The 121,896-nt window shown below is 44.2% G+C and overlaps 3 protein-coding genes across 8 annotated transcripts; all 3 read right to left on the bottom strand.

Moving 5' to 3' along the window:
* Positions 1 to 2,271: 2,271 nt before the first annotated feature.
* FYB1 (FYN binding protein 1) lies at positions 2,272 to 54,619 on the bottom strand. 4 transcript variants are annotated; one of them, XM_079994801.1, is made up of 19 exons: positions 54,521 to 54,619; positions 42,108 to 43,239; positions 36,618 to 36,774; positions 31,248 to 31,285; positions 29,643 to 29,662; positions 28,197 to 28,243; positions 26,806 to 26,917; positions 25,471 to 25,627; positions 24,618 to 24,762; positions 23,904 to 23,926; positions 23,050 to 23,119; positions 21,067 to 21,210; positions 20,249 to 20,280; positions 18,585 to 18,654; positions 17,142 to 17,247; positions 13,858 to 14,020; positions 6,821 to 6,854; positions 5,483 to 5,517; positions 2,272 to 5,339 (listed from the first exon to the last, which is right to left on the bottom strand). In XM_079994801.1, exons 1-19 carry the CDS (start codon positions 54,521 to 54,523, stop codon positions 5,317 to 5,319), a joined length of 2,511 nt encoding a protein of 836 aa, XP_079850927.1. In that variant the 5' UTR covers positions 54,524 to 54,619; the 3' UTR covers positions 2,272 to 5,316. The 4 variants fall into 4 exon arrangements, with proteins under 4 accessions (XP_079850927.1, XP_079850928.1, XP_079850929.1 ...); XM_079994802.1 differs by having other exon boundaries at positions 20,249 to 20,277; XM_079994803.1 differs by lacking the exon at positions 21,067 to 21,210.
* Positions 54,620 to 63,317: 8,698 nt separating this feature from the next.
* On the bottom strand, positions 63,318 to 82,473 carry C9 (complement C9). The gene is made up of 12 exons (XM_079994896.1): positions 82,322 to 82,473; positions 81,581 to 81,671; positions 79,553 to 79,697; positions 78,556 to 78,703; positions 77,480 to 77,618; positions 75,169 to 75,393; positions 70,050 to 70,290; positions 68,981 to 69,106; positions 68,044 to 68,225; positions 66,034 to 66,262; positions 64,940 to 65,128; positions 63,318 to 63,597 (listed from the first exon to the last, which is right to left on the bottom strand). The coding sequence occupies exons 1-11, from the start codon at positions 82,396 to 82,398 to the stop codon at positions 64,962 to 64,964; spliced, it is 1,770 nt and encodes a 589-aa protein (XP_079851022.1). The 5' UTR covers positions 82,399 to 82,473; the 3' UTR covers positions 63,318 to 63,597; positions 64,940 to 64,961.
* Positions 82,474 to 86,044: 3,571 nt separating this feature from the next.
* Positions 86,045 to 119,909, bottom strand: DAB2 (DAB adaptor protein 2). Of its 3 annotated transcripts, none has more exons than XM_079994821.1 (15): positions 119,712 to 119,909; positions 102,208 to 102,396; positions 100,805 to 100,944; positions 99,409 to 99,507; positions 98,242 to 98,373; positions 96,955 to 97,038; positions 95,943 to 95,969; positions 95,709 to 95,756; positions 95,362 to 95,424; positions 93,565 to 94,215; positions 92,656 to 92,806; positions 90,767 to 91,417; positions 89,900 to 90,012; positions 88,781 to 88,855; positions 86,045 to 87,323 (listed from the first exon to the last, which is right to left on the bottom strand). In XM_079994821.1, exons 2-14 carry the CDS (start codon positions 102,302 to 102,304, stop codon positions 88,790 to 88,792), a joined length of 2,322 nt encoding a protein of 773 aa, XP_079850947.1. In that variant the 5' UTR covers positions 102,305 to 102,396; positions 119,712 to 119,909; the 3' UTR covers positions 86,045 to 87,323; positions 88,781 to 88,789. The 3 variants fall into 3 exon arrangements, with proteins under 3 accessions (XP_079850947.1, XP_079850948.1, XP_079850949.1); XM_079994822.1 differs by having other exon boundaries at positions 90,884 to 91,417; positions 119,712 to 119,908; XM_079994823.1 differs by lacking the exon at positions 93,565 to 94,215 and having other exon boundaries at positions 119,712 to 119,904.
* Between the last annotated feature and the right edge of the window lie 1,987 nt (positions 119,910 to 121,896).

Raw genomic sequence — 121,896 nt, 5'->3', positions numbered from 1 at the left:
ATAATTTGTCACCCCCCTCCATGATGGCACCTGGGTCCCCCCGCCCCCCCTTTCCTATGCCCCTGAAGTGAGTAGAGTTTTTTTTTAATCCCCCTGCGGGAGTATCCACACTGGTAGTCTCGGGCTTCTTTGAACGTGTTCTCAAGGCACCACAGTCTAAGGGGACATTCATAAAATATGGATTAAATACTGGATCCGTGCCACCTGCAGGGGACCCATGACTAGGAGTGCAAGTAACAACCTGCGCACAGCATTGCATCTTAAGTCATTATCATACATGACAAATGGTTAGTCTGCTTTTAAAAGCATTTTAAATTTACATGTAATGTGCCCTATGTGCTGTGCAAATAGCATTTTAAAAACCCCAGATGAAAGGCACTAAATTCAATTCACAACTTTTAACAAATAGTGTGTGCAGTTTCACACTTTATGGGGTGTGTGGTTTTACTCTGAAAAGTCACTGGTTTTTCTTTGAAAAAATGACTATCTGCTTCCTGTTGACACTCAGAATAATTGTGCCTGACTACAGTATTGAAACTGTTTTTCTACTTTCCAACACAGAGATTTAAGGCAGCTAAAATGCTTTTTTTCTCACCCCAAGAGCTGGAAGTTGTTGGAAAAATATATCTCTGCTTATTCCACTTTTGCCTCTAGTAAAAAGGTTCCAAGGGCTTTAATATTGTTTCAGAAACTTGCAAAAATCTGTTTGGCCAGAGTGACACATGTCCATACTGATGTTACTTAAAAGAAGAAGAAGAAGAAGAGAAGAAGAGTTTGGATTTGATATCCCGCCTTTCACTCCCCTTCAGGAGTCTCAAAGCGGCTAACATTCTCCTTTCCCTTCCTCCCCCACAACAAACACTCTGTGAGATGAGTGGGGCTGAGAGACTTCAAAGAAGTGTGACTAGCCCAAGTTCACCCAGCAGCTGCATGTGGAGGAGCGGAGACTCGAACCCGGTTCCCCAGATTACAAGACTATCGCTCTTAACCACTACACCACACTGGCTCCACCCCTGTCCCACCTCCCATAGAGAAAGCCTAACGCCTAGTTGTGCTTTACCATTGTTTTGATAGCTGTATCTGTCAATGAATTGAACACTGAATGAAAACTCATATCTGTCCCATAGGTCAGATGTGCTGGCGGCCTTTTTCTTTCTTTAAACCACATACAAGCTTAGCCAATTCAACATTTGCTTGTTGCATTTTGCAAAACTCAACAGGGGGTGGGGAGGAGACTTACCACTGTGGGCTTGCGATGTCACAGACCAAACAGTGCAATCCATAGCCAGCTTCTGCCCCAAACTCACATGACACTTGTCTGCAAATTGGACTCAGTGAATGCACTTTGCATTCCCAGTGTTGTTGCTGAAAATGCAGTGGGACCTTCATCATTATGAGCTCACAATTGGGCTCGGAAATAACTCTGCTCTTTTTTCAACTGTTTGGGAAAACCCACAGAGTTAAACCAAACCCCATTCCAAATCGAAGGAGAGATGATTTGGTGTGGTTTCTGTATCCTGGTGCACTTGCAGTCGGAGGAGTATTAAAAACGTTCATAGCTAATGCAACAGGACTGGGCCATTGAGGGGTGCAGGCTGGGGAGAGGGTGGGTGTGACATGGGGAGGAACGTGAGTGGTTTGCAGAGATAGGCTGCATTTGTCCCTTGGGGTCCGAGGGTCCCCTCCCCTGTGCTAAGGGCACAGCTCTCCCTTCTGTGGGTGCGAATGCTCCAGGCACCACCTTCAACTGTGCTCTGTCCAGGGTTCTGACAGTCTATGCCTGGACCAAGCTTGGCTCTGCTGCTGTCACCTTCCCCTTGTGAGCCTCAAGTTGCGATGGAACAAGACAGCAATATCACTCCCTATTCCCGGCCATGTTTCCATTCCAAATAGCGCTCTCTTAAACGGGCAAGCCAGACATACTTATTGAACATCCGTCTCCTACTTTTTATTCTTCAGGATGGCTTTGCCCGATATTCCAGAAGCAGCGATTGACAAATATGGCTAAACTATTGGAAGGGTTTTACTATTCGACCCACTCTGAGGCTGTTTTGTTTTTAGCTATCTCTGTTTATTGCGATGTGGGGTTTTTCTTTTCTGTGTCATAATTTTAATTGTGCAGCTTGTTGATATTATGTGTAGTGCCACACCCTAGCATCCATGCAGAAGGAGGACGGGTTAGAAATACGTTTCATAATCAAAACAAACGAATAAGATGCCTTAACTATGGGTGAGCTCGGAGTGAAGAAATGCACAAGGAGAATGCTGCCGTTTAGAAAACCCATAAAATCTTTAATGTTTCCCAAAGCATGAGAAAATGTAAAACAAAATCTATAGAGAATAAAAACACAAGATTAATATATATTAGCATAACAAGATGCTACTATAATTAAGTGATGGGTGCCAAGGCTGGAATCTCAGAACGCAGCATAAAATAAAGGATTGAAAATGACATAAATTACATTCATGATTGTTCAATGAAAACACTCCACAGAAGTTTTGTTTTGTACCAAGCACAATAAGTTAATTTTAGAAAACATATTCCTTGGTTATCTGTGAGGGCGGCACATTTCCTCTGTCACTCTGAGTCAGCAAGGAGCTTCAGTGCATGTATCTCTACAGTGAGAAACTGTGCATGCAGTTGTGTTCCATGTGTGTTTGCGTGTTGTGTGGTTTCTCAGAACTGATCCAGATGCCAGTTCTGAACAGGTATTCCCAGTCCCATGAAAGGCAAAACGGTTTATCAGCTGTCGGTAGGGAAGCTGTGGGTTAAATGCATGATACCTACTCCCTCCCTGTTCCCTTCTCTCCTGATCCACATTAGTGCTAATTATGGCACCCACTTATGCATATGGATGCAAATGCATCCCTATCATCTTGCAACCTTTACTACTAAAAACCTGTAATTTCCGTTGTACAGACTTTGACGTTCATTGTCACTCAAAGTAGTGTGGTCTTTGTCTGCTGAGCAAGTATTGCTGCATGAGGAACCATTTGCGCCCAGTCTTTTCTGTCAACTAGCAAAGCCAGAGGCTTGTTTTGATATGAGACTAATCTGTTATGATGGAGACTGAACTGTATATGAAGTGTTTTCTCACATATTCTGCAGCACAACTGATATAAACAGTTCAAACAAACAATACAGTGCCCAAGTCCTTCCTCCATCCCACCCACCCCGCAAAGTGCATTAGAAGTTGAAAAAGCCAATGGTCCATCTCAAAGTGTTCATTTATTGGGGAGGGAGAGGTAGATCAAAGCAAGTGAGAGGGAGTGGGGCCATGCAGACCTTCATAGAGGAATATTTGCATATTCTCCAATAATATTTAACAGAACAGCCCCTACTTCTCCACTACCTGTCTGTTCTTGTGGGAGGAGGTGAAAAAACTGCCTCCTTATTGTCCTTATTTTGCCTTTTGGAGAGATATTGGGGATGTGTTTTAAGATTTGTATCAGATTGAGATGCATTAAAATTCTTCAGGCTTTAGTCCCTATCTCTAGAGCCTAGAATGTCGGAGCATTTTATGTGTGTGATGCAAATTAATATGCATGCATGCAAAAAGCCATCACGCTGCTTCGTTTCATGCGACAAGACAGCTAGCAAGGCAAGAGTGGGTGGGGGTTAAATGCACTCGAAGAGAACTTGTTCAGTTCTTGTTACAAACAAAACTATCATGGTCAGGATAGCTTAGCTGGTACAACGTGAGACTCTTAATCTCAGGATTGTGGGTTGGGCCCCATGTTGGGCGATAGATTAGATGGCACTCGTGGTCCCTTCCAACTCTACAAGTCTATGATTCTATGGACAGTTTGCTAATGCAGCCCACTTCTAAAGCCAGAACTTACTGTATTTTTCCGTGTATAACACGCCCTGTGTATAAGACTCAAAAAGACTATTTTGGGGGACTCAAAATTAAGAAAATGAGGGAAGATTGTCCAGAGTTGTTGAGCTTCTTTTTTTGGTGGGGGGGGGGGATTGCTGAGAATCACTCACCTGCCTGAACAACGCTTCCTATCACACGCGACGCAAAAGTCACCAAATGTCTGACCGCTCGCTGGCAGCCGCCTATCGCCCGCCCAATTGCCGCTGCAACAGCAAATAAAAAAAAGCCATTTCCACAGCCACCAATCACTTGCACTACCACCGGTGACAATCTCTGGCTTGCGGCACCATCCAATCACTTGTCCCCTCTCAGCACTACCCGTGTATAAGACAAGTCCAATTTTTAAACATTGTTGTTGGTTAGTCGTTTAGTCATGTCTGACTCTTCGTGACCCCATGGACCGGAGCACACCAGGCACTCCTCTCTTCCACTGCCTCCCGCAGTTTGGTCAAACTCATGTTAGTAGCTTTGAGAACACTGTCCAACCATCTCATCCTCTGTCGTCCCCTTCTCCTTGTGCCCTCCATCTTTCCCAACATCAGGGTCTTTTCCAGGGAATTTTCTCTTCTCAAGAGGTGGCCAAAGTATTGGAGCCTCAGCTTCAGGATCTGTCCTTCCAGTGAGCACTCAGGGCTTATTTCCTTCAGAATGGATGTGTTTGATCTTCTTGCAGTCCATGGGACCCTCAAGAGTCTCCAGTCTCCAGCACCATAATTCAAAAGCATCAATTCTTTGGCGATCAGCCTTTTTTATGGTCCAGCTCTCACTTCCATACATCCCTACTGGGAAAACCATAGCTTTAACTATATGGACCTTTGTCAGCAAGGTGATGTCTCTGCTTTTTAAGATGCTGTCTAGGTTTGCCATCACTTTTCTCCTAAGAAACAGGCGTCTTTTAATTTCATGACTGCTGTCATCATCTACAGGGACATTACTTTCAAGTAAAAAAATCCTTGTCTTATACACGGAAAAGTATGGTACTGTTGAGCAAATGATAACTGATAGAGAAGAGTTGTAATAGGCCCAGGATGCTTTAGCTGTGAGAACAGGGTATAGCAAGTACACATAAGTGTGACTAATTTCATCTGTGAAATACTTTAGAAGTGTATGCTTTGAGGAAACAAACAAAATAAATTTGCAAAATGAGAACTGGGTGGTTGCCTGAATAATTTAATATTCACCATAGTGGTGGAAGAGGGAAGTGGTTTGGAGATTTGCTTCCTCAACCTGATCGAGGAAAATAGTGACATGTCCCATCAACATTGCAATGCCTTCCTTGTGAGACCTGCTTTACAGTTCAGAAGCTGGCGAGATAGCTTAACCAAATCGTTGTACCTATGCAGACAACAACCAATGTGAGGAATACATTTCACTCTTGCATCAACCACTTGGTGATTCAGAGTAGATGAAGCTCAGGCTGAAGGGAAATCCACAGCTAATCATTGTCATATATGCAGCCTGTGGGAGCGGGGAAGAAATGTAAACGTAAATACAGTATGAAAAATGCCTACCCTTGTTATAAAAAGAACACAACCAAAATAAAGTACTTCTGTTTACTCAATCCCAAATCATTACAATTCTGTTGGACATGTGTAACGTACCCTCATCAGCGATATCATCATATATTTCTTCATCACTGTAAGTTTAGAAAGAAAAAAGAAAATCAATTGGTTCAGTTACTTTCACATATATTAGGAACAGAGGAAGCCGCCTTATAGAAAAGCACGGCCCATTTGACCATATTCCATGGAGAATGGACCATTTGACCACGGTCCATTCTCTCATTGTTCCGTGGCTGAGCCTTGAGAAAATCTGAGCTTACTTGAATTGAAGCTCAGGTAAGCAAAGCCTCTTTTTTCTGGCTTTTCTTTGCATCTGATAAGTTCCTATGCAGTGAGTAAGATCATATTTTCACAAGGCATGGTCATAGAACAATGAGGAAAGCTCTCAGACCCAGGGGGAATTAATTGGTACACAAAAGAATCAAAATGCAGGTCAAGTAGAAGTGTGGATGATGATGATGATGATGATGATAATAATAATAAATTTGTATCCCGCCCATCTGACTGGGTTGCCCTAGCCACTCTGGGCAGCTTACAGCATGTATAAAAACATAGTAAAACATTAAACCTTAGAAAGGATGAACCCTTAGAATCAGATCCCACTTACCATATTTTTCCGTGTATAACACGCCCCTGTGTATAACACGACAACTATTTTGGGGGACTCAAATTTATGAAAATGGGGGAAGATAACCCCTGTGTATAAGATGACCCCCATTTTTTAACATTATTTTAGAGTAAAAAAACCTAGTCTTATACATGGAAAAGTACGGTATATATTAAAAAAGTATTAATTTGTTTTAGAAACCATTTAAATGTTTTTAAGACAAAGCATATGAAGAAGAAGAAGGAGAAGAAGGAGAAATTGGGCAACGGGTCAACAGGTGCAGGGCAAGACATACTGAATATGGAAATGTAGAATTGGAAGGGACCACGAGGGTCACCTAGCCCAAGCCTCCGCAATGCAGGAATCTTTCGCCCAACATGGGGCTCAAACCCACAACCTTGAAATTAAGAGCCTCATGCTCTACCAACTGAGCTATTGCGTTGCATATGCTGTTCATTTCAATACAGGATAAATTCTGAGTGGATTTTACCCAATATATTATTGCCAATAAACAATGAACATGATGATTAACACTATCCTTATATATAAAAAAATCAACAGGAAAAACACCTGGCTTTCAATTCTGATAATTTCTTTTGTTTCTGTGAAATTTTCCAGAGGAACAACTTAGCAATATTCTATGGGAAAGTCTTCATTTACATAGTGTTGCCGGGGTGTGTGTGTGTTCCTTGTTTGGGAAGCAAAACTGTTTCACTAGCTTTGACAATACTGTATTATAAAAAGTTTCAAGATGAAAACATTGCACTTACTCATCCACTATGCAGCTTCTCCGGACATAACCATCTGTAAAATCAAATTATAGGTACATAGTTATCATCAGCTGAAGCTGATATCACTCTTCTGAGCTGAAAGAAAACCACGAGGCAGGAAGGTGAAAACGATAATGCAGAAAGGACATGTGCCTTCTAGGGATTCTATCCCTACCCTGTGAAATGTGTTTACATTTAGCTGGAACCGACACCCTGCTATCTGAAAGTAAGATTGTAGGTGCGTATTATAGGAGGTATAAAGCACTGGTTTGTGAAATAAAAATTGGCGAATACCTCACCACCACCCATTCAGAAGCTTGTTTCTATATTTTACCATCGTTGTCCAGAGATCACGCAAAGGGCTGTTCTCAGTGATGGCTGCTGCCGTCGGGACTGATAGGGTGGAAGGCAGGGAGGCCAACAGTAGGTGGCGCTAATGACAGGCATAGCCACCCCTGGCAAGAGGCAAGCAGACCAAGGTTGGTGGGGCAGCAACCTGATGGACTAGCCTCCACTGCATTTCGTAACTGACAACTTACCAGTCAGTGACTCACAATTCTACATGCGAGCAGCCTAAAGCCCCGGATACAGCCCTTCAAAGTGAAAAAGTGATGCTGCACAATGATTCTCATTGCAAAAAGGGACAGAAGATGTTCCTCCATCCCCACAGCAATGCATTGCACTTTCTTTGACCTCTTTCTTTTGATGGTTTTGCAAACTTGGAAAGGAAAATGCACATTCAGTGCTGATAAGTGTACTGAAGACTCATGCATCTGTCTGCCAGAGCAAAAACTATCTAGAACAGGACAAGTTTGAATGGATGCGACAGGCATTTTCAGAAATGTACATCAAGGGTATTCTATACCGTCACCTATTGAGCTTGGAAATTTTTTAACTTGCTATCAAAAACCTTAATAAACACTGAGTAATTTTTTTAAAAAAAACCCTTCTCCTCCCCAATCTTTGGTTGCTCTGCAGGCTGCGTTCTCGTCATCCACAGCGCTAGAATGATTTTTAAAAACAGGGGACAGGATTCTGTGCCCTGCAGCAAGGCTGTTTTCTCCTGCATGGAAGTGAGAATCAGCAATTGTACTGCTGTCACTGCTGTGGTACAAAAATAAAATCTGTCTGTCATGTTCCTACTGTGCTAAGGGCCTTGGCAGAATTCCACGGCCCGTTTCCTTCAGAACTTTCAGAGGGACTTTTCAAAGGGCTATGCTTGCCTTGCACATTGCGGCCTTTGTGACTCAGTTTCCCATCTGGAAAAATAGGAAGAATGAATGATAGTGTACTTTCTTTCCTCCACAGCAGCAGTTGAAAACAGCAAGGCAAACATTCCGAACCTGATAATGGAACTCCCTCGGTGGCCTTTGAAACCTGAGTTCCTGTCATTCATTTCAAGACAGGAAGACTTCCCCATAAAGGAGGGACAATACCACAACTTCAGGACAACTCCCTTGGGGAAATGAGCTCATAACGAATGTATTCTATTCCCCTTTCCGGTCTCGCATCAAGATAATCTCTGCCATTAGCAAGCCTTTCAGAGCAAATCATCGATTTTTAGTGTCAAGGCTGCACAAAATATATAAATCACATTGTGTTGTTTAGAGAGGATGTCTTTCTTGAGTGTGAGCTGGCAAGTCCCTTAAAGACAACCCATGTTAGTTTGTTTTTTTGTGTGAAGTGGTTATTGCAATATTGTCACTACCCAAAGAAGCAAAAGCCACTGGGATGTTTGTGTTGTTTGAGGTTTGCATGAGTAATGCCTGCTTCCCACCCACATTAGCAAACCCTTAAATCCAGAACTCTACATATGAGTCTTTACAATGCAACAGAGTACAAAGTATGGTGCAAGTTTTTTTCCAGGGGGTTATAAACTGGATTGTCATGGGGGAAGTATCCAAAAGAGTAGTTCTTCTAGCATAAGGATTTTCCGCTTATGCAACAGGACTTCCCCGCCCTCTCCTCTCCCTATGCCCCCCTCCATCTATTCCAAAGGGGACAGGCAGCCCACAGAACAAGGGGCATTCATGGGGAGAAGAGAGGGATGTGCAGTCAAATGTGCCCCAGTGGAACTACCGTATTTTTCGCTCTATTAGATGCGCCAGACCATAAGACGCACCTAGTTTTTAGGGGAGGAAAACAAGAAATAAGAAAGCAACGCAAAGCAGCCTGAGCTAAGAGGGAGCGCTCCTCCATCTTCGCTCAGGAGGCTTTGCGGGGCAATCCCTGAAGCCAGGAGAGCAAGCAGGATCGGTGCGCACCGATCCCTCTTGCCCTCCTGACTTCAGCGAAAGCAAGCCTACTGGCTTTCCCCCCATCTCCCGCAAGAGCCGCACGCTCTTTAAAGGGAGCGCGGCTCTTGGGGGCTTTTCTGGGAGGTGGTGCTCTGTCCCTTCCGCTCCCTCTTGCTGTTCTGGCTTCTGGGATAGCCTCGCAGCCTGCATTTGCTCCATAAGACACACACACATTTCCCCTTACTTTTTAGGAGGGGGAAAGTGTGTCTTATAGTGTGAAAAATACAGTATTTCATTGTTTACTGCCCAGGGGATCTGAGTGGTAGCATATCCAAGCACAACTGGCAGCCAGAAGGGCAGGGCTAGTATGGTGAAGAAGCTGTCTCCCAAGGCATGGGCACCCTGCCCGCCCCATTGCTGGCATCAATTTCCAGCGAGATCTTGCAGTATCTCCCCGACCCTGCCACTGCCACCAACATGCAACCGACTGTGCTATGCTTTATTTAATTTGTAATTGTTTCACTTTTGTTTCCAACTTCTGTAATTCTCAGCCACTTAGCTTCATTCTTTGGGCCAAAGTCAGGAGATAAATCTTCAAAGTGAACTAGCAAATCCTCTCACAACATGACAGAATTTTTTTCTTTGTTATTTCTTTATTTTTTTTTCTTTTCCTCTATTTTTTTCCTTCAGAAATTTTCTATTCTCTACATAATTTCCTTTTTCTTCACATGTAAAGAGATAGTATAATGTTTGTATAGATATGTAAATTTTTAATCAATAAAGAATTAAATTTGAAAAAATTAATCAATTCTGGGAGTTGTAGTTTGCTCCTTAGGGAGCTACAATTCCCAGCACCCTTAACACACTGCAGTTCCTAGGACTGGGGGGGGGGGAGGAATTTGCTTTATGTACACAGCTTAACTTGTCCAGTTTTCTTTCCTCCTTCCAAATTAAAGCCCTGGGTCTTCCCAATGCGATGAAGGGATGTGGGGAGAGGGTGTCTCCTTCCATCCCTGCAATGGTCCACCTCCCCAACTCTGCTATTAGCCTCAGGATTTGGCAACTTCTCTCCCACAGTTTATAAGCTGCTTCCGTTTGTGTGGAATATTTCACCGGGGAAAGAGCTGGGATAAAAGGTTAAACCTCCTGGGAACGTACAGTCATATGTGGTGGGATTGTTCGTTAGTTAATGAATTTTGGAAACAGATTGGTATAGAAATATCGGGAACTGTGGAAAGGAACGTGGAAATAACTAAATTAATGGTTCTTATTACCCTGAGTAGTACCGCGTTAAAAACTAAAGAGGAATGGAAATGGGTAAAATTGATGGTAATTGCAGCCAGACAGGTTATAGTGAGTAACTGCAAAAATGCAGAAGAGCTAGGGGTGAACCAATGGAGGAAAAAACTGAATAATATTATAATTTTAGAATACCTAACTGTGAAGCTACATAGAATGAAAGGGTTTAAGGTCAGTGAGAAAGAGGAGGATTGGTTTGAGAAGATATTGAATTATTTGAGTAGGTGTGAACAATTTGGGGCAATTAAAATGTTAAAAGTTAAATAAAACATGGGGAAGGAGGAGTGTTAAGGTATATAGAAGTGTACATATGGTTGATTTGAATATGTTATTATTGAATGTTATTGAATATGTATATTATTGAATATTGTATACCCAATGTATCAGCTGCCTGGGGGGGGTGTTCACTGTTTGTGTTTTGGTGGTTGGTAAAAAATAAAATATTTTTAAAAAAAGGTTAAACCTCCTTCTCTGGGTGTTGTTGTCCAAATCCTGATTGCCTCATGCCTATTAGTTAGAAGGAGAAGCTCACATTAAATGCAAGTGCACATTTAACATGAGGTTTAGTTTGGCCCAAGCAAAGTACATGTTATGTACTGAGTTGAATAGGACCCAAAATGCAGCAGTCTGATTGGTCCTAGAGCAATAGGTTTCAGAATGCAGCAGTCCCGTTGGTCCTAGAACAATGCAGCAGTATGATTGGTCCGCAGGAGCCACCCAATCCAGCTCCAGGTGGAAATGAATCCGCAACCTGATTGGCCTACAGGAGAATCCCGGAATTAGTCAATCATGTGCGGCCCATTGTGTAACTAATGTATATAAAGCATATATTTTGGGGAAACTTTCATTCATCACTACTATGAGCTGAATAAAGACCATGAAATCCACACTCGACTCAGAGTATATTTCAGCACAGCTGCTCCCAAGGCATTTTGCTACCCAAGAGGAAGGAACAAAATGGCGACCTCCCTCGGAATTTCATGGACAGAAGCTGGGTCTTACTTCGACACACAGGTAAGAGGACAACATCCTTGGTTACATTTGGGTGCAGCGGGCTTGGAGGGGATTTTAGGAGTCACAGGGCAGGCCACATGTTGCACACCCAGCTCTGCCCTCCATCACGTCCCTGCTGTTCCCCATCTCCCAGTATCTGTGGCCTGAGGCAGGCACTACACACTGCCTAACAATAGGGCTGGGCAAAAAAGTTGGAAATTGCAACCTTATTTCCTAGCTATTTTACTGGCTGAGCGATGGCTCAGGGATTGGTTATGGTTATCATTACTATTTTTTAAAAGATTTCAAATACTGCATTTTACCCTGAGCCTCTGGGAAAGGGTGGGATACAAAACCAGAAATAATAACGAACCCCCTCAGCTGCCGACAATTTCTGTGGAAGCTGACAAGGCAGATGTTCAGGCCTTGTGAGAGAGGGTGGAGTTTGCTCAGTTGTTGTGAAGATAGCCAAGCCACATCATCTGTCATTAGTTTCACTATCAAAAAAAATGTGAAGAATGTCTGGTTGTGTGTGGGGGGGGGGGAGATTTTAAATAGTTTTCTGCTCTCGTATGGCTGCTCTGTTTTGAGGGGAACGAAAAGAAGGGCAAAATCCAATAGCAGCACCTCATATTTTAAATATAAATTCTTAAAAATCTAGGTTACAGCAATTATGAGAATTGCCACAGTTTCATTATACACATTTGGACATAAATGTGGGGTTTGTGCATTGTGGGAAGAGAGTCTCAATAATTTGCATGGAAATTGAACATGCCTGAATATATATATTCTTGGATATATAGAAAAATAAAGGAAATTTGCCTTTATTTTATAATCTGCATTAGAGGAATCTTTGCCCAGGAAGACACTGGAATTCCTTATCCTTCTTCACAAAATATCCTGTTGTTGGCAGAAGCGACCGGACATCCTTTGTGAGTCCTCAGGGGAATGCTACCTCTTCCCCCTTTCTAAGACATTTGTAGGCAGATAAAGTGAAAGGTCACAAGCCCCACTCCACATTCCTGTCATTCCACAACCCATACTCTCACTGAGGAGAGGGGGAGAGAGAAGAAGAAGAGGTCTTGTGGGCTGTTTATTGATTATTCATTCAGACATGTTTGCACAGGGTTTGCTGGAAAGTTAGAAAACGTTAGGTATTTATTGATAACTCATTCTTATTTATGTGCCTTATACCACTTCCAACAGTTGTGGCTTCTATCAAAGGATCCTGGGAAACATAGTTTAAGGCACCTGAGAGCTGTAGGATTTTTCGGGGAGTGGGGGCATGACAGTTAAAGTGGTATAAATAAGCTTTAAATGTATAGTGTGGATGCAACTTGTGTTGCATCAAGCAAATGCTATCCAACACTTTCCACTGCAACAGATTAGCACTTTAATTTGGCATTTAATGGCATTGGTAAAGGTAAAAGGACCCCTGACCATTAGGTCCAGTCGTGGACCACTCTGGGGTTGTGGCGCTCATCTCGCTTTATTGGCCAAGGGAGCTGGCGTACAGCTTCTGGGTCATGTGGCCAGCATGACTAAGCTGCTTCTGGTGAACCAGAGCAGTACATGGAAACGCGGTTTACCTACCCGCCGGAGTGGTACCTATTTATCTACAGTGGTACCTATTTATCCCACAGTGCTACCCGCATCCCTACATCGGACATTGACATTGGAGACCAAGCCTATTCTCTGTTCTTAGTGACCCCATCCACTGAGAGTTAAGTATAAGCCTTTATCTGTAGTCCTGCTCCTTCTCACCCGCACACAGCATCACTCATACGGTCATTTCTTAGAGACACTGAAACCTGACAAAATGTTGGAACCTGGCTTTTCTATGCACAAAGATGCTGGCAAACTGTCTTTATTGATAGTTCTGGATGTGGTCTAGCCAGCAACACAACTACTATTGCTAACACAACGATCAGATCAGAACCATATTAAGGCTGGTTGCAGCCCTCTAGAATCCAATGGTTTTCCAGCCTTGCAGCCCAGAAATAATCTCTCATTAGAGAAAGTTTATATTTGTCTCTTCTTGCTTACTCCCTCAACTATGATGCACATGCATGATATATTAATTGTGCAGTTATTTATGCACCCACTGAAACTATTAGCAGGTCACTTAGGCAACATGGTTTCACTCAAGGTGGACTGAGTAAAATCAACAGCACTAAAGTGCATTAAACAGTATTTTGTGGCTTTAATTTCAGAAGCTAGTGTTTTATTTAATTCTACAGTGAATTACTTGAACCTGCTTTCAAAGGCATGCCCTGGATAGAAGAAAATATGCAGGATTTTTGCAAGGATATATTAAAAAATAATAGGGGAAATTTAGGGTTCTGTTAGCAGTTGCTCAGAGTAAGTTCTATGACTAATCTGAACATGATTTGGGGCAATCGCTTGTAATGTTTATCTAGATCCCAGTGTTCTGGGACACATAAAGAGCCCCTGCACCTTGCTATCTGTGTACCATAAAGCAGGTTGTCCTTATGTTTTGGTACTTACATTTCCCCTCTTCATTCCTACACAGGACTTTAGTATCATCCACGTTCTTTATAACCTCAACCGAATCTCCTGGCTTCACTTGTAAGTCTTTTGAGCCTCTCTTCTTAGCAGATGGTGCTCGGGATATAGTTGTAGTATACAGAACTCGGATATCACCTTCATACTGTGAAAATCAAAATAAAATTTGATTGCACACACAAAAAAGCATTACACGCAAAGTTAAAACCACACTTTCTTCTTACAAACAAGAAGAGTTTGGATTTGATATCCTGCTTTATCACTACCCGAAGGAGTCTCAAAGCGGCTAACATTCTCCTTTCCCTTCCTCCCCCACAACAAACACTCTGTGAGGTGAGTGAGGCTGAGAGACTTCAAAGAAGTGTGACTAGCCCAAGGTCACCCAGCAGCTGCATGTGGAGGAGCAGGGAATCGAACCCAGTTCACCAGATTACAAGTCCACCGCTCTTAACCACACTGGCTCCCACAAGACACGCTCAAGCTATGTTTTAAATCTCAAGGATACTGGGCCCACTGGCATTGTTGTTGTAGGTGAGCCAGAACAAAACCCAGTGGGCTGGCATGGAGTCTATAGAAATCTGATGCTCAAAGGACAGAGCTGGAAAAGAAGACAAGATGTATACAACCTGGATGGCTTTAAGAGAGGATTCCATGGTTGTTAATGCCCTTATGCCTGGTAGGAAGCGAAAGAATATGACTTCTGTCCCCATTCACAAAGCAGGCCTGTCCCATCGTTGGGTCATAATGCTCTTAAAAGTGCAAGTGTTTCACAGTCACAAAATAGCAAGGGGTTTGCCACATATTAAATAGCATGTGGAACAGCTGGGGGGGGGAGTACAGAAAAGGGCAACCGAAATGAACATGGAGATGGAGCAACACCTCGAGGTTAGGACCTTTTAGCTTAGAAAAATGGGAAAGGGGTGGAAAGTTATGCATGGTGCCAAGAAAGTGCATGGAGATAAGTTTCCCCATTTGTCTCATCGTAATAGAACTCAGAGCCATCTAAGGAAGCCGAATGGTGAAGAGATTCAGGACAGGCAAAAGGAAATACTTCTTCACACAGTGCATAGTTAAGCTATGGAAACTCACTACCAAAACAGGTAGGGATGACGACCAACTTAGCTGGTTTTAGAAAGGGATTAGACAAATTTATGGTGGATAAGGCTAGCAACACCCATGAATCACGATGGTTATGTACTGCCTCCAGGACCAGAGCAGACACTCCAAACATCCTCATTTTCCAGGGACTTCTCTGATTTAGAGAAACTGTCCTGGTTTCTGATCTGATACTAGAATGTCCCACTTTTCCTTAGGATGTTCCTATTTTCACTGGAGAAATGTTGGAGGGTATGGAGTTATCCAACCCCGTCTGACGGCAATCCTGTACAGGGAAGTTTTCTTTAACGTTTAATGCTTTATTGTGCTTTTATATATGTTGAAAGCTGACTTTTAGAAGACATCTGAAGGCAGCCCTGTTTAGGGAAGTTTTTTAATGTTTGAAGATTTAATCTTAGTGTTCTGTTGGGAGCTGCCCAGAGTGGCTGGGTGTGGCATTTGCCCTCCTAGGTGACATCATGCTGGGTCATAAGGAAAGGGTTAAATGAGTGTGGAGTGATTGGCAAGTGGGAACCCAAGGGGAGGAGTTAGAGTTAGTGTTGTTAAGGAGTCAGTCAGGTGTTAGAGGAGAGAGAAGGAGGATAAGTCTGTGGGTTGGGATAGTTTGGTGTGAGAGAATCTGTTAAGAGGAGTCAGATAGACAGTTGGGATAATCAGTTAGAAGTTATTAGGAAGGTATAGGCTGGTAAGGCAACTAAGATTAAGAAACTGACAAGAAAAATTATCGGAAACCATAAACTTGTTAATCCTTATAAAATAAACTTGTTTATTTGGTTTAATGTTAACAACTGTCTGGACTCCGTGTGTACCCGAGAGAAACAGGTTGGTGGCAGCGGGGAAGCAATTACAGTGATGGCACAGGGATCAATAGACAGTCAAACGTCCAGGAACCCTGTGTGATCGCCACACTGGGGAAACCCAGTAAGATGTGTGGTGTATAAATATTAACATTATCATTGTAGATGGGACGTCCCTATTTTCATCAGAGAAATGTTGGAGGGTATGCCAGAGGTGTTTTGTCTCTGGGATAGCAGTTCCTGGGAGAGGGTTATTGCCCACTCACCCAGCTTGTGGAATCCCCTAGTAGGCTACTGTGGAAAGAGGAGGCTAAATCCAGTGAGGGTCTTCAATTGACCGCACGATACAGTCCCACATGCATTGGATTTTACACAAGTATGCTCATTTTAGGTCCACAAGTGGTCACCCAGTGAAAAGGTATGGCCTACAGGAATGCAAGGCCTACAGTTACGGATACTGTACCTGGTTTTGTTCACGGGAGGGTGCTACATGAATGACATGCAACCATCTAAACAGTACAGTTTGCACTTCCTCTGGATCCAGCCCTCAAATGCTCTCCTGAGACAACCAATAACTTCCCCTCGTAGTCATAATGAGCTTCATTGATAGTATTTAGAATGGGGAAGTGCACCACTTTCACACATTTTCCCCCAGGGGAAGTGAAGATAAATGCTCATTCTCCCAAACAGATTTTCATAAAAGCTTTCTTGTCATTGTGTAACATTTTAAATTAAAAATCTAGTCCACAAGGAAGTAAACACACTGAGTTTGACGGGGTGCACACTGAATATTTATGGCCATAACCTAACGGCAGAAGCTCAACCTTTAAATTCAGAAAGCCTCCTCATTTGGCGTTGTTTTTGTTTTCGTTGGATTTATTATACTAGCAGGTCCCAAAGCGAGTTCCAGCAGTTTAAAATCCAGAATTTAAAGTCAGGGAAAATGCTATATAAACAGGTCATCTGGATGAGGCCTTTGTTTTGTTGTTGTTTACTTTTTGTTGTTTACATACACCTCCGTATGCACCGCCCAGGCTTGCACCCCGGGAAGGTCACTTCGGTCCAGTTTGACTTCACCCCCAGAGGCGCAATTCCCTTGTCTATCAGGACAGGCAGCTGCCAAATTAATTTTAGGCAGGTGAGCAAAAACTTGGAATTTTTTGTTTTGTTTTGGTAAACCTCATTAAGGCTTGTAATGTGATTTGTGGCTGTGGCAATTTCACAAAATTGGACATGTTTCTCATTTTGATTGGTGTTTTATGCTGTTTTAGTGTTTTGCATAGTTTTATTGCTCTGGTTTATGCCATTAGCTCCACTGCCTTAAGAAACAATTTTAAGAAACCAAGCTCCTACTTTAAACTTCTTTCGGAACTCTTTCTCTTCTTTCTCCATCTTCTTGAGTTTCTGCGAATCACGGTCATCTGATTTGGCTCTCACAATGCTCAGGGACTTCGCTATGCTAAAGCGTCAGGTTGCAAAACAGAAGAAGAAGAAGAAAAATCAAGATCGTCAATATAAAGATTAGGTATGTTTTTATTTTACTGGTTGCCAATTAAAGCCTAGCCAAAGGACAAGCTAATTAATTAAATAATTAATTAACCTTTTGCTAATGATGTGGTTAGGTTTTTTTAAAAAAAATTAAACACCAAATGTGGCGGAGGATTTCATCAAGAAAGCAGTATGCATGGAACAGATATTTGAATTTTCCCTCACCTTCAAGGCAATTAGTATTACGGGCCAGGAACTTTCACTGACCCAACAGAAGGCAATTTTCTAATGATAAATCACAGCGATGTGGCAGAGGGCATGTTTTACCAAGATCGCAGTTTAATAATAATAAATTTTATTTTTTCCCCGACCGGAGCCAGGCTCAGTGCAGTTAAGATCATATAAATAACACAGTATACATAAAAACAGGCATCTATTAATTAAAATACATCTTAAAATTAATTCAGACAAATTAAAATCTGGACAAATGGCAGTTATCAGGTTAAGATTGAGAGCGGTTAATACTTTGTATTGTTTATTTGTTTGTTTGTTTCATAAAATGTGTTTATTTGTTTGTTTATTTCATAAAATTTACATACTGCTTGATTGTAAGGGGGGAGAACCCTCAATGTGCTTTCCAAAAAACCACAAGACAATAAAATATCACTAAAAATCCACAATTACAATTTAAAGCATACAAAAAAAAAAAAAAAAAGGTAAAACCACAATAGGATAAACTAAAGCAAATTAAACTTTCTAAGCGTCAGGGGTTGCAGAGTTGCAAAGAGAAGTTTCAATCTCCTCTCTTCATCCTAGGCTGTGTCTAGTATTTATAATTCTAGAACAAGGGTAGGCAAACTAAGGTCTGGAGGCCGGATCCAGCCCAATCGCCTTCTAAATCCGGCCTGCAGACAGTCTGGGAATCAACGTGTTTTTACATGAGTAGAACGTGTCCTTTTATTTAAAATGCGTCTCTGGGTGATTTGTGGGGCCTGCCTGGTGTTTTTACATGAGTAGAAGGTGTGCTTTCATTTAAAATGCATCTCTGGGTTATTTGTGGGGCATGGGAATTCGTTCATTTTTTTTCTTTTCAAAATATAGTCTGGTCCCCCCACAAGGTCTGAGGGACAGTGGACCAGCCCCCTGGTGAAAAAGTTTGCTGACCCGTTCTAGAAACCCGCACCATAGCTGTGAATCCTGTCACTTATAACACGTGTCATGAAGCCCTTGAGTAACAGCAAACAGATCAGCGTCTCCCCATCCCTCAGTAGGCCATTGCACACATCCTTGTTTTATACGTTTACTCACCTAAGTTCTTTTGGCGGGGGAGGGAAGTCAGTTGGCTCTACATCATCATAGACATCACTGTCTCCAGAATCTGAAATCAGAAAGCGGTGGGTTGTTTGTTTGTTTTTTTAAAAATGAAAAATAATATATAATCATTGCAACTCAGGCCCCAAATATTGTTGTTGTTTAGTCGTTTAGTCGTGTCCGACTCTTCGTGACCCCATGGACCAGAGCACGCCAGGCATTCCTGTCTTCCACTGCCTCCCGCAGTTTGGTCAATCTCATGCTGGTAGCTTCGAGAAGACTGTCCAACCATCTCGTCCTCTGTCGTCCCCTTCTCCTTGTGCCCTCCATCTTTCCCAACATCAGGGTCTTTTCCAGGGAGTCTTCTCTTCTCATGAGGTGGCCAAAGTATTGGAGCCTCAGCTTCAGGATCTGTCCTTCCAGTGAGCACTCAGGGCTGATTTCCTTAAGAATGGATAGGTTTGATCTTCTTGCAATCCATGGGACTCTCAAGAGTCTCCTCCAGCACCATAATTCAAAAGCATCAATACTTTGGTGATCAGCCTTCTTTATGATCCAGCTCTCACTTCCATACATCACTACTGGGAAGCCCCAAATATATAAACCACCAAATAAAACTTCCTTCCCTACATAGCCTCTCAGGATCTGGATTAGAATAGGGGAGCCTCTTGATTTGTCTTCCACCCTCAGACGGATGGCTCCCAAAGCATTTTTTGCAGCAGCCCCTAAGTTGCGGAACTCCTATTCATCACAGAGGTGCATCTGGCCAACTTCATTAGAGTGGTACCTCGCGTTACATACGTTTCAGGTTACAGACTCCGCTAACCCAGAAATAGTGCTTCAGGTTAAGAACTTTGCTTCAGGATGAGAACACAAATCGTGCTCCGGCGGCGCGGCAGCAGCAGGAGGCCCCATTAGCTAAAGTGGTGCTTCAGATTAAGAACAGTTTCAGGTTAAGAACGGACCTCCGGAACGAATTAAGTACTTAACCCGAGGTACCACTGTATACATTTTTTGGCAAATGTTAAAGACTCACCTTTTTACCCTGTCCTTTGATACCTGCGATGAATATGTTTAAGGCCGCACTATTTTTGTGAGTTTATTTTTTATTCTAAGTTTTTAAACTCTTTCAAGCAGTTTTTTAAATTGTTGTAATCCGCCCTAGGACTTTAGGATGAAGGGCATTAACAACAACAACACTGATTAATAATAATGTTGCCTAATATAATACATTTGTGTATGTTATCTCCCTCAATATATGCATTTTTATTCATACTTTACCTCAGAATTTGCATTTTTCATTACTTGGGTATAGAACTGCATTGCAAAGCTCAGGAGAATGCAAATTTCAAAGGATGGCCGTAGTTCAGTTTACATATTGTTTCGGAAAGTACGCTTTGGGTAGGTTTGTCTTCAAATGCAAACTGGATCAAATGTTTCCTGCATCCTTAGCAGCTAAGCCAAGGTTTGACTTCTTTTGTCATCCAAACATAGGATCATGGTTAATGAACCTAATCATAATCTGTAAATTTGTCCTATACTCTGGCTTACCACAATGTGTGTAAAACTGACCTTTGTGTAGAAGAAAGCTTCTGTTTGAGGATTATAGGAACTCAATCACAGCTTAATAATTGATTCATGTTTTTGATCTTATTACTTACCCTTTCCTATTTGCTTTGCTGAAGAAGTCCTGCTAGAAACAAACAAATAATAACTTTCATTAAGCACTGCAATCAGATGATCAGTTCCTATCCCAGGATATAAACGATTATGGGATGTGGCTGTGTACATCATGACAAAAGGAAGAATTGTTGAGGCCACTTTATCTTGGATAACAAAAGGAAAGGGGGTGTAAGTGTGCTTTCCTTCACATATTCAACTGCAACAAATTTGTTGTCCCTTAAATATGTGAAATTATAAACTGTTTGTCATGGGTAAGACTGGATCACATCAACAAAATTGCCGGCAATGGAACAGAAGTTTGGCCATGACCTAGTTTTTCAGACATAGCTTCAGCCAAAGACATTTAGGTCCCTGAGGTAGAATCCTGAGAAATCCCCACTTTCCATTGATGATCATGTGTCATGCTCTACCAGAAAGTTTCTTTCTGCAGATCCCACTGAAATAAATAGGAGACACACAAAGCCAACAGATTTTGTTCCATGGGCCAGATCTGCCTACTTCCAACTCTGCCACCCATAATGCCACCTGAGTTGGCCATCTTACCTCGCCTCATGGTGAAGCTGTTTCTGCAAACAGGTACCTGTGACTTAAGCTAAGAGGTATTCAAGGACAGAGCATGGCCCAATTTTGAAAAGGGATGTGGTGGTTTCATAGCTTTGGTTATTTGCTGTGTGGTACGATTATGTGGCTGGTTAAGCTGCTGTGAGAAGCTGTTAGTAGCACATGATCAACACGTATATTAGCTATTAGTTTTAGTGAACCGGTTATTTTTCTTTCTTTCACAGCAGTCTCTTACGAGGAACCTCCATTATCTTCTGTCACATTGATTTTAGTTGCTGCCTCTCGTATACTTCTCTTGGGGAAATCTTTTCCCTTCAACAGATTCTTCAAAAGCCCACGGGGCCAGGAGTCACTCTTATCTTCACCATGTGGCACAGACCTTTGGAGTATGCACGCAATTATCACATTGCAGATTGAAACACAAGATATTTGAAATGACTTTGGGTTGGGGCATTGGATTCACATCAGCAGCAACAACAACAGCCCAAAAAATTAAAAAGGATCTTCAAGTCCATTCATACTTGCATTCTTTAGGACAGCCTTTGCCAATCGGGTGCCCTCTGACTGGTTTGGACTACAAATCCCATCTGTCCCAGCCAGTATGCCAGTGCTGGCTGGGACTGATGGGGAGTGTAGTCCCAAATGTCCAGAAAACACCAGGTTGGCAAAGATGTTCTGTAGGAGAACATCTCAGGGCACCACCACCACAGCACACACAACCACACCAGTATTTGCTGCAACAAATGTATTGTTATAAATTTAAATGCTAAGCCCCCTAAATCCTAGATACTGATAAAGGCTAGGATTTTGATTGTTTGGGCTATGGAGGGAGAATACAAGCTGCAGAGGAATTCCTGAGCTAGCTTATGCAGAACAACCTGACTGAGCTGGGGCCATCAAAGAACAATAGAGGTCCATTTGCAATACAAGAGAACTCCTTTCCCCTGCCTTGAGGTGTGAAGGATACAGGGATTTGAAAGGTTGCCAGGAAACTGTACACTTGAGGTGACAGGAAAAGGGAGTCTGGGAGCAAGGGCTGATGGGAGGAAGGAGGAGGAAGGAGGGTGGTTGGCTGTGGGGTACAAGTGCTGCTGTGGGCTACAAGCCCCTCTTGAAAGGAACATGCTGTAAGATCTGGAATTCCTCCTTGCAGACTGAAGGTGTAAATAAAGGTAAGGTAAAGGGACCCCTGACCGTTAGGTCCAGTCGTGGCCGACTCTGGGGTTGCAGCGCTCATCTCGCTTTATTGGCTGAGGGAGCCGGCGTACAGCTTCCGGGTCATGTGGCCAGCATGACTAAGCCGCTTCTGGCGAACCAGAGCAGCGCACGGAAACGCCGTTTACCTTCCCGCCGGAGCGGTACCTATTTATCTACTTGCACTTCAACGTGCTTTCGAACTGCTAGGTTGGCAGGAGCAGGGACCGAGCAATGGGAGCTCACCCCGTTGCGGGGATTCGAACCACCGACCTTCTGATCGGCAAATCCTAGGCTCTGTGGTTTAACCCACAGCGCCACCCTTCCCCTTCCGAAGGTGTAAATAGGTGAATAAATAATATTAATTAAAGCTACGACTGTCTCCACCGTGTCTCAATTCTCCAAAGGGCCACAGACCCTGGGTGAGTGCATGGAACCCCATGGGCTCTTTGTCACCACTCAACAGAGAGAGGGGGAGGCACCCGAATTTTGCAACAGCATGAAGTGTGAGCCTCATACAAACACAGCTGGACCAAGTTCTTAGTACATGGACCTCCCGATCTGTCCTGTGGCTCTAATCTGTGATCCCAGGATCAGAGCAATTCACCAGCATCAGTGTGGATTTCTATGGAGGGTGAATATATAATGAATGGATAACTAGGGTCTAAAGAGTCGGATGTGCCGTTGTTTTGATGCCACACAAACATCTGTCCATGCTTCAGATTCTGGCTTACTGGCTTCTGCTTGAGAATTAAAGAAGTTGAAAAAGGCTATGCCTTAATAGAATCCATGTGAAGGAGATGAAAACAGTAAAGACTCATTAAAACAACACCCAAAACAATTAATTCCATGGTAAAAACATTATCTCCACACCCTTCTAAGACACACTCCTCACCCAGCTGATACCATTTTATCATGCATTAATCGAGGGCTAATATTTTTATCATGAGATAATCTTTTAAACAAGAACTAAACAAGAATTCTCCATCTGCTTTTCATTATTTTGTTGGCTTTTAATGCTTACCTTGTTTGTGCATCATCATCACCCTCAATCCCATCATAAACGTCATCAGAGGGAGGAGGAGGAGGGAATCCTATTTAAATTTTTTTAAAAGGCAAAAGCAAGGCAGTATTAGCATCACTACTACTTCGATTATTATTCTTTCAGTTTATGTCGCCTAATGCAAACTGTCTCTAGGCTACTTACCTCCAAAATGCACATAAAGTAAAATAAAACATTAATACTTAAATTATCAACAATCATAGCTGTCAACTTTTCCCTTTTCTTGCGAGGAATCCTATTCGGAATAAGGGAATTTCCGTTAAAAAAAGGAAAACGTTGACAGCTATGTCAATAATAATAATAACAACAACCCTCAACGGTATGTACTGCTTCTACTGAAAAAACCCCAGGAGATATTGTTTGCACTATTTCAATTACAGCTTCCTTCATCTCTGAGAATTGACCATGCTGGCTGGTGCTGATGGGATTTGGAGTCCAACAACCTTTGGAGAGCATGGCTTTCCCATTCTTGCTTTATCAGGAGGACAAGCCTTTCTGGATCCATCTTGGTGCTGATGAGGGACCAGGGATGGAGGGGAAGATTCTCAAAAAGTTGTATCTTTGATTTGCTAATCTTGAAAGTGGCATTGACCTTGGTGCTTACAGGATTGGTTTAGAAATGAATATTGAAGGAGGAAATATGAAGGCTTGGGGACTGTTATTTTTCTTTGACTATATATGGCTTGTCTGCTGATTGCTGGTAGATATCACAAACCCTGGTCATACCCCAAATGATACCTTGGGAAGTAGCTAAAAGATGGGCCCCATGACCCACAAACCTCAAAATTTGGATAGATAGGAACAGCAGAACTTACCTCCTGCAGTACTTTGACTTCCACTTTGGCCATGAGAAAACAAGAGGAGGGGAAATGGTTGAAGTCAAAGGAGAATAAATAATGCAGTAAATAATGCAGTTCTTAACATACTTGCTTGGAAGTAAGCCCCATTGAACATGGTGGGACTTACATCCAAAGAACACACATACATATAGGAATGCACTGAAAAGTCCATGTTTTCCCCCCACACCCAAATGTCTGCAATATTCTATAACCCACATAAAGCCAGGTAATTGCCTAGAAAATGGCAAATGTGATTCAAACTGGTAATCCGTGAATGAATGAATGAATGAATGAATGAATGAATGAATAAGGTAACAATTGCTTTGCTGGACCAGGCCTGTTGTCAGAGGTTGCCAATGTGGTGTCCTCCAGCTCTTGCTGAGACTCGCACCATCCTTTCCAGTTAGCTATGCGGACTGGGGCTGATGGGAGTTGTAGTCCAGAAATATATCGAGGACTGGACTTAACTGTTCAGGGGTCCGTTCCCTGTACTGCCTTGCCCTGCAGACCACTACTAATCTAAAAATAATGTAACAATAACGTCATTTTAAAAAATTACAATAAATGTTCACCTTACTAATGCTAAACAACCATTTCCTCATCACTTCCTGTTCTGATGAAGGGTGAGCTAGATTGCACTGCACGCCACACTAGAACTGGACACAGGTGTGGCCATCCCTTTTGACATACCTGCTGACGCTATCCTGTTCCCCGACATCATCATACACTTCCTGGTCACTGTCTGGTTGCCTCAGTTGAATGTTGACAGAAGGCCGCGGCTTTCGCTTTAACGAATCATAGTCAATTTCCACCATGGTTGTTTTAATGTAGCCATCTAGAAAGCAAAGGCCCAACACATTTAATGACTAAGATGCAGCTGTTTTCTTTTAAACTTGTAACAAGACATCATAAGGGCTGCATTAAACCCACACACACACACCCCCTTTAAAAACCACTGTGCAATATAGAATGGTGTTCATTGCATGGTGTGCAATTTTTTTAAAATCAAATTGCCATTCGTTTCTTTGTTGTGCAGGTTTCAAGTACAGTGGTGCCTCGCAAGACGAAATTAATTCGTTCCGGGAGTTTTTTGGCCTCCGAGTTTTTCGTCTTGCGAAGCACGGACTTTGGAAAAGCTTCAAAAAGCACCAGAGTCTTCAAAAACCTCAAAAAAGGCTACCACACCGTGTGCTATGAGTTGCTCCTCGAAGTGAATGCACGGTTTTAAGAAAAAGGAAACAAACTTGCAAGACGTTTTCGTCTTGCGAAGCAAGCCCATAGGGAAATCCGTCTTGCGAAGCAACTCAAAAAACGAAAAACCCTTTCATTTTGCGAGTTTTTCGTCTTCCGAGGCATTCGTCTTGCGAGGTACCACTGTATTTTAACAAATATACTGATACGTCTTCAAGGGCCAAGAATTGTAGACTAGCGACATTTCAAATACTCTGAATGGTGAGTGAACCCAAATTTTCTGATCAGAATAAATTACTCTGATTAAACATATTAAAATAAGTTCACTTAAATTTGCATAATTTATACCTACAGGAGCCTCTTGACCTTCCCAGCCACTTCCCCTCTGGATTGTCAGTGATGCGGATGATTTCGATTTTATCTCCTTGCTTGAACGTCAGATCGTTCTTCCCTCCTTTGAAGTCTGTGCAAGCTCGGGCCTGGTGAATGACTTCAATGGGGCCCACGAGCTACACAGAAGTAGGATAAGAAATGGGTGTAAATCAGCATTACACATATGGTCAGGATTAATACTGTACAAGAGAAAGGGGGGGGGGAGAGGGAAACAGGCATGGACAAACCACAACTGACAAATTGGAGTCGGGACCTCGGGTGAGGAACCTTTTTCAGCCTGAGGGTTGCATTTCCTCACTGCCAACATTCTGCTTCCCATGTATCTGTGGTGGGCAGGACCAGAATCAAATAGTGCGTATGGCCAGAGGCACAATGTGATTCTTACACACAATTCCAGATTTGATTCCAGGTGCACAGAAGTCAGAGGTGTGTACAGGCAAGTAAGAGCCATTATCGCAATTGCATCTACTTGAGGGCACAAAGAAGTGTCAGTCAGGGAAACAAGATCTATCCTGAGGAGAATTGAGTCTTGATGCTAAATAGAGAGGACTGGAGACCCACATTCAATCCCTGGACCTGCTATTCCCCATCACTGTTTCAGACATTTTTGCAATGGAATTATAAAGACACTGTGGTCTAAACCATAGAGCCTAGGACTTGCCGATCAGAAGGTCGGTGGTTCGAATCCCCGCGATGGGGTGAGCTCCTGTTTCTCGGTCCCTGCTCCTGCCAACCTAGCAGTTCGAAAGCACATCAAAGTGCAAGTAGATAAATAGGTACCACTCCGGCAGGAAGGTAAATGGCATTTCCGTGCGCTGCTTAGTCATGCTGGCCACATGACTCGGAAGCTCCCTCGGCCTATAAAGCAAGATGAGTGCCGCAACCCCAGAGTCAGCCACGACTGGACCTAATGGTCAGGGGTCCCTTTACCTTTACCTTTATGCATTTTTGCAAAGCAGTTTTCCCTAACAGAATGCATTTTTTAATGTTAATTTCACTAGTGCATGCATTTATATGCACTCTTTACTGTAGTATATAGATTTTTTTCACACATTAGTTTCCTGGAGAATTACACTGCAAGATTTAGAGAAGTGCAAATTTTGAAGGGAGGGTGTCTATTTGCTTGCTGTTTCAGGAAGTGCGAATTAAATAGGTTCACCTGTTAATGTGAACTGAACTGAATTTATCCCCCATCTCTTCAAACAGAGTAACTTTAACAATGCTAAAGGATAATGTATTTGTTTTCATTAAAGTTTTTTTTTTTAAAAAAAATAATTGCTAGTTTAAGCCTTACTTTGAACTTCTTCCTGATGTCCTGCTCTTTTTTCTCTTTCTCCTTTTGTTCTTTCTCTGATTTCTTCCTTTCTTCCTTCTCCTTTTTCCTTTCATCATCTCTAGATGTAGGTCTGTGAAATAAAAAGTGATTGATACTTAACTCAAGAAACAGCAGAGGACAAACATCTGGGCCTCTTTCACTTCTCTTGAAAGATGACCATATCAGGAGCCATGTGCTCAATGGTTGCTGTTGGGTTGGATCTAAGCTTTGTTGTTGTTTAGTCGTTTAGTCGTGTCCGACTCTTCATGACCCCATGGACCAGAGAACGCCAGGCACTCCTGTCCTCCACTGCCCCCCCCAGCTTGGTCAGACTCATGCTGGTAACCTCGAAAACACTATCCAACCATCTCGTCCTCTGTCGCCCCCTTCTCCTTGTGCCCTCCATCTTTCCCAACATCAGGGTCTTCTCCAGGGAGTCTTCTCTTCTCATGAGCTTAGCTGTCCACAAATGGAAGAGCTCCTTCCATGTGCAGAAGGCCTTTGACCCAACCTTTAGAGCCTGCTGGAATCATAGAATGGTAGAGTTGGAAGGGAGCATGAGAGTCACCTAGTCCACCAGCCCCTCTGAAATGCAGGAATCTTTTGCTCAACATAGGAAGATCAATTTTTTCTGGTGCCCTCCTTCACTGTTCCAGAGTGCCCACAAACCCTTAGGAGAAGAGTTTTAGAGGTTACAAGGGAAATAAAGCCAAAGCCACTTTTCCTCTTCCCTCTTCTGCTGCTGGAAGCAAAGTCTGGATCCAAGCCAATACCTTCTCAACCTAGCCCAGATGTTGCAGGACAGACACTTCCATCATCCCAGATTGACGATACAGTGGTGCCCCGCAAGACGAATGCCTCGCAAGACGAAAAACTCGCTAGACGAAAGAGTTTTCCGTCTTTTGAGGTGCTTTGCAAGACAAATTTCCCTATGAGTTCTTGCGAGTTTTTTTCCCTTTCCCCCCCTTTTTCTAAGCCGCTAAGCCGCTAATAGCTGCTAAGCCGCTAAACCGCTAATAGTGCTAATCCTCAAAGCCGTTAATAGCCATGCTTCACAAGACGAAAAAACCGCAAGACAAAGAGACTCGCAGAACGGATTAATTTCGTCTTGCGAGGCACCACTGTATTGGCTGATGGGAACTGTGGTCAAAACATCTGATGGACAACATGTTGGCTAGCCCTGCCCTGGCCTAGAAGATGATAAAGTTGCAAATTCAGGTTTTGGATCTTTTGTCCACGGTTTTGCAATGGTGTCTGCCATTTACTCTCAGGTCCTCTTACTCTGTTTATGTTTTGTCTCTCTGTCACTTCAGTTGTGGGATCCCAAGAATCAGAGAACTGCCATATCTGCAGAGCTGCATGTTTCTTACCTCATTTCGTTTATATCTTCATATGTCTCCCCTTCACTGTTGAGACTCTATAAAGAAAAAAGTGACAAGAAATGAATTAGAAAGGGGAAATTATAACGTAGTTCAAGTGCAACAATTTCTTTTTAAGACTAGTACTAGGACAGCAAATTGTATGTGGCATTTCATTATTTCAAACCCAATTTGTTGTATGAAATAAGGTCTTCTTTAGACCTTGACCATTCAGCTGTTTAAGAATATCAAATATTGCCCAGACTGTAGCCATTTCCAGGTGTTCATTCTGGGTATAATGAACACACGAATGTCACTGAGTAGCATCTACTGCCACAACAACTTCTCACTTGCCCTGAGCCATTATTGCAGTCCTTTACACTCTCCTTTCAGCTAAGCCCTTCCAGAGATTACAAACAGAGCAAGGCCGTCAAGCACTTTGTAGACTGGGGTAGGGGGAACCTGTGGCCCTCCAAATGTTGCTGGACTACAAGTCCCATCATCTCCGGCCACGGGCAATGCTGGCTGTGGCTGATGGGAGTTGCTGTCCAGTAACATCTGAAGAACTACAGGTTCCTCAACCCTGTGGAAGACCACAACACATGTTCTGCGGCCCTTGCTTGGCTTATGAGTCACAAGTTGTGTACCCAAATTAAGATGTGTTGATCCAGTGACAAATGAATGTTCCCACAGCTTATTACTATTAATGATCACTTCTTTGATTTATAACCCACTGTGGCGTTTGCCCTCCTAGGTGGGTCATAAGGAAAGGGTTAAATGAGTGTGAAGTGATTGGCCAGTGGGAACCCAAGGGGAGGAGTTAGAGTCAGAGTTGGTGTTATTTGGAAGTTAGTTGGGAGTTGGAGAAGGAAGAGGGAGGATAAGTCTGTGGGGTGGTCTAGTTTTGATGTGAGAGTGAGTGAAACTGTTAGGAGGAGTCAGATAGACAGATGGGATGGGATAATCAATTAGAAGTTATTAGGAAGGTATAGGTCAGTAAAGAAACTAAGATTAAGAAACTGACAAGAAAAGTTATCTGAAACCATAACCTTGTTAATGCTTATAAAATAAACTTGCTTATTTGATTTAATGTTAGCAACTGTCTGGACTCCGTGTGTATCCGAGAGAAACGGGTTGGTGGCAGCGGGGAAGCAATCACAGTGGTGGCACAGGGATCAATAGACCGTCAAGCGTCCAGCAACCCTGTGTGATCGCCACATCGACCTTAAGGTCCCAGGGCGTGAAACATCCATATCAAAATAATTAAATAATGCAAAACATTAAAATATTTAAATCCAATGCAGATATCCAAATGAAACAATCTCTCTCCCTTTCCCCTCTTTCCACAGACACACCGGTAACAGAACCTCCCACGGCACCCCTCTGCATTCATGAAAGCGGGTGTTAATGAAAGACAGTTGTGATGCATTTATCTATGTTGTGAAAGATGATACTGACCTCATCTGCATCCCCATTTCCTGAAGAATCAAAAGGCAAACATTTATTGTTAATTTTCTGTTGCAGGGAAGATTTTGTATATAATATAATCATATCCGTATATAATAAGAGGGTAGAAAGTCTATGGATTGCCCTCTAAACAAAAAGTGTTGGGCAAAGGACGGCGTTGCCTAGGACAAAGTTGGGTATTTTGACTTGCGAAAATTTTTGTCTAACTCAAATACAGATTATGCCATATATTTATAGTCCTCAGTATCTTTCCACATAAAACTAAATATATGGCATAATCTATATTTGATCAAAACTGAAATGAAATTGTAGCAGATGAATATACTTCATGCCAGCTGCTTATCAGCTACAGCAGGCTTCCTCAACCTCGGCCCTCCAGATGTCTTGAGACTACAATTCTCATCATTCCTGATCACTCGTCCTGCTAGCTAGGGATCATGGGAGTTGTAGGCCAAAAACATCTGGAGGGCCGAAGTTGAGGAAGCCTGTGCTATAGTATGCACCTCAAGCACCACAACTTGATTTTAATTCCCCCCCTCTGACTACATACTGAAAACCAACTATATATTATGTTATGTACTACAGTACATGCTATAAATACATGGCATAAGGTTTATATATACATGCTATATCATTATAAATTATACTCTGTATAAATGCTATTTGTTTAACTTTCTCATTATCTGTATTTTATCAATACATTTATATCACTTTGACTGCTATTAATTATTATTATTATTATTATTATTATTATTTGACTTTGGCAGCTATGGCTTCTTGCAAGGAATTCTAGGTACTGGAGTTGGGCAAGGTGTATGAATATTCAGGATTTTCTTTTGGGAGATCCCCAGCTCTTCCTCACAGAAATACAGTGTTATTAGGGTTACCTGGGAGGAGGGAGTAATGATCTAGGTTTATAGGACATTCAGATTCATAAGGCTGTATTGCAGCAGCCATCACCATCATCCTATATAGCAGCAGTGGGAAAATCAGGCCAACTTGTGGCATTTGGGCCACAAGGTTGTTCAGGCCAGTTACGCCCACCTTCACTGCACCTCATGTCACACATGACTACCAATCAGTGGTGCCAGCAAAGCCCTGTGCCAATGTCTGTGTACTGGAGTTTGCCAGCGCCAACAACCAGCTGTTTATTGGCCCTTTGTGGGCTGTGGCTTTCTTCACATGGTTTAATTTCATGCCATGCAGGCAAAATTGGGTCACCTTACATCACCAGGGGATTGACAGGTGGGTGGGGGATGGGGGAGATAAGTTATCCTTACATAGCCAAAATGGCACCACCCACGCACAAAGAGGAGGTATTGGCCGAGAACCCCTAGGTTCTCAGAAGTACTAGGGAAAAAGCCTCTCCCAAAAACCAGTCTGGTAAGGACTGAGCAGGGATGGAGGGCATGAAATACAGAATGGGCTGCCTGTAAGGGAGAGGTGGTAATGGAAAACAGTGGAAGGGGAATGGAGTATAGTGGAAATGGGGGTGGCTGGCACCCGAACAGGAGCACTCCACATTCTAACGCTTTCTCGCAGTTCCCACTTACAAATTTTCTAATGCCCGTCTTAACAAAAATGGATTAGCCTTACCTCCAAACTCAACATCATCATAGCTTTCTTCATTGTCCCTATGAAAAGAAAAAGGTGAACAGGTTCAAAGAGAAAAAAGATGCAACTGCAATTCCCGTAACACTCTTTTGACTGAAAGCCAAGCCATCAGAGAAGGTTTATGAAGCCTATGGGCCGGATTCAGCTGGTTCAGTTGACAGAAGCTGGGACAAAAGCACCCTCTAATGAAATTAGGTTTTCCCATTCCTCCATGCAATGAATTCTGCTCCATATTGATCCAGAGCAGACCCCAACGTATAGTTAGCAGAGTAAAAACATAAAACACGATGCAGGATTCCCAATAATAACTCAGAGGCAATTAACTTCATTCAGCAGATTGTTTTTTTGTTTTACTACTGAAGGCAAATGAGCTTTACAGTCACAATCCAACATCTTCAGGATTGGTACAGTCCACAAGAAATCCAGCTGCAGCAGACTTAACTTAAACTTAAAAAAGGTAAAGGTACCCCTGCCCGTACGGGCCAGTCTTGACAGACTCTGGGGTTGTGCGCCCATCTCACTTAAGAGGCCAGGGGCCAGCGCTGTCCGGAGACACTTCCGGGTCACGTGGCCAGCGTGACATCGCTGCTCTGGCCAGAGCCAGAGCCAGAGCCAGAGCCGCACACGGAAACGCCGTTTACCTTCCCGCTGGTAAGCGGTCCCTATTTATCTACTTGCACCCGGAGGTGCTTTCGAACTGCTAGGTTGGCAGGCCCTGGGGCCGAGCAGCGGGAGCGCACCCCGCCACAGGGATTCGAACCGCCGACCTTTCGATCGGCAAGCCCTAGGCGCTGAGGCTTTAACCCACAGCGCCACTTAAACTTACAATAAGGCTAAAACCTTAGCACTTAAGCATACTATGTACAGTGGTATCTTGGTACTCGAAGAGCTTGGCTCCCAAACAAATTGGCTCCTGAACGTCGCAAACCCAGAAGTAAGTGTTCCGGTTTGCAAACATTTTTCAAAAGCCAAATATCCAATGCGGAAGCTCCTGCACCCAATCAGAAGCCACACCTTGGTTTTCAAACAGTTTCAGGAGTTGAACCAGCTCCCGGAACAGATTAAGATGCCACTGTACTGACTAGCACACCAGCAGGAGAAACAGAAAGTGAAACCCAGGCTTCTTCTGGCCTATTACTGTATTATAGTCAGCATGACCTTGAGTGAAAGAGATAACAGAACCAGTTTGAACCAGCTGTTCAGTTTCTCTGCTTGTTTCTAGGCAAAATAGAAGCTTGCTTGTTAGCTAGAAACTTCTAGCTTGTACCAGCTTGTATCACATGGAGAAGCTTCCAGAACCTGCTTGAATTAATTAGAATAGGAAAGATCTCTGCACTTTAAACCAATACTTTCTATACCCAAAAATGCAAACCTGACATCCCCACAGATGTAGCCCCCACTGATCCCAAGAAGTCCTAAGTAAAGGAATACAGGCCTGCAGTCTTATTAAGTTTGAATCTGACACCTTTCCCTGGCAGGTTTTATTTTCTTTTTTTTCTAACGGGTGTAGCGACAGCAAGAAATCTGGAGATGAAAGCAGAGATTGGGAAGGATTGCCACACCTACAGCTGGGTGCACCAAAGAGTGGTCTTGATCACATCTGGGGGGCCCTCAATGAAGACAACGGTCTCTTTCAGACATATACCATGTAATATATAATATATAATATAATTTATTATTTCTACCCCACCCATCTGGCTGGGTTTCCCCAGCCGGTCTGGGTTGCTTTCAACAGAACATTAAAAACAGAATAAAACTTCAAACATTAAAAACTTCCCTAAACAGGGCTCCCTACAGATGTTTTCTAAAAGTTAGATACAGTGGTACCTCCGTTGATGAACTTAATTCATTCCGGAAGTCCGTTCTTACACCGAAAGCGTTCTTAAACCGAGGTGCGCTCAGTGGCGTAGCGTGGGTTGTCAGCACCCAGGGCAAGGCAAGTAATTTGCACCCCCTAACCCGTGGATTTGCACCCCCTAACCCGTGGATTTGCGCCCCCTAACCCTAACCCCCAGATGTTGCGCCCGGTGCGGCCGGCCCCCCTGCACCCCCCACGCTACGCCGCTGGGTGCGCTTTCCCCATTGAGTCTTCCCGCCACTGTTGCCCTCCCACCACTCAGCTTCCATTCCTCTTCTGGGGCAAAGTTCGCTATCCAGAACACCTACTTCCGGTTTTGCAGAGTGCGTTGCCCGAATCTTTCGTTAACAGGACTGTTCTTAGACTGAGGTACCACTGTAGTTGTTTATTTCCTTGACATCTGATGGGAGGGCATTCCACAGAGCGGGCACCACTACCGAGAAGGCCCTCTGCTTGGTTCCCTGTAACCTCACTTCTCACAGTGAGGGAACTGCCAGAAGACCCTTGGCACTGGGCCTCATACACTGAATCCATTGAGGCCATTCAACAACATGCAATCCTGCTCCTCCATACATTCAGATAGCATCATATAGCAAGGCATATGTGAGTGAGTGCATGTGTGTAAGCACATAATAAGAGCTTGTGGATCAAGCCACCAAGTCCAGCATCTTGTTCCACAGTGGCCAACCAGATGCCAGTGGGAAGCCTGCAAGTGCAATAGCATTCTCTCCAGTTGTGCTCCCCAGCAATTAGTATTCAGTGTCAAAATGTGTGAGAGTCCTTGGCTGTGAGTCCAGGAAGATTTGCTCCCTGCCTTGCAGACCTGGCATGGGATAGCGTGGCCCGGACTGACTCCAGCTACAAAAGCTGAAAAGATTCTTGGGCTGCGTTACCATTTATAGAGGGGTTTTTTTGGGGGGGGGAGGGGGTTGTTGCTGTTATTTATTTTATTTTTTGTATCTTTATTTAAGATCTTGTTATAGTTAATGCAGAAATTGTTCCGTTTGGTTGTGTATTTCTTAATGTTTTATTTATGGTTTATGACTATTTTTGTTATGTTTGCATAACAAAAGATGTTTGCAACTATGTATTTTTCCATGTTGTAAGTCGCCTTGAGCATGGTTTGAACTGTGGAAAGACAGCATGCAAATAAAATGATGTATGTATGTGCAGCTTTTCATGCGTTTTCAGAAATGTTCTGCAATGTCATCACAGCCCTTCCTTTTTCTAATTTGCTATTGCAAAGGAAAAATCACCTGATCAGCAGCTATATATCACAGGACTTGCTTGCCACAAAGTATGCATATCTGCATTCTCAAGTAACTACCATTTCAGATCTTCCATGCGTGAAGCAGGCCTGAGGATTATCAATAGAAAGCCAGGCACTAGATTGTGTCTCTCTCAGTCTCTCTCTCTCCCTTCAAATGCCTTCTCAAAACTCATATTTCCTGGCCGGATGTTCTGCTGCGACTGGAGAAAACTTTGGCCTCATAGACTTATCTTTGACCCTTACAGTGGTACCTCGGGTTACATACGCTTCAGGTTACAGACTCCGCTAACCCAGAAATAGTGCTTCAGGTTAAGAACTTTGCTTCAGGATGAGAACAGAAATCGGGCTCCAGCGGCGCGACAGCTAAAGTGGTGCTTCAGGTTAAGAACAGTTTTAGGTTAAGTATGGACCTCTGGAACGAATTAAGTATTTAACCCGAGGTACCACTGTACTTAGAATACTGACTGAAAACATCTCACCATAGGGCCAAACTAGACAAAAACGGTGCCCACCTTTATTTGATCATGTGTTTCTTCTAGAATCACATATTCACATGTAAAGGAGAGGGGGTTGTGGTTCTTATTTTAACCAAAGGGAGACCTGCAATAAAATGTTGCAGTTTGAAGTGCTCTGGGCTGATTTTTAAAGGTTTTTGCCTCCTAGTGTTCCCCCTCCCCAGTGGCATAGCGTGGGTTGTCAGCACCCGGGGCAAGGCAAGTAATTTGCCCCCCCTAACCCGTGGATTTGCGCCCCCTAACCCTATCCCTAACGCTAACCCCCAGATGTTGCGCCCGGTGCGGCCGGCCCCCCCTGCACCCCCCACGCTACACCACTGCCCCTCCCTAACCCTTTTCCCTTCTGCAAACCTTGGCATTATGCTGATCTTTCCCTTTTGTTTTCCAGGAGCCATGTTTTGGCTACAAACCCATCATTACTCTGCACCTGACTCCATTGTTAGTATATTAACATGAAAAGTGATGTGAACGAGGGAGTAGAATACTTTCTCCTTCCTCTGCACACTGTCCTCACTTGCCCAGTGAATTTATTTTTCTCCTGGCCTCACTCACTGCCAGTAAGTTCAGGTATGGGGAGATAAGGCAGAGAAATGTTTAGCTTTCCACTTTCATGTGGGGGAAAAAAGACACCACCACCCCATCTTTGGCATGAATAGGGGGGCTGCTTAAGCATCACTTTAGAAGAGGGGAAAGAGGATGATCATTTGCATAAAAATCACTTATGCCCATTTTTTTATAAAAGGTAAAGGTAAAAGGTACCCCTGCCCGTACTCTCGGGTTGCGTGCTCATCTCGCTTAAGAGGCCAGGAGCCAGCGCTGTCCAAAGACACTTCTGGGTCACGTGGCCAGCGTGTCGAAGCTGTTCTGGTGAGCCAGCACCAACGCAGTGCATGGAAACGCCGTTTACCTTCCCGCTATAAAGCGGTCCCTATTTATCTACTTGCACTTAGGGGTGCTTTCGAACTGCTAGGTGGGCAGGAGCTGGGACTGAACGACGGGAGCTCACCCAGCCGCGGGGATTCGAACCGCCGAAAATACGATCGGCAAGTCCTAGGCACTGAGGTTTTACCCACAGTGCCACCCGCGTCCCAATCCCTTTTTATATATATAATTTATATAATTTATATATTTTATATATTTTATATTATATATATATATATAATTTTTTTATATATAGTCACAAATACATTAGCTGGCTGAGGATGATGGGAGTTGCAGTCCAAGAACATCTGGAGTCCAGAGGTGGATGATTAAAGAAATGTGGCAGCTACTTGTGCATTATGTCTAGTTTGGCTTTTGCATGGCCTCTAGGGTTCAAGGATATGCCATTTACCTTCCCGCTGCAGTGGTACCTATTTATCTACTTGCCCTGGCGTGCTTTCGAACTGCTAGGTTGGCAGGAGCTGGGACAGAGCAATGAGAGCTCACCCCGTCGTGGGGATTCGAACCGCCGACCTTCCAATCGGCAAGCCCAAGAGCACCATCCATGTCCCTTGACTGTGTCAAGGATAGCATCCTCATCACAAAGCAGCGAAAGAAAACAAGGGGCATGATGAGTGCCGAAGACAAGGTACATCAGGATGACTGCACGGGAAAGACACTTCGATAGATGTAAGATCAGATGCTCCCTCATTCCCTGTGAAATGAGAGCAGAATGTAACACCCCACCCCCCACCCCCGATTTCACATTCATTTACACAGAGACATACCTGGGCTTGATGTTTCTTGGGGGAAGTACTGGAGCTTGTGCTGATGGATGGGAAGCTGATGGAGGAGGCGGTGGAGGCAGCTGTGTGGCGGTTTGCAGGGTCGAAACAGGCAGTGGAAGTACAGGGGGTAAACCTGCCGCATGGGGTTTGCTGGAGCCTGCAAGGGAAGAAGAAATTATACAGTGGTACCTCGGGTTACAGACACTTCAGGTTACAGACTCCACTAACCCAGAAATAGTACCTCAGGTTAAGAACTTTGCTTCAGGATGAGAACAAAAATCGTGCTCCGGCGGCACGGCAGCAGTGGAAGGCTCCATAAGCTAAAGTGGTGCTTCAGGTTAAGAACGGACCTCTGGAACGAATTAAGTACTTAACCCGAGGTACCACTGTGCAGTGGTACCTCGGGTTACAGATGCTTCAGGTTACAGACGCTTCAGGTTACAGACTCCACTAACCCAGAAATAGTACCTCAGGTTAAGAACTTTGCTTCAGGATGAGATCAGAAATCAACCTCTGGCGGTGCGGCGGCAGCGGGAGGCCCCATTAGCTAAAGTGGTACCTCAGGTTAAGAACAGTTTCAGGTTAAGAACAGATTTCCAGAACGAATTAAGTTCTTAACCCGAGGTACGATTGTAATATTTAAGGGGGAAATCACAGGGAGCTCCATTTTTGAACACAGGAAGAACCTAGCATTGCAATTTGCATGAAGGATAGATAGGGAAGGTTGACTCTATCCATTTCAGTTCCTCTCGCTTTCTCTTTTTCTTCCAGTCGTCTTCTCATTCCCATAGCAATTTGCAGTTTGATTTTAAAACAACAGCAGCTTACCATGGGAAATTTAGTAGGTGCATGTTTGACATCGGTGTTTCTTAAAAAATAAAAAAGTTCCCTAATTGCTTAATTGTAACAACATCCACTTCCTACTGCATCTGCAGAAGTTTCCTTTTTCTTGCATGCTACTTAAAACACAGACGCCTGTATTTCGTTGCCATCTTGCTAGATGTAGGTCTTTCAGTGCTGGTAACTGGCATCTGTTGCGACTCTTATATATAAGTGTGAGCATGTGCCATAGAAAGAGCAATGATTTGGATCTCCCTGCATTTTTATTTTTTACTTTAATGCAGTTGTAGGGGACTTTGAATAGAGCAAAGCGTGTTCTCCCTCATGGAGAGCACTTGTTGCAGTGGGGGCTGACAAGACACCTCACTGTTGCTGGGCAAAAGGGTTTGGCCATCTTTAAGCAGGGGCGGGCTGTTACTGGGGAGATTTATATGTTGCCATTTATTGATTGACAGCCCTGTTTGTTAAATACACTGCACGCAGTGACGAGCTTCCTCTTTCGCTGCGTGCTTCGGATCACCCTCCCTCCCTCCCTCCCTAATGTTAGGCTGTTTGCTTGACCTTGCTATGCCTGTCATGGGGTCGTCTGCTTTGGGACAGGGGCCTGCTAGGAATTTTGTCCATTTGGCTGATTGGCTGGTGCCATTTGGTTTTTGCCTACTGCGTAGCAAATCGTCACAACTCGTAAGGTTGCGGTTAGTCATTGGTTTGGGAATTGGTTGGTGGAGGGGTATGGATTTGGCTGTGCCTGCCCCTCCAAAATGCTGCTGCTGCAAGGGTTTTCCGTTAAAGGAACCCAGAGGCTCACCATGCTTTCGTCCGAACCCCCTGGCAAGGGGCTAGGGCCACGCAAGAGCCCCTGGGAGCATTCTGGGGAGAGGTGAGGCATGGTTCCCAGTCCCATCTCTCCCCCCAGGTGACTTACCCTTTCTGACTTCATGGGGGGTGCGAATGTCAGAGCTGTCCCTGTGAGTGGTCAGTTAGTAGCTACCAATGCCTAAGCAACCACTCACATTGCTGTATTTTTAATAAAGTTGTGGACAAAATTATGCCAAAAACCTTAAACAAAAATCAAGTGTCATTGTGTTCTTATTTGGGGTGTTTTGGGGACCTCGACACGCAATGACGTTCAACCCTTCCCTGTTCTTTTTCAGCTTGATCCCATAAGCTGTTGTCAGACCTGGTGTCTGGGATGGAGCATGGCAAAGACTATATACAATATCAATGTAAAATGAAAAGCAATCAAATCGTACATCAAGGAGGAAATGCCAAGGGACAGAGATAAGCTTTCCTTAAAACCGGACGAAAAGGAGACAGCTGAGTATTTAAAGTGCCAAAGATCCATAGAGAAGTGCCAAAGATCCAAAGATGGCAGAAAGTGAGGAGGAATTAAAGAACCTTTTACTGAGGGTGAAAGAGGAGAGTGCAAAATATGGTCTGAAGCTCAACATCAAAAAAAAAAAACAAAGATCATGGCTACTGGTCCCATCACCTCCTGGCAAATAGAAGGGGAAGAAATGGAGGCAGTGAGAGATTTTACTTTCTTGGGCTCCATGATCACTGCAGATGGTGACAGCAGCCACGAAATTAAAAGACGCCTGCTTCTTGGGAGAAGGGCAATGACAGGCCTAGACAGCATCTTGAGAAGTAGAGACATCACCTTGCCAACAAAGGTCCGTATAGTTAAAGCTATGGTTTTCCCAGTAGTGATGTATGGAAGTGAGAGCTGGACCATAAAGAAGGCTGATCGCCGAAGAATTGATGCTTTTGAATTATGGTGCTGGAGGAGACTCTTGAGAGTCCCATGGACTGCAAGAAGATCAAACCTCTCCATTCTGAAGGAAATCAGCCCTGAGTGCTCACTGGAAGGACAGATTGTGAAGCTGAGGCTCCAGTACTTTGGCCACCTCATGAGAAGAGAAGACTCCCTGGAGAAGACCCTGATGTTGGGAAAGATGGAGGGCACAAGGAGAAGGGGGCGACAGAGGACGAGATGGTTGGATAGTGTTTTCGAGGTTACCAGCATGAGTCTGACCAAGCTGCGGGGGGCAGTGGAGGACAGGAGTGCCTGGCGTTCTCTGGTCCATGGGGTCACGAAGAGTCGGACACGACTAAACGACTAAACAACAACAACAAGACTAAGGTGGAGAGCTGAGAGAAAGCAATAGAGATACATAAGAGACAGGGGCAAGACAAACAGTAAAGTTAAAACAAGTTCAAACTTAATACATGACAACAGAAGAAGCAAGTGAAGAGCAGTCGTCTCACACAATTAAAACACAAAATCCTCATTTTTTATTTAAATATATTTACCTGCAAAATTAATGTGCATACAAAGTTAACTCCAATCAATTAATAACCATATTTTTTAAAACAAATTCTTACAAATAGTTAATGAAAATTATTTAAATACAGGAAGACTTATGGTAGTTCTAGCAATTTTTTTTTTAAAAAAGAAAAATAGCAACCCAGCAACATATATACGCTACACATGTAGAAATACACTTATAAATAGATATTTAAATTATTCATAATTGCATATATATGTTTTTTTTTTCCTTAACTCAAAAGTGACTTATACAGCACATGCATTAAAAGCAGCACAAAAATGTTATAATGGTGAAAACAAAAGTATGGCTATGCATCTTTCATGGTGATGGATGTTTAAAAATAATTATAGTGCCCATTCCCCCCCCCCCACCTCCTGGGGCGAATAGCATCCAGGAACACACTTTTTGGTAAAGTGCATTTGTATGTTTCCCCCTCAATAGACAAAAAGAACAATCTTTAAGAAATATTATGAAAGCGATTCAACAGCAAGCCTAGCAAGTTATGTAATAAGTGTCCGAAAAAAGTAAAAATAAAATAAAACTAAGAATAAGAAGTTGAAAGTGAAAGTTTAGGGAGGAACACAACAAGTTCCGTGCATTTAATTTGAGATAATGATGCAGCATAAAATACTAGGAAGCTTAAAGTGACAGTTAGCATAAGGAGTAGCTTGCATTTATACAGCATTCAACAGGTGTTCCTGATTATGGAGGTGCAACGATGGGGGAATGTTAAACTGGCCAGCTTTCTACTTGCCATTCAGCTATCGCAGGCACAGGAGCTCTGTCCTGGTTTCATTTCTAATATTGTGACCACCTAGACTGCTGTAAGTCTGAAGCAGTAAAATGGGGGTTCACAAATTTGGAAAAGGCAGATGGTTGATCCTTCTGGAACTTCACCAGTTCAGAACATAGATGGGGGATGACATTATTTAAATGTTTCCACACATCCAAAATCCCCTGTGGCAACTTTCCCTAATATTCTATCTGATGTGCTAGTTTACTTTTGTTTTCAACATGAAGGAAGCTTTCTACATGAGAAAGCTTTGAGACTTTCCTGTTTTAATTCCAAACAGGGACAGGTTCAGAAAGGCTGTACAGTGGTACCTCGGGTTACATACGCTTCAGGTTACATACGCTTCAGGTTACAGACTCCGCTAACCCAGAAATAGTATCTCGGGTTAAGAACTTTACCTCAGGATGAGAACAGAAATCGCACGGTAGCAGCATGGCAGCAGCAGGAGGCCCCATTAGCTAAAGTGGTGCTTCAGGTTAAGAACAGTTTCAGGTTAAGTACGGACCTCCAGAACGAATTAAGTACATAACCAGAGGTACCACTGTATACTGATTTCCCCTCTGCCCCCACTCTGCTGCCCCTTAGGATGAATGAACATAACTGGACTTTTCATCCCCCATATCTACTTCCTGCCTTCCTGCTGGTGGTCTAGGCTACATATTACACGCAGAGGCATACATGGGCATCCACAAGAGCAGGACATTTGCACCCTCCACCCCCACATGGACCAGAAGCCCCATTTTTCAGAGTTTTTTGTGTTCGTAGAACCTGAGATATGAGACAAAATGTATGCACACTATTCTTCTCCATTTTTTGGTGAGAAACTAGGCTGTGTCCCACACCTTTCACTGTTCTACTTAGCCTCTCTCCACCTGGAAAAAAATATATCATTGAATGTATATAACTTATCCTCAAAACTGCTTTCTAATCAGGAAAAGCAATATCCATAGTGATGATTTGGCATCAGAAAGTCAGAGAGGGTTTGGCCTAGAGTGAGCAGGTGCTTAACCTTTTCTCTTGCTACTGTTCCATCGTTCCAAATCGCCATGTCTAGCAGGGTTTCCTCCCTCACGAGGTTCCCAGTGCAGGCCAACACACATGAAGAAGGGAATTTCACAAGGTGGGAGAATCCTTAGGGGCAGCTTGGAGTGGGAAATGGCAAATGGGGAAAGGGTAACACATCCCTCTCCCGATCAGCTCTGTGGATGCTGTTTCCCCTGTATAAAAAGTGCAGTCATGGTAAAACTGCACCCATCTCTTTTACTACAATTCAAGCAGTATATGCATTTTGGTAAACAAATGAAATAAATATCTAGCATGGCCCAGTCAAAAGCTCCAGGTAATCAACAGAGTGAGAGAATCAGTGACAATGGAACATATAATAAAACACAATTCAGGACAAGATGTATTGGGGAAATATTTTTACATGGCTCATTATTATTATTATGTCCCCCCCTCCACCAGCATAGAGGAGCTTTTCCCCCACCTTGCATAAAACCAACAGCAAACAGGGGATGAATAACTCACTTTCTTTGGCGTATTTCCTGAATTTTTCAAGGTTAACTGTTGGAGGTCTGCTGGGTTTCTGCGGGGCCAGACCTAATTTGACTGGTGGAGGGATTGCCTTCCGTCTCGGCAAATTCTTGTCCTTCTCTTCTTTTTCAGAGTTACTATCCCAAGGTCCTGTCGTGGTCGCCCTGGGCAGACCAGTGAATTTAGGTGCTCCAGAAGTTGACCCAGAATCCTCTTGAGAGACTTTGAAAATATTCTTGGCCACACTTGGCCTTGCTTCTTCGTTGCCCGGCTGCCCGTAAGATTTTGGGAGGGCCGGAGACAGGTTGCTCTTGTCGGTGACATGTCTCAAGGCTACACCAGGGAAAGGGCTGGCTGTGGAATCCACCCCATTGTCTCTCTTTCCTTCGGCATCCTTGGCCATTATAAATGAGTTGGGTTTGGGTTTGAGGCCTAGTGGGCTTGGAGAAGTCGGATTCAAGGAGGGGTATTTCTTGGGAGCCTCTTCATTGGGGACAGGATGTAGACCTGGTTTCTTCCCAAGGGCTGGCTTCAGAAAAGGAGGTTTGGGGTCATTCTCCTGCGAGGCCGCGATTATTTTTTCTTTAAATCCAGCTGCCATTTGAGACACAGGCTTTGTCTCATTTCCTTGAGGTTCAGGTTTAAAATTCGACCTGGGTAGCCCCGGCGGCCTGAGTTCATTTTTTGGTGCTGTGGAACCAGGCAATCTGTTGTCAGGAGGCTTTGGGAACAATGGCTTGGATTCAGCTTTCAGTCCGTCAGTAGGTTTGGGACCCAAAGGCCTAGGAAATCCAGGTTTTTCATTCGTTTCCCTGTTAGCTGCCTGTGCCAGGGCAGCAACCTTGCTGGCCACTGCATTGCTCTTCAAATGGGGTGGCTTTGGGTCTTTGTCCGATGTGTCAGGAACAGAAGGTTTGGTGCCCAAAGGTGGTTTAAAAGATGGAGATTTGTGGATGTTGCTGGGTCTGGGAGGTGCAGCGGCATTTTCTAGGTGGTTAAATTTCTCAAATGCAGTCCTCGCTACCAAAGACGGCTGTCCTGCTGCTCTGCCTTGCCGGCTGTCAACCTCCCCAGCTGGGTTGTTACTAAACTTTGCCATGATGGACTTCACATTCGTCTTGCCATCCTACAAATGCACAAAGAAGATTTTAAAAAAAATAAAGATGAAGAAGCCGAGTGAAAAGTTGTTTGCAGCAACGTTCGCATATACTGTACTTGGAAAGGGTTTCCTGGTCTGAGGCTTGTGAGGCTCCTGATTGGTTAGAGATATCTCAGCATTCAACTTCCTGTATGGCTAAAGATGTTCAACATTTTGCTACATACTCGTTGTGGTTAAAGTATTATTTCAAGGCGTTTACTGCAGACAAGCAGTTTTGCTGACTGGATCTGGCCTTGCTATGTCTGCTGAAATTTCCCCCTTCCCAACGTATTTGCGGAACAAAGAAGTGATATTATGACCTAAAATGTATGTAGCAAGTGATACAGCTAAACCCAGCAGTTCTGTCCCCTCATAGTGCATGTGTTGTTGGCGTCCTTACAGCCTTGCGAGGTGAGTTCAAGCCTTCCTTACCTCACATTTCATGCTACCCAACAACACAAATCCTGCACACATGCTGATTGCAGTAGACAGTTTTTGACTTTCTTATGCTTGTAGGTTGTCGCAAGCTGTAAACTGGCACTGTAGACTGAAACATGAACCAGTCTAAGAAGCATGAAGTCAGAGGCTTGACATAAAAGCCCTGTGGGGCGATGAATGTGCAGGTCAGCTTGTGCCACATACTCATCCCGTTTTGAAACACGAACCTGTAGATTTTCAAGGCAGAGTGGTCCATGAAGCACTAGAGAATGTGTCAACTGAAGAGTTATCAAATCAGGCTGACCTCATAAGGATGAGACATTAAGACCTGGATGGTTTCTATTTATACCAGTCTGGAAATCATGTAAATGTTGGAACATGACAATGAATCATGGGCGATTTACTTTTGCCACAACCATTCACTTATTTATGAGAAAGTAAACAGGAGTTTGAGGGACGCGGGTGGCGCTGTGGGTAAAAGCCTCAGCGCCTAGGGCTTGCCGATCGAAAGGTCGGCGGTTCGAATCCCTGCGGCGGGGTGCGCTCCCGCTGCTCGGTCCCAGCGCCTGCCAACCTAGCAGTTCGAAAGCACCCCCGGGTGCAAGTAGATAAATAGGGACCGCTCACCAGCGGGAAGGTAAACGGCGTTTCCGTGTGCGGCTCTGGCTCGCCAGAGCAGCAATGTCACGCTGGCCACGTGACCCGGAAGTGTCTCCGGACAGCGCTGGCCCCTGGCCTCTTAAGTGAGATGGGCGCACAACCCCAGAGTCTGTCAAGACTGGCCCGTACGGGCAGGGGTACCTTTACCTTTACCTTTTAAACAGGAGTTTGAGAGGGGGAAAGAAATCATTTCACTACTCCTTTCATTTCTACTATTAAAAGTTTAAATCATTTAATTTATTCAACTAATTTTTTACTCATAGCATACCAATTGAAATTAACGAGCTGTCTCAAGAACAGCTTCTTCTCCAGAGCGATCTCGGCCCTGAATGGGAAACCTGGACTTTGAAAGTCATCTAATCTTCCTTGCTGTATTCTATTGTATTGTTATAATTAGTGTTTTTCTAGTTGTTCTGATTTTGTGTGGAGTGCCCTACCTGGGTGGATGGAGCAGCCAAGTAATTTTCATTGTCCCTGAGAGGGGGCAATGACAATAAAGATATTATTATTATTATTATTATTATTATTATTATTATTATTAATAATAATAAAGGTCCATTAGTCTCAACAGGTCCACTCTGAAACCTAGCTGAATGCTGCCCTTCTTTATCACAATTGCGCTCATTTTATTATTGTTTTGGAGCTAGTTCATTTATTTCCATAAATCCCATGCCACTGATGGGTGACCCAGGTAGACTTCTGTTGCTTGTAACATTGGTGTTTTCTATCTGAACAGTCTCCTGTTCCTCAAAGGTATCAGAGCTCTGAAATTTCAGACAGACTGAGGAAATGGTACTGGATTTATAGGAAATTTTAAAGTGACAAGAAGAGGAGTTATCAGGTGGTGGGCAGGTGGATGTCTGTCTGTAAGCAGCAGCAAAGTACAGTATGGCAGAGCAGAGGAACTGAGTAGCAGACCAAACCTGCTCTACCTGTATATCTGTGAGCGAAAAAAGCCTACATTACAAACATGCTGTTAACCTCAAGGACTCCCTCATCCGAAGGGAGGAACACTGAACTCAACAGTGCTGCAATTGGACCTCCTCAACACTAGGGGAAGTGGGGAGCATGCAACAATCTATAGCTATGGTGTTAAGGGGCATTCTTGTTGCATTTTCATTTCTCACCTTGGAAACTGCTGGCATCCCTCCACCCATCACCATCGTCATCACCACCATAGCCAGCTCTGCCCTGCAACACTTTTACTGGCACTTTCTGATGCAATGCCTTTCCTACTTTAGGATTTTACATTACTTTTTGTTTTTATTTGCAGATTATGACATCAGGTTTCCTGCATTGGAGAGGTGAGCACACCTGGATTGCACTGAGTGAGCGTCACCCTGGGAAAACCAACCTTCGTGATTATCTCCCTTGCCAGGTAAGTATAGCTATAGCTTTGTTTGCTAGATTATTATTCTGATTATAATTTTTTAAAATTCCATTTTAATCCTATCTTTAGTCCAAGGACTCAAGGTGGCATATATACTTATCCTCCTCCCTATTTTATCCTCACAGGGTTAGGCTGAGAGGCAGTGACTGGCAGTGAGCTTCATGGTTGAGTGAGGTCATAATCCGATACTCTAAGCACTGCACCACACTGGCTCTCATTTGTAGTAAAAGCAGCAGCAGCAGTAGCAGCAGCAGCAGCAGCAGCAGCAGCTAGTACAGTGGTACCTCTAGTTACATACTTAATTCGTTCCGAACCTGAAACTGTTCTTAACCTGAAGCACCACTTTAGCTAATGGGGCCTCCTGCTGCTGCCGCACCACCGGAGCACGATTTCTGTTCTCATCCTGATGCAAAGTTCTTAACCTGAAGCACTATTTCTCGGTTAGCGGAGTCTGTAACCTGAAGCGTATGTAACCCGAGGTACCACTGTACTGTACTGGGGGAGAATTCGGTTCGGTTTTACTTAATTTGCACTTCCCGAAGCAGTGCATGAACTGAAACACAGCCATCTTCAACATTTGCAGTTCTCCGAATTTTGCGATGCAGTTCTCCAACCAATCGAAATGCATGCAAAAATGCATATATTTGGGGGGAAATACACATACAAATGCATGTATTAGTGAAAATAACATCAAATGCATTCTATTATGCAAAACTGCATACCCATATGTATATATTAAAAGAAATGCATACCTAAATACTGGTGAGTTTTCATGAAAAAAGCTTTAAAAAAATGTCTCCGAACTGAGGCAGAGTGCTGAGCATGATATTTAAGCGGGAACAGAAGAAGGATCTGGTATGTGAATTCACGTGCCTTCAGAAAGAAAGGCGAAGTCCATGTGATTTCTGGAACAAGAAAAGGCTGCAGATCTTCATTTACAGTATTTAGGGCTTCATTTAGGGCTAGATCCTAGGATTATTTATTTATTTCATAATGTGTTGGTATTTTTAGAGCCACGAGTTAATTTTGAGCATTTCAGGGTGGTAGAGATATGTCCCCGCAGGACTGCTTAGCACACACACTGTTCCTGTTTAGCACACACACTGTTCCTGCAGTAGGGACAACCAAGGGAGGCCTGCAACAAAATGTTGCAGCATGGAATACTTCTGTTCAGGGTTCCTTGGAAGCAGAGCTTAGTAAAAGTATGATCCTCGAAGGCATTTAGCCTGTGCCCGTATCTCAGATGGGCTAAATCAATTCTGGCTGCTAGCAACGCAAGGCCCAACTCAGCTTTGAGGTGGGCAGCTGCTGTCCCACAAGGAAAGCCCCAAAATTTGCCTCAAAAAATTATTTTGTAGAACCTCTAGTTCAGATTTGAAGCCAATTCCCCATATCTCAGCCCCATAGAGCATTTGGGCGATGTTTTTAGAAGCAAATATCTTAATAGCGGGGTTGATTAACTGTCTGCCCTTTGAATGGAAGAACCTATATAGTTGCCCAGTACAAATGCCAGATATTAGCTTAATTGCTTCCAGATGGGGCTCAATAATAATAATAATAATAATAATAATAATAATAATAGATCTGCGTGCTCTTCATTCTTTTTCCAGTTATGAGAAATTTTGTCATTTCTACCACTATGTACAGATATCTTCTTAGATGTTTCTTTCCTGCTATACTTTGCATGCCTTGGCTTGCTTTACAGCTAAGACAACACACTATTGTCTTGCTACTGATAAACTTCAGTGCTGGGTTTTGCATATGGTTTCATTATTTGGCTATAATGGCCTGAAAAGAGAAATAAGAGCTGTTTGCCTTTGGAGAAAACTAAGGTCCTTTTTCTCTCTGTGTGTATGATTCAGACAAATGGAATCAACAGATTACTAAAAAGCTACAGACCAAACAGAAGACAGTTGGAGAGGAGTTCCCACATTCAGTTTCCAAATAAGCCATTTCTTTGTAAAATAACCTAAGGACAAGATCATACAGAAGGGCACCCACTTGGCAAAAGCTACCCTAGACCACTCCATTCTCCAAAGCATGCGAAGCTGTTGCAATACTTTCTGCCACCCTGAATCATTCTCTTTGTCCTTTACTAGTCAAATTAAGGCTTTTCACACACTGTTATTTCCCCTTCAAGCCCTACATCAGCATGAAGGAGAGAGAAGAAAGGGCAAGGAAAGAGGAAGATGAAACATTAGCCAACACTGCCGAACTTCTCTCTCTTTTCTCAACCTCTGTTTTACTGTCACAGAAGGAGAACGTACAAAAATATTCAGTGTGTGCTAACAGTTAAGCAAGCCTTGCGGTTTCCTTGCCTGGAGGACTAGGGGTACATTTATTTACAAACCAGCTAAAGTTCTGGAGCTAACACTTGTAAAGGACTCTCTACAAGTGTGTGATTTGGGCCTCCATCCTTCAAACTGGGATGTCCCAAGGCTATACTTCCTCGTAGCTTTCAAGGACAATCGGATGAAGCTTGGCTGAAGCAAGTCTACTTTTGCCACCAGGTCTACTCACGAGACAATTCTTGGGGCACCTTGAGAGAAGGAAGAGGCAAGGAGTCCCAGACCAAAGAGCACAGTAACCATCAGCTCCTGGAGATGGCAGGAGAGAACTGTTGGGACAACCTTCTCCTCACCTTGCCTTGAACTTCTTGAGATGTTTCTGTTACTGACTACAACAAACTGTAAGAATGGGAAAGAGCTTGGCAAATGATAGTTGCCATTTTCTCCCACATAATAGGGGTCAAATTAAATGTGATATGTTTCTACAGCTCTGTATTTTTATTTGCTGAGGAGTAACTGAAGGGCCTAAATCTAGATTAGGAGTGTGGTATAGCTTGACCCTAGGAGATACCCAACAGAAGAAGTTAATTTTTTATTAGCATTCATTGGCTAAACTTTCAAAAGGCTACACACTTAGGGACTGGCTTCACCCTACCCATTTCCAGTCTCAAGCCCCCTTCCCCATTATGTGCTGCAACCAGGGCTAAGGCTAATGTTAGGAAGGGGTGGGGAATCTATTTTGGCTCAAGGGCCACATTCTTTCCTGGCAACCTTCCAAGGGCCACATGCTAGTGGTAGGTGGGGTCAGAGACCAAAGTGAGGGGAGCAACAAATGTAAATCAGAGTTCAAGGAGGGTGTGAAGCAGGGCTGGCGAATGATGTCGCCTGGGGGCAGGGCCGGCCCGTCCATGAGGCAAACGGAAGCAGCTACCTCAGGCAGCGGAATCCAAGGGGCACCCATCCCAAGGAGTTAAAAACGGCAGAATCTTTAGTTACTGTCCATATATAAAGGTGGTTTATATACATCCCAAGGGACGCAGGTGGCACTGTGGGTTAAACCACAGAGCCTAGGACTTGCCGATCAGAAGGTTGGTGGTTCAAATCCATGCGACGGGGTGAGCTCCCGTTGTTCGGTCCCTGCTCCTGCCAACCTAGCAGTTCGAAAGCACACCAGGGCAAGTAGATAAATAGGTACCACTCCAGCGGGAAGGTAAACAGCGTTTCTGTGTGCTGCTCTGGTTTGCCAGAAGCGACTTAGTCATGCTGGCCACATGACCCGGAAGCTGTACGCCGGCGCCCTCGGCCAATAAAGCGAGATGAGCGCTGCAACCCCAGAGTTGGCCACGACTGGACCTAATGGTCAGGGGTCCCTTTACCTTATATACATCCCACCTTTTCTCTAACATGCTAACATTTTTTTTAACAAGGCACTCCCTGCCCCACCAAGGTAAAACCCAGAACCATGATTTGTCTGAAGGAGCTTCCAGAAAATAGGACTTGTTGCTACAGGATAGGGATAGCTGGATAGCAGGTACTAATGTGATATGATCACACTCTTCTTTATCGCCTTTAATTTAGCTGGATATCAAGATGTAAAAGTAATTGAGGAGAATAATACACAGGGAAACTTATGTAGGATTATCCAGTGTACATGAACTCCCCTCAGTCATGAATTAACCAGGTGGCCTTAGGAAAGCGATGATGGCCTTCACCTCAGTTCCCCATCTGTAATCTCCAGAGGAAACAGAGCTGGCCTGCATTGCTGAACGGTTGTAATGATTCCTGAGATTATGCATGTGCATTATTTTGATCACTCAAGGAAAAAAGTGATACACAGATATTAAGTATTATTGCCTCCAGAGTCCTCTGCCTGACATGTTGTTAAGAAGCCCATTCATTCCAGAACAAGGCTGTACCTTCTATTCCATCTTAAATTTGCATATGTAAAACATCTGTGCAGTTATTTGTGCAACACATTTGCCCATGGCCATGAATTCACACAGCTAATCCGCTTCCTGCTCTGAGCAAATGCAAAGTAGATTTAAACAAACTGCCTGAAGTATCACGTAAACCTCCAGTGGGGCACTTCTATATCACATAAGCATCGTGGCTGAGTGGGAATTTGAACCCTGGTTTCACAAATCCTAGTCTGGCACTCTTAACCACTATGCCATACCGGTTTACAATGCAGAAGGTTGTGTGCAATGTTAGTCCTACTCAAGAGTACCCATTGAAATGAATGGACAGAACTGAAATTAGGTCCATTAGTTTCAACAGGTCTGCTCTGAGTACAATTGAGTTGGATACAACCTATTGAGTTGAATGTTTTAGGAGTCTATTCTACCCAATGTTGCAAACTGATTAATGTGCTGTGGTAGTGCCACCTGCTTGATCTTCCTATTGGTTTAAGTGTTATCTTTCAACTTTCAACCTCAGTAAATATTAACAAAAATGCCCCTTCCCATTAAAAAGGCATCTGTTCAAATGTGGTGATTCACAGGGATACATGGGTAATTTTGTCTCTGATTTCCTCTGTGATATGACCTCACCCTCACCTTTCAGGTTATGGGACAAATCTACATATGGTCAAGAATCCTTAGCAGTTTAAATATCCCAAACTATGCATGTATATTTTGAGAGAAAATACTTATGTATTAATTTATTTAACAAAATGTATGTGCCCATGGATTGTAAGAAAAACTTCAAGTGGTTTACAAAAATAATCTAAATTTTTATTTTATTTTTAGAGCAAGTACATATTTGGACACATATTTAAATATGCCTTCTGAAGTACCGCAAGCATTTAAATAGTATTTTAGAGAAAATATTCATTTAAATATGTATTTAAATACATATTTAAATGCATATCTTTAGAGGAGTCTTGCTTTAAATGTCATAGATTAATGGGGAAAGGGATCAGAATTGAATTAATGGAGTTTTTAAAAAATGTGAAAGTAATTTTTCTTTTAAAACAAAGTTTGTCAAAAATGTTTTCCAATACTCTTTCCCTGCCCTGACTGAAATAAATAAATAAATAAATAAATAAATAAATAAATGCAAAAAGAGCTCAGGGATCCCAGCAGCAGAGTGCAAAAGACATCAGTGCCCACTCTCCTTTCATCTATAGAAAGCCTCACGTTTCAAAGTGCAATTTCGTCCTGAAAATTGCATGCATACGATTGCAAAATGCATGAGCACTTTTTGCATATTTGTAAGGAACCCAAGACTACCTCTCTGCTGAAACGCTTTCCCTCCTGCTTTGATCTTCTTCTGAAGCAAGGCTTAAAAACTTGCAGAGGAAGATGTCTAAACTGCACACACTGCAGAATATCAAAGCCCCCTTGACCTCTTAATTGCTCCCTGCTGCGCAGCTGATAGGTAGGAGGGGGCTCTGAGAACCTGATGAAACCCAACTGCAGGCTGCAAACAACCTGGAAACAGGGGCTTCGCCACACCTGAGATCTCCCTGGCTGTTCTTATCATGCTATTTCACTGTAAAAGCAGGATTGCTGCTGAAGGGCCAGTAGAGATCAAATACAACAATTTTGGCAAGAAAGTCCTTATCATTTTTTTTTTAAAAAAGTATTTCCCTACTTATCAAAGCTGGCTATTCTTGTGGATGAGGGAAGACTATTCCTCCCCTTCTTAGGGAAGGGGAGACATAAATTGCAGTTTGATTCCATAAAAGAGATGTTCATGCATCTCCTACCTAATGTCCACAGGTGTACACACACCATATGTTTAAAGCACATTTCTAGCACGTTGGGAAGAAACATGGGAACTATAGTTCACCACTTGCAGAACTATAATTCTCAGCATCCTTTACAGTGCCCAGGGTTTGGAGGGAGGAGCTGGGAATGTGCGTAAGCAGGCCACTTTGGCCATGAGCAAGATGCGTGCCCATGTTGCAATCCTTCCTACAATATGCTGGTGCCATGGTTGGCCGTTGGCGGTTCTCTATAATGCTCTGCTAAGCGCAGACTATGGTGGACACTGATAAGAGTCTCTCTCACACACTCAAGGACACACACACACAGAAGGAATCACTGCATGAAGTCACTGCATGAAGTTACATCACTCTTTCACAACTCCCAGCGTTAGGTGGAAGAGGTGCAGAGCTGATTAGGATCTTCAGGGGAAGGTCTGAAGACCGCAGGTCCACAGACAATTTCTCGATCCAGTCAAAGCCTCAGCCCCAGAAAAGAACAATGCGTACATAAAACAGTACTGTACTGGAGACGGCTTTTATCTTATATTTACATTTGGTCTCATCGTACAAAAAGACAGGCTGATTAATCATTTTATCTGCAAACCCCTTACGTCTGCTCTGTCAAGGGAAATCACATAAAAACTATGCAGAGAAGTAATGCAAATGTTAGTCACGCCACTTTGCAACCAATTTTAAGGTATTTCTCTAATTGATATTCTTCAGTAACATATCACGTTTCTGAGAATTATACTTAGATCTCATCTTTTCTCCATGGATATCAAAGGGTTGTAAAGTGGTACCTGGGGTTAAAGACGCTTCAGGTTACAGACGCTTCAGGTTACAGACTCCGCTAACCCAGAAATAGTACCTCAGTTGAGAACTTTGCTTCAGGATGAGAACAGAAATCGTGCGGCGGCGGTGTGGTGGTGGCGCGGCAGCAGCGGGAGGCCCCATTAGCTAAAGTGGTACCTCAGGTTAAGAACAATTTCAGGTTAAGAACAGACCTCCGGAACAAATTAAGTTCTTAACCTGAGGTACCACTGTAAGTTGTTTCTCCTCCACCCCCTAGAATTCAGGGGTGCCCAAACTTTTTCCAAAGAGGGCAAGATTTGATGAAGTGAACATGTGTGAGGGCTGACCAAAGTTGTTGTGATTTTACCCTAGGGCATATACTGCCACAGGGGCCGGATTAAATCAATGGGGCGGGGCGGGCAGAACCACACTTTGGACATGCCTGCTCTAGATCATTTACCTCAGCATCAACCCTGGGAGGTGAGTTAGGCTGGAAGAGAGATCCTAGTCCACGATCACCCATACCCTCCAGCATTCCTCAGGTGAAAATAGGGACATTTCTCACTCCCCCACAACTGACCCTCCTCGACCTCCCAGTTTTGTCATCCCAACCCCTGCAGAGCATTTTTTTCACCACTACACAGGCACACACACCTTCTACCAGCCTGAGAAAACCTCTTAATCCCAATTTTATTTTATTTTATTATTTGGTAGATTTACAAAAAGAAAAAAAAATACATGCACACTAATAAGTTCATTTTAGAAAGGGGCAAGATTAGATGCAGACGCACAAAGCATTTTTTTAAAATAAAAAAAAATCTAGACTCCTTGTACTTTGCTCTGCTCCCTCTTTCTTCCCACCCAGACCCTGTCCTCTACCTGCACCTCGGGGCCAGTGCATTATATGAGGCCTCAGCAACCATAGCCTTTCCTCCTCCTCGCCGGCTCTCCAGCAGCTGCTACGAGATGCCCAAGGGAAGAGGCTGACACTGGCAGTCATGGGGAGGCCAAGGAGAGGCAACAGGGTGCTCCCTCACAGCTGCCACTGCTCAGGACATCTTCCGCCCTGAGCTCAGCAGCGGCAGCACTGGTGGGGGAAATAGGGACATTCCAGGATCGAATCAGAAGCTGGGAAGGCTCTTGTAATTCTGAGACTGGCCCTGGAAAATAGGGACAATTGGAGGATATGGATTGCCCCATGAGCTTCATGGTTAGGTAGGAATTTGAGCTCCATACTCCTAGCCCAACACTAACCCATTGGTAGCCTACGTGGTGTCTTGCAGATGTTGTAGACTTTATCTCTTATTGTCTGTGACCATTGGCCATCCTGACTGGGGATGATGGGAGTTCCAGTCCAGGACATCTGCAGGGCACATTTACCACCCCTCCTCCAACCACAACACAACTCAGTTTTATCTACAACTTGTGATCTATGGAGACGAGTGCAGCCCACCAGCTACGTAAGCATGGTGGACCACCAGGCTCTTGAGAAATGCATTTGTGCAGCCTGTCTCAAACTGCAGAAAGAAAAGGAAAGGCATTGTCATAGGAACATAGGAAACTGCCATGCAGCAACTCTGACCATTGGTCCACCTAGTTCAGTATTTTCTACCCTGAACGGCGACAGCTCTCCAGGGTTTCAGAGACAGCAGTCTCTGTCCGCCATGCCTATAGATGCTGGACACTGTAACCTGGACCTTTTGAATGAAAAACATGCACTCTGCCACCTTGTGCAGGTGAGGCACCAGGTTGTGGCTGATGGACGGCATTTGGCTCAGTAGATCACAAGCTGCGTGCAGCCTGATTGGCTGGTCTTGCTGAAAGTGTTTCTTAGAATGCTACACAGCTGCCTTTTCAAAGATATGAAACGAAAACGCATACATCAGCCACTCATGACCGCTGCTGCAAAACAGTCTTACAGCTGTCTTATCACTTTAGTTTTTAATAACTATTTCAGCGAAACCGATGAAAATTAGAAAAGTCTGCACTTACCATGACAACAAAGTTCTTTGTGGGATCACAAGCCTGCTGAAGAACGTAGTGTTAGAAGAGGAAATTTTTCTTTGTCCTTTTGCCTGGAACGGTTAACACTTTGAAAATAGGAAGTGGGCTTGTTTTTTTTTTCTTTTCTAATCCAGCCTTCGTAGGAAAAACCAAACAAGTGCAATTCTTAGTTTGCATATTTTGATCCGGCAACTAGCACGGCTTGTAGCAGTAACCTGAAAATGCCCTGTAGTGCTGGAGGGGCAAAGGAACTGGGAAATAAATAAACAAACAAATACAGTGGTACCTCGGGTTACATACACTTCAGGTTACAGACGCTTCAGGTTACAGACTCCACAAACCCAGAAATAGTGCCTCAGGTTAAGAACTTTGCTTCAGGATGAGAACAGAAATTGTGCTCCAGCGGCACGGCGGCAGTGGGAGGCCCCATTAGCTAAAGTGGTGCTTCAGGTTAAGAACAGTTTCAGGTTAAGAACAGACCTCCAGAACGAATGAAGTTCTTAACCCGAGGTACCACTGTAATAGTAATTATTTTATTTTATTTGTACACTGTCCATCTGACTGGGTTGCCCCAGCCACGATGGGCAGGAGAATACACGAATAACTAGAAAATCTCCAGCACTATATTAATGCACACATTTCTATTTTTGGGGGGTTTTTTGTCTTGCTTTTCTAGGAGCTGCAACAGGATAGTTGATTTACCATATTTTTTCCGTGTATAACACGCCCCCGTGTATAAGACGACCCCTATTTTGGGGGACTCTAAATTTAGAAAACGGGGGGTGGGGGGGCCCAGAGTTGTTGAGCTTTTTTGGGGGGTCTGAAAATCATCTGCCCGCTCGCCACCAGCAGCTGTCAATCACCAGCCCAACAGAGCAACTAATGAAGCAGAATAATGTGTGGTGGAGAGCCTGGCATTTGAGATTGCTCTCTGTTTCTCATTTTCCCAGGCTTACTGTAAGCTTGGTTCTCCACATTTCCGCAACAATTTGCAATTATTATTTTTTTAAAAAAAATCTTATGAAAATTCATCCACATTTTAATATGCATTTCTCCTAATATACACATTTGTCTTTGCCTAATACAGTGGTACCTTGTGTTACGTACCACCCCCTTTACGAATACTTCAGGTTATGCGCTCCGCCAACTCGGAAGTAGATGCCCCTTCTTGTGAACTTTGCCCCGGGATGCGAGCGGAAGTCGCGCTCCGGCAGCAGCAGGAGGTGCCATTAGCGAAAGCGCGCCTCATGTTATGAGCGGTTTCCAGTTATGAACGGAACTCCGGAACAGATTAAGTATGTAACATGAGGTACCACTGTATATAAGGTAAAGGTAAAGGTACCCCTGCCCGTACGGGCCAGTCTTGACAGACTCTGGGGTTGTGCGCCCATCTCACTTAAGAGGCCAGGGGCCAGCGCTGTCCGGAGACACTTCCGGGTCACGTGGCCAGCGTGACATCGCTGCTCTGGCGAGCCAGAGCCGCACACGGAAACGCCGTTTACCTTCCCGCTGGTAAGCGGTCCCTATTTATCTACTTGCACCCGGAGGTGCTTTCGAACTGCTAGGTTGGCAGGCGCTGGGACCGAGCAGCGGGAGCGCACCCCGCCACAGGGATTCGAACCGCCGACCTTTCGATCGGCAAGCCCTAGGCGCTGAGGCTTTAACCCACAGCGCCACCTGCGTCCCCACCACTGTATATACTTTTCTACAAAGCAATTTCCTATAACATAATGCATCTTTTATGCTATTTTCACTAATCTATGCACACCAGTATATGCATTTTTGTACACATTATTTGCACTGCAAAATTTGAAGAAGTGAAAATTTCACATATTGTTTTGAAAAGTGGGAATCAGGTCCGTTTGCACTTAAATGTGAACTGACTCATTCCCCGCCCCCACTCCCCATCCCTTGTATATGGGGAAGACAAGACATTATACTTATATGCAACAGTAGCCACAAGGATATTGATTGCGAAAAAATTGGAAAAGTGGTATTATACCAACAAAAATAAAGTGGCTTGCCAAATTATTGGAGTGCTACAATATATCCAAAACAATGGGAGAAATTGGAAGGATCTCAAAAGAGAGGATAGACAGGGACTGGAAGGTGTTTAAAGGATACTTGCAAAACCATATCGAAAAATCAGAACTCTTATTAGAATAAACAAGTTTCGTTTTAAATACTGAAATACTAAATAAGATGGATAACAATGTGTAATAGAAAAAGAAGCATGAAATTAGGTTAAAGGTGTGTGAAAGAAAGTAATAGAAGTGGAAAGAAATTGCAACTGAGTAGATTGGAAATCTAACACAAAGGATGGTGGACGGTGATGGGAAAAGGAATTATCTGTGGGATTGAGTGTAGGTATGTTTGAGCATTTTTAAGGATTGTATAAAATGTATGCTTGTATGCTTGTATATTTGCAATATGTGTGTATTAATGCTGAATTATTTTAACAATAAAAACTAAAAAAAGAAAAGAAAAGAAAATTTTGCATATTTGTTTTGAAAAATGGGAATCAGGTCAGTTCGCACTTAAATGTGAACTGACTCATTCCCCACCCCCACTCCCCATCCCTTATATATGGTCCAGTATAAATTTATAATTAAGGTATGATTTGTCGAGACATGCTGCAGAGAACATCCACACACACACACACACACACACACACACACACCCCATCTTTCCAATCTGGAGGATCCTTAAGACGTTTCTCTGCAAGCGCTCACTTGGAATAAAAGAGGAGTAAGAGAACTCCCTTTAGGCCAGATATCGCAAGATAGTGATATTTCTTTTGGAGGTTTTTCTTTCCTGGAAAAGCAGTCCCAGAATGCTTCCTCCTCCAAAGTTGTTTCCAGCTTCAGTAGCATTTTGCTGTGTGGCACTGAAGGAAGGGGCAGGTATTGTTTGAAAAACACACATCCCACCAACATCCCCTCTCTCTGCAAAGCTTACCGTGATTTGGATTTCACTTCATATTTAGTCAAGATCTCTGGACTTCAAAGTGGAAGTGCATCATATTTTGCATTCATTTCGGGGACTTCTAAGTGAGGTAAATCACAGCCTAACAGTTTGATTTGTATGCGTGTGGGTAAATACTGCAGATTTATCAGACAGATTTATCACTACAGGTCTATGTAGTGAGCCAGAGTCTGAATTCTGAGAGGAAAGCAGCAGCTGCTATTTTAGTTTAGTATCAAAGGGGAAAGTTTTAGAAAGAAACATAACCACCTGAGTTTGCAAGCAATTCCAGGAAGAACTGGTGGCTGAGTGACTGAGAAGGTTTTTGTATGCTGGTTCGTTTTAAGATGAACAGATAAAGGTAAAAAAAAATTTATAATGTCCTAGATTCTCAAAGATCATCTATTTGAGGCGTCTTCTGTTGTGGGAGTGGGGAACTTTGGGCCCTTCAGTTGTTGCTGAACTACAACCCACATCATCCCTGGCAAGTCTGGCCGATTGCCAGGGATGATGGGAGTTGTAGTCCAGCAAGATCTCAAGGGCCAGGGGTTTTGTTTGTTTGTTTTGCCATACACTCTGTCCCCTTTCTAGGACTGGCTGCAGATGAGGTTAAAGCAAAAAGGAAAGAGGATTGTAACTCAACCGGTCCCATGCAAAAGGAAGGCTATATCTGCCTGCTGTCCATAGCTGTCAACTTACAGATTTGAAAATAAGGGACCAGCAGCCTCGAAAATAAGGGATCAGCAGCCAAAATAAGGGATCAACAATTACTTTGATAAAATACATATTTTGTTGTGTGCAAATGGCTTTAGATACCTATTAGGTCCTATAAATTACCATATAGCATATATTCAACACAAAAAAGCAACATTTTGTTGTTGACAAAGCACAGCTGGACATAGAAAGGGCCCCATTACATTCAGTAGCTTATTTAAGGGACATCATCAATAAGGGACAGCAGCGGGACCTGGCCCTGGGATAAGGGACTGTCCCGCCAAATAAGGGACGCTTGACAGCTATGCTGCTGTTGTGTCTGAATCTTCCATGTTGGTCAGGAAGATGGATAACTGACAAAGCAGGGAGGAACACACTTGCTGTGAACTGAACACATCCTGGAGCTCCTGCAAAGGTAATCTTGGGAGTAGGTGCTTTCTCCAACTGTTTGACACACACCTTGTAACAAAAGGGGCTTTCACTCCCATCTCTTCCCTGCAAGGTAAAGAGGCTGGGAGCCTCACACTTCCTCAATTAACAGACTTTCATTAACAGACTTCCATCACCTCCCATTTAATTCACTTGCTCCCCATCTGCTAGATGGCTAAGATGCATTGGTAGGCAAACTAAGGCCCGGGGGCCGGATCTAGCCCAATTGCCTTCTAAATGCAGACCATGTTTTTACATGAGTAGAATGTGTCCTTTTATTTAAAATGCATCTCCCTTATTTGTGGGGCCTGCCTGGTGTTTTTACATGAATAGAATGTGTGCTTTTATTTAAAATGCATCTCTGGGTTATTTGTGGGGCATAGGAATTTGTTCATATTTTTTCCCCAAAATGTAGTCCAGCCCCCCGCAAGGTTTGAGGGACAATGGACCTGCTGAAAAAGTTTGCTGACTGTTTGCTGACTGTTATGTTCTGAAGTTCTCACCCTGGGCCAGCAGGGGAATACTGTAGATAGTTATGCAAATAAGGGGTTGAAAGTAACGTTCAATGATTGGATAGTTTTAGAAAATTGTTACAGTTACATTGTACTGGAGCTCTATATAAGCAGGCTGACTGAACTCTTCAGTTCAGTTCTGTCCTGGCCTGTGAATAAACAAGAGCTGTTTGAAGAATCGCTGTGTCGTCTGATATGTTCACCCACAACTTAACACTGACCCTTGGCTAAGAGCTTCAGATATTAAACTGAGGGCTGGGACATACTATTACCAAGCCCTCTGGTCTTGCTAGCAAAGGTACCAAAATCTGAACTTCCCGCTTACTTCCCCTTTAAGCTTGGGGCATGCAGAAGTGGTTATCCTTCCTTAGCAAAATACAGAGCCACCTTCAGAGTTTCTAGTTCAAGACTTCTTTGGGGGGTTTTGAAGACAGAGGAAGTAAAAGAAACAAGAGGTTGCATTAAGATAAAAATAAAGTCTTTTCTAACTAGTCCATAGTATCCTGATGGAGGAATGGGTGGATCTGTTAATTTTGGTTTCTCCCAGCTTCCCACCCTAACCTTAAGTTAGTTCTCTACATTTCTACATCAGTCTGTGCATGTGTTGCTTTTTTAAGTGATCATGAAAATTTATAAGCATTTTGCTGAACCAGAGCTTCTTGTTGAAGGCAGCTCCCCTTTCTCCTCCCTCTTCCTCCCCAGACCACAAATGCATCTCAGATACCTTCCCTTGTTCTTTCTACAAGCTTCTGCTTTCCCAATTTAGCTGTTCTAACATCTCTCCAGCCCCATTTTTCCAGTGGGTTCTTACTAAGCTATGGGTTAGAAGATCTAGGTAGAGGGGCTCAAAACCTTGGAAGATGGCAAATCAGTTTTATTTCCAGGGCTTGACACACTTTCATTAGTCCCGTTTATTCATTAATCTACACTTTTAAAAAATGCACACAAATCTTTGCTCTCAAAAATATGCAGTTCTTAGATGCATTTCTAGATGCACACAGACTTTAAATGTATTCTGGTGTTTCTTTTGAGCCGAAGACTGGTGTCAAAACATTTAGAAAGTGTGACAGCTTAAGTCCAGGCCCACATGTTAGTCTGGGAGGTTTGGATCAGATCATTTCTTATCAGAATTCACATGATCACATTCCTCAAGTGTTCCTCTCTCTCTCTCTCTTTGACACCTGCCACGAGTGCACTATGGAGCAAAAATCTCACAATGCATTGCACAAAGTTTAACACTATGCACATTGCTGTGATGCATTTATTTATTGTCTGAAGGTTCTATGGGGGAATAGCTGGGGGGAATAGATGGGGGGACATCTTTCCATTGAGGAATGTGTGGTAACTCTGAAAGCTGGGAAAAACTTATCTTATGGACAGGGTCTATGTTCCTTAAGCAATTGCTAGTCCTAGGGCAGGAAAAGATCTGCAACATATATATAATCAACACAGCTTTGCAGATAACACAATTTTCAATGGCAGGTGGGATTGCCAAAATCTTTTTTTCTGGATGCATGTACCTTCCACCTTCTCTTTTTTTTGGCCAAGTGTGTAAAGTTTAATGTGCAGAAGTTAAATGTGTTGCTAGTTACCTGTAATCGAATCAAATTAGATAAAGAGAGTTACTTTTTTTTTTTAGTGCCAGCCCCCTGTTTTTGGAGCACTCTTCCCACAGAATGGCACCTGATTTGACAAATTTCTTTGCCAATCAAATACATTTTCATTTTTCCTGGCATTTGGACATTAATGTGATTTTGAAGTGATTTTGATTGTATCTGGTGGCTCATGTTGCAAATGGAAAAGACATTTTTTAAAACTGGTAATAGATTACTTCGGATAAACCCCTTTAATGTTTGTTATTGTCTGCATTGATGTATTTGGAGTCACTTTGAGACGCTTTTTGTAAAAAGCAATAAACTGAAAGAAGTACAACTTTTGCCTGGTCACTTGCAGGCAAAACTCATTTGCCTCAGATACTTAAAGCAGTGTTTAATACAAAGTGAGGCTGGGAGACCTGGGCTCCCTGACAGTTCTTAAGAAAGTATATGTGCAAACAAGTGTTATTTCTGAATTCTTCAAATAAATATTACAAAGAACAAACAGCTAAACACAGGAGGATAATAAAATCTCCGATATCCAGTTTGATGTCCAAAACCTGCTCCTGAATACCCTAAGCTTGGGTTGTAGATAACGTAGTATTTGGCGGAAACCGAACTGCAGCAGAAAGGAAACAGCACTCATTGTGATGAATACATATCACAATGAAAATCGCTGCCATCTTACATCCCTTCTCACTATAAGACAGCTGCCTATGTTTGCATTTGTTCACCATCTGTAAAAATTTGCAAATCAAGCAGATTTTTAAAAATCCTTAAGTCTTCTGTGGTGCTCTCTTTTCCAATGGAAGCCATATTTGCCCAGCACCACCTCTGGAACTCTGGAGAGTTGGAAGCAGGCAACAAAACAAACAAAACCCTGTCAATGTTGTGTTTTTTTCCCCCATAGGCAGCCAACTTTTAATTTAAATTCTAACTCTGCAAAGTCATTCAACTCACTGACTCGTCCTAAGAGACCCACCCCACCACAAGTGTATTTGAAAAACAAAGTGCTACTTTGTTAAGAGAAAGAAGATGCCAGGTTTTTAATCCCAGCTGGACAGTAATTCTGGTCACTAAGGCTTTTTTTTTAAGGAAACAGAAGCCAAATAAAATAAGAATGACATTCAACATGCATGTCAGTGAGTGTGACTTATGTCCAGCGTTTGATGTAGATGATGCTACAGTCTTCTTACAGAATGGGTTGCTTCCCCACCCTACTCCCCCCTCCCCAGTTTGCCCATTGTCAGCATTGTTCAGCTCAGCTGAACAATCCACAAACCCATTACTGTTAAATAACTTTGCAAATTTCAGTGGGATTTTTCAGGGACTTCATTGGTGGGAATGGTGTTTTAATGAGCTGCCGTCTGTATGGCACCAGGAAGTGGGCAGAAAACATCTTCCATGCTGGCAAAATGCCTGCGATGGGAAAAAACACGGAAGTTGGATAAAAATGAAGCAACTGAAAGTTGGCTTTTGCTATGTTAAAGCAGGGATAGTTAAGCTGTTGCCCTTCAAGAGGTTGCTGGACTCCAGCTCCCATCACCTGCAGTCACCATGGCCAATGGTCAAGGGTGATGGGAGTTGTGGTCCATCAACATCGGAGGAGCCACAGGTTCTCTGTTCCTCCCTGACCTAAAACTTCTCTCTCAAACATCCTCCATTGCAATTTCTCAGACAGGCTGAGAGGTTCTTTCCCTGTTTGTAGATTCTTATTTCCTCTTCCTCCCAACAACGAACTATTTCAAAGGCCCAACTAGATAGCATCTTATATACCAATAGCAAATTTGTTCTTTGAGTGCCTGTCCTTATATGGCAAAAAAGATGCTGCTCACACAAGAGAGGGAGGCAACAGAAGGGTTGAAAGAACCCCAAAGTTTGCAGAAGTTTGAGGAAGAAAACACTTCACTTGCAGGCACACTTGCTTGGGACATGAGGTAGGACTTCTCTACTGCAGCACTCAGGTTATAGGACTCCCTCTCTAAAGAGCAGGAGTGGGGAACAGGACCGGGAAAGCAATGTAGCCCCTACAGAACGCTCAGTCCGGCCCATGGAACTCTCCTGCTTTGTACCCCAGTGTTTTTGCCTTGCTGGAATGTGTCCTTGCACTCTGATAATGTCTCTTGCTTGGGCTGATGGAGGATAGAAAGGGGTGTGCGAGAGAGCACCAAAAAGGTAAAACTGGCATTTATTGCTGCACTCGTTTTTGCTTCTGACCACTCTCACTACTACTATGTGGCCCTCAAGAGGTGTCCAGGAAAGGAATGTGGCCCTCAATTTGGAAAAGCTTCCCTACCCCTACTAAGGAGGTTTGTCAGGCTTCCCTCCTTTTAAACAAGCTGTTCAGACTTCCACCTAGTATTTAGTCAGCAAAAAAGAATAATAATAACAATTAAATCCATGGTCTCTCCTTGGTGATTATGCTTCGCTGTTTTATTCTGTTCTCAGTTTTATTGTATTTTCATTGGTTTCTGTTGTATTACTTTTTTGCTTGGATGTGAGCTGTTTGAGGGCCCCAAAAGTAGAATATAAATGATTTTACAAATGTATCAAAGCTCTGCACTGAGCAACTTGGAGAAAGGGTGGCACACAAATTTAATACAAAAGTGTTAGCAATAAATAATACAAATGTATTGTGCTGAGCCAGTCATCAGCTGAAATTTATTTTCAACCCTTTAAAAAAAGAAAGAAAGAAAGAAAGAAAGAAAGAAAGAAAGAAAGAAAGAAAGAAAAACAAATTAACACCAGGTTCCAAGATTTTCTGGCTTATCTTTCAAATCTGTTTGGCAGCTTGAACTTTGCTGTGGAGATCCAAGGGTCATTCCAGTTGTGTCGTGCTCCTATCAAACACCTGTGAAAAGAAACACAGTCAGCTAGATCAACTAACCAGAGAATCTTCAGTGCAGGAGCGGCCGGTATAATGCACAGAGATGCCCTACGTTTGCAATGTCAAAGCAGGCTGGTGGCTTCCAGATAACTTGAGTTTGACACCATAGTCAAAATTCTACACATGTAAGTGTAAGAAAGTGTAAGTGTAAGAAAGTGTAAGAAAGATAAGCCAGGTCACATCCACTCCACACATTTAAAATACATTCAGTGCACATTTAAAATACATGACTTTCCCCAAAGAACCCCGGGAACTGTAGCTTGGTACAGGTGCTGGGAATTACGGCTCCACAAAGGGAAATCTACAGTTTCCAGAATTTTGGGGAAACCATGTGTGTTGAATGTGCTTTAAATGTACAGTTTCGATGCAACCTATGTAGTCAATGGGCAAAACTTGTAAGGGCTCTGTGTGTGCAGAATGGATGGCTCCCAAAGGGGGTGCTGTTGGCTGCCATCCCTCCCTCCTGCATGTGGTATTTTATTTTTAAAAGCCTACATTACACGATATCAGGTAAGGGGCAAGTGGCTTGGCTGAAATGGCTTTGAGAGCCAAATGGGAATGCCTGGGAGGTTTCGCTAGAGGCAGGTTTAGGGCAGTGCTACCAGTTTCTCCGCAGGGACGCGGATGGTGCTGTGGGTTAAACCACAGAGCCTGGGACTTGCCAATCAGAAGGTCAGCAGTTTGAATCCCCGCAATGGGGTGAGCTCCCGTTGCTCAGTCCCAGCTCCTGCCAACCTAGGAGTTCGAAAGCACACCCAAAAAGTGCAAGTAGAGAAATAGGTACCGCTTCGGCGGGAAGGTAAACGGCGTTTCCGTGCGCTGCTCTGGTTTGCCAGAAGCGGCTTAGTCAGGCTGGCCACATGACCCGGAAGCTGTACGCCGGCTCCCTCGGCCAATAAAGCGAGATGAGCGCCGCAACCCCAGAGTCGGTCACGAGTGGATCTAATGGTCGGGGTCCCTTTACCTTTACCTTTTACCAGTTTCTCCACACTGGGCGCAGAGCTTGGCCTTGCATGGAACTCTGCTGAAAAGTGAAAGACCCAAGTCTGCCCCTGGCTTCATGAGAGAGGCCTAAGGGCTCAAGGTACCCCACTCATGACCTAGAATGTAATTTGTGGTTGCCCTGTAATAACCACAATAAAAATTCAACATTGTGCTAACACAGATGTTCTATCAACACAAGCATTTCTGCTTGCCCAGTGGAACAATCTTACTTCTCGTCTTGCATACTGATCTGGGGGATTTTCCTGCCCCACCCAAGTTGGACTTCTATTTATTACACCCACTGAGTACCGTAACTACAAACCTGCTTTGCGTCTTCTACACCATTATTTAATGTCAGCAGCACAGTAGCTCGATTCCGAGTCAGCTCCTGCGCAGTCCTTGCCCCCATGAGCCTCAGGATTATTACACAGCCTTCTCCGAGTGCGTTCTCCTTGCACACAAGCCGACCAGGTAGACCAGCAGCTCCAGCCCCCATCGGTGCCAGTTGCGACTGAATTAAAGATTGGAGTGGAAAATATTTTGAGTCTTAACATCAAAACAATAAACAAACAAACTTGCATTGCAGTTACTTCGATATTGAAGTAACTGCCTTCGTGTCTGTAAGCCCAAATGGCCATTCAGCGTGCAATTTGGGACAGGGGTGTTTCTTAGGTGGATAGGGGATCTCTGCTTCCGCAGAACAGCTACAAAGCAATAGGACAGGGTGTCGTTTTAAGTGAAGGCAGGAGAGGAATGCTGCACCCTTCCCACCACTTGCTCCTTTCCCTCACAACTCCTCCCCCAGGGCACTTTTCTACGTGACACAATGGCCAATGCCTCTGGAACCCCAACTTCTCCGCTATAATAATAAAAAAAATTTATTTATACCCTGCCCTTCCCGGTTCAAAAACTGGGCTCAGGCAGCTAACAATAAATTTAAAACACTTAATTGTAAAAGCAGCATAAAATACAGTATAAAAACATGAATAACAAATTCAAAATTCAGAAATCAATTTAGGGAAAATAAGCATTAGATAATCCCCAGAGCTAGCGGTCCTACTTGGGCCAGCGAGGAGGCCAGGGGACCTTAGTCTCATGAGACAGAGCATTCCACCGGGTCGGAGCCATCACTGAAAAGGCCCTGGCCCTGGTGAAGGATAGTCTGGCTTCCTTAGGAGGAAGCTATATTCTTCATAACGCCTGCTTTTCTGTGCAAAGGGGTTTTTGCAGGTGTATTAAACTATGCAATTCCACTACCCCGCATTTTAAGTGGCATCGTCCAGGAAAAATTCTATCACTGTTTGTATGAGCAGAAGCCTAGTACAGGGTTAGGTGGGATAATGGTTTTATCTTCGCAGCTCACTTGTCCTGAATAGAATACGGAAATGAACCCTCAATTTTTGATCTACTGCTGACCTGGTGAAAAAAACGCTGTGGGTATCTGGCAGCCTTCTCCCTTGAAGTAAGGGCTGCATCCGCATTCACACCTTCCGTTCAACAGCATGACAGTGCCACCATTTTGACAGGGCTGGCATTTGCAAACACTATATTCAGCAACGTAGTCTTCCACAGCTCTGTCGAGATTCTGCTTCTTTATGGTGGAGTTGGGTATCGTCACCGGTATGAGAGTAGAAATTGGGTACGGCTGCAAAGAAGTGCAAATACCTTAATCCAACTTGTTACAGCAGCGGTACTCTTTGCACAAGCATGATCAAAGCTTCCCTGACATTTGTGATAGCCTCCTCTTAGCTACTCTGAGTTCTCTACCATGTGAGGAAAGGGTGTTCTCAGGTAAAACAGAGTCTCGGACAGCAAAGTCCAATTCCTTCACAATACCCTAGCACGGAAAGTACCTAAAATTCCTTAGCTCTTATATTCAGGTGAAAATTGTGCTTACCTTGGAAACATAACACGTGCCTATTCACTCGCCATGGTTCAGCGATAAGTAAAGGTCATACATTTTAATGTATTTTTAATCTTTGTTGGAAGCCGCCCAGACTGGCTGGGGAAACCCAGCCAGATGGGTGGAGTACAAATAATAAATTACTATTATTATTATTATTTCCACCTTCCACCTGCCTTGCCCCACCCTCTGGCCCTGGGTCTCCTTATAAGGAAGCTGTTCCTGGAGGAAGAACTGCGAGGGCAGAGACTCCACCAGGCAAGGCCTCTTTCCACCTGCCTTGCCCCACCCTCCAGTCTCTGCTTCTCATTTTGTATTATATTATGTTGTGCACTGTGGTCAGTGGCGTAGCGTGGGGGTGCAGGGGGAGCCGGCCGCACCGGGCGCAACATCTGGGGGGGCGCGCTCGCCACCTCCGGAGTCGCCGAAGAGCCTCGGGCGCAGGCTGTAGCAGAGCCCCATGTCTCGCGGAACCGACGAGCTGTGAGCGCGTCCGGGCTGAAGGCGTCCGGCAGGCAGTGGCTCTCAGCGCTCGCTGCGGTCCCCGCGCGTCAGGGCCACGGAGGGCGCGCCAGGCAGCCCCTCCTCACAGCCCCACTGCCGCTGCTGCAGCTGCTGGGCCATGTTGCATTTTCCTCGCCTCTCTGCCCTCCTCCTCCTCCGGGCAAGCGGCGTCGTTTGGGCGGCAGCGCCAGCGGCAACTCGCCTCAGATCACCTGACACAGACCCGCCGCCGCTGCCGTGGCTACCTTACCATAAATACCCCAGCCCAGGTAGCAGCAAAAAGAAGCTGGCAGCGGCGGCAGGTTAGGGGTTAGGGGCGCAAATTACTTGCCTTGCCCCGGGTTAGGGGCGCAAATTACTTGCCTTGCCCCGGGTGCTGACAACCCACGCTACGCCGCTGACTGTGGTTTGCTGTTGTTTTATTGATTGGAGTTTAGAAATTACTTATTGTAACTGTTGAGTGGATTTCTGTTTAATTTTGAAATGCTGATATTTAATATTATTCTATATTGTTTTAATGAATGCTGAATGTTATTTTATTTGCATATTGTATATTGTATTATGCATATTGTCTTATTTATATGATGTTAGCCGCTCTGAGTCTGGCTTTCGCTGGGGAGAGCGGGATACAAATATTATTATTATTATTATTTTTATTATTATTTCAAGGGGGCAGCATTTACAGCAGGGGTGACTGATATTTTGGCTTAAGGACATTAGTCGCTCTTGGCCAACCATCTGAAGATGCGCATGCCAGTGGTGCTTGTGGTCAAAAGCAGATGTTGCCACACACACACTCTTACATGTGCACCCAGCACATTGCACACAAACCGAAGCACTCGGTCACCAACTGCAGCAGAGTCAAGCTGAGGAGGAATGGCGTTTATTACCCCTCCCTGCTCATAAAATAATAGATCTGAGGAGAAGGGAAGGGCGATGCGCATCCTCACCAGGGATGAGCCATGTCTGCTCTCCCACATACCAATATGCGCATCAGTTTAGGAGGAAAACCCTCTTACTTCGTATTGTATCACTGTGGGAGCATCAGGGAGCGTCGCTGCCCACTGGACATAGTCTTCCACATCAACGACGCTGTGACCTCGTGACAGCTTTTCCTTCAGCCTAACCAGAACTTCAGTCTTCCCTCCATGAACGAGAGATATCACATTGTGGATAATTCTGTTGTTACTGGTGTTGCCCTCTGCAGAGGAAAGAAACAGGACAAGGATGGACCAAGGTCCCTCGGGATGTTGTCTCACCATCATTCTGACTTTCTTATGCAAACAAACATCTGGAAGGGCCCAGAACAGCAAACAAATCCCCCCCTTTTTGCCAAATTCATGACAACATATGTACTGTGGGACACTCAAAACTGTGCTACTGTGCAATCTCCTTTTTAAAATGTCTTTTTTTAAAAAAAAATATGTATTTGATTAAATTTCCACAAATTTCACATTGTTTCACTACATTATAATTTTTTATTTGGTTTTATTGACTTCCCATCCCATTTTCCATGGTGTTTTTTCTATTCCACTCCTTTGCTGCGCCCTTTTTTCCCTCTTTTATATCATAACCACAATGCAATAAATAGTTCAAATCCTGCTCGTGAATTCATCATATTATATTATTTCTTTAAATAATCCAAAAAAGGCTTCCATTGTTCCATAAAACAGTCATTGTTAAGTTCTCTTATTTTAGCTGTTAACTTTGCTGATTCAGCATAGTCCATCACTTTACTTACTCATCTTTTAAATTAATTTTGGAATGGATGATGTAAAGATAAATGAGTGTTGAAAGGGCACCTCCTTGCCACAGGGCCACCTTTGCAACAGGGGCACATTTGCCACCACCATTGCCAGCTTGGACATGAAATTTTCAGAAGTGGGTGTGCCCAAATATATAGTCCCCTTTTTGTGTATTTTGAACATAAATCTTTAAATATATAGATATATTTACCATTTCTAATCTTGCTACTTTTGCAGTCATTCCCTTTGCCAGTATGCTTGACTTCAAATGTGCCAGCTGTTAAATCAAAATCAGTATTGTAACCCAGGCAAGCTTTTACGTCTTCGACGGTGACTCCTGCAAACAGAGTTAAAAACAGACATTCAATAAAAGATGGAAGGAGGGAAAGGCTCATTAACAAATTTCCTGAACCATTAAATTATTTTTGGAAAGGCAATCAAGTTGTACTCATAAGAAAAAGCAGCAAAGACTTTTTAGTTTTCATTTATGGGTGATATCCAGTCATGTCATAATGACTAAAGGTAAAGGGACCCCTGACCATTAGGTCCAGTTGTGGCCGACTCTGGGGTTGCGGCGCTCATCTCGCTTTACTGGCCGAGGGAACCGGCGTACAGCTTCTGGGTCATGTGGCCAGCATGACTAAGCCGCTTCTGGTGAACCAGAGCAGCACACGGAAACGCTGTTTACCTTCCCGCCGGAGCGGTACCTATTTATCTACTTGCACTTGGACGCGCTTTCGAACTCCTAGGTTGGCAGGAGCTGGGGCAGAGCAACGGGAGCTCACCCCATCGCAGGGATTCGAACCGCCAACCTTCTGATTGGCAAGCCCTAGGCTCTGTGGTTTAACCCACAGCGCCACCCGCGTCCCTGTCATAATGACTAATGCCACATTTTTTATGCTTTTCTCGCCTCCTGTCTTTATATTACATTAGTCACAATTCTGCAATTGAGGACTAGTCTAATATAAGAGTTTTCAGCTCTTGTGATGGAAATTCCAGCTTTGCTAATACATCAAAGGTAACACCAGCTGATTGGTTTGCTGGTTTCTCTATAAGAAGTGACTTTGCTTTAGGCTGCACGAACAGACCAATAATCACTTATCGGTTTTGGATTGTTCCTTTTGTGATAGTTTATTGCCATAGATATTGGTTATGTCAAAGTATGTTTGCTAGTTTGTTAGGTTTTTCTGTCCATAGTTCAGTATTATTATCAGATAGGGTAGCACCCAGCCTGAATTGGATCGGAGTATAGCCTCTGAAATTAATGAAACAGTTCCTACCTTCACTATTCATTGTTTGGTTGTCCAGTACATATAGTAGTTCATATTTCCCACCAACTGTTCCCTTCTGTGCAAAATGAGTTCCGTGCATTTCCAAAAATTTAAAATATTCTCCCTTGTCATATGCACTGGGCAGATATTTTACATCTTCAAGGAATGTGTCGGTCAGGCGGACGTCACGCCTTCGCATTTGAAAGGTTCCCAGTTCGAGGTTTCCTTTCACGTGAAAAAATATTTGATGCTGTAATGCAGAACGATGGGGTTAACCTTCTGACATTGGGAAAATGAGAGGACCAGATGTTCTCCCATCTCTAGGGTGACAATGTGTCCGACATTATGGAGGGAAGTCTTCCGTTTGATGGCACCCTCCCTTTGGAAAGGATTTCAAGCACTATTGTTCCGCAAGTGGGTTAACTTGTTGGAGGCTTGACTCCTTGTCAAAATTAAAACCTGCAGTGCTCAATAAGGGTAGCATGTTAGAATGCTGCCCCAGAAGTCACACCTACCAACCATCCCTCTTCAACTTTCCTCTTTAAAGCAGAACGGTTGAAGCTTCTACTGCCTCCCCATATAAACTGACCTGGACCCTGCAATCACCATCTGAGGCCCTTCTTCATGTGCCTTCTCTGTGAGAGGTCCAGAGCACAGCAACACAGGAGCAGGCCTTTTCTGTGGTGGCTCCCCACTTGTGGAATGTTCTCCCCAGGGAGGCTCACCTGGTGCCTTCTTTACATATCTTTAGGTGCCAAGTGAAAACGTTCCTCTTCCCTCAGCCCTTTGGGCAATTAAAGAAACTATGGCCCTTTAAACTCTGCATGCATGGCATGGGTAGGCAAACTAAGGCCTGGGGGCTAGATCCGGCCCAATCACCTTCTCAATCCGGCCCACAGACAGTCCGGGAATCACTGTGTTTTTACATGAGTAGAATGTGTGCTTTTATTTAAAATGCATCTCTGGGTTATTTGTGGCGCCTGCCTGGTGTTTTTAGACAAATAGAAGGTGTGCTTTTATTTAAAAATGCATCTCTGGGTTATCTGTGGGGCATAGGAATTCGTTCATTTTTTCCCCTTTCAAAATATAGTCCAGGCCCCCACAAGGTCTGAGGGACAGTGGACCGGACACCCCCTGCTGAAAAAGTTTGCTGACCCCTAGTGTATGGGTTATTGTTGTCATTTCTTATTATGGTTTGTATTTTTATATTGTAAATCACCCTGTGATCTTTGGATGAAGGGTTGTATAGAAATTAAATATTGCCTGGTGAAGCTTCACCAATGAATTCCCGCCTGCTCTACAGTTATCAAAGGCCCAAAGTGGCAGAGAATTTGTTTTCATTAGACAATTTTGCTGAGGTTGATGGAAACCTCTACAGTTTTCACATTATTCCTCATTCAAGATTCATTGGTATATATACAAACATGCTTCTGGAAAGGGCTCCAAACATATTCCTAAGCATCAGGGTGGAAGGGACAGTCTTACACTCCCCAAAACAAAACTTAGTTTCAATGGACCCCCTCAACTAGGGGATTAGGAACCACGTGGACTGACTCAAAAAGCTATGCATACATATCCAAGGAGGATGAAACAAAAATGAATGTGGGAACAGCTCCTCCCCTTGAAACCTTTTTGGGCCCCTCAAACTATTAGGGGAGATTAGCAGCCACATCATATGTTGGAGTGACTTGGAACCTACTGAGGTACTAACTTGAATAAAATATTGGGAGAGCCCAGGTAAACCTTGTGCACATAACTTGATCACAAGTTGCAGTGCATTTGAATGGCAGTGCCCATCAACTTTGGGGGTGCCCAGCCCCCTCAAATATTTTAATGGAGGAGCTTGGAGGAACCTTGGCTCCGAGGAGTTGTCTCTTATGAAACCTACTCGGGAGCAATGAGATAGTAAAGTAAATAGGTCACACAATACCCTAAAACAAACTTATTCTTTTTTTTAAAGAATATTAAAATATTATATAAAAGTTTTATCAATATAAAATCTGTATTAAAAAGTAGGACAAGGGGCAAGGCCACCGGTAACTTTTTAATGGCAAAATGTAGGTACTATATTCTAACCAGCTCTGTTTCCTGAGACTCTTTAAGCTAGGGATAGATCTGTGGTCAGTTTCACATGTATCCCTTCAAAAACAACCTGTTGATTTCATCTATATTTTGATTGTTTCATTGTGTCTCCTTTTTAAAGAAAGTATGTTTTTATTGCTTTTCAAATAAATATTTTATACTGTTAAGGAAAACACACACAAACGTATCTTAAGCCGTATACAGTGGTACCTCAGTTTTCGAACGACTCAGTTGACGAACATTTCGGTTTTCAAACACCATAAACCTGGAAGTAAATGCTTCGGTTTTCGAACACGCCTCGGAAGTCGAACATGCCACACAGCTTCCATTGAGTGAAAGATCCTGAGGCCTAGCTGTCGGTTATTGAGTTTTCGGTTTTTGAACATTTCAGAACTCGAACGGTCTTCCGGAATGGATTACATTCAAAAACTGAGGTACCACTGTACATGTTTTGCTAAATATGGACTTCTGGGTTGGCGCCTCCGATAATGGCGGAATTCCTCTGATTGGGAGGAATTTGCTCTGTGGAAATCAGGGTCTGGCCGCCACGGCGAAGGCGGAGACCCACTAAAAATCACAGGCGGGAGAAGCCTGTGAACGTGGGATTCGGCTGGCACCTTTTGCGCTTCCCCTACTCGTGGGGAGACCCGGTTTCAGGGATCCAGAGTGACGTGGGGTGAGCGGCGCGGTGCTTCGAATTGACTGCTTCTTTCACAAAGTGAAGCCGCACTGCTGTTGCCGGAGAGCGCTGACTTTTTCTTGTGGACAATTGGATTTTAAATAACCACCCGTGAGTAAAAAGGAAAATTGGATCTTTAAATATCTTAATTTGGCATCGAACGGGGAAGGTTCAAAACAGGAAGTCCGCCTTCCCCTTTTGTAAATAGACTGAAGCAAAGAGCTTACAAGTTAAGGTCTTGGAAAGCCTTATGTAAAGGATTAAACTTCCATCGATTGAAATTATTAGACCCCCCTTGGAAGCAGGAGAAGAGGGGGGAAATTTTGGATCGCGTAAGCCTGCAGGAGAGAGTGAAGAAAGTTAAGTTACCATCGCTCTGAACCTGGAAACGGGCTGCTAGTAAGACTGACTGTGAATAAAACGTTTGTTGACAGCTAGTTAAATAAGAGAAATACATTGTTTCCATTGTCTCCTTCTGCGTTTGATACAAATAGAAATTGTTTCCCTCTAGAGGGAGCCTTTGAAACTGTTACAAGAGTTGAGCTGGTGGAATCTCCAGCTGCAAGATAAAAAAACCGTGAGAACCAGGGATTGACCTTGGATCGGTTAAGAACGTCGACAGAAGAAGCCTTAGTGATTGCATTATGTAAGATAAGTGATTCATTGGAACAGCTCCACAAGAAGACGGATCTGATGACTATCAAAATTGATAACATGGGACAAAAAGTGACTAATTTGGGACAAAAAGTGAACATCTATATAGAAACTATTCAGGAATCGATACAGGAATCTACTTTGACATGACAAACTGGGGAGAAGACGAGGGAGAAAGTTGTTGTTGTTGAACCTAAAGTAATACAAGTGGAGAGGGAGAGAGCCCCAGCCTTACAGAGGCAATCTGAGGACTATAAGTTGTTGCCTTCTATGATTGAATTCGGGACACGGGTGGCGCTGTGGGTAAAAGCCTCAGCGCCTAGGGCTTGCCGATTGAAAGGTCGGCGGTTCGAATCCCCGCGGCGGGGTGCGCTCCCGCTGCTCGGTCCCAGCGCCTGCCAACCTAGCAGTTCGAAAGCACCCCCGGGTGCAAGTAGATAAATAGGGACCGCTCACCAGCGGGAAGGTAAACGGCGTTTCCGTGTGCGGCTCTGGCTCGCCAGAGCAGCAATGTCACGCTGGCCACGTGACCCGGAAGTGTCTCCGGACAGCGCTGGCCCCCAGCCTCTTGAGTGAGATGGGTGCACAACCCCAGAGTCTGTCAAGACTGGCCCATACGGGCAGGGGTACCTTTACCTTTACCTTTATGATTGAATTCAGAGAAAGTCAGATTTTGAGGATCGGAGCCCTGCTTGGACTGGAGAAGGAAAGTTGGATAGATCACCTCATGCAGGGATTTACTAACCTTTGGGACCTAGACCTGGGTCAGGAGGAGATTGGAGCTGTGGGGACTTTCAGATTTGATGGGATTTTGAAACACACCTGAAATATCTTTTGGATTTTAGTTTTAACTACGGAGATTTGGCTGACCTGTCGAGAAGGAATAAAAACATTGCTAGGTCGGAGCTTCCCCAAGATCTACTCTTCAGTATCAAAGGAAGGAAATTAAGAACAAGATCAGCAGAAGACAAAGTAAAGTGCATGTATAAATATGAAGAAGATCTGCATAAGGGACTTGGAAAAGAGTTAAGAGCTTCGGACAGAAGATCACCAGGTTGATGAACTATATGGAATTGACGGAAATGACTGGCAGAATCCGAGACCAGGGAGAAGAGACGGTGGAAGAAGATTGGAAAAAGTTTAAAGTCTATTTATAGAAATACTGTAAAATTAATGAGTGTCAGAAAAATGTTGGAATGAAATTATATGGCTTTAGTAGAAATGTTATAAGGAGTTAAGCATAAATAAGTATTATAGTATTAATGGAAAATGAGGTTAAAATAAGTTAAGATAATTATATGACAGAAAATAGAGAAAGATGGAAAGGAATTGCTGAAACAATTAATAGAAGTAGAATACAAAAAGGGAAGTGAGAGGAGGTCGATGAAACAAGGGAATGGAAGATAAGGCATTGAAATGGTATGATGTATGTTTTAAAATTGTTTTTGCTCTGTTTTGTTTAGTTTAATGTGTTAATGTTGCGTTGTGTATTGTTTATATATTGTATTGTATTGTATTTTTTCTTTTGCTTCTTTTTTTCTTTTCCTTCTTTTTTGTAAGGTTTAAAAGTAATAAATATAATTTTTTTAAAAAACGTTTTGCTAAATAAATAAATAAAACACTCCTAACAGCTAATATCAAGTCCCCCAAATAACACAGAAGGGCTCTCCATTTTGGGTTTGTTTATTTATTTGTTTGTTTAGGATAGCTTACCTTTCCTTTAGAATCCTTTAAGAATTTATGTAGAGTTTCATTGGCAGATGAATCTGTGTTCGTGCTCAAACTGAAGCCGATGGATGTGCCATTTTCTACCTCTGTAGGCATCAATTTGAGAGAAAAGCTAGAATGAGCAGACCTATGCCTTTCGCTGAACATTTCCTTTACTGCTGACACCTGGTCCTCGTAGACTTCATTTCTAAATCTTTTGCCTCCTTTTGTCTTAGAAAGAGAAAAAAAGATATAGCAGGCAATTTAGTAGGCAATCTGCCTGGAATATATGCAGCCCAATGGAAGGAATGGTTTTCACTCTCTGTTATAACATTAGAAACTTAGAGCCAATAATTGAAAATGTACGGCAGCAGATTCAGGACAGAGAGAAAAGTGCATTAATTAAAATAAAGTGCATTCATTCATTCATTCATTCATTCATTTTGTCCCCACATTTTCTCTGAAAGTTCATTCTATCACCTATCATCTATCTATCTATCTATCTATCTATCTATCTATCTATCTGTCTGTCTGTCTATCTATCATCTATCTATCTATCTATCTATCTATCTATCATCTATCATCTATCATCTATCTATTATCTATCTATCTATTATTTCACACCAACTTTATTGCTTATTTGTTATTATTATTAATTTATTAATAGCTTTCTAAACCACTGTCTCAAGGCAGTTTACACATAAAGGTAAAGGTAAAGGGACCCCTGACCATTAGGTCCAGTCGTGACCGACTCTGGGGTTGCGGCGCTCATCTTGCTTTATTGGCCGAGGGAGCTAGTGTACAGCTTCTGGGTCATGTGGCCAGCATGACTAAGCCACGTCTGGTGAACCAGAGCAGCACACAGAAATGCCATTTACCTTCCCACTGGAGCAGTACTTATTTATCTACTTGCACTTTCACATGCTTTCAAACTGCTAGGTTGGCAGGAGCTGAGACCGAGTAACGGGAGCTCACCCCATCACAGAGATTCGAACTGCCAACCTTCTGATCGGCCAGTCCTAGGCTCTGTGGTTTAACCCACAGCGCCACCCGTGTCCCTTAGTTTACACATTGAATAGTTAAAAACAGTTAAAAACACACTGAGAAGCCAAATACATTTAAAACGAGGCTTAAACCCTAACAACTGGACACTTGTTGTAATGACCCATTTATCTGGCTGCAAAAGCAAATATAAGCAAAGGGCAACACATTCCCAAAGTAAAAACAAAAACATAGAAGATACAAAACAAAATAGGGGGAAATGATGGGGCAGAGTGGGAGAGAACTGACAAATAAACAAATAATCGATTCCTGCCACCAACAAGTTAAAAACAAGAGTTTTCAGTCTATACAAGTTTTAACAAAATATTTAAAACTAAAATATATCTGTAGAATCCCCCCAGTGGTGGGAATAATAGGTTGGTTGCCCTCAGATCAGCCATAACCCCCTAGATTCCAGCATCTGTAAAACCTGAGATATAATACAAAATGTGCAGATGCTATTCTCAATTGTTTTGTGAGAAACTAGCCACCTTCAGTGCTTTACCTTTTAGCACTTTTTTAATGACTAATGTCTAGCTCATTGGACGAAAAGAAGACGAATGCGAAACACCCATCGTCTAGAACTTCTTGATTTGTTTTTAAGCCTTTTATGCTGCTTTTCTGTGCTGGAGAAGCCTCACAGAAAACAATACACCTATCCAAAGCTTTAGTGCGGCAGTGATTGGCGATTAGGGTATCAACTCAAAACACGAAAGAATTAATGATGTTTCAGAGGTCTCATTTCATGCAAAAGTGACCCTTCAGAGTTTGCAAACCGTTTTGATACCATTGCAGAGTTGTGTATGAAAGAGAGTGCTTATCACAGCCTTAGAGCTCAGCAAATTTGTTCCCGCCCCCTGGGTGTGTTGCACAGCTCTTTCCCCCAGCTGTTCACATCAGCACAGCTTCATTAGTGTCAGATTCATTTCTGTTTGTGTATGCACCAGGAGGGTGGTTGACGGGGCAGGGGTGGCATTACCTTATGCAAAGGGGCTCACCCCTTTGTTTAAATTTCATTACTGCTTGATTGTGGAAAACCTCAAAGTGGTTTACTAAAACAATAAAGGAGCAATAATATTGGTAAACAACAACAACATTTTTTAAAAATAAAAACCTTGGCTGGAGACAAATTAGCATTGGCTGTAGGACTCCAGTCAGTGCGAAGCATCAGATTGTAGCATTTTACAACAACGTACAGGAGGCATATGCATTTTGGATAAAGCCACGCAAGCGTCGAGTCAAATGCACACTCTCCACTTTGCACAAAGGGGCTTACGTCATAATTGAGCACAGCAACATTCCATGGCTTGCGATAGTATATTCCAGTATTCCCATCGCGGACTCTGTCACAGACGCCGTTGTAAAACTCATTGTAAAACGGGCTTTCCTTCGGTTCCATGCCCAGAATGTTGACACTGTAACAACATCACACAACAAACTAGGGTCTTCCAGGATCTTGGTCACTTAAAACCACCATCCTGCTATACCATTCAAATATACAGTCGTTCCTTGGCTGACGAACACCTTGTGACTTGAACGTTTTGACTCCCAAACGCTGCAAACCTGGAAGTGACTGTTCCGGTTTGCGAACGTTCTTTGGAACCCAAATGCCCGACGTGGCTTCCGATTGGCTTCAAGAGCTTCCCACAGCCAATCAGAAGCCATGCCTCAGTTTCCGAATATTTTGGAAGTCGAATGGACTTCCGGAGCAGATTCCGTTCAACTTCTGAGGTAATAATAATAATAATAATAATATTTATATCCCACTCTCCCCAGCCGGCTGGGCTCAGAGAGGCTAACAACAGTAAAACGATAAAACATTCTAAAATCATTTCATTATAAAATTAATTCCAGTCAGATTAATGGCAACCATTGGGCTAGAGTTCTGTGAGGACTGCCAAAGGAGGGAGTCAGGCTGTGCCCTGGCTAAAGGCCTGGTGGACAGCTCTGTCTTGCAGGCCCTGCAGAAAGATGTAAAGTCCCGCAGGGCCCTAGTCTCTTGTGACAGAGCATTCCACTAGATCGGAACCACAGCCGAAAAAGCCCTGGCTCTGGTTGAGGCCAGCCTAACCTGTACAACTGTAATTCATCCTTACCACAATGGAAGGCAAGCTAGCTATCATAGGGAGTGCTGGGCACGTCACATGGCACACAGAGACCTGCCCTCTAACAGAGCAGAATGACCACGGGACTCATGAGGAAAAGGCAAGGGACCTGCTGCCACTGCTCCTCATAAGCTAACAGCATCCACCATCAGAGGTAGGCATCTCAAATTGCCTAACGGTAGGGTCGGCCCTGCCAATAGATTTGCTACATCTCCCATCATTCTCCCAAGAACTTCCCAGAACTTACCCACGGCCAGCTGTTCTTCCAATTTCTGATACATCAATTATACGGTCACGACAGGGTGCACGAGGATCACCTTCGCAATTGTCTTCGTCGGAGAAGTCTCCACAGTCGTCTTCTGTATTACACACCAACCTTTTCTTTATACAGCGTCCTAAGTGTAGAATGAGGAACCGTATCTCTAGCTGTTAAACAGTTCTTATTGCTCTCAGTCTTTTGGCTTGAACCAAACCTAGTTGGGTTTCCCCCCAGTGCCACTGGTGGATTTTTTGACCATAAAGGAAATGGAAACCTGCTTTACCCTTTCGACGTTTAAAAAATTGTCACTGTGAAAATGTAGACATTAAACAAATACAACCACACACACATACGTATAATTGTCCTTTGAGGATGAGGGGTGGTATAGATGATGATGATGATGATGATGATGATGATAAAAAACAATATCTTGATTAGGAGTGACAACCAAACCAGCAAAAATGTACAATACCAATTCAGGAAACTATGAGCTAATTTTCATGTTACTTGATTCCAGGAAAAAAAACCAACTGTTTCTGGTAGTGATGTGGCAACATTTGGCGTAGTATACCAGCATACAATTCTTTCCTGCTGTTTGCATGGGGGTGGGGATCATTTGGGGTGGATTTGGTAAAATTTGAAAAATCAATAAAAACATAGACTGTTGTGTGGCACCATGTCCTCTGGTGCGAATGAAAATTAGGGCAACATTGGCCAAAAAGCCACAATTGCACAACACACTAGGGGTGAGAGGAATGTTAGAAAACAGAACAGAAGCGCTGGCATTATAATCAGGAAAATGAGCACAACATTTCCAGGTGAAATACGCACCAGGTGAATGCATATGAGAAGGGACTTCCGTAAGAGTATTTCAGAGAGCTGCTAAATCATGACAAGATGATGCCTTGTGTTAAGCAACTAACGATCTCCAATATAATCCACCGTGGGAATCAGTTTCAAAGAACAATGCAAAGGAACTGCATACCATTTTCACACATGAAGTCATTGCCACAATCTGGCAGCTCTTCAGGGCAGGGGGTGTCTGGCTGGCAGAACTGTCTGTCTCCCAGAGCTTCAATACACGGCTTCCCTCCATATTGTCCGAATCTCACAACACTCCTCGAGCGATACTTTAGAAAAGAAAGGAAAAAGAATTACAGGTGCTCAAAAGGACTGGTGTGGCTGTGCAGCCATAAAATGATGTACCTTCATTGCACATGCCAAATAACTTTGATGGAAACTAAATGGGAGGTTGGGGGGGAATTATGCATGAAATTAAAGGGAGGCCTACTCATCGCACCTCCACAATGGAGTCTCCATTCTTTTGTGGTTTGAGCTCCCAGACAATGAAAATGTTTTAGTTTTATGCTTGAAAAATGTAAAACAAATAATAAAGCCTGCTATTTCTAAGGAACAAATAACAATTGGGGAGAGTGGTGGTAGATGCTTTTCTTATTTTAAAGTCATTTGTTGTGTACTGATCAAAAGGCATGCCTGGTTAGAAAATACCAATGACTACTTTCTCTACAATGTTAATACATCCAGGAATGCCTGAAGACATTTTGCTGCTTAAAGCAAAGGACAAGATGGAACCCTGTCCTCATATTCCACATTTATTACTACTGGACTAGGAGTTGAATTTTACTTCAACTGTGGCAAAGGGACAGTGTCCTTTGGCATACTTGAGGGCAGCAGACCAGCTCAAGGAGCACAAGGCAAACTTCCCTACCACTCCCTGTCAGCCAGTATTTGCTGCCTCACCTCGCCTAACGGTAGGGCTGTAGGAACATCCAGTATGCAGACTGTTGTACACAGAAATCTTCTAAAAGTATAGTGCAGTGCACCAGTAGGTGGCACTCTTTGTGCTACAATCCTCCAAATATATGCTGACTACATTGCCAGATGATTTGAGGATAGGACTGGAACATCGGGTTTGGAAAAGGCGCATGCTACACAGAGTCTAACCCCTGCACTGAGGTAAAAATATCAACAGCCCTAATAATTTGTACCTTACTGTTGTTCTGATTCGGATTATGGATGGTGCCACTAAGTTCATTATCATCCCGTGGCTCTACAAAGTCAGAAAACAAAACAAGCTACCCCCTGTCCCCACTCCCAAAGTCATGAACATTTACTTTACTGTCAGGAGTTTGGAGTTACTGAGTCACTTCTGGGTTGAACTATGTAGAGCCATCACCAATTAGGATAGACCACAATATAAAGCAAAGGAAAAACAAAAAAGCAAAGACATCACCTTGCCAACAAAGGTCCTTATAGTTAAAGCCTTGGTTTCCCCAGTAGTGATGTATGGAAGTGAGAGCTGGACCATAAAGAAGGCTGATCGCCAAAGAATTGATGCTTTTGAATTCTGGTACTGGAGGAGACTCTTGAGAGTCCCATGGACTGCGAGAAGATCAAACCTCTCCATTCTGAAGGAAATAAGCCCTGAGTGCTCACTGGAAGGACAGATCCTGAAGCTGAGGCTCCAATACTTTGGCCACCTCATGAGAAGAGAAGACTCCCTGGAAAAGACCCTGATGTTGGGAAAGATGGAGGTCACAAGGAGAAGGGGACGACAGAGGACGAGATGGTTGGACAGTGTTCTCGAAGCTACCAGCATGAGTTTGACCAAACTGCGGGAGGCAGTGGAAAATAGGAGTGCCTGGCGTGCTCTGGTCCATGGGGTCACGAAGAGTCGGACATGACTAAAGATCTAAACAACAACAACAACAATATAAACTGGAGCTCTACAAAGTGTGCCATTGCCAGAAGTCCGGACATTGATACTGAATCCCAGGGGCTGGAAATTGCAGGAGGGGAAATTGCTCTTGTGCTGGGTTGCTGCTTGAGGGTTTCCTGCAGGCATCTGAGTGGCCACTGCAAGAATAGGATGCCGTACTGGGTGGGCCACTGATCCTCAGGCTAATCTTACATTCTTATCCCTAAAACACATTGTTGTTGTTTCAGACAAAAGCCTCCTGAGCTAACTATCAGTCACAAACCCATGACTTACTCTTTCCTTCGCACATGCATTGCACGGTCCCCATTCGCTCCAGCGGCTCAGCAAGCAATCGATGGGCCTGACGTCCACTTCTCTTCGCTCTCTTAGTATAGAACAACAAGATGCTTTTATGCAGTACTATTCAGTAAACTAAAAATCAGAAGCAATGTTATTGGGGAAGGCGGGGAAATAGGCCCCATACTAGGGGAAAGACATCGCCAAAAGAGACGAGAAAAGGGACATATATTTGCATATGCTGATTTTTATGGACACAGAGGCAAAGGCAGAAAAATTTACAGCCTATCTTGCTATAGTGGGAAGCCTGCGACCATGAGGTGACTTGACTTGGTGCCTTCTCAGTTTGTTCTCCACGCACTCACTGCTGATGGAGAACTTTAAGGTCATTGCTCTCCTTTCTTATGATGCTTCTGTCTTTAAAACTAGACTGGGCAGTTGAAAATACAGGACTTTTTTATCATCCCAAGAGCCATGTTCCTTCCTGGGAAACCTTACAGTGGATCTTCCTTTCATGTTTGAACTGGAAGCCACTCCCACTAAATTCATTGGTGCTGATTACAATCTAAGCATATACAGAACTGCGGTCTCATATACTGCCTTGATGCTGAAATTGGAAATCATTCAGATTCGCTAACTTCAGGCTCCAAAGAGTAATCAGAGCAAATTCTACATTTGCTGCGGGAAATGCAACACAGATTTTATTTTATTTATGTATTCATTTTAAAGTCCTCTTACCTTTTCCTCCCTGGTGAGACAAAGCCATTTGCTCCTAAGATGCACAGTGCCGCTATAAGAGGCAGTAAGGTTTTCATGGTGCTGCTGTCGACTGTGACACCAAAACCATAGCACCCAAATGGGAAGCTTTTTGTCCTTTCCTTTTTGTTATTGATTAGCAGAAAAACAAACAAAAACCCCTGCCAAAAAGAGGCAGAGCATGCTGCTGACTTTCGGGAAGCACCCTGGAGTTCGTTGACAGTGAAGAATTTGGAAAATCAGCTGATCTGGGTATTCCCCAGGCAGAGAGAAGGGTAGAAAAGAAAGCCCAGGCACACCTGCCCTTCCTCTCTCCAATTCCACGCATTACACAATAGGGCGGTAGCTCAGGGTCAGAGTGTGTGCTTTGCATACAGAGGGTCCTCGGTTCAGTTCCTGGCATCTCCAGGTAGGGCTGGGAATCCCCTGCATCTGAAAACCTGCAGACCCACTGCCTGTAAGTCAGCCTGGACAATTTGGAGCTGGGGGGAACTAAAGGTTTGCCTTGATGTAAGGCAGCACCCTATGTTCTTATGCACAAAGTGGGGGGGGGGAGAGAACAAAGCAGCACTGTTTTATTATAAAAGCAAAGCACATCAGGAACCTCTGGAAGAATGCGGAAAATAGAATGCAGTAGGCACACCCAAAAACAAGTTAGACCACTTAACTGGAGCATTTGACAAGTCCCTAGTGCTGCAACAGCATTATCCATTACCATTAAGTGCTGACCACCCTGGGCACCTAAGACAAAACAAGGAGAGGGTCTTCAATGAGCCAGCCCAAAACCTTTTACTAGTTATAGTGGGGTAAGAAAGCTGGGGAGGGGGGCGGGAATCACACCTGGCAACCGATGCACCCCTTTGGTTTCAGACAGTACATGGGGACGCAGGTAGCACTGTGGTCTAAACCACTAAGCCTCTTGGACTTGCTGATCAGAAGGTTGGCAGTTCAAACCCCCACAATGGAGTGAATTCCCATTGCTCTGTCCCAGCTCTTGCCAACCTAGCAGTTTGAAAGCACGCCAGTGCAAGTAGATAAATAGGCACCGCTGCAGTAGGAAGGTAAAAGGCGTTTCCGTGTGCTCTGGTTTCCGTCATGGTGTTCTGTTGCACCAGAAGCGGTTAAGTCATGCTGGCCACATGACCTGGAAAGCTGTCTGTGGACAAACACTGGATCCCTCAGCCTGAAAGCGAGATGAGCACTGCAACCCCATAGTCGCCTTGACTGGACTTAACCATCCAGGGGTCCTTTACCTTTACATTTAATACATGGGGAGAAGAGTCTAAAAAGCCCGGGATGCAAATTTTCACGGGCCTCTAGCTACCATGGAGGCTCACCTATCAGAAGTAATGTATTTAACTCTGGAAGTGTATACTTGATTCTAACCAAAGTCAGTCTCCTAGAGAAAATACATACAGTATCAGGAGGCATAGTATGGTCAAAATTGAGCATACACTTCCAGAGTTACACAACTGCTGAAACCAGACATCAGAACGTGCCGCGGTTAGTGGAATATTCACTACCCCCCCAAAGAGGGTGGGCAGGTTAGATTGGTGGGGCTTGGAGCATCGCTGACCAGGATCCATGCAGTTGCTTGATTCAAGAGGGAGTTGTACGTGGCACAGAGGCCAATGAAAACACATTTGAGATGCTATAAATCAGGCTTCCTCAACCTCGGCCCTCCAGATGTTTTGAGACTACAGTTCCCATCATCCCTGACCACTGGTCCGGCTAGCTAGGGATCATGGGAGTTGTAGTCCAAAAATATCTGGAGGGCCAAGTCTGAGGAAGCCTGCCATAAATCCACCACAGAGTATCAGTCAGCAGAGATTAGAGTGAGTTCAAGGCACTGCAAGATCTGGCTTCCCTTCTGAGCCACTGTGCCATACCTGCATACTTCTGCAGGAATAGTTCTGTACTAATCTTAAGATTAAGGGACGCAGGTGGCACTGTGTGTTAAACCACAGAGCCTAGGACTTGCCGATCAGAAGGTCGGCGGTTCGAATCCCCACGACAGGGTGAGCTCCCGTTGCTCGGTCCCCGCTCCTGCCAACATAGCAGTTCGAAAGCACGTCAAAGTGCAAGTAGATAGACCTTCCTCTGGCGGGAAGGTAAATGGCATTTCCATGTGCTGCTCTGGTTCACCAGAAGTGGCTTAGTCATGCTGGCCACATGACCCGGAAGCTGTACGCCGGCTCCTTCAGCCAATAAAGCGAGATGAGTGCCGCAACCCCAGAGTCGGTCACGACTGGACCTAATGGTCAGGGGTCCCTTTACCTTTTTAATCTTAAGCTTAACTTGATTGTACAGAAGGTTTGACAAAGTCCCTTTTAAATATGCCCTTGTTTGGAGTAAGATTGTTTACTTTTCAGAGATACAGAGGGACATTCGATTATTCAGCAATCACGTCCAATCAAAAGAAAAATTAAACATTTACTAGCTGGTTGTTTATGGCACTTACTTCATCCTGAACTCGGTAGCTGGGGAAGCAACTTCGAACAATTTTTTTTGTAGCTTAGAGCGAAGCTTTTGGGGCCGAAAGGGAAGGTGAGGAGGGAATCCCCAGCGGTGCAGGGTACTCAGGAAACATGCTTCAAAGAGAGAACCTTGTGATTCCCACAGCAATATGGATGTCTAAGCCAAATATTAATTGTTGTACCACCAGCTATGTTGCAAGCCTTTACGCCAAGTTTGAGGCAGCAGCGAGAACCTAGCTGAGAGCCGTATTTTCAATAGCGGCATACTGCTGTTGTCAGTTAAGCCCGCATCCTGTGGACTGCATCCAATGTTCTTTGGACCCCAATAGCGGAGTAGGAGAGCTAAAAATAATGCCAATATATTTCACATCTGGCAACTAATTCGCTCCTTTGATTTCAGATAGCACATGGGGAGACAAATCTAAAAAGCCCGGGACACAAATTTTCACAGCCCTCGAGCAGCTATGGACTCATTTACCAGAAGTAGTGTATTTAGTGTTAACTCTAGAAGTGTATATTCAATTCTGACCAAACTAGGCCTCCTATGTATATTTTGCTCTAGGAGGCTTAGCTCACTATCCCATCCATTCTTTAGCAACAGAGAGATGCAAGGAGCTTCCCCCATAAACGGCAGTGGCTGATGTAGGTGCACTCCCACCCCAACTGGGCAGGTGGCTAGTGGGGAGCACATACCAGCCAAATGTCATGGAAAAAACAGGACATCCCCTTTTTCTCACAAGATCACAAAGGCCATTTTGGGTGCCACGCTCTTGCCCGAGAAAGTGCTTTTGGGGGGAGTGAGATCGCAGCACAGGTCACGTGACTCACCCGGGAGCGCATCCCAGAAGATGCATGTCCCAAAGTGGGACGGCCATTTTGTGTTGTGGCATTTCACTATGGCAGCCATTTTATGACTGGCACCCACAATTTTTCAGAGTTCCAAATGTGCCCTGGTCCCAAAAAGTTGGCTTATGATTTGACACCCTGTACCCACTTAAGTTGCATACCAGTGCACTGAGGGAAGCAGTACTCTATCAATGTGGGTGTACATTCTAGGTGATTCAAGGACCCAGGGCTTTTATAAGCTTCTAGTTACAAATGCTTTTACACACCTGTTCAATGACTTAGACTCAGGTTACCCAAATATAACTACTATCATATGAAAGCAAAGTGCCCTGCTTCTGGAAAACCACGTTAAAAGTTTTCACCAAACTCCTAGAGGAAGAGGCCGCTTTTGAAATGAAGTTACATTTAATTGTCAGAGTATTTGACTACTTTTTACAATGTAACACAATCCAAAAATTCCTACATTTCCAGTCAGAGACAAATACATATAAATTGATAGCTTTGTTTTGCATTACAGGAAAAGTGCAGTAGAATATGTACAGAGCAGTTTGCATAACTCACCGGCAGAACAGGTCACTACAGACAAAGTGTTTACTAGAAAGCAGATCTCCCATTATGCATTTATCTAGCCATTTAAACATGGATACCATTTTCAAGTTTGCGCTGATAAATGCTGTAAAGGAGACACACACAATGCTCTTGCATCAGTTCTGCTCAGTTTGTTATTAAGCCCCTTGTTTTAATGTATTATCACTCTGCATAGAATTCTAGCTATACTATACCTTGATTGCCATGATTGCAATTTTTGCTTGCTCCAAGTACAGTTGCTTTTCAATTTTTACAAGTGATAGTACATTCACAGGACCCACCCCCTTCTTTAAAGGACACCCATCTATTTCTGCATCCATCCTTTTTCAACCCTGGTTTGAAGAATCTTGCTAGAGGGTTAATGGTCAACACACTAGATGCATTAAAAAAAAAAATCACTTCCAAGGTGTTGCTTGTGTGTCTCTCGGCTATGACCACAGCCAGCCTGCATGGACATTAAGGGTCAGTCATTACACTTTTGGAACCTCCCCATTACAAGTCAAAGATGGTTTTGAATGATCTTCATAACAATTCAAACATGCTTTCACTTTGACATTGCTGGAGGCGTGTGAAAATGAGTTCTGTCCAGTTTTAAAGCTTGCAGTTAAGGCTGGGAGACGTACAAGAGACCATTTTTATGTTCTAGGTGACTCAGTGCTGCGAATTCATATCCCGGTTCTTTCCCCTTGTGTGGAGGTGAATACTAGTCTGTGCAGTTTCTCATCCTAGAAGGAAGTTCAGTAAAAGCCCCATTTACAGCCAAGGTTCATCCAAGCCTTGACAAAATGTGAACTTGGCTGAAGGCCTAGGAGACACCACAGTGTTCAGTTAAATCCACTTGGGCTGAAGTTCGCCACCCAATTCCAGTTTGGTCTCTGGCAGATTCCTTCCTCGGCTTTCGATGGCTACAATCCAAGGACTCACTGCACCGTACTGCAATCCAAAAGTGGATGGCGAATGAGGCAGATAATGCATGCAGAGTGAAGACAGTAACAGGGGAGGGTATCCAGTTATTCATCACATCCTTGCACCATGGGCAGTCCAGTTATTCCTCTGCTGGTTTGCACTCATTCCTGGGTCAAGAGAACAAGAGGGAGATGGTTAGCACTACTGGGCTGAGTCACACGAAACTTGCTCTCTTGGGGTTTGCTGTGTGGAACTACTGAAAAGTAATGGGTTAAGAATGGGGTGTACAAACGGGAGGAGATATAGCAGCAGCAGCATGCAAAAAGTCAATCTTTACCATCACTTTTTTTTCACTATGTGGCTCAGAATATGGTAGTCCTGTAAATGGCTGGTATGAAGATAGCACTGAATGTTGTTGTAACTGTACCTGGTATGTAGGTAGCTACTTAAGCAGCTGGACTGGTGACTGGGCGTGGTTGCCGAGACCATATAACACCGGTCCTGAAAGACCTACATTGGCTCCCAGTATGTTTCCGAGCACAATTCAAAGTGTTGGTGCTGACCTTGAAAGCCCTAAACGGCCTCGGTCCAGTATACCTGAAGGAGCATCTCCACCCCCATCATTCAGCTCCGAGGGCCTTCTGGCGGTTCCCTCACTGCGAGAAGTGAGGTTACAGGGAACCAGGCAGAGGGCCTTCTCGGTAGTGGCGCCCGCCCTATGGAACGTCCTCCCACCAGATGTCAAGGAAATAAACAACTATCTGACTTTTAGAAGACATCTGAAGGCAGCCCTGTTTAGGGAAGTTTGAGGTTTTATCATGTTTTTAATATTCTGTTCCCCAGAGTGGCTGGGGAAACCCAGCCAGATGGGCAGGGTATAAATAAATTAATTATTAATAATTATTTATTATTTATTTATTTATTAATATTAATAATAATAATCCATTGGTCCAGATACTGCAGTATATTCTACACAGTCTGGCAGCTGCCCTCTAGGTTTCCAGGAAGGAATCTTTTCCATGCCTACATAAAGATGCTGGGGACTGAACCAAAGACCATTCACATGCGAACCAGATCTTTTGCGCTAATAGCCATCTCCTTCCTTAGCACCATATCTATACTGAGCAACATTAAGGGCCAAAACTGGTGTCCATCCTGCTCTGGGCAAGGTTTATGCAGTATGCATATTTTGTTCTGGGTGCTTCTTGATCCTTTACCAGCTTGCCTGCTACCACCATTTGTGGATGTAACCTAAACCATAGCTCCATGCTCCGATGACCTCACAGCTGGTTTTCTATCATGCTTTGGGACTGCCCCTTAGTGCAGGACTCAACCACTAGAATGTCCATTGGTACAGCCAGAGTTGTGACTTTGGTAGCCTGTTCACATCTGTGTGCAATGTAAGGAGCTCACAGTCCCAACTTTTATAAAGCCCTAAATGACACAACACCAATTGTGGTGGTTTGAATCCTGGTCTCCCAGATCCTAGCTCAAGACTCTTAACCACTAACCCACATTGACTCTCCACACAGTTGCCTCTTACCTCCTAGCATGGCCCCCGTTTTGCCTTTTTTAGATCGAGTCAGGTTCAGGATCAACAGCCACCCCTCTAAGAGACACTTACCTATCAAGCTTACGCAAACGGGTTTCCAAAAGGATCGCCAAATGGAGCAGAAGCCAGCTGGTTTGGTACGGCAGTCTAGAAAGGAGGAGACTGCTTTATTTATGCACAATTGGGAAGTCTTTTTGCAGGCAAGTTGCAAATACTTGAATACCCTATGCTTGCCAGTTGTGTCGAGTTGGCAAATATCTTGTTTGATCTGCAGGATCTAAGCTTCTCACATCCAGCAAGGTTGCAGCAGCTTGCTCAGAGGCAGCTCATGCTTCTTAAGTGAGAGTTGTGGTTGGGACATCAACCCCCATCACCAGCTACAATATCTAGAGTACAGATCTCTTGCAGGTGACGGGCGATGCATGCAACAGTTCCGTTCAAGGCACCTTCAGAAACTGGGTGTTGGGTATTGTGTTATTGTCTGTCTGTCTGTGTCTGTGTCTGTGTGTGTGTGTGTGTGTGTGTGTGTGTATGTACACACACACAGAGAGAGAGAGAGAGAGAGAGCCCACACCCTCCAAGGTGAAGGGCCTGTTGGGTATTGTGTTGTGTGTGTGTGTGTGTGTGTATACACACACAGAGAGAGAGAGAGATAGGGGAGGTGGCGGAGGAAAAAGAATGCACAGTGCTTCCAATATGACACCATATACTATGGTGGTTTGGTCTTACAGCAAAGTGTTGCTCATGCCACTGAATTATGCAAACATACAACCCCTGCCAATTATGTTGGTCAAGGATCAGTGCAGTCTGCTGGCTGTTGGCTAACAAGCATGTTGCTTGAGTATGCCTTCCATTCTAACCACGGGTCGAAGGGTGCTTGATTATTCTTACATCTATCCTCTTTTTTTTTTTAAAAAAAAAAAATATGCATGGAGCCTTCAATGAATAAGCCATAGTGGTTGGTGTTAACACACTCTTATCTGTACAGACTGCCAGCTTTAAGCTACACTATAAACACCTTTGATCACCTGCCACCTGCACTTGGGTTAACTGGGGACAATGCCAGCTTTCATTAGAAGGCAATAGGACCCCAGGGGTGCTTCAACTCTGGAGAAAGAAGTGGTCCATAATTTACAGCCAACAGAAGTACAGCCATGGATAGATAGAAGTGGAGTTTGCTCCGCCACTTACCGAGTTTAGCGATGGAACAGCGAAAGGGTCTGTCTTGAAAGGGTTTTCAAATAGGTCTTCAGCAGGCTTGGCAGTTGGCACAGCGTTTGGCCTGAGAACAGGATTTGGTGGCACTGCAATGCAGAACAGACTTATTTTTAAACCACAAGACACTGTAAGCCACCCATTTCACATAACACAGCAAACACAGCCACACTTGGCACCAAGTGCTATGTTTTTCTGCTGAGGGCACACATTGCAGGTGTATCAGTGTACATCACCATTTAGTTTACACAGCCAATATGGCACCTGGGGGGGGGGGACGGACTGTGCCCACAGAGGCCTTCTCTGGGGCCCATAAAGTCCTCTTACCATCATCACCCTGAAATTAGTCACTGAAGCAAGCTTTCTACTTCAGTTGTGGTGTAGCATGGCACCCACAATTGTTCCTCTAGTTTTCAAACATGCCCACAAGCCTAAAAAGATGATGTTAACCATCTGCCCATCCCAGGTTAAAGCACACATCCACCTGCCCCAGAGACTACTTAAAAATATGCATCATGTCCACTAAAATACAGTGGAACCTTGGTTTTTGAGCACCTCAGAAGCCAAACGTTTGGGAAGCCGAATGCCGAAAATCTGGAAGTAAATGCTTCCGTTTTCGAACATGCCTTGGAAGCCAAACAACTTCTGCTGCATGTTTTTCAATTTTCTCAATGGAAATTCCCAACAGCCCTTTGCGCCTCGGTTGTCAGACGTTTCAGAAGTAGAACGGTCTTCTGGAACGGATTACGTTCGACAACCGAGATTCCACTGTATGCGTATTCTGTGAGGGGAGGAGAAAGGTCACTTCTTTAAAGGTTCCCTCAAGGAATATAGCAGATTTACCACCAGTTTTTGTAGCCAGCCAGCTAGCTTCAAAGTCATCGTGGTCAGCCAACTCTTGAGGAACCCCCACTTTGTTACTGAAATAACTGGCAAAGGCTCCAGAAGCTTCCGACAGACCTTGTTGTTGCTGCTGCTCTGCCCTCCTCGCAGGCACGGCGGGCAGTTTCGCCAGCTGGAAGTCTTTGAACATGGCTTTTACATCCTTTATTTCCTTATCACCGAGTGGATCCAAAGCAGTGAAGGCGTCGCTTTCCTTCTTGGGCAACTCCTTCTGAGGTGCAGTTCTGGGAGGCAACTGAGGGGGGCTTCTAGCAGGCAACAGAGAGGGGCCCTGGGATGCGAGCGGAGGTGGGAATATGGCGGGCTGGAAAGGGTTGCCAGTGCTGGAGGGCTGGACCCACGCATTAGGAGGAGGACCCCGTACAGGCTGACCCCAGAGATCTGGAGCTGGAGCCTGGATCGGGGCTCCCAAGGACAATGGTGGCTGACTCCAGCTGGGAGCTTGTGGAGCAGCGTCAAAGCCAAGAGGCTGAGTGAAACTTGCTGGCTGAACACCCAGAACAGATCCAGGAAAGGCTGAAGAAGGCTGGTTGAAGATTGCAGGTTGGGGACCCCAGGCTGGTGTTGGAGAAGCAGTTGTGGGAAGGCCACCTGGGGAGAAAAAGCCCACACATCGATTAAGTTATGCTGCTCTCTCATCAGGCAACTCCACAAACACCTTAGTTGACAAAAAAAAGTACGTTTCCGAGCACAATTCAAAGTGTTGGTGCTGACCTTTAAAGCCCTAAACAGCCTCGGCCCAGTATACCTGAAGGAGCGTATCCACCCCCATCGTTCAGCCCAGACACTGAGGTCCAGCTCTGAGGGCCTTCTGTTGGTTCTCTACCTGAGAGAAGTGAGGTTACAGGGAACCATGCAGAGGTCCTTCTCAGTGGTGGTACCTAACCTGTGGAAGGCCCTCCCATCAGATGTCAAGGAAATAAACAACTACATGACTTTTATAAGACATCTGAAGGCAGCTCTGCTTTGTTGTTAGTTTAGCTGTGTCTGCCTCTTTGTGACCCCATGGACCAGAGCACGCCAGGCACTCCTATTTTCCACTGCCTCCCGCAGTTTGGTCAAACTCATGCTGGTAGCTTCGAGAACACTGTCCAACCATCTCGTCCTCTGTCGTCCCCTTCTCCTTGTGCCCTCCATCTTTCCCAACATCAGGGTCTTTTCCAGGGAGTCTTCTCTTCTCAAGAGGTGGCCAAAGTATTAGAGCCTCAGCTTCAGGATCTGAAGCTTAGGGAAGTTTAAAATGTTTGATGTTTTATTGTGTTTTTAATATTCTGTTTGGAGCCATCCAGAGTGTCTGGGATACCTGGCCAGATGGGCAGGGTATAAGTAATAAATTATTATTATTGTACATACCAGCACAAAGTTTATATTTATCTGTATTAAGGACACAAGAGCCCCGCTAGATCAGGGCATAGGCCTATCTAGGCCAGCATACTTCTCACAGTGGCCAATCAGATGGGACACCTGCAAACCTGTTTGATGTATTACAGTATTTTAATATTTTTTTTGGAAGCCACCCAGAGTGGCTGCGGAAGCCCAGCCAGATGGGCGGGGTATAAATAAATTATTAATTATTATTATTATTATTATTATTATTATTATTAGCGCCTGAGCAGCTACAGTGTTCTGCCCACTTGAAATTCCCAGAAAACTGTAGACATTAAATTGCTTTGCAATGAAGGTACACACAGATCCATCAACATGGCCTTGCAGATGTTGGGAGCACAACCCCACAACCCATTGGCCACACTGACTGGTGCTCATGGGACTTGTAGTCCAAGAACAGGATTCCCCATCCCTGCCTCAAGGAAAGAACAGACTTCACTAACCTAGTACAGGCATAGGTGCTGCTACAGGAGCACTAGTGTTGAAGAGGTCTAGAGGATTGGTCTGTGCAGGTGGAGGCGGCACTGCAGTTGTCAGAGTGCTTGTTGCAGGAGCAAAGATGCCTGAGCCAAACAGGTCACTACTGGCTGAACCCTGGAAATGTGTTGGTGGGGAAGACACATCAGGCATAATGGTTATATATGTACAGGAAGTTAAACATTGCCCAGATTGCTATTACAAGCACTACAACCCCACCAAACTGTCCTATAGGCTGAATGGCTGAAGAATCCTATAGCGTGCATCTAAGTTAAATCAATTATTATTAAAGGTGAGTGTGGGCTCCCATCTACAGCAGAGATGGAGAACCTGACGTTTTAGACTCCAGTACCCATCAGGCCCAGCCAGCATGGTCAACAGTCAGGGACAATGGGTTTTGTAGTCCAGCGACTTCTGGAGGGCAGCAAGTTACCCACCTTTGATCAACAATAGTCTCTTGTCAATTCTGTATGGTAGCAACCAAGAAGGGCTGCAGCCAAATAGAGATATTTTATGCAAGGCTGATGCAATACCTTGACACCTTGTTACTGAACTACACCAGTGATCTCCCCAAAACTACATTCAACACATGCATTAGGAGTTTAAGCATCTTACTTACCAGAGCTACAGAGACATGGCAGCATTAGGAGGAGAGAGGAAAGTTAGGATTAGAAAGAATGATTGATGTACACAGAAAGCCAAGCCACAGAGTTTAAGGTTTGCTATGGCTATGACCGACAGCTTATAAGAGGACCGAAGGCAAGCTAGTTCTCTGCCAGCAGAGGTTTTGTTGAGGAAGGGGGAGGGAAATCCCTTCACCTAGTCCAAGTAGGAAAACATGCATGTCACCACTCTGTGCATGCACCATTGTTCACCTTAACAGTCCTCCTTCCTCTTCCTGGCTTGGTGCTTTGGGGAGGTGGGCTAATCGTAATAGAGTCATGCGACATCAATTGGCCGTTGCTATCGGAGTCTAGCCGTAATCCATTTTGCACCGGTAATCCTTTGGAAGAGCTCTCCAGAAAGACATTTACTGGGGATGTGGCAGGGAAGCCGTTCTGTTCTCTCTCCGGCACCCCATTTGGAGTCCTCGCGGCTAGTTGGGAAGGCTTACTCTCAAGCAGCCACTGGCTGGCCGGCATTTCCTGCTTGCCAGTTCGGTTGGAGATCTGGTCAAACTCTTGCCCAAAGTAGTCTACATCCCCATTCATACCACTGCTCCCCATGGGGCTAGTCACAACACTTCCCATCTTCTGGCTGGGAGGCTTCAGAGAAGAATCGATTGGGGGCTGCGCCAATTGGTCGGGTTGCGTGAAAGGGTCATCCCTGAAAGGGTCAGGATTTGGGGTGGGGAAGAAGCTGAGATTTGCAGAGAAAGCATTGTCAGGCAAGAAAGGTGGCTGCAGCTTGGACAGTGGTAGGGGAGGCGCGATGTCATTCAAGAAAATATCCTCCTCTTTGAGAGAAGTCGGAGGGGCCTCAATTTCAGAATTTAAATCCACTAACAGGATCTCTTTATCCTCCTCCTATTAGGTTTGAGAGAGAAGACTGATTAGCAGAAGAGACACTGTAGACAATGTGCAAGAGAGTCTCATGTGCTTATTAAAAATCACAGAGCAAGCAGAATGGCAATGGACTCCAGCAATTCTTAAAATAAGAAACCTATCACCTACACACTCCCGTGCCCTTGAATTTGATAGGTAACCCTATAGTGAATTTTGTGCACTTATTGGACAATCAACCAGGAGATTTGAAGATCAGGAGCATCAATTTTGAAATTGTGGTAAAGGAAGAATGCTTACACAATGTTGAGTGGAGTCTGGTTCATTAGGGCAAATGGGAACCACTAACCTCAGTCTGCTCTTGGCCAACCCCATGGGCCTACCTTTGTATTTAGGTTCAGCCCAGGGGGTATCCCCAGATATCAACTTCCTCCTCCTCATGGATAGGACCCCTAATGCCATGGTGGCCTGTCTGGAAAAACCACAAGTACTTGCTCCCAAGAGCTGCAATCTTCCCAAAGGCATCTGACTAGGAAGCCTGAACATGGCGGAAATTGTGGTCACAGAAATCCAACCAGGATTCCCAGTGCTTCGTACTTCTAGTTTCCTTCTCAACCCTTGCTCGGAATATCATAGAGAAGCACATTGTACTTTTGCATATATTCCCTGTCCCAATGCATCCAGCTACATGGATTTGAAAATACTGATTCACAGCTTTGATTCTGGTGGCAGTGTTCGAATCCCTGAATAGTGCATTTAGTATGGCTGAGCCAATCTCTAAAGCATATTCTCTTCCACTAAGCTAAGGTAACATGCATGGTGCCCTCCAGATACTCCCCACCAGTTGCAGTGAGCATGGCCAATGGTCAGGGATGATGGGAGTTGAAGGGCACCATTTTAGCTACCCCTCTACTAAGCCAATGCCATCTTGCCAACATGGCAATTCCTAATAGGTACAAATGGCCAATGGGCCTAATTTCAAGCACCTTACTCTTGGGGGTGGGACTGTGTTCACATTTCTATCTGGAAAAGTTCAATCATATGGGTAGGTAGTCAACTGCTCATCTGAAACCACCCCTAAGCATCCAAGACAGGCCAGTTCTTAGAAGATTCCTCCTACCATTAGGTCATTTAAAAAGCTAGCAACAGTACAAAGCCAATTCTACTCACTGAGGGGCTGTTCAGGTCAGGTGGAGTAGACATGTCTCCAAACAGATCCATCTGCTCCATACCCTTTAAGAACAAAATGGTCAGAAAATTAAAATCTATCATACACCTCAGCCTGCAAGGTCATTTGAGTCTAACGAAGAGCATGCTTGGAAGCCTAAGTCTCTGTGGTCTACTTCTCTGAAGTTCAGTTTGCTCAGTCAATCAACTGGCTGCTCATCTGTGAAACCTCTCTTGAAACCTTGGGTGTGGTCTCAAAGCAGAAGAGGCCACTATTTTGTCAACCAGGGCTGGTCAGTGCCTGGGGGGGAGGGGGAGGCATGATACAGAAGAAAAAAGGAATCACATACCAGCTTTATTTTGTCGGCTCGTTCAGTAGCTGTTTCATCACTGCCATTCTGGAACAAAGGAGATGGGGCGGGGGGAGGGAGTGAGAGAGTGAGAGAGTGAGTGTGTGTTTTGGTCTCAGATACTCAATAAGAATAAGCTTTCCCCATTTTCACACATTAAGCAGCAAATGTACTTAAAAGTCTAACAGGCAATTGCATTTGATTTTCAGGCCTAAAGACTTATTTGTTTATTACCTCAACAGGTTTATTGGCCTCTTCGTTCTGAAAAAAAAGAAGACATCACGCCATCAACATTTATAGAAAGATTTATATATTTGTCCATGTCTACACTGATGGGCAGGACACGGGTGGCACTGTGGGTAAAACCTCAGTGCCTAGGACTTGCCGATCGTATGGTCGGCAGTTCGAATCCCCGCGGCGGGGTGAGCTCCCGTCTTTCGGTCCCAGCTCCTGCCCACCTAGTAGTTCGAAAGCACCCCTAAGTGCAAGTAGATAAATAGGTACCGCTTTATAGTGGGAAGGTAAACAGCGTTTCCGTGTGCTGCACTGGTGCTGGCTTGCCAGAGCAGCTTCGTCACGCTGGCCACGTGACCCGGAAGTGTCTCCGGACAGCACTGGCTCCCGGCCTCTTAAGTGAGATGAGCGCACAACCCTAGAGTCAGACATGACTGGCCCGTACGGGCAGGGGTACCTTTACCTTTCTCTGAAGTCAGCAGTTGCCCAGACACTGTCCAAGGCCAATGTCTGCCCCATCACCTGCTACCTGAACTAGAGCATGCACAACTTATGGATGGGATCTGCTTGGTGCAAGGTATGTTCTACAGCTCTGTCTGCATGGGAAGGAGCAGACTGAGGAACCTCCAAGCTTCCTAGTCTGTCCTTTAACCTGTGCTCAATTTCCTTCAGGCTAGACTGATACTTTTAGGGTTGCTGACCTTGTTTCCTACTTCCTTTTTAACACCCTCACCCTGGAACAGATCTTCCAACCCAAATAGATGAATTCATTTTCCTTTTTACCCCATGACCTTGTTGACTGATCTTTTGTACTTGAAGAGTGGACTTATCTGGGAGTAAGTAGTATTGCCAAGTTTAGACAGGCTCCTTCCAGCCGTGTCAGATTTATCTTAGATCAACCAAGTTCATGGTTCAGTCACTGCCACTTTAGATCAATAGCAGGTTTCATTTATCTTAGGTATGGCTACTGAGCAGCATAAAAATCTGAAAACTTAACAACAGGCAGCATTACCTTTCGCTTGTCACCCTCTTCTTTTTTCTTCATGTTATAGATTACTTGGAATAGATCCTTCAAATCTACTACTAGAGGTTCAGCCTAGAAGAGAGTAACAGGCAGTGAGTGAGTGAATGGACAGGACTTAGATTTCCACTTTGTGGCGGAATTCACAATTCAGCTCATTTCCAAATGGAGTGGAATAGAATTCAAGGAACAGAATTCAAGGCCTATACTAGTGGCATTTTCTCCCAGTGTTCCATTTCCCTGCTGTGATTAGAATTCCCTAGATTTTACTTTCTTGGGCTCCATGATCACTGCAGTTGGTGATAGCAGTCACAAAATTAAAAGATGCCTTCTTCTTGGGAGAAAAGCGATGACAAACCTAGATAGCACCTTAAAAAGCAGAGACATCACCTTGCTGACAAAGATCCATATAGTTAAAGCTATGGTTCGCCCTGTAGTGATGTATGGCAATGAGAGCTGGACCATAAAGAAGGCTGATCACCAAAGAATTGATGCTTTTGAATTATGGTGCTGGAGGAGACTCTTGAGAGTCCCATGGACTGCAAGAAGATCAAATCTATCCATTCTGAAGGAAATCAGCCCTGAGTGCTCACTGGAAGGACAGATCCTGAAGCTGAGGCTCTAATACTTTGGCCACCTCATGAGAAGAGAAGACTCCCTGGAAAAGACCCTGATGTTGGGAAAGATTGAGGGCACAAGGAGAAGGGGACGACAGAGGACGAGATGGTTGGACAGTGTTCTCGAAGCTACCAGCATGAGTCTGACCAAACTGCGGGAGGCAGTGGAAGAAAGGAGTGCCTGGCGTGCTCTGGTCCATGGGGTCATGAAGAGTCGGACATGACTAAATGACTAAACAACAACAAATGCCCAAACAGGCTGAGAGTTGGTGATTGGCCCATGGTTCCCCAATGAGCTTCATGACCAAGTGGGGATTTAAACCCTGGTCTCCCAGGTCTTAGTCCCTAACCACTACACCACACTGGTCCTGCTCAACATTTCTCTAACCCCTGCAACCTATTTGATATGTAGCAAATGCCAAGCCTCAGAGATAAGCAATTTAACAGTACATCTAAGCTTCCAAGTTGGTGGCCAAAACACTTGTGGCAACCGATTCCCCAGTTTTAACCACACTTGAAAATTTTGTCAATCCTGCAATTTAAGTAGATAGCGACAGCTTCCATTTGCAATTTTGTACTGTGCAGCATTGAACATGCACCCAGAATGCTACTTTGAAGAGCAGCACATCGGCACCCCTGGTCCCACGATGTAAAGTTTTACCTGCTGTGCTGTTTTGATGGCAAAGAACTGGTGCTGCCCTTCTCCTCCACAAACGTAGCCAAAGGCACGGTTGTCAGTCACATCCCGGGCTATAAAGGATATTTTGTTGACTGGATGTTCATGCTCAATAACCTGGAATCAAAGTGGATAACATGGTACCAGACTTTTAACTCTTGAAAATGTGTAAACCTTGCACTGGTGGTCTTGTAGGCCACCCTTTACTCAACCCAGAGGCGGAGCATACCCCGGCAGGTGCCTATTCTTCTTCTGTTTAAAGATCTACAGCAGAGATCACTACCCTTTTATGTCATTGGTCCCACTGAACTGCTCTTACACAAGTCAAGAATCCTCCACCCCAAGTCCAAAGTCAACCTTCCAAGCCCATGATTCTAGTCCTGTTCTATGGTGCAGCAGGGAGCACTGATATGAGAACAACTTGTTCATGTTTTAAATTTGACTTCCCCATAAAGACTGCTGCCAGTTCAGATCGCTTTTGTTTCAGCACTCCCCATTCAACCAAGTAGTCAGCATCAATAGAGCTCAAATATTTTAGGCTCTCTGTATGAGGCGTGCAACTCTGGACCGTATCTCAGAACTGGGAAGATTCTAACAATAGCACAGAGATTGTTAGGAGTAGTTTGTGCTTTATGGTAAAGTTTTACTCTTCGGCTTAGAAGTAAACACTAACTCATTGACACACACACAAACACATACACTCCAGTAGGGACTGGAAGCTGCCTGTTTCTTACATAGCCTTTAGCCCAAGAAAAACAGAATGCCCCAATTAAAATTTTCACTTGGAGTTCATCAGCCAGAATTTCCTAGATAGGGCTGAAATGACCTGTGAGATGAGTCAAGGTTTGCTAGAAAAGCTACAGCAGTCCCCACACTAGAGGTTTGACACTAGAGTTTGGTCCATTATGCGATACTTCGCCTGGATGGGTAATTAACTAAATGGATAACTTAACTGGCCTGGGCCAGTTTCTGCATTTCTTTGAAATGTTTCCAGTGGGAAAGCTGCTGTTTGGTTCAGTGTGTTTTTAGAAATTTCTTCACCCCAACAAGTTTTAGGTTAGATTGGCACCACTTCTTTTTGTTTGTTTGTTTGCTTAGAGAGAATGGACAGTTTCTCCTAATGGATTCAAGCTTGACCTCCTCTGAACTTACCCCTGTCTTCTCATCTATGACTTTGATCCCAGCAAGAGAGATGTTCACCCATACTTTCTGTTTGTGCTGTCCTTGAGAACGGGCTGCTACCGCCATTCCCTACAATTGGAACAGCAAAGACACTTTGGTATTCAAGTCGTACTGTCAATATAAACTTATTGCAGCTTACGGCTATCACTTAGGGTAAGGGAGGGAGAATCCATTTCCCTCCCAGATGTTTGACTCCAACTCTCCATTAGCCAACATGGCCACTGACCAGTGGATAATGCAATCTTCATTTCAGCATATCTGAATTTCCCTATATCTGAGTTATGAAAATGCCAAGTCGAATACCAGCTATATACTGCTCCCCAGTTCCCTCACATTTTAGGATTTACTGCATGATTGGGTGGGTGGGGGATTGTCTTGCAACTGTTGTCTTGCATTCCAGGTCAGTAAAACTTAGAAACTCAAAAGTGTTTGTTGACAAGCAGCCCCCAGGAATTACCACCACACCTAGAGGTTATTCAGAGGGTCATTCAGTACATGAAGGCATCAAGGATTCTGAGTTCAATCATTCTGGAAATTGTTGCTAAACCACCTGAATTACATCTAGCTTATCTACTCCAGGACATTGACTCTTATAGAACATTACAGGTTGCCAGATTCCTGATTTCAGTTCTTTCATATAAAAGACTTCTTGGAATGCTGCATGACTATTAAAAATCTAGTAAACTCTATGCACCATCTTTATTTTCAAGGCCATAATATGGTACATCTAGAGATTGTAAGTAATGTGAAGGAGATTATGCGTTGAAATATTTTAGTTGATATTTTAGAATGTAAAATGCTATTTTATTTATTGATTTGTTTTACCTTGTGGGCTTATAGCTGAATAAAGTATTATCTATCTATCTTCACTGTGAGAGGACAGTGTTATGAACAGTCCTGTCTCGGAGGAATTTACCAGCACTGTTTCAATACATAAGCAAGAACTCATTTGTCTTAATGAAGTTGTTCTGCAGGAGGAAATGAACAAAATTCTGACATGAGGTGGTGGCATTCCGCCTAAGAAGCTAAATGGAACAAACCTGAGCCCCAAAACAGCATGCAAGTTCCATCTACAGCACAATGTTCTAGCAATGTTTCCGCTTAACCTGAAATTTTCGACTTTGCCACTTTATAGATATTGTTATCTAAATCGGCACTATAAGCAACCTGCAGGTATGTGCTTCGATCCATTCTCCACTAGTTTAAGATACCTGAGGAAAGGTTGTATAATTGTCATTGCTGAAATAACTTCTAGGAACTGCAGTTTTGCAAGGATGCCATTAGTAATCCCTAGCCCCCATGAAGCTACAGTCATCATCTGGCACCATAAAAAAAAATGAAGAAGCAGGAAATACGACAGACTCACCTTCAGCTTCATCATTGAATCCTGACTCATCTTGTCTCCCCTTGCTTCTGGGACATCATCAATACCAATCAGTTTGGCCTTGTATCTTACACCATCACCTTGAAATCTGGCCAAGAGAAATTCTTCTGTCTTTTCCGGTCCTGAAAAACCAGTTTTATGGTCATGTGCTTTTGTTTGACCTGCACAGGCTATTAAAAAATCAGAACCTGCATCTCTGTTCATTCCTAACAATGCAATTTAATATAGTGCTATGTTTCACCATCAGCTATACCAACATTCAGTGTGTAACCATCGTTTCATCTCCACACTGGCAGTGGAATGCTCTTGGGTAAGAGTAGGGTCGATCCACTCACAAACATTTTAGGTGTAAAGAGCCAGAGTTAGCAGCAGATTCCTTGCCCACTGTCTGCTTACTCACGGATCCATCTGTGACTTTGCAATCCAAGGCAAAGCCCCTAGGTGGCAGCCTTCTGCCAAACTCCTGCTTGTCAGCTTATTTCAACGCTCTGGTTTATGACTCCTTTTAAATCAAAAACCAGTTGGGCAGGTGGGAGTCTCCACGATTTTGTGTACTAACCCATCAAATGATGGACAGGCTTTGTGAATGTAAGGTTGCAAGGTTGAGAACTAATTGACTAAATTGCCTGTCATCGAGTATTTACCACAGCAACTGCTGCTTGTTTTCAGCAACTCTTAATTATTGGCAACTCCTTAGGAACAGGGGTCAGCAAACTTTTCCAGGAGGGGGCGGGTCCACTGTCCGTCAGACCTTGTGGGGGGCCGGACCCACTGCCTCCCAAAAGCACCCCCCCTCCCGAAAGGTCCCCCCACCTACGGCATTCACGCTGCAGCCAATGCTGCCTCTTATTTGGCAGCGTCAGCGTCCTCTGTCTCAGCGGGGCACAGAGCCCATGCCACTGCTGCTTCCTTGCCGCTCAGCCACTTTCTTCCGCTTGGCCACCTTAGTGGGAAAGGAATGGTTGGTACCCACATGCCGCTGGCCTGGGTGGCAGAGGCAGCCTCTGCGCTGCTGCCACTTCCTTCCCACTCGGCCACTTCCTCCTGCGTGGCCGCCTCAGCAGGAAGGAAGGGGCAGCACCCAGAGGCGTCCATGGCTTCTGAATCAGAAACTGTGCCAGTGTCGCTGCCCACCCAGAGGCATCCGCGGCTTTTGATTGGCTGCAGGAGCTTCCTACAGCCAATCAGAAGCCGTGCCGCGGAAGTCAGTCTCCGCGCAGCGAGGCCTCTGCACCGCGCCTGTTTAGCGTGGGGACTGACCGCTAGGTTCGCGGGCTGGATTAGCAAGCCCGGTGGGCCGTATCTGGCCCGCGGGCCTTAGTTTGACAACCTCTGCCTTAGGAGCTGCAGAGCTGTCCTGCCTCCTGGTGCCGCTCCTGCCTTACCTTTCTTCTTCTCCTTTTTGAAAGGCTGTGTTTTTGGTGGTGCCTGTTGCTGGGCAGGCGGACTGTTTCCACTAGTTGCTTCCACTTCGTTCGACATGGTGAGAGGCCAGTCTCAACTCCTGGAGCAAATGCGGCACTTGGTAACGTGACTGGAATCCAGCTAGCAGCGGACAGGCATACTAATCTGACCTTCAGGAGACAAAAATTGGGATTCAATTCAGTGTTGCCACTGTGTTGCATTGAAGAGTTACAAGGCATAATTTTCAAGAATAAAATGATACTTTATATCAGGACTATTTGTTTATTCAGCACAGCACTACAGAAGGCGGTCCTTATCTGTTACTTGAGCCTTTTGAACTGGAGTTGCACAGTGACTGAAACTGAACCTATTATACGCAAAACATATACATATATGCAACACATATACATAGATAAATTTAAAAAAAATTCTTTTGCTTTTATATATTTTTTTCTGGAAGCCACCCAGTCAGAAGGGCAACATATAATTTTTTTTATTATTCTGTTCTCTGCCACTGAGCTTATGTTCCTTCAACAATAAGTTTAGGATGCAGTGAAGAATTACTCATGAAGACTTGATGTGATTCAGTTACAAAGATCCTGACATGCCGTATAACAAACGCCTTCATTTTGCAGAATGATGGTTGCATCCACGATATGGGTACAAACCTGGGGAGCTTAGCAGGCCCCATTCAGAGTTTACAGTAGTGGTAGAATTTAGATTAAGTGGGGACACCTGTTGAGGCTGGGAATGTGTGTACAATCTAGCCCCACCAATACAAAAGGACATGGCACTTTAAGACCATCACACATGGACCAAGGACTCTTGCACACTCCCCGCCATCCTGCCGCTGGGTAAATAGAGGTTCTCAAAGGTATTTCTTATGAAACACATCCGCCAATCACTTCATTTGACTGTGGATCACAGTCTGCAGCCGATATGCTGAAGGGAGATACTCCAGACATTCTGCTGCACAAACGAAGCATGTGCCTTTGCCTAGTATTAGCTTGCATAGGAATGAACGTGGGTGGAATCAATGATGCTGGCCCTTCCATCTCCTGTTCGTTGCCATCTGTTAGAATAACATCATGCTAACAGATTTGCTAGCAAGCAACTAACCTACCCAAGGCACAAACATTGCAAGCTATAATCTTGTCTTTCATTCACTTTTGAGACTCCGCTGGTTCTGAGGGGGGGGGGGGCTTTCTCCAAGTGAATTGAAGACAGGGGTCTGTTGCAGAGGAGAGATCAAACAGCAGTAAACCGGTCACCAAGACACATGCTTCAAGTAGCTACTGAGGTTCCACATTACTGTGTATAGGGACCTCATTCTGGTTTGTGCAAGGGAGTTCATTAAGCTTCCCTAGGGCTCTTCAGAATGCTACCTTTAGCCCTTAGTTTAGGGAAACTTTGCAAGTTATGGTACACAAATGCAGCAGATCCCAATTCCTTAGAAGTCATGGACAGGGAATAATATTACGCAGTCCTAGGATAGCTACACCATTTTAAAACATGGAATGGTCATCTGTACCCTCCTTGAGAACTCTTATCCCCTAGCTACCACCCCCCACTGTTTTTTACACTATGGGAGTGTTATTTGAATGTGGTAGGTGGGTTGGGCTTTCAGTGGTACAGCACCAGAAAGGCTCCACTAGTTCTACAGGCATTGAACATGACTAGTTCTACAGGCATTGAACAGCTGCAAGCCTTTGGACACCTACAGTTTTCAGGCCAGGAAGGTCACTATTAGCTATGCAATGTCCATATGCACGAGACCTGGCCTTCATTCCTGTTACACGTATTTGGTTCAGCTTTGAAATGCCAGCTGGTGTTGGCAGAGTTACTTTTGCCGAGCTTGACCTCCTAGAAATTCTAGTTGAGGCTGTATTTCAAAGTATTTAGGGCATGGGATGCTGGCATCCCATGCTTGTGGTCTTGGGGTGTATGTTTACTTTTGAGTAGCCCCGCTCTGCAGACTTGCAATACAGCAAAACTGCAATACAGCACTGCATCAGTGGACCAGAGAGTCACTTGTTCAGCCATTTGTGGAAGATGTTTCAACTGATAACATACAGCCTCAAACAATCCAAAGCCTTCACAAGACACTTCAAGCCCTGCACCTTAAGATTCAAGTGTTATGGAGAACATAATTCAGTGTTTTACTATGCAGTCTATTCTTACTACACAGCACTGGGAATCTGATGCAAGGCAGGTACCCTATCAACATACTGGTAGCTATACTGAGTAAGGGACACAGTTGTTTTAAGCACCAGACAGCTGCATGCTCAGGTTAGGACCATCAATGGCGGCAGCAGTGCCATCCACATGCTTTTGCACAGAGGCGGACCAATTCCAAGCCTAAGTGTGGGATTTGGAAGGGATTCTGGACATGTCAGTATCTGTACAAGCCCCTCCTTGCTCCAGAATACCACAAAGGCTACACTTCCATCTGCCCCATAGTCTACTTCCCACAGCCCCCATTTTAATCTAGAAAAACAAGCCTATTCAATTTGTTTTAAATCTTCAAGATGCACCGCCAGTTTTATAATTAGGTATGTTATGGCATTTTATTATGTGTGCAACTTTTGTTGCATGCCATGTGAATATTTTATATGAGGGAGCCACCTATAAATATTTGTAGAAACAAATAAAATTAAATGAACAGCTTCATTTATTTTTCTAGAGACCTGTTTTCTCTTCAAGATGGAATGCTTACTTCTTGCTTGCTGTTTGTTATCACTCAACTGAAGCAAGCGGAATGCTGACCAGGTTGTTTAGGGGTACAAAGGTTGCCGTTTCACAAAGTTAATATTTTAGTGATTGAGATTCCTTTGATACTCTTCAGCCAAGTAGATAGAGGCCAAGAAGCACAGTTTCCCTCCTAGGTAGAGCTCTCAGGCTCCTTTAATTTCAGCTGAAGGAACTCATTGCACCAGCAGGCACCATGAGATTAGGGGGCCAGGTCAGAGGCCAGGCAGCCTGAAGATCTGTGTTGAGGTGGCACAAATATGGTCCATACCTTTGCACTCTTTTGCTTGGCCATGGCACCCAAGTCCCTCATCATCTTTGCAACTGAAATGTTGCAAGGATGTAAAACTACTACCTGTCTTAACACCTTTGTAAATACTACAATTGCCAAGGTGAGAGAGCCTGTTTTTTTTTTTTTTTAAAGGTGTGGCGGTATGGAGTTCACAAAATGGGCTTAAATCCACTTGGGATGTACCTTAAGTGTTTTTGTTTTTTTTTAAATTAATAAGCAGTTCTGCTTTGTGCCATGTGTTAACAGGGCACAAGGCAGAGGTTCAAAAGGTGATTTGACATCATGTGACCACTCCTTAGAATGTAGCTGTACCTGAGCAAGTTCTCAATCCTGTTACTCTCCATTCTTCTATTAAGCACAAATTCTGATCTGTTGTCTCATGACCACATGCATGCCAACGGTTGTATGAGTCAAGGAAAGAACACAGATGTTATTCAACTGGTTGCTTCTACATTTGGAGGAATAGCAGGGGAAGCCCCCCCCAACTTTCTCCCCCCCCCCAACTGCTTCTTCAGTCGGAGTAAACACTACTGGGAGAAGCAGCCAGAAGGCTGCCAGCTACTTTCAGTAGGTTGCAGGGGGGCATCACATGGGTCCATGGCCTAGAACCGTAACATGTTCTAGATCAGTGTCTTGTGACTGTTTTCTTCTCAAAACAGATGCAGCTATGTTAAGCGTGCTCATTTAAAACACTGTCATCCGTTTAGCAGTTTTAAACGACTATGGATGCCTAGGTGATAAACTAACCAAAGTCAGTGTTCTGTCTAGTTCTACCCAACATCTCCCTCAAGGTCCCAAAGGATCTCTTCTTTTGAAGGCATGCCCACTGGCATTTGAGCAAATGCTCCTATGACTGGAGAAGTGAAGCAGAATAGAAGCAAAACTGATCTTCGAGGACAACATTTTGTAGATTCAGACTCCAAAGGTAGTCTTAAAGCCATGATTGCTAGGTCTGTATGTTTTGCTTCCCCTTTCTTGGTACAATTACAATCAGCAGGCCTGCTCATGTTCGCAGCCTGCATGCTCGCAGCTCACCCAGCACACTGCAAGCCTGTCACACTTTTTGAAGAGGCACAAGACTTTTTGGGAATCCAATAAATCCCAAGCACAAATTGCTTATGGGCTGCACCAGCGTTGGAAAATAAAGCCACGCAACATTTGCCTTGGCACTTCCTTTGGTGAGCAGATCAAGAAAACGCACCAGCGCCAACCAATAGCTGAGTGCCAAAGTATGTTTTTCCAGTTTTATCTGGGCAGGTCAGTCAACAGTTTTCAGGTAGTTTCTTGCCAGTTTCCAGATGCAAAGCTATCCCGAGTCTAGGACAAGTAGGTTTCTATGTCCTAAGGAGCCTCTTTTGCCCGAGACACAGATAAATAGGTTTCAATACATTGGGATTTAGAGATGCAGTTATATACCAGCCCCACATTTCTCAAAACCCTTTTGGAGAAAAGAGACAACCCTAATGTTCTTCCTAGGGAGGGGGAGAAATTCAATCCAGTTTGTATTTCAGTCTGCATTTGGAAAGGTGGACTTTCCCAACTGACACTTCCCGAAGCGAAGCAATATGCAAAGAATACACACAGCTGTCCTGCAAAATTTGCACTTCTGAATTTTTCATTGCAACTACTCCAGTCAGCTAAAGGGAACAGACACATATGTACAGTATAAGCGCTCCAATGTCTGGAAAAAACTGGATCCAGAAGGTGGCATTCCTGAAAGTGTTATTTATTCATTTTAGATGCATACCCCATATTTCAAACACTCAAAGAAGCTTAATACACAAGCACACAGAGGATCTTGCCAAATACAAAGTCAAGCCATGGACCTGCCTATACCAATACTGTGGTATCCTGAGATACCAGAGGTTGAAATAGTGGCCTTTTCACATATGGAAAGCATCTGCTCTGCCACTGAGCCAAGAGATCCTTCACTGAAAAATGAGCAGCTGAACCTGACAGGATGAAGACAACTCACCTCACCTCCATTCTATACCACTTTGAGCAAGCTGTAACTGTGGGGGCTTGTTTGCCCCTTGAAAAGTCTGCACAAAGCTTAGTTTCCCATAGGGATGCTCCTATGAAACACCGACTTTACCTACAGCCTGGGACTCGGCAAAAAGCACTGTAACTTTTGAAGGTAGAAGCTACCCCAAAATCCCTCTTTCCTTTGGAAAAGGAAGGGGAGCAGTCCAATATTGCCCATAGCAGCTTCTTAAGAGAAAGTTGCTTGGGGGTCGTAGAAGCTACTAGCTCACCCTACTCAACAGTCAGGCCTTAAAACTGTTCGAAGGACTCTCAACACACACAGCAAGGAATGTTATTTACACTATTCCTAATCCCATCTACACATATTTTTTATTGTGTTTGGAGTAGGGCTGAAGCACCACGTTGCAAAACCATGCCCAAAGAGCTGTGATTTTGTATGAAGCCTAGCCAAGTTGGATCTGCAGCACAATAGCACATTCATGTGCCTTGACCTGCTAGGACACTTACAAATACAAATTCTGCTGAAAACTCAGCCTTGAGTAGGGCAAACCCCCTTCAGAGTGTGCAGCAGGGAAATGCAGCAAGCTGCCAGTGGCAGAGGAAGAGCAGTATCTTCGATTGCCAGCTCAGCCCCATTCCTCTGCAGTCCCCTTTGCCTCTCACCAATGCTGCACAAGTGGCCACAGATGCCAGTACAAACATGGAAGGAATGGAACAAGAACAGTGAGTTGAAGAAAGGAAGCTTGGTGTGGGTCTGTAGTGAGTGCCAGGGATTAGATTGAGGCCCGTATTTGGCTTTAGGCTGGAGCTGGGGGTAGCTGATGAGATGCCCTCCAGATGCTGTGGACTATGACTGAGCACTGGCCAAACTGGCAGGGGTCAATGGAAGTTGTAGACTTCTGGAGGATGCCATGTTTGCTATTCCTGGGCCAGAGGCTCCACATAACTAGGCTGTATTAACCTTGCTACTGTTAGCAAAGCCACTTAAATAATGCAGGTGGTGTCCTGGGAGCCGTTGTGGTGTAGTGGATAAGAGCGGTAGTCTCGTAATCTGGTGAACCGGGTTCGCATCTCCGCTCCTCCACATGCAGCTGCTAGTGGGCAAGTCACACTTCTCTGAAGTCTCTCAGCCTCACTCACCTGACAGTGTGTTTGTTGTGGGGGAGGAAGGAAAAGGAGAATGTTAGCCGCTTTGAGACTCCTTCGGGTAGTGATAAAGCAGGATATCAAATCCAAACTCTTCTTCCAGAGAGAAAATAAATCCTGGTAACAATTGACTAAGCAAAGCCAGTGTATAATGAGAGAAGACACAAACAGTGGGCAGAAACAGCCAAGGGACTGCAGCAGGGCTCTTCTGCTCTGCTTGCAAGCGCCCAACAATGCTAACCCCTGGCATCAGCCCATCACACACACACACACACACACACACACACACACACACACACACACAGAGAGAGAGAGAGCTTCTAGAAGAACACCCTTCTTTTTAGATGTACTGTGTCAATAACATGCCAGCCGATTAAGTGTCCTTTAACCGAGCAACAGCTCTATGAACCATCTGCCCACTGCGTTCATATCAGTACTTGTTGTTTACCATCACAAGTTATGTTAGAGAGATGGGAAAATGTCTTATTATGCAAGTTGCCGTCGATGGTTTCCCCCACCACTGGTGATCAATGAGCCATGTGGCTAGAGTTCAACCCAAGGTTTTTCACTGCCAAATGTGAAGGACGGTGGTGGGTTGTCCATTTGGGCAAATGGGGCACTACCCACCAACCTCAGCCAGCCCCCACCTGCCTTCTTTTCTACCACAACCAGTCCAGGGGGTAGCCTTGACTTCCTCCTCCCAAGCCTCAATGTTGCCCTTGTAGAACGCTGTGTTGAGGAAAATGGGAGAAAACTAGAATCGTTGTGTCCGCTTGTCATTGATTCTGGCTCTGCTTACTGTTGGGCTCCTTTGTCTTCTGATCAATGGATGCCAGCCACCACTGGTGAAGGACAAGATTCCCCTCCTCATTCTATGGATAGACTGGCAGTCCTTACCTTACCCTCAGCGATAGTAATGGAACAGCATCCTCCTCCAGTGCAAGGTAGGCCATATGCCACACAATTCTCCCCCCAAACCTTGCCACAGCATCCCAGCCATCTTCTACCCAAGGACACTGCCTCACTGTGCCCAATGACTGTACCAGCCCCCAAATCCAGGCTTACAGCCTTCACCTTGCAGAAAATTGTAAGGGTCTCAGTGGAGTTGCCCTTCTCCTAGGCCTCACTTGTAATTCATGAAGTACTACAGGGTAGGAGGTTTTAAGTTCCAAGAACCAAAAGCACTTTCAGAGACACATCTGCTTTCCATACATTTATCCAGAACAGGATCCTAAAAATCTTTTATATTACTACATTTAAAGCATTAGAGACTTTTAAAAAGGTAAGAGATTAAGTGTTGCTATTTTGGATACTCGTGGATGGCAAGAAATGTATCTGAGATACACAAGCTGGGTTTTTAAGTAACTACATATTACCTAAAAGACGGCAAAGTAGCCGCAAGCAGGAGGGCATTAAGCCACAATCTAAGGCAGCGGCTCTCAACCTGTGGGTCCCCAGATGTTGTTGGACTACAACTCCCATCATCCCTGAGCTCTGGCCTTGCTAGATAGGGGTGATGGGAGTTGTAGTTCAGCATCATCTGGGGACCCACAGGTTGAGAAAGGCTGATCTAAGGAGTATGCTATCACCTTGAAATGCAGGAATCTCAACTAAAGCATCCATGACAGATGGCCATCCAACCTTTGCTTAAAAACCTCCAAGGAGAGACCACCAACTTCTGAGGGAATTCGTTCCACTGTTAAACTGCTCTTACCATCAGAAAGTTCTTCCTGGTGTTTAGTCGGAATCTCCTTTCTTGCAATTTGAAGCCACTGGTTTGGGTCTTACCTTTCAGAGCAGGAGAAAACAAGCATGCTCCAACTGCCATGTGACAGCCCTTGAGATATTTGAAGATGGCTATTACATCTCCTCTCAGTCTCCTCTTCTCCAGGCTAATAATAATAATAATAAATTATTTATACCCTGCCCTCCCCAGTCAAGACCGGCCTCAGGGCGGCTAACACCAGGTAAAAACAATTTATTAAAATACAACTTAAAAACAAGATTAAGTACGACATTAAAATGCAGCCTCATTTCAGTAGAAACTCAAATCAAAAACTTTTTGGGGATGAAAAAGTCAAATCTTCACCAAGGCTAACTATCCAGACCGGTCCTACATAGGCCAGAAAAAAGCCAGGGAAATCCCCAAATAGGAGTTCCATCACAGAAGGAGAAAGGAAAAAGGAAAGGGGGGGGGGGAATCAAGTTGATTCCAAGTCAAAGGCCAGGCGGAACAACTCTGTCTTATATTCTTAATTCTCTCAACAGTTCCTCAGAAGGCTTGGTTTCCAGACCATCCTGTGGACATGTTCCAACTTGTCAATATCCTTCTTAAATTGTGGTGCCCAGAACTGGACACAGTATTACAGGCATGCTCTGACCGGCAGAATAGAGTTTAGCATTTTTTGCAGCTGTTGACTCATGCTAAGCTTGCACTCCTAGATCCTTTTCACATGTAATACGGGAAAGACTTCTAAAAACAAGTATTTTCTGGGTCTGCTCAACCCCTGCTTCCTGGAGCCAGTTAGACTTTCCCTTCATCAAGCAGCAAGGGGAGACCTGCACTTTACTACCTATTAGAAAATAGGTTATTATTTGCAAACAAACAAGGGGAAACTACATTTGTCCTTTACCCATCCCTACATAGGGTCTGGCTTTCAGTATTAAGATAGATTCACTGTACTTTACAAAGGAGCATTTTTTTCATCTGGCCTGCAATGTCCTGGAAACAGCAACTAAGGAGTGTGATCCGGAATAGAAAGGAAGAACTGCACCTCCCACTAGAGATAACACTGACAGTTTTATCCTTTGCTCAGCCATGCACATGAATTCAGTATTACTTGGTTGCATTCCACTTGAGTAGAATATAGCACTAGCAATTATGTCAAGTATTTGCAAAGACAGCATTATCGATTGTGCCTATTCTACTAAGTGTCATGGTATGCATAGGTCCAGGCAAGGCAAAGAGAGGGGGACAGTCATTCCTGAAGCTACCTATTTCAAGAGGAAGGGGGAGGCAAGTTGCAAAGCTGATGCTGAAGGCACAATGCATTTCTTGTACACTATTCCTGAATGCCAATTAGCATACATCCTCTGAAAGAGTGGGGTCAAAGGATTCCCATTATTGGTGCCCAGAGTAAGTTGAATATACAAGCTGCTTATTACTTTTTTTGGAGGGCGTGGGGAGCTTACATGAAACCTTCCCTCCAAATTCCTATCCAAAAATTGATTTAATTTTTAGTTAGTATTTCCAATATTTAATACTGAAAAACATTTGTTCTGAGTGCTTTCAAGTGTTCAGAAACACTTCATAATCTAGTTACAGCCATCCTGTAAGGCAGCCTTGACTAACAAGGCTTTCCACAAATTGTTTAGGAAGCCTATGAGTTGGAGGCACCAGGTTGGGCACACCTACCTTATTATCCCCTAAATTGCAGGTGGGGGAGACTTAGGCCAGAAGAGAACAGCTTTCCTAAGTCTACCTAGCACGTTTCCAGAAGAGGCAAGATATCAGACACATTATTCTCGATTCATAGCTCAGGATGGGATCCAATCAAGTAATACCAGTAGACTCATTACATCAATGGACTTAAACATTCACTCATGAATAACTTAAGCTCATTTATTTCAATAGGTCTACTCCAAGTATGACTTAAGATATCATCTAAGGCAGCACACTATACCAGAGCCTCTCTGAACCTTTGGCCCCCAGATGTTGTTGGACTACAACTCCCATCATCCCTGACCACTGGTCCTGCTAGCTAGGGATGATGTGAGTTGTAGTCCAATGACATCTGAGGACCCAAGATTGAGAAAGGCTGTTATACCAGCTTAGCTTTACTTTTAAGTGGTTTACTGCATTTTGATTTTTGTAAGGTGCGTTAGAATACATGTACAGTATTCTTAAAAAGCACTATAACTGAATGACACCGTTTCCTCAAACAGCAGATGAGGTGATAAACCCATGCCTGGGCAAGAGCTCAGTGACAAGAGCATCTGCTTTGCATGTAGAAGCTCCCAGATTCAAACCCTGACATCTCCAAACAGGGCTGGGAGGGAAACCTCTATGAAATCCTGGAGAACCACTGCAAGTCAATATAGACAAGAATGGGCTAGATGAAACAATGGTTTGATTCTGTGCAAGGGCAGCTTCTTATGGTGAGAGCACCCCATGCTGTCAACATCTGTGGCATGGCAATTACATGGTGTCCACATAAAACCAGGATTACTCTGGCAACTTTGCCTGCTCCCATCTTTGTTCTTTCTAGCAGTTAAAAGCCAAGAGTGATCTAAAAAAGGTTAAGAAGGCACCTACCAAATTATGTCGAGTTTATCATTACCAAAAGCAACCTCCTTGCAGCATGTAAGATTTTATACCATTTTGACTGCCACAAACTTCCTCATCCTATACCTAAAGTTAATGCAAATGATTCTCTAGAAGCCATGAGACTACAGTTAATGGGAATCCCCTGGGCAGAGGAAATTATTTTAAGTCTGTAGTGCACAGATACCATATGTTCCAAATGCTTATTTTCTGGTAACTGTTCCTATTTTGCAAGATGTTAAGAGTTCCTTAACCATTAATGTTCTACACAACACCACCCACCCACCCCGGGAATGCCATCTTGTGGTGCATGCCTGTATGTATGTATGTATGTAACAACAACAACAACAACAACAACAACTTACACCCCGCCCATCTGGCTGGGCCTCCCCAGCCACTCTGGGCGGCTTCCAGCAGAATATTAAAAACAATAAAACATTAAACATTAAAAACTTCCCTAAACAGGTCCAGGGGCGTAGCTAGCTGCTCTGGCACCCAGAGCAGTGGGGGCAGGGTACCACAGCGATCCATGCATGGGGGCACCACACGAGGGTGGCGTGGCGATCTGCACATGGGGGCGCCACACGAGGGCATTGTGGTGATCCACGCACAGGGGCACCATGGCGAGGCGGGCTCCACCACCAAGAAGACCCCATTACATGGGTTAGGTGCTTCCCAGCCACTCACTTCAACAGCCTATTTAAATCCAACAGCATGGTGCAGCTTCTCTGTTGAAGACAACCAGATCCACTGAAGTTAGGTTTATGGGTACATTTTGCAACATTCCTTGCTTCAGGAACCAGGGCAGGATGATCTAGGGCACAGTACAGGGATAAAGAACAGAGGGTGCAAAGGGCAGCTTTCAGCATTGCACTGTAAATGGGGCCTCAGCTGGACAATTTCAGACTCTGGATTTAATGGTCTTCCTTCTGTAGAGGGCATTGCAAGCTACATCACAATATAATTATAAGTCAGCCCTGAAACTGATGCCCATTTTGTGGTCCTCCTGCTCATTGTGGGAGGGGCCCCGGTCATGGGTACTTGCCTATATTTGATCTGAAATATTGGCAGGGAAACAATGATGTACATGCTCAACAATGCTACAGGTGGGCCATTATCTTCCTTTTGTGCGCTAGAAGAGGCCGAATTAACACCTGGCTATATATTACATGCAGACTTGTACAACTAAACCCAGATGCTGCTGTTCTAGGTTGCTTCACACTTACCACACTGTTTAGTCATCCCATAGCACTTTCACAAAACTATACTTGGCAAGGTCTGTTGCAACTGGCACAGCTCTGGATTTTGCATTCAGTTCCAGCTGCCTGTAAAAAAGGTTTTTAACTTGAGGCCTAGAATCCCACCAAACGCAGAGGAATTCCAATCACGCTACCATGAGAATGACTTGGGTGACTGGGAGTCATCTCTCATTGAAAGATGCCAATGGTTTCTAACAGTTTTAAGGCACTTCTGTGAACAGGCTCCCAGGTTGCTAGACACTAAGGCGGCTTAAGCACCCACACATTTAAAGCACATGGCGTCCCCCAAAGAATCCTGGAAATTTTACCTCTCACAGCACTACAATTCCCAGCAGCCTTAGCAAACCAAAATTCCCAGATTTCTTTGGAGAAGTCATGTTCTTTAAGTGTAAGCTGTGTGCACAGCTTGAGTCAAGCATCCCAGTCAAAATCATGGGACAGACATTCTTGGAAGTACAGCTGCCTAGAGAGTCTTTTAGCAAGTAAAAAACTCCAGTGGAAGAGAGTCAAGTCATTTCATTAAAAAGGGCTAAACAGTTGTGACAGCGTTGGCTGCAAAAACCACCCTGACAGCAAGAGATCTTTCCTCTGTTGTACGAACACTAAGAACTAGCCAACCACTTAGATGAATCCCATTTGGGTCACCTCCCACGTCCTGCTTTCACTTCCATGGGGTGATTATGCGGCCAGCGCTTCCTATCAAGTGTTCCACATTTTTAGCTGTCATAGCCAACAACATCAGTGACAGAGTAACACAAACCTTCTAGGTTATATATGGAGAAAGCTCAGTAATCAGGGAGTTCAACAGTATATAGCCATGTATTTCCCTTAATAAAATGGTCCCCCTGGAAAAAAAATGTTTAGGGTTAAATGGTTGAAGTAAAGTCAGTTTATAACACACAAGCTTAGAACTATAATACAGTATATATTTACAGCAGTAGGAAAGAGACCGGGAGACAAGAATATGTGCTCAGTCTGCTTTCCAGGTACTAACTGCTGCTGCTAAACTTCCAAGTTCCTTGCTATCCCTTCCAATGGCTCTTCATCTTTTAGATGTTGACCACAGCCCTTCAAACAGAGGATTCTCTCAAAAGGAGGACCTATGCCTGGGACTATTCTCCCCAGCCCTCAATAGCTGCAAGCCCAGCTATGGCAAGTTAATGGGGAAGAAACATAAGGATTATGCAGCAAGAGCCAGGGAATATACCCTGGGTGGTTTCCAGATTGGGGTGAGCAGCTATGTTTAGAACGCCATAACGAAGTTTGACCAAATTGCAGGATTTGCCTGTATTAATCCAGAAGGAATGCATCACTGGAATTCTGCTCTGCCTTTGTCACATGGCCTGCTATGTCAGCGCCAGAAAGTTCTTGCTTTTGGCCTTGAATCAAATAATGCAAGGTCTATTCATTGCTGGCATGTGGGCCCCAGAATTATAACATTGTTGTGTGAACCAAATGCATTACAGAATTTGCAGATCTCAGGATGATCGTGGCAGTAGCCAATCAAGAGTATACAGCATTAGCAGCAGCCAAGCAACAGTGTATTAGCACCCCTGTAAGTTAACTGCTCTGCAACTGCAAGTGGAATTTGTAGGTACTGCGGTTAGCTTTCATTTCAACGATTATCCTGCCAAGCAAGAGGAACTGGCTGCACTTAGTAGCCGGCTTCAACATAACAGATCTAACTAGTGCATTCTCTCGCACACAGTTCCTTGCAAAGACCACTTCTGTGGCCACCAGACAGCTTTACAGAACATCTGAGGTTATCAGCTGGTGCATCCTGGAGCATACAGCAAAACATACATGCCTTTCCTTCCAAGTCAGGGTAAGGAGCACCATCCTTTGGCTGAGACCTATGCTTCAATAGCTCCCCCCATTTTATTACTCAGTTGCATTCTGAACTGCTGAGCAGGCAGTGATGGAGAGTTGACTGCATGTTTTGTCCTTAGCTGGCCCTGTTACATGGTTAGTAGTAAAGTCCTCAGAAGTTCAAGTTTTCTGAAATATTTAAAGAGGAGCAGCACAAGGCCTACACAGCACACAATCTGCTACCTTCTCCCATCAAGTAACAATATTTCTGCAGAGCTTCTTGTCAAGTTTGCATTAATATGGGGCAGTTCAATACTTTCCGGGAAGTCGTCTCAGCCCAGCGCAAGTTTCTGTTCCTCCTCCCCACCCTTAATCCAAGCTGCCATCCCATCAAAACCCTCATTTCCAGTTAAGGCAACTTCTCAGAAGGATTAGGGGCATCATGCCACGTTACAGAGGTCCCCTTACTTCCATAAAATGAGATTTCTGCCAAAGGCAACTTCTGCCTCAGCCATCTGAAATAATTCCATTAGAACACTGCTGAGTGACATGCCCCACTTGGAACAAACAACCTCAAGCAAGGATTATTCGAGAACATTTAATTAGGGGCTCTTTTCCTACTCAGGGAGCACCAATCTAGCCAACCAGTCAGTGAATTCTACACGCCCCCCCCCCAGTGGCTAGGGTAATGAACATGCATACTACCAGGTTAAAAACCTCATGCTTTTGGAAGATGTCTGTTGATTAATGCATATGCTTCCAACATCCACATATACATTTAACAAGAGCTGGGGTGTTTTTTTCCAAGCAGATATTGGCCTGGTGATGAACTCTGCTTATCCCAGATACACAGAGCATGATAAGATAACTCATTAGGTTAAGCGTTCCCATTTGACATTTCATCTTCTTGCTGTGACCGAAGGAATGACTAGGCATTTCCACGCCTTAAAGAATGCTGTGACTCCACAAGATCTCATATGGCTCCTCGAAAGGGGCAGCTGATTAATAAAATGGCTTTGCCTTATCTGCCACAGAAATTTTAAGCCCACCCCTAAGCTTAAAGGGGTAATAAAAGTTCTGGATTTCAGTCAAGTTGGACTCCTAGATCAGAGGCTTGCTTGCAAGTTCTACAGTCCTGTTAAGACATAATGTTTATTAACCACAGTTAAGCATTACACCTGCAGAGAGAAAGGTCTAGGCATTCTTACTTTTTCTGCTTGCAAGGCAGGTTTTTAAAAATTTATTTAAAAGCCTCCATGATAAGAGTTTGACCTGTTGCTATCTAAGAATGATACTGCAGAAAAGGAATAGGGATTGGGAAGGAGGAGGAAAAAAGCAAGTCACAGTAGCTTTGCCTGAAATGCTTCTACCTCTGCAAACTCTACTTTCATTCAAACAAGCAGGTGGATAGCCAAAAAAAAAAAAAAAAGGCGGTACAGCCAATTAGTTACACTAAAACTACTAGAAGTGGAACATGAAACCCTCCTTTCAGCCCATCTACACTTGATCCCATTAACAGAAGCCATGGCTTTTGGCTATTTGGTGATTAGCCTACCACACCTTTCCTCCTTACACCTGTGAATACAACTCACCTGCTCCTCATCTTCCATTAGTTCCTTTTCTGCAGAAACATGCATTTCTATTTTAGGGCAATAATTGTTTGGCAGCACCACCACCCTGCTTCAAACCAAGTGTTGGAAAGATGTCTACATGCCAATACTGATGGCATTCCATCAAGGGCTTTCTGGGGCCAACAATTTTATTTCTTTACAGCACATTGATCCTGCTCTTTAGTCAAAGGTCAAGCATATGACAATCCCTCTCCATGCTTACTAAAGGAAAAGGGATTGGGAGGAAGGAAACCAGCTCTGGCACTAGAAAGATTTCAAGGAGAAACTGCCAAAAGTCACTAGTCTATCAGCAAAGCAGATGGGGAAGTCTGGCAGATCCACCTTCTATAGCCTGACTGAATGACTGCTGATCGAGTTGAAGGAACTCAGTGAAGCAAATTGATATAAATAAGGGTTTTGAGACTGCATGCTTCTAGAGTTGCTATGTTTTACTGGTCTTGTGCCTCAACAAGTCAGCCACGGCTTTGGACATGAAAGGTGAGGTTTCTTGGTATGGAACTAAGCTTGTATATGCTCTGCTGATCCTGGAGGCCAAGAAAGTGGCAAACCTTTCTTCATACACAAGACATGAACCTGTTGGCCACATTAGTCCTACGTTCTTCAGATACTTTTCAATATCTCCCTCCCCACAACCATAGTTGACAAGACTCAACCCCTTTCCCCTGAAAGGGCTTCAAGTATTATTTCATTCAGCTTTCCAGAGTGCTGTAATTTTTTTTTTTTTTTTGCTGTACATATTTTCTTGCCCTACAAATTCTCTTCCAGATGCATGTGTATTAAATCCAATATTTTATCCTCTAGTCTAGGAAATTATTTTTCCTCCTACCTCTGGGAGGGGGAGAGAAGAAAGGCAACACAATCCCAGAACTCCAAAGGTTTTAAAAATGTTAACTTGCCTTTCCAAACCACCCTATACCAAGAACTCCTGGGATAAGCCCTTGGGGCAAGCTGTTAAGTCACACACTAAACCACCCATTCAGCCAGGGTTGGGGACTTATTACTTTCTATTGTTTTCCCACATGCTTTTAAATGGACCACTGTTTCCACCTGGGTAAGGAAGAAGTTACAGGAGCATTTGACACCTGGGAAGGTGCCCTACTCTAGGGAAAGCTGCCACGTTTAGGACACAAGCCAGGGATCACAAAAACCATTACCCATGACATTTTCCAGGGCCCAGTTCAAGTCTAACCAATCAGCAAAGCACTGCAGATGCAAACAAGAGATAGGCAACATGGGACAACAGATGCACTCTAGCTCCACTCATCCCTGAATAGTGCTGTGCAGACTGGAGGATACCCTTGTGCCAACTGAATAGCAGTGTCTCAAGGGATGCTTCCTCCGACTTTCCGCGGCTTAATTGCTCCCTTATTTTATTCAGCTTGCTCAAACCAAGCTCTCCAGCACGACCATTTCAATGGCAAGATTTATTGTTTTGTATACATTTGCCTGCCTTGACCTAGCCCCCTTCCATTGCTTGTTTATTTTCCTAGGATTCCGCTCTCCCCGCACCCCTTCCTAAGAAATGCCGGGAGTCCTGGTCTCTTAAAGGGGTAGCTGTGGCAGGGACATTATCCTCAAGCCGGATTGCTACATTTACACTACAGGCAAAACACCACATTTAGAACTGGCTACTTTGTCGCCCTCCCCACTCATTCCATTACTCCACCATACAATTGCGGCAAGATTAAACTCAAATAGTAGTAGTAGTAATAATAATAATAATAGCAGCTCCCAGCACTCTTGGCTGCAAGGTGATTTTTTTTTTTTAAAAAAAGCAAGCTAAGGAAACACACTAGTTATTTTACAGAAAGTAACCCAGCATTAGAGAGTGGAATGCAAATTCCCAATTCAAGAGGCCAAAATATAGCCATTGTTTCCTGCCTCCCAAGTCTGGCAAGGCCACCTGGAGACCTTCGGAGGCGCAGCTGCCTTGGGGACCGACCGAGACCCAGCGTGTGCGTAGGGTATGTTTTTTGCGCGTGTGCCTTTGCGTGTGCGTGTGAACACTGTTCAGAACAGGCCCCCACGAGCCGACAGCAGCCACCCCTCGGAGGCTCCCCGGCTGCCTGGCGGCGAGGCAGCTCGTCCGGTCGATCCCGAAGCTCCGCCGGTCTCGCCGTGCCTCCCCATGAGACCTCCTGGGAGGTGGGGAAGGCAAAACGCGGACATGACACTCGGACGCCTCCGAGAAGCCGCTGTCGTGGCTGCAAACAGACGCTGCAAACCGGAGCCTCCCTGCCTGCCTGCCTGCCTGCCTGCCTGCCTCCCCTACCCAAAGCGCGTTCCTTACCAGCCTCAGCGCCGCGCCTCTCCCCACATGATCCCGCCGCGGGAAGCCGGCAAGCGCCCTGACGCAGCGGCGGCTCCGCTTAAATATTGAGCCCCGCGCGAGCCTTCGGCGGCCTGAGCCACTCACAGCGAGAGAGATGGTTTTAATCAGCTGCTGGCAGCTGAGCACTGCCCAGGAATGCGCGCCGATGTTTTTGCTGCCTCGGCTCGGGCGACTCCCCCTCAACGTGTCTTGCGCTCCCAAACTTAACTCCTTCGGTCCCGGAGAGGAAGGAGATGGGGAGTGGGGGTGGGAAACAGTCTGGCGCCGCGCGTGCTGGAGGGGTCAGTGGTTAGAGGCAGTGCCGGATTTAGGTATAAGCTAAACAAGCTATAGTTTGGGGCCCCACACTCTTGGGGGCCCCCCAAAAAAATTAAAGGGCAAAAAACCCTAGGTGTACATTTCCAACATATAAGATAAAAAACAAATAAAATAAAACCTACAGTGTTTTGTGTTGTGTAGGCTCCTGTGATGTCAGTAATGGGCCCGCCTGCTCCCTAAAATATCACTGGTTTGCTCATTTCTCTATATAGGGTGCCTACATTCTGCATGGACTGGTTGCATGGCAACATGTGCAAAGGGCTTTAGATATTAGGTCCATAAATTGCCATATAGCATATATTCAACACAAAAACCAGCAACAATTTGTTGTTGACAAAGGACAGCTGGACATATAAAGGGCCCCATTACCTCCAGTAGCTTAGGGCCTCATCAAACCTAAATCCAGCCCTGGCTGGAGGGGTCAGTGGTTACAGCAAGCAGGGAGGGGGAGCTGGAGCTGGGGCTGGCAGGGAAAGAAGGGTTTGGCAGAGTTTAGGATCTGGATGTTATGAATGGGACAAATTCATAGGAGCCCAGGGAGCTGCCCAAAGCAAGTCCCCAATGGCACAGCAATAAAACTGCCAGCAGGTTTGCAAAACTAGACAGGGTCCATCCAGTTTGGTTTCAGATTGGATGGGTGGGGTGTGGGTTGAGAGTCTTGCATTGCACGGGCTGGACTAGATGACCCCTCGTGGTCCCTTCAACTCTACATTTCTATGATTCTAAGTATTGCCCATCTGGCTCCATATCATTTGCACTGACTGATAGTGGCTCTCCAGGGTTTCTGGCAGAGGGCAGCCCTACCCAGAGGTGTCAGGGATCGAACCTGGGACATTCGATGTGCAAAGCAAGTGCTCCACTGCGGAGCTATGGCCCTTCCCTCTTATGATGGGCTTTCTGCCATTTCCTTGAAATCTAAAGGCAGGGGGGCTGTATTTGAGAAGTTTATGCAGAGGCAGAACTAGACTTTATCTCACCTGGGTCAAAGACCCAGTTTGGCACCCTCCCCACATGCATTTGCGCTCTCTCTCTCTCTCTCAGACACACACACACACAAACACAGAGGCTGGGAGCCTCAATGGTTTCAAAAAAAACCTGGCTCTGTGAGATGCTTGGTTCAGGATCAGGGCCCCAATTACTTTGCTTTCTTTCCTTTGCACTCTTCAACCTAGCACCTTTATTAAAGGTAAAGGAAAAGGGACCCCTGACCATTAGGTCCAGTCATGGCCGACTCTGGGGTTGTGGCACTCATCTCGCTTTATTGGCCGAGGGAGCCGGCGTACAGCTTCCGGGTCATGTGGCTGGCATGACTAAGCCACTTCTGGCAAACCAGAGCAGCACACAGAAATGCTGTTTTCCTTCCCGCCGGAGCGGTACCTATTTATCTACTTGCACTTTGACGTGCTTTCGAACTGCTATGTTGGCAGGAGCTGGGACCGAGCAACAGGAGCTCACCCTGTTACGGGGATTCGAACCACCAACCTTCTGATCGGCAAGCCCTAGGATCTGTGGTTTAACCCACAGTGCCACCTGTGTCCCTGCATCCTTCCTGGTTTTTGTGAATTTTTAAAGTTGGAAAATTTGCATTTAAATTGCATGCAATTTCTAACACACATCTAATTCCTCTTTGTGTACATTTACTTGTTTTGAGGATTATTAGGAAATGCATGTAAAACACTTTGAAGACTTAAAAGTGCCATACAAATGTTGTGTATTGTCATTATGGTGTGGTTTATTTATATGCTGCTTTTTACCTCAAGGTTCCCAAAGGAGTGAACAACAATATACATTAATACAAATGAGATATATAATAAAAGTACAATGT

This window comes from Podarcis cretensis (genome assembly GCF_951804945.1).
Source record: "Podarcis cretensis genome assembly, chromosome: 11".
NCBI classification, from domain to species: domain Eukaryota; kingdom Metazoa; phylum Chordata; class Lepidosauria; order Squamata; family Lacertidae; genus Podarcis; species Podarcis cretensis.
The sequence above is the reverse complement of the archived record's forward strand: the minus strand, read 5'-3'. Positions and strand labels throughout refer to the sequence as shown.

What these genes read in the sequence shown, in the direction of transcription:
- FYB1 (XM_079994801.1), bottom strand. An exon ending in GAACAGGATAGCGTCAGCAG is followed by an intron (nt 23,927 to 24,617) that starts GTATGTCAAAAG and finishes TCATGGCCAAAG; the next exon opens with TGGAAGTCAAAGTACTGCAG. An exon ending in AAGTCAAAGTACTGCAGGAG is followed by an intron (nt 23,120 to 23,903) that starts GTAAGTTCTGCT and finishes AAATTTAAATAG; the next exon opens with GATTCCCTCCTCCTCCTCCC.
- C9 (XM_079994896.1), bottom strand. Translation starts at nt 82,398, where the DNA reads ATGAAAACCTTACTGCCTCTTATAGCGGCACTGTGCATCTTAGGAGCA. An exon ending in ATGCATGTGCGAAGGAAAGA is followed by an intron (nt 79,698 to 81,580) that starts GTAAGTCATGGG and finishes TCTTTTCTAAAG; the next exon opens with TATCGCTCGAGGAGTGTTGT. An exon ending in TGACTTCATGTGTGAAAATG is followed by an intron (nt 78,704 to 79,552) that starts GTATGCAGTTCC and finishes TTCTACACTTAG; the next exon opens with GACGCTGTATAAAGAAAAGG.
- DAB2 (XM_079994821.1), bottom strand. Translation starts at nt 102,304, where the DNA reads ATGTCGAACGAAGTGGAAGCAACTAGTGGAAACAGTCCGCCTGCCCAG. An exon ending in CAAAAAGGAGAAGAAGAAAG is followed by an intron (nt 100,945 to 102,207) that starts GTAAGGCAGGAG and finishes CTGGTTTTTCAG; the next exon opens with GACCGGAAAAGACAGAAGAA. An exon ending in CCATCAAAACAGCACAGCAG is followed by an intron (nt 97,039 to 98,241) that starts GTAAAACTTTAC and finishes ACTCTCTTCTAG; the next exon opens with GCTGAACCTCTAGTAGTAGA.